The sequence below is a fragment of the Accipiter gentilis genome, chromosome 13, assembly GCF_929443795.1.
Source record: "Accipiter gentilis chromosome 13, bAccGen1.1, whole genome shotgun sequence".
NCBI classification, from domain to species: Eukaryota; Metazoa; Chordata; class Aves; order Accipitriformes; family Accipitridae; genus Astur; species Astur gentilis.
The window spans coordinates 32,298,743-32,442,921 of record NC_064892.1 but is presented as its reverse complement, the minus strand read 5'-3'; the positions used below and the strand labels follow the sequence as shown (position 1 = coordinate 32,442,921).

Here is a 144,179-nt window from a genome sequence, read left to right as displayed (position 1 = left end):
ATTTGGCAGTCATGTTTGCCTCTACCCCTGAACTTTGAAGGCTAGCATGCTTTTTTCCCTGTGGTAAGCATAAGTAACAGCACTCAAGGCATGACACAAAGTCCATGGGGCCGATATTTTAATGCGGTCAGGCTTTTCTTTGGATGAGAAACCCACAGGCAAAGCCAAAATACTACAAGAAAAACTACTGCAAGCAGAAGGTAATTGATGGACGAGGGGAGGGAAGGAGAAGGTGGCTGTGCAGTTCAGCTGACCGAATGCCGCTGGGGAGAAGGAAACTCTGCTCTTTCCAGAAGAAATCATCCTGCCAGGTCCTGGGCTCCTCACCTACGCCGGACCCCTCACAGGGGCTCGTGAAGTGCATTTTTCTGGGCTTGTCCTGAATACCGTGAGCTGGTCATGTATCTACACAGAGCTGCGGCCAAAGGCAATGACAGCTCCCTCTTAACCCATATATAATGCGAAGTACACCAAAATCAAAATTAGCAGCTCAGGTTTGGGTTTTTTTTAATGTTACTCAGGGTCTCAGCTCTCAACAGAAGAACTGGAGTTATGTTATCCCCTCATTTTAGAGGATCTTGAAAAAAAAAGTTATAATTTGCGAAGCATTCAGACACTGAAGTAACATGTATCGTGGCAAATTGCATAAGGAAATTAAGCGTTGTTTTGAGAAGAGGAGCAGAACAAGATGCTGCAAACAAGGCCTACAGAGCAGCTTTATTTCACCTAAATAAATACTCGCTTCAAGTGCGTGATACAGGCACTTATTCACCTTAGGCTCCCTGCTGTAGAAAGGAGAGAAAGAAACCCTTCCAGAAAGTAAAACTCAGATTTTACACTGACCTGAAAAACCCTGACGAAGCGCTAATGTCTCTCCACTGACTCCAGAGGGAGCTTTGGGCATCTGTCCCCTAATTTTAGTGCCAGTAAACTCGGCTGAAGGCTGAAGAGCAAAGCAGGATAAACCACACTGCTGAGGAGCAGCTTTGAACAATCAGCACTCTTCCTCTTCGTGCAGATTAAGGCAGAAATTCTGTGGAACAAAAATAGCCGGGGAACCAATAGCTAAAGACTGTAATAGAACATGTCTGTACAAGGGGGGGGAAATTAAGGTTGTCTTGTGTAATTTTTTTCTGGCATTTCCTAACTTTGGAGAGCTTGGGTCCAAAGCCTTCCTGCTCTTTTAGCATAGTTTGGTATGCAAGATGTGCAGATAGTTCTTATTTATTCAGGGTATCTCTGTTGCTCGATCTAAAGACGATAGTCTCAGCTCCTTGGCCAAAATGGTAATCAAAGACTGGTAATAGTACTTAGCATTTTTTCTTTTTGTTACCTTTCCATTTTCAGTTCAGGTTGGACACGGGGTTTCTTTAAACTTCAGAAATGCTCAACGAACCTGTGAGTTAAGCTTGTAGATCATGCAATCTCTTATTTAAAACACAGTATGCTTATATATATACACAAGTATATTATAATACATATTTAGGGGGAGCATGAGGTAATCGAAACATACCTGAAGTCAACAGGATTTTTTAGGGGTAATAACAATATCTCTGCCATGTCTGGATTCTGGTTTTCCTGTAGGTTGTGTGCGAGGACGGGATGTGTCTTTGACAGGTCCCCTTCCCCTGTTCTGCACCCGTGTTAAAGGCAACCCAGATACACCCTGTGTGTGGCCAAAAAAGAGGTTACAGGCAGCCCCCCTAATTCAAGTACAGGCTGGTTTTGGAGAGGATGTAGATTACATCTCTTGAGCAGCTTCAAAGGGAGCTTTCCCAGGAGCCACAGAAAAGTTCAGCCTGCAGCATCACCTCACACCAAAATGCCTTTGGCCAGAGCTGCCCACGAGGTCCCACTTCTCATCATCCCCTTTTCCTGCAGCTCTGGGTGGAAAAGCCACATCACAGCATGTCTGGGACGTATACAATTATATATGGCAACTATTTGTAGAGTATAATTACGTAAGTATCACTGTCTTCGGCATGAACTGCATAGAGCATCATTCTTCCTATAGTCCTCTCTACTAAGGGAATTAGCTGCTGCGATGATTTATACACCCGAGTACGAATATTTTAGTTAAACCTTTGAGTTACTAACGTTATTTTAGGAAAACAGCCACGATATACTAAGCTATTCGGGTGAAGTTTTACTGGAATAAAAGATACTTTAGGAAAGATGATTTTGCTCCCATTTCCCACATCTCCCATCCTATGTAAGTGAACAGAATTACAAGTTCTGGCTATTGACACCTGACAACACCCAGAGATCGGTATAGCAAACAGTGCCATGTTTCACAAAGCAAAACCATCATGCTCGCTGTCATGGAACCTACCTGTCTTATGCTCTCTCTTGTGCTTTCAGGAACACAATAGGTATTACCAAATTACCGCCACCACTACTGTGTCTCTTATGCAAACTGCAGGTAATTAATTACAGGCAATCTAGAATATGATCTAGAGTCAATTATACACTTGAAGCTTTATTAAAATTAAGGCTGCCTTCTTCCTTTACTTATTTTCCAAATCTACATCCATCCATGGTCTGCCAAAATTTGTCTCCACAGTCTAATTACTGGCTAGTTTGTGGCCAGAAGTCAAACTTTGAAACCATTTTGCTCCAACTCAGTAATACCTTCCTCTGTAGTAGCTCTCAGTGTGGGCACTGCTCTCTTGTTTTCAGTCATTTCCGAATGAATACCTTATTACATCCATGATCTGATTCCATTTATATAGCATTGGCTAGCGTCTGAGGAAATGTTCAATGTGCTTTTTAATTCTAAGTGGCAACTCCTATCTAAACAGCATCTTGCTGTGAATTCCAATAGGAAGACACTATTACAGTAATACTTAAAATTATAATTCGGTAGTGAGGTGGCACTATTACTGAAATAGAACTCCTGCTAGTGCCAAAAGGTACATAATTTACAATCTGTGTAGTTTTACTTACATCACATGCTTTCTTTATAGTAAAAGGAGGTAAGCAGGTATGTCCAAGGCAGCGTATCTGACCTATTTCAGACATTTAAAAAGGAATCATGCCCCAACACCACTGTCCATCTCTAGTGACTCGATATCACCACCAGCTCAGACACAGACATTGACATAATGCTGTCCCGTTTGATCAGTGGGATCCTACCCAAAAGGATGGGATGACCCCAGAAGTCAGTATATCAAAAGCATATACCTAAATGAAAATAAGGGCTTGAGTGCGCCTATACAACCCGCTGAGGGCGAAGGTAGAGCGTGGGTGCAGAGCCCAAGGGACAGGAGCACCTTGCTGTCGATGGGACTGCTCCTGACCGCAAGGACGTGACCAGCTCCCGCTTTTCTCCGCGGTGCCACGTGTGATCCCATGAGATGTGCCTTTCCATCCCTCCCCGCCTGTTTGTTCAGCAGCGTAAACAGCTTTGTCACTCACACGTCATGGCCTAAGATCCAGAAGAGCCAGAAAGGCTGCTACAGCCATGGTCTTACTTTTCTTTATGTTTGTTTATGGCCTTGCAGGAAGAAACCAGTACCTCTCTTGGATTATCTGGAGGAGTTTAACAGTAAAAAATTATCTCCACGTTCTTACACCCTATATTGCTAAATTCAAACCAGGTATTGGTTTCAGAGCTTCTGAGAATCATCGCCAGTTCAAAACCTTTTCTTCAGAAAGCAAATGTATCTAGCCTGATTTTTAGGACCAATTAAAAATTTAAAGAGGAAAGCTCTCAGCAACAGCCAAAATAATCTTTCCCCTGTGACCACTCTTGCCTGCAACTAGTCAGCATTTGTTCCTAATCATATTTTCCACACATTGCAGTATCTCTTCCTTTGGAGAAACATATGGAAACCATGTCCGGTAATATTTTCCAGCAACGCATATTTTTCCTGCATTATGGCACAGTTTAATAAATGCATCCCTGGCAGGCAAAGGGTCTGTCAGTGAAATTGCTCACAGTAATAGCATGCCCTGCGAGCCTGGTAATAGCTGCTGCTGTTTGACTTGCAGGTGGGCGGTTGGAGCTGATGTGTGTTGATAAAAGAAGACAACAGAGACAGAAGGTGGACAGCCACAGGGCAGATTCCCAACACACCCCATCTGCTTTTCTACCTGCAGTCATCCAACGCAGTCAGAAACCAATCCTAATTGCACTGTTAAACTGGCTTAATGGCTATGTTTTGTCACTGGGGTGAAAAAAGCAGAGTCCTGGGTGTTGTCAGCATATATCCATTACATCTGAAGCCACTGGGCCTAGCACCTTGGGCATAAAAGCCATCAAAAACAATCTCTATAATTATTTTTCACTGGCAGGGGGCCTGTGAGACCAGAGATGATGAAATACCGTGATGTCTCTGATGTACTTTGCTATGAACAAATAAATGAATAAATAACATGGGATTCTCTTGCGTACCAAACCTGACGTCCCTAAGAGAGAATAGGTTCGCAACGAAATTGAAAGCAACAACTTCCTAATTCTTTGGTTCACTCTCAACACATCTAAAATTCGTCTGTAGACTTCTTTAATTTGCAGTAATAAGCCAATGTCAGTTGTACGTTGCAGGAGTGGGACACAGATCTGCCACTCCCTGAAATAAAACGCTCAGCACAGAGAGGTGTTGATTTAGGAAGTTTTCTCCAAAATCTTCCCGCTATTTTAAACAGACTAATCCACACTAACTCCTTCTTCTAATTTTGCCTTAGGCTCTCTTTTCTAATCCAGAAGATGTAAACGTTGAGGTCTGAAACCCATCCAGCGAGAGGGACGCAGCACACTGTCTCCTTTGGTTCACTGCAAGTTTGGGTGCCCATCAGTCCAAACACAACTATCTGCCTTACAATTTGTGGTTCAAAACATAAAAGACTGTGAAGGCTGAAGTAATTGCAATATATGAAACTGTCTGAAAAAAATAGCTTATTTCCATTTATGGAAAAAAACCCCAAGTTTTTGTGTTTAAAAATATTTTAAGTACTCATAGAAAAGAACAATAAAAACCCAGTAGTTAACCTTCAAAGTTCAGCAGCACTTTATTGAAAGATTGTGTTGATGCTACTCAGCAAATAACTCGGTACACCCCAATACCAGAGTACGAATTTTTAAGAAATAAGTTTCATGGTTGTATATGCGATGAGGATTAATATTCTTTTTGAATATTATTTGCCTCTTCCAATTGCCTCAAGGTGTAACAAAGTGGGAATTTCAAAATATCTAATTTTCACAGCCAAGGTGGGGTAAAGAATGTTCTGTAGAGGAGCGTTAATGACTTAGGTTGTACCTAAGCTGAGGCTTTACCCAACGATTTGTATAAAATCGTAAGAGTGCCAGGTGCACCACGATTTTCTCCTTACAAAGTGGGAAATCCCTCTCCCAGGGAGATCCCAGAGCGGAGACGCCGGTGACCCCACGCTTTGCCAAGGAGCAGCTCCCTTGACCAGGCTCCCATGGATCACCCCAGGATATCTGGTCATGATAAGGCTTTCAGGATTGACCATAAGAGCTTCAGCACCCAGTATTTGAATTTCCAGAGAGGTTTTTACTCTCTTTACAGTTGTGTGCCTATGCCTGGTGCTTCACCAGAGAGCAACAGGTTTCTGCACAGGGCAGACCGAGCCTGGGACTTCTTCCTACCTCATACAAAAAAATGTAGCTGAAACGAATGCATTTGTAGAAAGGGAGTTTTCATTTCAAATAACTGGCATTTTGTGATGACAGTCGCTTTGGCGAAAAGTTCTTGGCCATCTCTAATCTTCATAGAAAACTTTATTGAATGTTTTTTTTGCTTTTGGTTTGTGTTTCATTCTCTCTCCTGCGCATACACACTTGTAAAACATCAAGCTCAAAGAGGCCACAATCCCACTTGAGGCTTCTACATGTGAAGAAGTGTAACGCTAATTGTGGTGCATATAAAGTGTGTGTCATTATCCGGCACAGAAATAGCAGCCCTGCTTCTGAGTTCAAGGAGGTCAGATTAAAACTCTGAGACCGTAGATCACTTTTCCTGGAATTTTACATACTTTTCTTAAAAACACCCTGAAAAGCTTAGTCTGAGGCAGTGAACCAAGGTCAGATGGACTCTCTTTTCAGTCTGTTTGTACATTTGGACAAATTTAGAAAGCTCTTATCAGTTCATTCAAAGAGGGTAAAGCAAAGGAAAACGAACCGGGGTGGGGGGGGAAGGCAGACAGACAAATTGCCTCATGAATGACACAATTAATAGGTAAATCAGGCTTCTTGGTTTGGGTCTCCTCCTTTCATCTGCACCCATGTACTCATCCTACAGTAACCCAAATCCCCTCCCAGGTCCCCTTGGGCTCCTGCAAGGACCACAAAAAAGTGCAGGCTGGGGCAGGAGCAACGTCTGCCCGTTTGTCCGTCAGCAGGGGTTTTGTTCAGCTCTCCTCTATCTAGCTGTCAGCCCCCACAAATCTGGTAGGAGCGTCATTATTTTGAAAACCTCTATCCCTCTCTTTCACTTGGTCGAAACGGGACAAAGAGTTTAAAAGTCATTTGCTGAGGGGATGGGAGGGGGAGAGGTCAGCAAATGAAGTGATCGTACGGACCCCTTTTTTTTAAGAAAAACCTAAGAAAATGGAGACAGTGAGGAACTCCCACAAAATGGGAACTGAGAGAAATAGCATTAGGTTTATTATTAGCATGACCAGAAAAGAGAGTTAGTCAGTAACAAGAATAGATACCAATAATTAGACCTTCAAGTTTAAGGATTCAGAAAGCAATTTGCATTTTAAGTAACCCAGTATATATTGAAACTAATAATATCCAATGTCTTTTCTTTTTGATGTCACTGTTCTAAAGAGAGATCAAAACTTTTTTTACTTACGTTGTTTAATAACTTAATTGTAATTTAAATATCCAGAAAATGTATTGATTTAAATTTAAACATAAGTGCTCAACAGCTTTTCCTGATGGAGCCAGAGAGCAAACATTTCTAATTCTTTGTGCAAATCAAAGTAAAAAAATAATTAAGTGGGAATGGAAGCTATTTGCTCTGATGAAAACCAACTGAAAACATCAGATATCATATGTAGTTCACTACAGTATTACGGTGTTTCTACCCACACCTCCAAATAGACAACCTCGAGTTATAATTTTCAAAAAATCATCCAATAGCTCAGTACATTTCAGCAGGTTATCCTGCTGTCGCTTTGTAAGCAGCCATGTGCCCATGAAAGCCCAGCAGCCAGTGATGGATTTACTCCATCAAACAAGGATTTCTATGCCGGTCACCATCTTAAATTCCTACTCTAATCAGCAGAGAGAAAGAGACATTCCCAGGATTTAATTAATCTTGTCCTAGAGCAGACATTTAAACCAAAGGAAATTACCCTTCAAAATGATGATTATTCTCCACCGTTTTATGAAGGGTACATGGGTGAGTGTACAGGTCTACCCTGTAGATACCTAAAGGCAGGAGAGATGCTCCCACCCATGACGCCTGCTTGCGTGGGAACTGCATCTGGCCTCACTGAGGAACACAGACATTTCTCTCAGCTCACATCACTATAAACTCCAGTCCCTGCTTAAGAGGTCACAGCTTTGCACAGCATCAGAGAAGGAATATTTTCGATTCATCGAAAGGGAAGATACCTATACTCCTGTGAAGCCCCTTGCTTTTGGGGAATCACGCCAGATGCCTTTTAACCTGGCATTCTTCACATAGGTTTACTTCTACCCACATTTATTTGCTTATGTAATTTTTAGGTCTGTCTCTGAATTGTTTTCCTATAGAGTGGGTGGGAAAGCACGCACATGCTGGGAAGATTAAGGTACAATTTGAACAGTACTTTTTGGTCCATAATTATCTTGCTTCATAGAACTTCATCCTATCAAGGTTCTTGTTGCTCAAGAAGAGCAATGAGCAAACTGAAGCTTCAAATATAATTTAAAACTTCCTTAATTTAGGCTGCGATACTGAAGTTCAGCTGCACCCCTAGTTTATTATCTCCAAGGGCAAACCAATATTAGATTGGTTTTCTTCTTCACTGTAACTGATTTTTTTTCAGTTAACTGACAGGTTGGATTAGCCATTTGGATTCAAAGAACCAGGAGGACGAAGTTAAAAAAGGTTAAGGTTTTCTTTTCAGAGGCCAGGTAGAGAGAACTGGGTTAGATAGGATTGTAACTCTAGCTCCTCCTCAGAAAGAAAGAAATTCCACTAAGGAGGAATAAAAGCCAAAGAAAGAGCTTCCAAAGAACAATTCTCTATATATGAAGGCCCTGCAGGAGACAAAAACACAAATACTTTTTGGTAGATTGGAGCTAGGAGAAACTCCTCTTGAAATTTTGAATAGTTCTATCCTGGCGTTTGCAATATGAAGCTTGCACCCAGAAGTCCAGATGGCTTCCAGATGAACAAATACCTCTTTTGACCACACCTCATTCAGCCCCATTTTTCTTGTTTTTCTGTTCACGGACCCGTGCTAATCTGTACCCTTATCCCCTCTGCATGTTCTGTCACTTGTCAGGCAGTTCGCTTAGAAGTTGCAAGCCCTGCTTCAGTCCCCTGGCAGCAAGTCAACCAGTCAGCTGGCAAAGCTGGATAATTACTGCTTAGCCCTAAAGAGCTTAACGTTTGTTTGCATAGACTTGTGTCCTGGCAACGCCAAGGCACTGAACCAGCGGGCAAACTTTCTTTTCCCTGAACATTTTCTGTAAGGGAAAGGACAGAAGGGACTTTAAGACCGACATAAAATGGTGGTTACCAAGGATTACCAGGGACTGAGATATGTGGACCATCCTCTATGGTTGACTTGATGTCATTATAGCGTAGAAGAGACCGCTGGGCTTCATTCTTCCTTCTTTTATGCTTTTGTAGAAAACTGTACGTGGCTCCACTGGCCTAAAGGTTTTTTGGCCAGTTGCCTTTGCAGAGGTGCTTGGAGGAAGGCCTAACAAATAGGCTGCGGTAGAGACAAGAGAAAAAAACCAGCAAGGAGACATCAGGTTACATCTTCTAAGTAAAGCCAAAGTTTTCTTTGTTTATTCAGTGTGACTTGCTTCTGATAAGTTCTGGCTTTTGGGTTTCTCCTGTTATTGTTGTTTTTCATGGCTGAAGCATCCTGACTGGCTCCATCTGGAAGAAATAACACTGGTCAGGACGATAAAGAAGGTGCTTAAATAAGACTGAGCCACACTCAGCGTTGTTCCACTGCTGAGCCGACTGCAGCCTTTCCATGACGTCGGTGTTCCGTGTGTGGGATGCTGCATTGGAGCAGCTGCAGAACGTCCACCCTACCTGTCACACTCACGCATGAAGTAAGGTCATCCTATAACCACAGATTGGAAGTCTTGAAGGACCTCCAACTGAAGTAACTGAACTAAATCATCTTGAAAATGCTGGCAATCAGGCTATACAATCCTGTTCATCATCTGAAAGCCAAAGTTATGGAAAGAAGCTTCAGTATTCAACCCAAGTACTCTCATTCTTCACTGTTACGTTGTTTGTACTCCAATTTAACTCCAGTAGCACTTACACAATTGCATTTGCATGCAACCTGACAAGCACTGGGGAGATTTAAAGCTGTGTTAAACATGATGGATGCAGGGAGACCGAAGTAGCGGGACCCCTTAGCATCCAGTGTGAGCATCGTCAGAATAGTGAGAGGAGCTGCATCCTACCCCATTAGTCAGCACTGCTCTGCAAGAGCAAACTTCAGCCCAACTTGGGGCTGCATTTACTGCCCCTTCATAATAACCTGGGGAAGGCTTCACAGGCAGCCTAAATTGTACATCCAGGGAAAACCATACCTACTTTCTCAGGGTGTTCTCGAGGGGTTTATAAGCCCTAGGAACTAGTCCCGCTGTGCCTGACTTCTCCAAACCATCTCAGATGTCATGGCCAAGAGACAAACCAGTCCATGGTCTTTTCTGGAGGAACGCTGACCCTGCTGTCAGCCAGGGCAGATGGGAAGCATAAGCAGCCTTCAGCTGGGAGGAGGAAAATGTGGATGTTCAGGGAGAGACTTCAGAAATGCTTTAAGCTTCAGCATTGCAGCAGAAACTTAAGAGATCTTCAGTGGTTTTTTAAGGCTTTGAAAGGTTGTGGTTTGGTGTGCACCCCTTAACCACGAAACTTAGGTACCATAAATACATTGTGCCTAACCCTCTTAATCCTCGTTCTTCAAGTATATTCTACCTATCTCCCCTAAAATGTCAGTGGGGCCACAACTGTGAGGTGATCAGAACTTGATATCTGACAACCGATGGTACTCAGCATCTAGTAGATCGGAGTCATGACTTAGAAATACTTTTTACTTAGCATTTTGATGTGACTGTAACGTGCACAATACTTGTTATGTGAAATTCCAATGCAAGCTCCTATCACAGCGACAATACCAATCGCAGTTTGCAGTGTCACTGTGTTTCTCCATTAACAGCCTGTTCTTTTTTTCTGTTTCAGGTGGGGGCTTTTTTTTGTAAAGGGGTGTGAGGGGCGGTTCTTGTGTTTTTATGGATAAGCAGTACAACATAAACACCCCACAAATCACTCTTCCAAAACATAAAAAACCATCTTTTGAAAATGTGCTGAGGGTAGTTCTATTCTCTAATTACTGATGTGCTCCCATAAATCTGTCTAGAAAAATGGATGGCATCTTAGTTGGGTTTTTTTTGTTCACTAAGCAAATCCTGCAATGCTGATATAATCTCATTCTATTCTCTTGTCAAGTTAAACTATCGCAGGAAGAAACATAAAACTACAGTGCTTCCATTAATGATGCATGGGAAAGAGTAACAAGCCCTTAACTTTGAGAACCTCAGAGGACTGAAGTACCGAAACTGGGACCTGGGTGGAAGGTAGGTCCCTGACTCCGAGTTCTTACGAAAACTGCCACAAAGCCACTGCCCAGCCTCAGACATGAGCGTCCTGGGCGAACGAGCTTACCTGGATCCATGCCCTGTTGAAAGGCTTGGGTTCTCATTTGTTTTTTCATCCCAACCAGCGCTCACAAAGACAGAGACAGGCTGGTGCGCTGTGCACACTTCCACATGGTCATTTTGGGGGTACTTTGGGTTTGCTTGGTCCATCTCGTCCCAAAAGGGAAGCAGCGATGGACATGAAAGATGGACAAAGTCTGGCTCCCTGACGTGGGGAAAGAGGTCTCCAGCCTGTGCTGCCCTACACTGCTCCCAAGCAGACCTCCTTCTCTCAGGTGCATGCACAAAGCTTAGGTCTGGGGTCTGCTTTGGCCAAGGTGTAGGTGGACTGAGAGCCATTGGACCCGCAGGCATACTTGGTGATCTGGAAATAGCATTTGGATACAGGTTGGGAAACACAGTCCAAATGAGAACTTTGCATTTCTTTCCCACTTGATCCTGCTGCAACTTGTCTACCCAGACCCTGGGACTTGGCAGGAAGGAGCAAATCAAGATGTGCTCCAGCTATGTCCTGATTTTCCCGGAGGGGGCTGTTCCTATCTGATGGGCTTAAGTAACTTTAGGATTAACACAAAGCCATGATGTTGCACCCAGTTGCCTAACAGCTGGAGTCCTACCATCTGGTTGCACATGCTAGGTTTTATACACATATATTTTTAGGGTACTTCTTTTTGTTTGTTGTTTTTTTTTTATCTGTCCCCCTTAAAAATTATTTAATGAGCTGTGGGCTAAAAGGTTGTTCTGTCATAAAAGTCCTCCTTCACATGAACAGAATACCTCTAGTGATGGTACACCTGATTTGCAGATAAGAAGGGTTTGGGCATGGAGCAGTGACACAAGTTTGCCCTTCGAAAATGGAGTCAGTGGAATGCATATGTATGAGATGATCTTCTGAATCCATCTATGCAGGAGATCTTAAGGATTTCTGTGCTAAGTTGAATGGCTCCATTACCCGAAACTGTACTACTTTGCTAGCCTTCTTTACAAATTAATATGTAGAACCAACATCCACATAACCAAGTGGTGTGCCAGGTGTTGATAACTCTTTTCTGAAGTTAGAAAACAAAGGGAAGACTGAACAGTCTGTTTTTAAGGCTTGAACTCTTCCTCAGGAGGCCTTTTTACATTCTTGGCTGTATCTGAAACCCTCTGTGATTTCATCCAATGCATTTTGTAGTTTAGTCTCTGTATCAGTTTTCAAAAAGAAGAGAGAGGAAATATTTCACAGTGAGGATGTCTAACACTGTGGAATCTAAACGCTTTAGATGACAAAAACTACTAGTCCACTGATGGAAAATAAATTACTTAACTTAGGGTGATCAGACTTCTTCCAGAGGATCCCAATTCAGACACATTTCTTGACCAGTCAGGACCAGTTGGGACCCTTCTGTTTTTATCTCAAAACCATCAGGGAGAGAACACCACTAACCGCCAGTAAAGCTGTGGTGTATGCAAAGCTGTGTGACCTCTGGTATTGAAAGAAGTGGAACTGACCATCGTTTGGAAGTGACTTGTATTCTCTGAACACTGACTTAGGAGAGTTTTGTGCTGCAAATTTGAGGTTTATACCATACAGCATGCGTACGCCTACGCATGACGCTCAGACCAAGAGAAAGTAGCAAAGAGGAGTGACATCTGAAATAGTAACTCTGTCTTGGTGCTTAATTACAGGTCTGGGCTAGGCACTCTACTGAAGAATGTGATTTACATATCAAAAGGTCTTCCTGGACTTCCGCTTCTATCATTTTTAAGAAGTGGTTTTTGTATTATAGTAGAGTGGTCAGAGCCCTGCTTTGGGTATTTAATGACTAGACCGCAGGCAAGATTGGATTGAAGCAATTTCACCCCCTCTGTGAGATTTTCAGGGAAGACATACAGCACTTGAGAGGAAGGGGGCTGGGGGAGAGAGAAGGAAAGGCATACTGCAGAACATATGGTGTATAAAATGTGTAGCAGTAATGAAAGAGAAAAACCATAGCCCTAAAAGACAAACAGAAGTGGAATAAAAAAAGAGATGGAATTCATTTTTTCATGCAAATCAAGAATGTCAGATGAAATATTCTGTTCCGTTGCTAAACTGTAAAGCACAATTCATATCTACAAATCCAATAAATTATTTTTACTTAAATTAAAGGGTCTTGATATTAGAATTAGGACAAAATGAGGATTTTGGCAAGGCTTCTTTATTCTTCCAACTTCTCTCCTGATAGTAAATACTCCCCTGAATGGCAGTGCATCCATCACGCTTTTTAGAGTCACCTTCATTTTTCCTTTGGAAGAGAAGCTGACAGCGTGATTGATGAACTGTCACACACCGTGACTTGCAGTTATCGAAACATAGGAAAAAGCTGTGAAGCGCAGTGTGAGCTATTCGCCAGTCTACAAAAAAGAACATTGAAAACCTTGTAGTGGTCCAGAGACCCTTGTCACTGTAAAGATTGAGGGTTTCAGGAATATTTCAAATGATGCTGAGAATTCAAATTGTCTGTGGCTGGTTCGAGGAACTCCAGCTTTATAGTTCCACCTTTTTCCTGTGAGCAATTTGTTTATTTTTCTTTCCCCATATATTGTAAGAACTAATGGTTACACTCCACTTTGTGGAAAACATAACAGGAGTTTAAAAGCAAATAATAAATTCTATTTCTATATCACATTTCCTCCAAAGAGTGCTAAATAATATATAGAGACACTGACTCAGAAGCCATCTGCTGACATTGGACTGTTTGAATTAACAAAATATTTTGAAGTCATTGATGGAAAGGATGAAAAGATTGTAACATAAGTACACATTGGATATATTAAGATCCTGAAGCATAAACAGAAGGTGCATAACAAGGCACATGCTTAAGGTATACAAAATTGGAAAGGTAACAGAGCAGGTAAGTCTTCTTTGCTTGTTCACTTGTTCTTAAAACACAGTTAATAAGGCTACAGAGAAGCTGAATAAAAGCAACTTTCAGGTTGATAATAAAGACAGATACTTTAGGGATGTTCACTACCTCAAGTGGATCTGGACTTGTTGCTTAATTGATTCACCTTCATTTCAAATTCTTGCTTTATTTTTTGACAATGTTGTTTAATAAGTATGACCATCTATTTCTCTCATGTATGGCACTCTGTGAGTCATCTTTAGAGCTGATATATCACAGATTAGTATGGCATTTTAAGTGTATCTATCTACATCTATATATGGTGTACGTACTCTGTAATGTGTAGATAGTATAATACTACAACATTTCTAATGGCAATATAGTAATTTACATTTATACAGAATATATTATATGCTTCCTTTTTGAAGCTATTCATTGCTGCATGTTTTAGTATAGTATATATAAAACACATTCAATGTTTGATTCAGTGCGGGTTTGGGCATGGCCGGCTGCCCAGCTAGTTTTGCATCACATTTCCTAGGCTAGTACAAAATCCTCAGTCCCTCTGACCTTAATAAAGAATAGTCCTCACATTAACAAAGAGCAACGATGCTTCCATTAAAAGCAAAACACAAAAAAGTCCCAATCCCAGAAAGCATTGAGCATTTCCTCACAGGAAGTAAAAAGTGCATATCAGTGTTATCTCAAAAGCTAGACACATAATTAAACATCCTCTACATAAGGACACGAAATGACAAAAGAGCCATAAGGGGTCAGGCCAAAGTTTTACCAAAGCGAGCGCTTTCTCCCCAGCACTAACAAAATCTGTTCCCTGGCAGAGAGTGTTAGAAAAGAACGGGGTAAGTAAATGTGAAACTTCCTTTAAATATTATCCTAGCCTTTGAACATTTGTAGCTCAGAGACTTCCTGAGCTGGAGCCTGTTGCGCGATCTCAGTTGATTGCTCTCCTTTGACTTGTTCACGCAAACTTTTAGCACTTGCAGAATCTTGTAACAGGAAGCTCAGTGGCTCGAATTGCAAGAGAAAAACCTTTTTGTATGAACTCTAAGGACTAATGCTGTGAATTTTAAAAAAAGTCTTCTATTCTTCCAACAATTAGTTTTACAAGCTCATGTTTTGATAGCAATCATAAATAATATAATATTGCTCTTGGCTTCTGATAAAATGGGATGCTTCTATCGTCTATATCATTCTTTTTAACATGTAGTCAAAAAGCAATTGCTTGATTTTATTTAGCTTTTCAACAGCCCGTAGAGTGACTTGCAAATTACTGCTAGTGAAAAAAAATGCATACTGTTTTTAAGACATTTGTGTCAGGTAATATAAATCCCACAAAACCTGAGATATCGATGTCATTACGTTATAAGGTTACTGTATATCTTCCTTGTCAGAAAGCTATCAAAGACCAATGCTAAAGCATTTGTTTAAAATTAGCAATTACCTTGTCTTTTAATAACACAGTTACAGAACCAAAGGCAATTTAGTGAAAATTTTACGCCTCATCACATATATGCCGCTGTAATTTTTACATTTTTAATATAGAACCTTAAAACTGCTTTATTCATTAAGTCAAAGGAAAGGCCTCTAAGATGTCTGCTCTATAGAAAGCAGATGATGATAATGGATATGATACACTATCCATATATAGCTTTCACACTGCTTTACTTATTATTTATTGCTAGAGTCCGGTAATGGAAAATCAATCTACTTTATCCCGGCCATTACTGGATTCAGTGTAACTGATTTTGTTTTGGTTTGGAATTATAAAAAAGGATGCGACCTCATTTTCCTGTTCCACAAACACTTCAAATTTTTACACACATCGTCAGTGAGAGACACAGATGATTACATCAATGTCACCTTCTTTCAGATGCCTGAATAGCTTATGCAGTCAGCATTGGGTAGCATGACTTGGATCAACTCTTTGCAAGAATACTTTGTTCACTCTCTTCCAGCCTAGTTTAAAAAAAAAAAAACAAACAAAACCCAAAACAACAAATCAAAGAACTTTTATTCTGTTTCAGATTCTGAATCCTTGGATGTTTTTCTGAGGATACCTTCAGGATGTGCATGAAAAAAATACCTACCCACAATACACCAATAATAACATTTTTTTTCAAATTCAGCCCCACTCATGTACCTTTGCCTAAAGCCTTGTCCTCCACATTCTTCTTTCCTCAGGCCTTTCCAATAGGAAGAAAACTTGAGGCAAAGCCTTGGACTCCATAAGCCCACCATAACTGGTGGCGCAGCCTGGATGCTTGACCTCTGAACATCCAGACTGCTTGTTGCTGACATCCCAGCCGAGTTTGCCTGTGCCCACCAGCACAGCCCAGGGACAGTGCACACTGAGCACTGCTTCCAGTGGGCTCCGTGGACAGCACTGCTCCACGTCTGCTCCCTACAAACTCCTTCGACGCTATCTCAGCAGGCTTTGCACCCTCAAATATGACATGCTTCCAGTAACGTGCCTTAATTTTACTTTTCTTGAAAAGCTGGGGGGAAGAAAACTGTGGAGTCCAAACTTTTAAACAAAAGGCGATAAACAGTCACTTTCAAACACAATGAAGTGAAAAAAAACCCACGGATGATTTAAGTATTATGTCTGAAGGCCACAGGGTGTTACAACAGCACAGAGGAGCTCCAGGGCCAAGAGCTATGTAGTGTCAATTGGCCAGACAGATCTTACGGGGAAATACAGCCCTAAATAATACGGATATGAGCTAGGCTGTGCCTCTAGGCTTCAGGGCCAGAGGCTGCAGCCTGGCCGTCTAGTGTTTAGTAGAAGCATACTCAAAAATACCTGTGATCTGCGTGTGAATGAGAACCATCCTCCATTGTATGTAAGTGATACTGCCTGTCTCTTATCACCAAAGTTAACTCCAAAAGTGGTTCTGTTGACTGAAAACATGACATTTTAATAGAGTAAAATTCTTTATCATAGTCTCATTTTAATATTCGTTTGCAAGGACAATGCTTTAAAGCTCCTTAGAAAATGCCAAATTTCTTCTGATACCCTTCCGGGACAATTCAAGTCCAAGTTTGCATTGAACAATTAGATCCTACATGAAGTCCCACCTTCTCATCTAAAGCTATTTTAGAAGCTTACTGAAATCACTGAGACCACAGCAGACAATGCTGTATTGGAAATATTGAGGAACCTCCACCCTTCTGGGAATTCCCTGTTCCCAGAACGCTGCACGGGTATTGCTATTTCATTTAGTGCTGCAGACAAAGTTTAAATGAAGGGAAGTGGACAATATAAAATCCCACATCACATTATAACTAAATGTCTGACTTGCTGAAACCTTCGTTTGACAGGATGAGCACACTTAGCCAGATCACATATGTGTGTTAATTCTAGCAAGAAGGACAACAAAATGACAAGAGCTAAAACAAAGCCCACCAACAGGAAATGGTTATTAAGCTGCGATGATAAAATGTTTATCAGGAAATGTTGTTACGCTATCCAAAACATTTCCTGTCTGTAACATTTTTTGTGGGAAAAAGAATGTCTGTGGTGCTAGGAATAGCGTCTTTGCAAGGAATTAGATAACAGTACTTACAGAAAATGGTAATAGTCACAGTTCTAGTTTCTGTCCTGTTTTATTCTTTGTACGCAGTATGAAGTAACTTGAAAAGAAAACTGCTTTCAGAAGTTACATGGCATTCACTGAAGTTTGAATTTCAAACATTAAAAAATAATTGAAAGCAAATTTTTCATGTGTAGTATCTAAGTGATGTTATCATGCAGGTAGGGAAGGCCTGCTCCTTCTCTCACTGAGACTGATAGTGAAACATTATTTCTGTTAGTATATCTTGAAAAGATCAAAAATGATTAATTAGACTGAAAACCAGTACTATTGAAGATGTTGAAAGAGCTATACTCAAGGGGAAGAGGAGCCAGGGATTATCTGTTGAAATGTTTACTCAAAACAAAAATCATGAAGAATTATATTTCCATAACCATGACTTTTCAAAACTAGGAAAAACCCAATTTGTTTTAAACATAATGGGTAGTATCACAAAATTGCAACAAACCTGACATTTTGATATAAACAAAGATTTGCCAGGACCAACCTATAAGGCATTACTGAATATGGAAGCAAAATATATGATTCTAGACTTGTTGCTCTATCAGCTGTGTAAAGACTAACTTGTAGTCTGTTATTCCATTCTTAAAACATTCCATCCCAAAAAAGAACAATGAACTTCAATGGCTTTTTAAAGGGAATTCAAACACTTAAACTGCTTGAGTATTTTGAATAATTAGGTTATTGTGAAGTAATCTTTTTATTAATCAACATTTACATGAAAGACATTTTGCTTTGATTAAAAACTGCTTATGTCCCTATTTTAACTACAGGTTGTACCACTTTTATTGCAAATATTTTGTAATTTCCTGTACAGTAAATGGAACTAATGATAGAATCCTAAAAGTGGAAAGGACCTCAACAGGTCATCTGATTGACTTCCATGACCTGAATTAGGATTAGGAATCTCAAATGATGGAAACTGCATCCTCACTGGGCAATCTATTCCCACCTTCCTTATTATTACTGTGAGAGCAGTTTTCCCTATTTCCAAAGCTGAATCTCCTTTACTTCAATTTTTCTCCTGATCTTGCAGGGAAATAAAAATTCCCCTTCCTCTCTGCAATAGCATTTTACATTCTTCAAAATGTTCTTTTCCCTACGTCCTTTCTTCTTCAATCTAAGCCCTCTTCCTTCAGTCCTTCTCCAGCTCTGTTTTAATTGTTTATTAAAAGTTCAACTTTCCTTGAACTACTTAGTTGCTTTATAACTTTCTTGAAACACAACTTTCTGGAGCTCCCATAACTGGGAATAATACTCCTTTGAAACTTTCTCAGAACCAAGAAAAGGGCGACGTTTCTTTTCTATCTTAAGATACTCTTTTTAAACATCCTAGTATGAAGTTTACCTGTTTTGCAGTGACGTGATGCTACTGTACTAGCTAAAATGAGACTGCCTTCCAGTGCACTGCCAGGCCTTTCCAGCTTCATATCAACCAAAAACGTAATGAGTATCATCCAGGTCATTAATGAAAATATTGGAAAGAAATGGACCGATGACAGACTTTACAGACGTTTATTAAATACATTCATTTGGATAGAGAACCGTTGCTAACTGCTATGAACAAAGTTGTCACCACATATGGCAATGAATTTTTCCCTTCTATTGAGTAAGATCCACGGCTATGAGTGTCTATAATGAAAAACGTTCTGATGTGAAATGTCCCACATATTATCAGAAGCTAAGGAAATTTCTCCTCTCCTCGTGTTTGACTGGTGTAGCCATCAAATTGTATACATCCATCAGTCAGAAGGTTAGAAGCAAAAATAACTGAAGAAAGGCTAGCACTACTGATTTTACACTACGAATATTTTTGCTAATTTCATTTTAGTTTATGGTAGTAGGCTATTAATAAAGCAGAGATTAGCAAGGCAAGTAGCAAGGAACAAAGCAGGACAGCACTAAGATAAGGTAATTAGAATTTTAAGGATTGCTTGGATCTTGGTCAGCTTGAGAAGAAAAAACCTATTAAAAGGCAAAACAGTCAAGATAAAGCTACTTAACCACAGTAAATCATTTTGTTATAGCAAAATGACTTCATGTATTGATCCATAGCGACTATAAGGTGCTTCATGGCCATGTCTTCCCTTGAAATGAAGCAGGGATGTGGTCAGAACATGAAACCAAACTTCATGAGTTTGAAAATTCATGGATCCACCAGCAAAACTGAGGCTTCTTAGCCCTTTTTTGCTAAGATGCTTTTTACTGTCAGGAATATAACCAACCCCAAAGCACATTAAAATGTTTAATTGCTTTCTTGGACCTTTGTCCAACAGAAGACGACAACTCTTCTTAAGTAGTTGTTTCTTGGCAACTTCCCCCTTCTTTAACTTGCTCTGTCTGCTTCAGTTCTAACAACCTTATATAAACCCAGCCCTAAATCTCTTAAACATCCTCCCATCTTGCATCTGTTGACAGACCTCATCAGCCTACGGTTGCCTTCCACTTACATCAGTTTGCTCCCACAAAATGGGTCTCTTGTGCTGTCTAATAACTCTGCAGACACAGCAGTTTCCCCTGATGTTCATAACTGAAATGTCATCCCCCGCAGCCACAACACAGGTAATGGGAACCCTCCTACAGAGGTCAGAAGCTGGTTTTATTTTGACCTGAAAGGACTCCGAGCTTTCTCACTTCTTTCCTGCTGACAGACTCTCTAAGAAACAACACAACAAAAGGTTTCCTCAGCACCTTTATTTTGCAACCAAGTTTAGCAAAGTAAGTCTGTACCTCTGCTGCCTCTGCCCAGCAGTACAGTAGTTGGGCTCAAGCACAGAAATTGTGACTGCTGAATGACAACTACAGAAGTCCATGTTTTTGCTTCAAGCCTCAAAATGATATGTCAGTCCAAAGCTTTTTTGTCATCCAGGAAGTACAGAAACCCTTTCCAAATCTTCACATGCTTCAGGGAGATCTGTTAATGAACACGAGTTCAGTCTGTTTGTAACCACATTCGATGGAGCTGGATGGATGGCAGGGGCAGCATTCAAGACAGTATGTTTTGGCATGCTCTGGCCAGAATTCTGTAGCTCATTTAGAGCATCAGATTACTAGGAGTTTAAGATGACAGGGGCAGTGACGGGTCTGGATGCTACTGTGGGAGGACAGCTTGCATGGGAGAAGAGATGATGCTTCAAAAAATACAGACCTATCATCTAGATGTTGTAGATAATAATTTCATTAAATGTTTTTTTAAAAAAATATTACTACTTCCAAATATCTCCACTTTTACCAACTGGGTGTCTAAAAAAAGCTGATCCGCTCTCTGTTTCCCCTCTTTGGCTTCCTCTGGTCCTTAGTAGTAATCCTTCCATCCCTCTCCTTGTGGTATCATCATTATACCAAGGTGTAGCAGACTGACAACTATAAGCCAAGTGTTTGGGTGCAAAATCTCTCCCTGCCTGAACTACACGGGCTAAGCCCTTCTTTTTCTTTGTAGCCCTGAAGAAGAACATGGCCACGCTCTGTGCTGCTTCTAGTGTCGTAGTCACAGAGGAGTATATGAACTCCAAAAGCACCTGGCATCTCTCCATAGTGTCCCATACAGGAGGATCCAGACTACTGCACTCTGGCACTCATGTACAACAGCTCAGGCCGGCTTACAGATCTGCCCAGTGACTCCTGGAGGGCTTGCAGAATTCTGTGAAGGCCAGCGGACCCTGCTTGCAGAACTTGCATCCTGAACCAGAACTGGTGTGCTGAACTGGTGCTCAGATATTGAAAAAATAAACAACTTCATACTGAAGACATCATACTGAAGAGAAGCAACTGAAATCCTGCATGGAGTACTTTGGTGCTTGGACCGCTAAGTCAGCTCGCTGATTGACAACTGTCTGTGAGTCCTGTTACATTCTCATTTAATGTCTAAATTTTTACATTGTACAAAATAGTCCTGCCAAACTAAAGTAAAATAAACATCAGTTAATCAGAAAAGAAAAATAGGTCAACTTCAATCAAGTTATTCTGGAGACCAAGGGGAAATGCAGAAAGTCAAATGAAAAGTAAATTAAGAAAGAGATATGAAGCTCAAACTGCAGAGGCCAAAAATACATTGCTGGTGGAAAAAAAAAAGGAAAATACAATCCTGGTACCTACTCACAAGAGTGTTTGTAAGATGAGAGAGGCACATATTCCCTTCCATTCAGTGCTGTTGACTTCTAAATCTGCCATTACATTTAGGAAAGAAGAAAAACAAACTGGAGGCAGCTCAAATGAAAGGAAGAAAATGAGACGGCTGTAGAACAACTGGCATGTAAGGAAAGGCAGAAGTAACTGGATCAGGTTTTTACTTGAAGTAATAAAAAATGGATACCACTTCCCACTTTCACTGTCAGAAATTTATGCTCCATTTCTGCTTTGAATTTCTGTGGCTTTCTCTCCATTGCTTCTTGTTATGGCTTTTTCCATTAAACTAAAATGCCACGCAGTACCTAATATTTTCTCATTGTGAGGAACCTGTAAACTGTCATCAACTTTAAACTGCTTTTAATAAACTAAACAAATAATCTCTTTAATGATCTCTTATTTTCAAACCACTGATCATCTTCATGCAGCCTATCCAACTTTCAACTTCTCTATCAAAATGTAAGTAGCATTATACGCAGTGTCCCACTAGTTAGCTTAAAATACTAATTACTGGAGGCAAATTACCTTTTAAGTACTGTTGATTCCTCTCTTTATACGTTCAGGAACGACATTAGCCTTTTTCACTTCAACATCCTCTGACATTACACTTTCAGTTGTTGTTCACTGACCTCAATCCTTTAGCTAAATGTTCCAGAACGCAGTTTCTGTGCTTGTAGATCTACATCCCTTGCTCCTAGATTTAAGGACTTCACCGTGTTAAACTGCACTTTGTTTCAGTGGGTCAAATACACGATCTGTTCCACTGATTCTAAGTGTGACCCTCAGCCTAACACAGTACACAGCACTTCCTTGAGTTAAATTGAGCATAACTTTTAGAAAAATACCCAGTACTGTTTTAAAATGTGCACTGAAGAATCAACAAACAGCTCACAGCCCAAGATGAAACTTGTTTTAGGGGACAACTACTCTTTGCTTTAGTGCCAGTCTGAAAATGAATAGCTTCAACTTCCATTGGGTCTTGTTACCACTGCCTGCTTGACTGAAATTATCAGGTATGTTATTATATTTACACAAGCATCTGAGATCCAGGAAATTTTTTACCCCCTGAACTGCATTAAAGAAAACAGAAAACTGAGAAGGGAAAGTGGTAACAGGCAATAAAGTGGCTTTGTGCTATAGAGTGATCATTTTGTTCTATGTAAAGAGAAAACAAAACTATCAGGCATCACATACAGTCCTTATTGAGCCCAGTGCCCCAAAAGTTCATTGCCTTCCGGCGCACACTTTATACAAATCATTGTGGATACCTCTTTCAAATGAAGAAACAGCTCCTAGCAAAAAATACTCTCAATTTTTTCTTGGAAGAACCAAATTGACTGAGCCAACAAAACAGAAAACACATACCATTTGCAGATTACAATGCATTCAGGATGCATGCATAGGAAGTTTAATGCATTCTGAAGTGTAAAAAATAGTTGACAAACTAAAAGGGGATAGTGACTCCACAGAACACTACAGTAGGTGGCAGAGAACATGCATGCATTAGGGGAGCACATTAGGAAAGAACAGTGGTAGTTGGTATGGCAATACAGGCACTTCATGTGTTATATATGTGAAGAACAGGATGCAAGGCATGTGTAGCATATCACATGAGACTGTGATACAACGCAGCAAGTATGGGGAACATATTGGTACCTACAATATGGTAGGTACCACCATATCTACACCTTTGGTAACTATACGGACAAGTTCTTGCTACTTTAGGTATTTATTCCATCTTCATTTTTGGACATCCAAAGTTTTGTATCCAAGTATATCAATCCAAGTATATCAATCTTTAAAATATTAGAACATCCTTATGAGGCTGTCATTCCCACAAGAAAAACCGAGACCTCCCCTAGGTGATAAAGGAATTTAATTTTCAATAGACGGTTACATCCTTAGACCCGGCACAAACTTTCTCTTTCTGAATAAAGTTTTCACAGCAATAACTTAACAGTATCGTTGGATACCATAGCAAAGGTCTCTGAACATGTACCACAGCAAGACAGCAGGGTATTATCACAGTCAAGGTAAGAGGCATAACCAAGCAAAACAGCCAGGCTGTTGCTTTTGGGAAAACTTTTCAAGACTATCCTCTTTGGGGGAGCTTAATTTTAAGCATAAGTCTCAGGAGAAGTAGAAAAATACGTATATCCTCTCACTTCCCTTGGGAAAAAAAATAAATGATTGCAGGTTGGAACGGTATAGCGATATCTGAGATTCCCTTAACAGTCACCTTCGGCCATGTGCCTCTGACTATGTGTTGTCTTCACATGTGTTTAGGCCCAGGCAACATTTTGAGGCTTGGTGGAAAGCGGGGTTCTCCTCTCAATGCCGCGCTCGCCCTGAGCATCTAAGCCTTCCCGGGGCAGCCATGTCATCCACAGAGACGGGCCTCGGCAGAGAAGATCCAGAAGGTGTTTTCTCTTCGCCTCAGCTCAGCAGGAGAGAAGCAGTCTCTGGTGAAAAAACAAGCAACCCTGCGGTTAGAGCCAACCCCCGCGGGGCTGCCTTCTCCACAGCTGGGCTGGGCGGACAGAGGCCGCCGCGGTAGGTGGATCCCTGGGAGGTGCTAACCCTCTTCCCTCCTCCCCGGCTTCCCTCCCTCCCTCCGCCGCTGAGGAGGCGCCTGAGCGCGGCGGCATCTTCCCTCGTCTCATCGGAGGGAGGAGGAGGAGGAGCCGCCGCCGCCGCCGCTTGCGGGGAAGGTAAGCGACGGAGGAAGGGGTTCTCCGCCGCCGCCACCCGCCCCGCTTTCCTCAGGCGAGAGCCTTTTCCCTCCTCCCCGCTGAGGTAGAGCGGGTGAGAGCGTTTAGGCTGGGCGCTGGCGGACGTTCCCGCCCCGTCCCGCCTCGCCTCACGCTTCAGCCGCTGGCGGGGGTGAGGGGACGGGCGGAACGCTTCCCGCCCAGCCGCCGTTGGCCGTGTGGTGAGGGGAGGCGGGCGGCCGGCAGGCGAATGGGGCGTGTAAGGGCCCGGGTTTGCCTCAGCTGGAAGGCCGCCTGTGTGGGGGGGGGGGGCAAGGGGGTTTTTCTTTCCCCCTGCTGCCGTTTAGCCATCCCGCCTGGAGGCCGTAGGTGGGGAGGGAGGGCTGGGGAAGGGAAGGAAGGGTGCTGTGGCCTGTTCTGCGTGTGCTGGGCCGGTGTGGCGTCGTGTTTGCCAGGCGCCTGGTTTATAAATGGTCGGTAACGGCGGGGACGGGGGGGGTGTTGCAACTTTTCTCGGGAGTTAAATGTGTGTAGGGTTGGAGGGCTCTGGGCAGTGGAGGTGCGAAGCTTGCGGTGAGTTAGACAAGCTGGGCTTGAGGGCCAGTTGCGGGCTTAAGGCAGAGAAAGAATATTTGGGAAACTGAGGGTTGTTATGTGTGGAAGGTGGGAGGACTGCGTTGTATTTCCCTGTGTGTGGAGATGAAATTTCTAATATTGGTGGATGAAAAGAGAGGGCACGGTTAGCAAGGAGTTTTTACTCCGGGTTATGACCTGAATAAGGTCTGTAGATAGTTGTGTTTGCGCACCACCAGAAACCATTTGGGCTGAACTAATGTTGAAGGATGTGAAAGCAGACGTGGGGTAAGGGAAACGTGGAGAAATAATGATCCTGCTGAATGTGGGGTAGGAGAGGTCAGACTGTCCAGATATGAGACATAAATGTCACAGAATGAGACGGGATGTGAACGATGTGATGGGCTGTAAAGTAACAGAAAGAGATTGTGTGGATAAAAAAAAAAAAAGTCAAGCGTATCATTGCTTTGAGAAAAGAAAATTATAAGAGCTTTTGATGGTGTCTGCCACAGACCACAAGAATTGGGTTTGGATAAGGATATTGCTTACTGAGAGATACTATCGGGAATTATGTCACAGGTGGATTTCTTTCGTAGGTACAGATAACAGCATTTTTTGGGAAGGACGTAGAGCAATCCAGTTGTTCTTACATACAACTGCTGTAAGCTTGCCAAATAAGCACTGCGTTGCTTTAGGTTTGCTCACAGTAAGTAGCGTGAAAAATTCTGAGAAGAGCTGATTTATTAGTCAGCTTGTGGTCTTGGATCCCCTTTTTAATTAGATTAAATAAGTAGAAATAAAACAGAGGACTAAACAGAGACAGGTTTGAAATTCTCAATTTCAGAAGGGCAAACTTTGAAAAATCAAGAGGATTAATTAGCGATGTTAGTTGTACTGGAGTCCTGAGGGGCCTAGAAGTAAAGAAGGTATGAAGCTGTTTTATGCCAAAGGTAGACTCTATTTGGAATTTATATCCAAAAAATGAGTCGAGGTCTATTGAAAAGAACTTTTGTCCATCTGAAAAAGAATTTTAGGAATAAACACTAGAAAAAGGATGGCTAAGCCAAGAAAAAATATAAGAGAGAAAGTACAGTTCTAAAGTGAGAATTGGCAGAAGTCGTTCTGAGTTAGTTATAGGCAGTTGTTTTTTAGAGCTTCTTTAATCATCTCAGTAAAAACAAGAATAGAAGTAAGACCACTGAGTGATAAAGTTGAGGTAAAAAAACCCCTTGGCATCATGATGCATCTGATCTGTTGCAGTTTGGAAGAGGCTACTGCAGTGGGTAGATTTAATATTAGATGCTTAAACTTATACCACAAAGAATAACATTTTGTCTCTTAATTATTTTTTAAGAGTTGGGAAACCTCTATGTGTTACATCTAATCCAATGCTCTTGCCGCTTGATGTTGGTCAGTTCCAGTGTCAGAAGACTGTGAAAGAAATACCCAAATGGACAGTTACACAGTCATTTACTCACAGACAAAGTGGGCTAACTTTTCTTTCATATACACATTCTACTTACTATCGTATCTCTCTCTTCTGTAACATATGGTATCTTTTTATGCAGACAGCTATTACTATAAAAGTTTAAACTATCAGAATTCTCAGCTCCAGGTATATATTACCTGTTATATGTGTGTATGTGTATATATTTAATTTTTTTTAGGTATGCATTTATATATATGTGTTTGATGTATATACCTAGGCAATTTCTGACTTTTGTGTCAGGGAAAGATGGCACCATCCTCCCAGCCGCCCAGGCATTGCATGCTGGACTCATGGGAAGTGCTCTGGCAAGTGCACAATGTTACAGGGAAGCGTAGCTACAGGCGGATTTGTGCTGGAACCATGCTAGACATCATCTTCAAAAAACTCTTCTCTTGGTGACCCAGTGTGTAGCCCTCTTAGCTGTACGCAGGAGCCCTTATCGTGGACCAGGGCTCCGATGTTCAGAAAGACTGTGCTAAACTGAAGTAAGCAAGGAACGTAGAAAAGAAAGCCAGGTGTGGTTTAGTAATGCTTATGTTTAGGGTGTTTGTTAAGGCTTAGAATGTTTTGGAAGATAGGTTTTATAAATTAAAGCTTTTAGTCTAAAGGGGGCTAGAATGACCTTCCTTGGACATCTAAGGAAGTGATTAAAGATTAGAACTGTAGAAGCTGTGAGTATTTATTCTTTAACAGCTAGAGTAGACTGAGGTCAAAGATCCAACAGCTAGACCTGATACATGACTCAACCTTTGGCTGGATCAGGTAACTGCAGACTGCTACCAAATCAGGCTAGGTCAGATCTACATAGAGGGAGATGTTACAAAACACATGTATTTGTGTGCTGCTTTTCTGTTAATGCAATATAGTACTTATGATTACATAATAACAGAAGGGTTTTTCCCAGGCCTGCTGTTCTTGTGGCATTGAACTGATGTCCAGGCAGGCTCCCACATGCAGGTGCAATGCCACCTAACATCTGAAGCTTGTACCTGGTTTATCCTGATCAACTTGATGACCTGTTAGTGTTTCTTAAATCCTTAAAGCTTTAATATTTTCTGTACTAAGATTCTGTAAGTTTATGAAAATATAATAGGTGTTTCTTTCAAGTATTCATTGCATTATTTTGAATTATTTTGCTCTGTTACATGGTTAATATTTTTAATAAAGTTATTTTAAAACCCAATCTTTGGAATACTTTTGTTTCCCTAAAGCTGGTTCCTTGAACTCTTGTGTTGGAAGGTCAGAATGAAGAATAAGTTTCAATTCTACCAAATCAATTATACGGTAAATTAAATTTTATGTAACATTTAAAATAGGCAAGAGCTAGCAATTGCATCAGTTGTATTTTATTACGTTTGTGTGTATGTACAGATTACAGGAACTGAAGTCTGTTTAGAGTTTGGCTAACAATTCAGCAAAGAAAAAGAACTTGTCAAGTTAATTTTCTGAAAATCTTGGATCAGCCACATTAAAAAATGCGAACAAATGTTCTACTACGTAGTAGCCACTATGTTAAGCTACATTAGATTAAATTTTGTTACAGGAATGACATCCTGTTCCCAAGAGACTGTCTAACAAAATGTTTGATTATTTTAATACACTTCAAGGTCTGGAGATAATGCTTACTATATTTTTTTTTTTCTTTTACTGCAGAAGTAAGCCACTAATTATGTGAAAATGAATCCAGCATCCTCCTATAATGCTCTTCAGCATTGAAGGTAGTTCTTGCATTGTTTCCATGATCTGAAACACTTGATTGCCTTCAAAAGGTATTTTAGCACTTGTAGAAAGAAGTGTAACTGTTTTTAAGTGAAAATATTTTTTTGATTGACACCTTCTTATCAGGCTGATTTAGCTGCTGACCTTGACATTTCAAAGTCTATTAGAGGCATAATTTTAGTATAAACTTCATTACTATTTTCTAGTCTTTGTATTTCTGGCTTTCATTGGTTTGTTACATAGTTCCTCTTTCTTATTAGTTGTTCGTCGCTATATTCAAATCTTCATTTTTTCAGTCACGTAGATGGATAGCCGAAGCTTTGACATTATTTTTTTAGGGTGACTGTGAGGGTTGTGGAATGAGAAAAGAATTTGAGATTTATTTTTTTTTTTCTCCTGCTATAAACACTTTCTTTCTGATGGGTCATGATGCATTTTTTCAGTCAATTCCACTCTTGTTGCTCGCTGGTAAACAATACACCATTCTACGTCGATGATGATAGCAGTTCTAAGGGGAAGAAAAGTAATTGGAATAGGAATGGGAGAAATAAACTTAATATGAGCAGTGTGTCTTACCATCATAATAGGACTTTTAAAAGTGCTAGGTGATTTTATAAAAATCAAATTAATTGAATCATCTTGCTAGCCCAAAAGCCCATGGTGGGGTTTTCTGGAGGTGAGGGGAAGGTGTCCCAGGAATCTACATATGATTTTTCAAAGCAATTTTGTCACTTAGGGCAGAAATTTTGCACCAGACCCTAACACTTATTTTTAAACCATTGAAGAGTTGAGAAATCGCGCCCTCTGTTTTCTTTCCTGTCTTCTCACTTCTTTCAAAACATTTTTCTCTGATGTATTTGCTCTTTATCACAGCAGTATTGAACCTGTATTGAAGGATGGTGCTAAGCACGGGTAACAGAACAGTGTTCCCACTATCTTCCTTGCTTTTTGTGTGCTCATGTTTTCTTTTGTGTGTTGTTTGCATCTTATTCTTCACTGCTTTTGTTCTTGGAAACCAGTTTCTTTTTGGGGTGATGATGTTACTGAAAAACAGGTCTTTGTGAATAGGCTTCAAGCATCTAGCTGTAATGCAACATACTACATGTAGATGAACCTCTGAAAACTTCATTGGGGTCATGCTGGAAGCCCATCCCTGAAGCCAACAGGTAGAACTAGATGTCATTCCAAAAGAGAGGTGGCGTCTGACAGGATGTTTTTGGCTAGAGTTTTGTCTCTGGAGATTGAGACAATAAAGCTGTCTTAGATCATTTCATTTAGAAATTTCTGTAGCAGTTACCTACCTTGCAAGGTCAAGGATGTCAGTCTTTCAGGCTGTAAATACTCCAGTCTTTCAGAGTTTCTTGGATCTTGCCTCTAAACGGCATGTAGGTTTGCTCTTGCAATTAGTAGGCAGCCAGTGGAGCTTGCATCAGGAGCTGAGAAGTCACAGTCTGGTGTCAAGAAGCAAGAAGGGAAGGAGAGATGACTATGCTTTAGTTGGAGTTAGCAATTTTTCAAACAACTACTTACTGTTTCTCAAGGTCTGCAATTTCTTGTTAATGGAAAATGCTGCATCAGTAGAAGAATGAATGACAAGCTGAGTTCTGCCTGTTTTCAGCACTGAACAGAGTAGTGACATTTCACTGTACATGAAGAAGGAAGATAATTTTGAAAATAGTCTTCCTATAAAGGGTATGTGACCTGTTCAATAGGAATAACTGTTGACAATATTACTGGTCAGCCCTCTCCTGCAAGATCGCTTGGACAAGTTAGCATCATTTCATGACTACTCCAGTAGGAAACTGCTGAGAAATCAAGAATATCACAGAAGGTTAGGTTCCTTTCCTAAAGGTGTCAGCAAGTCTCTTTTTTCTGTGACTTTTTCCTCCTAATCTTTCCTAAGCCTGTGGTTAGAGTCCTTGGGGAAGAAGCTCCAGACAGACCTTCGGTTCAGCAGATGAAATTCATAAATGCTTAAATTAAGTGGGAGGAAATACTAAGTGGAGTTCTGAAAATTTTTGTTTGCTTGCCAAGTCCCTAGAGAGAGAATCTACAAGAATGTTTATGTTCAAATGAGTCAGTGAACCTGTTTAAATATTTAGGATTAAATGGTCTTAGACTTCTAATGGAACTTGGCTATTAGAACTGGTATTTGTGTTTCTTAACTCAATCTGTACTGCAGAAGCATATGTGCCTTATCCAAAGACCTATCATGGTTGGACTGAAACTGCGGTCAGAACTTTCAAATTTCAAGACCTAAACTCAGACTGTCAGAGTATGCTGTCCTGATTCTTAATTGTACTTGGATTCCAGATAAGAGATTTGTGAAAGTTTAATATAAATATTTTTGTATTAAAATGCTGTGCACTTCCTCAAGAAATGGATGTTTAAAACAATGAATTTTTCTCTGTTACATCTGCACTTTAGAATTGTTTTTGGAAACACAGCTGGTGAAAATGTATATAAAGTTTTAATACATGAGAAATATTTCTTGCTTACCTTTTACTTTCTAAAGTAAGTATTGCATTTTTTGAAAAAAATGTAGTGGCTAGCTATTTTAAAGTAAGGTTTCTTAGCAATTATATGTATATTATATGATTTAGTAGATAAGCAACCCCAATAACTTGTCTGAAATAACTAGGGTATGTTTTTCTTCTGAACCTGAAGTACTCAGATATACAGGGTTTTAGTTTTTAATTTTTGATGAAAATCCTGGTTTTTCTTTGCATCACTCTGTGTGTACAATGGTTATTTTTCTTGAGGAAAAATTCCTAGGAGCAGGCAAATGTGAATCATCACTAGTATTTTAAAGGGAATGATTCTTAGACAGGCTTAATAATATTTTTTTTGTCTGTCTTTATTTTCAGCATCCCAGGGTGAATATGTACTCTTAAATCAATTACAGGTTTTTAGAAAGAACACCTTTGCACATGCAGACATGTGGCAATCAGTATGTACTTTCATTAGAATACATGAATTTGAATAGGGGAATAAACTGGTGTAATTTGAGCCATATACTCTTATAAGGCTGCTCAGAAATAGGTGTATATTTTTGCAGAACAGCTTGAAGAATGGAGTTGCAGGGTCATTTTCTCTTAGTTATATATAAGCTAAAACATGTTACAACTTTTGAGTTGTGAGGACATGTAAGTGATCTTTGTTCTTGAAAAGTTAGGGCAAAACTGTCAGCATGTTTGTGGGACTCTGAAAAGCAGTGGGCTGGAGAACCTTTTGTGAGATAACTGAGATGGTTAGATCCTAACGTATCTTCCTTTATACTAACAAATAAACTGCTTTTAAAGTCAAACTATGCTTTGGTCTAAACAGAAGCAATTGAATTGAAGTATTAGAACTTGAAGAATCATGGGTATCAGTTATGTATTGAATGGCCTGGGGAAGGAAATACAGAATTCTACATTTATTTCAATTAGAAAATTCATAGTCGTTAGTTACTCTCTTGGGGGATATGTCAGCCCTGTGGGCTGAGTGTAGGCTAAGGATGCCCAAGAAGTGGGTAACATATATCAGCATTGCTAAGAAGTGCTGGGAATTGGTGCTGCAAAATATTGGATAGCCTTGATAATCTGTTTCACAGTAGGACTACTCACATACTTGAAATTAAATGTCTCAGAACTGCAGTTCAGTAATACAGTCCTGCTCAGGCTGTGGTCATGCCAAAGGCCTTAATTAGGGGAGTTGTTTCTATTTTAAATAGAGGTAATGCACACAAAATCAACTGGTTACCTTCTTGTTGTTGAACAAGTGTGTTGAAGAAAATAACAAATGGCTTAACAGCAAGAGCTTAACAAGTTACCCTGTATCCATTAAGTTGTAAAGCATGGTGAATGGCTATGCCTGCTTGTTCAGAGCTCTGTTGAGTTGCTCATGCATAACTTTCTAGTGCCATTTAGTTCTTAACTGTTGCGCATGGCACGGATACCCTATAGGTCCTGTATTACATCTGACAGCACCGTTCGGTGTCAGGGATCCCCAAGGTCACCTCAAATAGCAGTAGGTGCTAATGTGTGGGCAAATGAATCAGCCTTTTAGTCTTTCTTAGTTGAAAGGGAATATAACTTAGCTTCAACTTATTTCAGTTTGGTTGTGTGTTTGAGCCTTAAGATCAAAGTCAACATGGACAAAAGAGTAGCTAGACTTTGACACATGAGCTGAATTTATCATTTAATGTCTCAAACTTAAGTGTATAAAATACACTGTGTGTATGTAGATTTGTGGGTTTTGTTAAAGCATAAGCTTAACAGTGTGCATATTTAGTATAGTTGACCTGCAGCAGTTCAGTTTTTTTATTAATTTTAAGTAAATAAAAATAATTTTTGTTTATTCAGTAAATTAAATTATATTTGTTAAATCATTAACATTTATAATATTTAAATCATGAATTTCATGTATTCTGTGTCCTTGGCCTAGGTCTTATGGCATGAAGTCTTACGTAAGAGGCTTGTTTAGTAGTAAGTTAGGTAGTTTTATAAAGCTACATTTGATACTTATTTTAGTGTGGTATTCCTCTGAAAAGTAGCTAAGTAAAATGGTAGCTTCTGGTTTGTTGGATGTTATTTGGCCTGTAGTCAGAATTTTAGAGACATTTAATTTTAAATGATAAGTAAACAGATTTTTAGCCTTGGCTGAACCAATGTACCTCAAAGAAAATGATGTGTACAACTTTCTCACTTGTTGAGTAAAAGAAGCTTGCACAGCTTCAGAGCTGCTTACTCATTTTTTCACTATTACTGAAAATGGAGTTGCATGGCTTTGTGTTAGGAAATAATTTAACGATATTAAAGTTGTGCACATTTATTTGTGAAGAAACATCCGATCTGAAAATCTGTTTGTATTGATAATGCACGTCATAGAAATTATACAAGTAATTTACAGGTTTGGCAATATTTTCTGAAGCAGAGTGAATATCTTAACAATTCTCAGTAAACCTGAAAAGACCCAGATGTTTTTCTAACGTTGGTTTTCAGAATGGAACTGGAATAAGAGCATTTGAAGGCTTAAGCCAGAAACGGAAAGCTCCCACCAGTGTCCTTTTTCTTTGCTGAAAGAAATGTCTTGAAAAATTAAGTCAGCAAGGTTCTAAACTTATTTTTACTGCAATAAAAAGACATTGGAGTATTGTGTTTGATAAAACTTCTTCCTTTTCAATCACAGTCTGATTAATTTTACTACTTTAAAAAAAAAAAAGTTTTGTCCAAGAATTATTATTTTAGGTAAGAATACAGAAGAGCAGAGTCTGTCTAACTGATCACAGTACAGTTGAATATAAAACCAAAATTGTCTGAGCTTTGTGTTTCTTGTTTTCTCACCCCACAGAAGCAAATAGTTCTGGCTTAATATTAAGCATGTACAATTCCATAAAGTATTGTTGTAGTGATATGGTATGGTGATTTTAACCACAGTTCTCTCTTTGCAGGGGGACACAAGGACAAATCCATATGGACGATGACTCTCCTCCTTCTCAAGGAGTCCGTGTCAAGGTCAGAGTGTGAATTTGTATTGAGAATTCTGTACTGCTCTACTTAAAAGGAAGAAGCTTCGTTCTATTTAGCAGTAGCTTAGTACACACTAGTAGCTTTCAAGATAAACAGAAAACCAAAGCTATAGGTAGAAAAATGATATTAGCAAAAGAAATGTTGCTTATGTGATCCACAAGATATTAGAAGAACAATATATTCATTTTAATTAGGTTGAATTGCTCCTTTGGCTTACAAGGGTGATTTAATTTAATATTAAGTTCTAAAGTTACATGTTCCAGCCTAATGTTTCAACAACATAAACTTGTTAGAAGTGACTTTTGTAGCATAATTTGAAGCAAAAACTTCCTCCCACTTTCTTCTTTTATTTTCTTTGAACGCTCTGCATGTAAAACTTAATGAAAAATCATTCAGATTTTGAGCTTAATGATGATGCCTTTTAAGGTGCTGTATGACAAACAAAACTGAATAACCAGCTTTCAAACTGATTGCTGAGGTCAAATGAAGTGTGGAAGTTCTAGGAGTTCTTGAGGTATGACTGATACACCTTTGGGATAGGTAGCTGGACCGTATGAAATCTCAAATTCTGGTCTTGGTCTTTCATGACTTTGTGCAATATAATGAGGGAACTGACCTCTTATGGGACATAAATATCGGCAGGCTGATAGTTCAAGCTGTTTTTCATATTTTTGGGACAAAATATAATGAAGTGTGGTAGGAGAGAAAATCTTGAAAGGTGAGAGAATATCTCTTACTGAGTTGAATGTAACCAATAATTCCAGAGACAAGATTTAGATTGTGGATATTTTTTAGTCTGATAAAGTTTGTTATTTCTTTTGTTAAAAAAAAAAATCAGTATCCTAAGTGTTTCCTTTGGTGCTTTTTATAATTGTAGTTTGGTTTTTTTCCTTCAGTGTATTATTTTAGTGTTAAGAAATGCTACAGTTTGGGGGTTTTTAACCTGTTAATTAGGAGGGTAGAATATGAGTGCTTTGTAGAAGGTTACAGAAAAAAAAAAAAATTATATTTAAGATGAATGGGTTCTGACCCACTGTGCACTTGGAATTTAGAGCCCACGTTATAAAAAACCCAATGTGTTATTCCAGTAAGGGAATCTGTACAATTGAAGGACACCCTGACTGTTCTTTTGAACCTCAGGCTTCATCAGCCTTGAGCAAAAGGGGGATGCAGTTTTCTCGATGTGATTGGAAGGAGTAGCCTGTGATGCCTTCAGTATTCATTATTATATTTTAAAAGTGCCTCAAATCCTTCATGGAATTAATGCTAACCTCTTGACATAAAACAAATTCTTCTGCAAACAGCAGGTGAATGAAGCCTGATTCCGTATGGATTTATGTCCTTTGTCTCTTATAACCCAGCTGTGTGTCATGGAGGAAAGCATTTGCTAGGACCTACTTGCTTGCTGGCTTATTTCATAACATTTATGTCTGATTGTCCAGCTGCCTACTGCCAAATGGATTGTGTCAGTGGAGTCTTGCTTCCCTTTCACTTGCAAATTTGGCTGAAATTGGTCAGTTACTCGTGTGAGGAGATGGGGAAAGGACTGGTGTGATCAAAACCACAGCTTTTCTTTAGTGAAGTTGACCAACCCTCCTTTGCCTTCCTCAGAAGTATATTATAAAGAAATGTGTGATTAACTGCTATTTGCTTAAAGATTTTAGTTCAGGATTAATTTAGGGTTTATTTCTGTAGTTTCAAATATTATCTATGTTTCTGTGTACATTTTTTCATAGTAAGCAATACTAATCAAAAAAGCAATATCCTTACCACTGACGTAAGGTGCTTCAGACTCCAAACTAGAATTTGTTCACAACTTTGTTTCAGTTAGAGGTAGAAAAAAATTAAGTTCTGTGACAGATCACTTTATAAGTCTGCTACTTGCTAGAAATAAACTGTTATGTGGTGAACTACGTAATGCCTGTGATAGGCAAAATCTGTTCTTACTTACCTTCTGATCTGGCAAGTAATGCGGCTTTTCTTTCATGTCCAAAGCCTGTTTTAGTTTCAGTAAAGAAAATTAGATGCATGCTCCATGCAAAATTTGCTATTAAATTTTGATACTGCAACATTTTTCTCATTTATGCTATACTAAAGCAGTAGAAATGTTGCATGAGATTTGAACGTTGGCTTGACTAGTTTTAATGTCTGGAGACACCTGTTGTTACTCTTTTCTGTTAACTATAAACATGTTATTTGTCCTTGGATAAGCTAAAAAATGTTCAATTATCTTTTTTCTTTTATTATATGTCTAGTTGCATAAAATGCAGATATTCTTAGAAAGTTCCCAAAGATTCAGTAATTGTTGAAACACAGACGTAAATTTCTGAAGTAAAGGAGAAAGGAGAAAGTTTCTCAAGTTTTTTCAGGTTTCCATTTTCAATGCGTAAAAACAAATGTGTATATTTTTCAAAGATAAATATATTCTTGGTTAGATTTTTTTATGGTTTCTTCTTTTAACAGTAATTTTAGCACCAGAGGAAAAGACAAATTATTTTCAAGTTTTGAATGTATACTTTATGTTTTATATTAGAATCCTATACATTGAATTCTATAAGCTAGCAGTTATGTTGTATGGATATAGTGAAGATACGACCTCACCATTTAACTTCTTATATGATACTTTTCTGCATGCATATAGATCCTTTCTTTCTGGATCACGATATATTTTATTTGTTTATTTTAATGGCTTCCCTCCAATTATTGTTCTAGAATTAAAATACTGCTTTGTGGTTGAAAAAGGAGATAGTGGTATTTCTCTAAATTTTTCCTTTATACTGTGCAAAGGTACACATTTCTCTCTGTCTAGGTATTTATTATATTTTTTTATAATACCAGGTCTTGGAGGCAACATTATTGTCAGCCCTGAAGATGCTGGATGTTGGGAAATGGCCAATTTTTTCTCTCTGTTCCCAAGAAGAGCTCAAGCTAATTCGTCAAGCCTGTGTATTTGGCAGTGCTGGTAATGAAGTCTTGTATGCAACTGAAAATGATGAGGTAATTGTCCAAGAGTGTGTGTGAACATGGCATATTTAGTCATTCATGTATCAAGTTATTCTGAAAGCCAGTACTATGATAGTATACCTAGAAAAAGTTGCATGCAAAAATGTCTGATCATTTTGATTGCTACTAAACCATTTTCAATTCAAATTCATGGCTTCCTACCACAATCAGAAGATAAAGAGAAGATGGACTTAGACTTTTCTTGAAGGTGCATAGTGACAGGTTGTGAGGCAGTGGACACAAGCTGAAAGATGGAAAATTCTGATTCAGTATTGGGGAAAAAAAAATTACCATGAGAGTGGTTAAATCCTGGAGGGGTTGTGAAATCTTTTCCTTGGAGGTGTTCAAGACCCAACGGGACATGGCCTTGAGTCAACTGATCTATTTAGACTTTGTTGAGCAGGGGGCTGGACCTTTGGAGGAGGTCCTCCATTCCGCTCTAAATTGTGATTCTGTGATTCTTTTATAACAGGTTTTTGTGCTTGGCATGAACTGCAGTGGGTGTTTGGGAACAGGTGACATGCAGAGCACTATTGAACCAAGGAGGTTAGATTCTCTATGTGGCAAAAAGATAGCCTGTCTGAGTTATGGAAGTGGCCCTCATGTTGTTCTTGCTACAGAAGGTAAAGTATGATGTGAATATTGCTTTTTCAGATAGTCCACTTTAATTAGTCCAGTAGGTGTAAAAGGTCCGTGCTGGTAACATAAAAGAGAAAATTGGGATAGACATTCCAGGCTACCAAGTCCAACATATTTTCATTGGTGAATATGACATGTCAGCTAGCTCTGTCCGTAGCTTGTTCTTTTCAAAATTTTTCAAGCTCTGCTTTGATCTTGTTACTACTTTTGGAAGGTTTTTTTACTTTGCCATTAAGTTTGGAACTTCTGATTGCTTTTGAACTGCATTAGTGGCTACATTACGCCCATGTGTTCTTGTGCCAACGTTGTCCTTTAGCTAAAATGCATCTTTTCCCTCTCATACCTACTTTGGGATGTGCTTTGAAGTCCAGTTATATTGCCTCTTAGCCTTTTGTTTTCCATTGTCTCATTGACACTCTATTATCCACATCATGCTAGTGGCCCTTCTGTTCATAATTAAGTACATTATTCTCAAAGACAAACAACTAATATTGTGTTCCCAAGTGAGGTTCTGTTAGAACCTGACTGATGATTAACATTTGTCTCTCTTTCTCAGTTAATAAGAAGAAATCTTTTTGAGTAGTCTAGATTAGATCACTAAAGGTAGGTGAGGGGAATTGTGTTGTAAAGATGTGACTGTTCTTTATATTCAGTTACCTTCCACCATTTCCTCCAGTCTTCAGGGTAGACCATTCTGGATGCTTTTTATATATGCATCTGTATTCTTCTGAGCTTTGTTGCTGGCACAGCTCACTGGCACGCTCATACTCCTTTCCCAGATGATGAACTGACGTGTTGCAAAAGAACAGGTCCAGAACTGATCCTTGATGATTTTTACTCGTAACTCCATTCACATGAATAACTTCCATTCAGCACAGCCTCTTTTAACCTACCTTTCAGACAGCCATTAAGTATTTCGCAGTTCTTGGGTTAATTACTGTAATTTCCGTTCTATGTTGTATGTTTCTATGTGGCTGTTTCACCTCTTTACTGAAATTTGTATTCTCATGTTGGTGAAAGGAAGAGAAGGTTGTTTGCTTTTGTCAGGATAAAGTCATTAGATTTAACCTGTTATTGTAGAGAACTATTGGTTTAGTGTAGCACACTTTGCCTTTGTAGTTCTGAGGGAACCATTCTTAGGGATAGCAAGTTTTGTGATCTCTTTAGAAATCTGATGGAGTTGTATGTCAAACCTATCTCTCCTGCAATAATGACATAATTTAAGTTTAGAAAATTATGATGATGATAGAAAAGATGAATGTAGGACAGCTATTCGTCAAGTCCTGCACTACCGTAACTAAAGGACACTTGATTTAAGACAGATGGAAGAAAGTGAGTACAAAAAGGTGTTAGCTTCATGGATAACGGGCCAATATATGTACATTAAGAAGAATTTGAAGTACCTGATAATATGTGTAGCCTAGTGATTGTAAATGCTTGGGAACAGCAAAAAGTGACCAGGCTCATGTTTCTCTTAAACAGCAGCTTTTTTTCTATTGCCACTTGGAGACAGAATTTTGCACTAGTTGAACCATCGGTCTAACCCAGGCAGACATTTCTTGTATTCTTAATTTTACTAGCATGTTTCTCAAAATACAAGACATAAATAGTATGTTTTAATAATAAGTAAATAATAGTATGTTTATTAATAAGTAATAATAAGTTTTTCTTAGAAGTATTTTCATGTATATTCTAAAGGAATGAAAGCTTGTTACTTGAATTTTCCAAAGTGGGAAGCAGTGCCAGGCCATAGACAAGAAATTTTGACTGATTGTCAGTAACAAAGAAATTCAGATGGGGACTCCTGACTGTCATTTGATCCTTTTCTTGTCTGTATTGCACTATCTCCTTTCTTTTAGCTATATGACTTCCTTTATTAAGATTATGGTGATACTATCCTTTTGGATTTGTGGTCAACTCTGTGTAAAAGTAGCATTGGTATGTCCGTGGGCTTAAGAGCCCCAAAGGGCGCATATATATATGTATATATATATATACTTAAATATGTATATTGTTATTGAATTTGACTTTTCATTTTGTAATTTTATGTTGTGTACTCATTGGAAAAGTAGAGACTTTAAAGCAGCTTTTTACATCTTTATTACAGAAGGAGAAGTGTATACATGGGGTCATAATGCTTATAGTCAGTTGGGCAATGGTACAACAAATCATGGTTTTGTTCCATGTCAAGTCTCTACTAACTTGGTGAACAAGAAAGTCATTGAAGTTGCCTGTGGCTCTCATCATTCTATGGTCTTAACATCTGATGGAGAGGTGAGAACAGCTGGAATAAATCTCTCTTTTCTCTTAATGATATTCACGTATATGAGAAACAGGAAAACATTCTGCACCTAGAGCATTAGACCTTGCTTCTTGCTGATGCAACACAAATGTTTGATCAAAAATGGAAAACATGTTAGGGTCTAGCTGCTTTGAGATGCATGCAGAACATTGATTTTTGTGTCACATCTGCTTGTAATAACAGATTAGAATTTCTTTGCAGGGGGCAGCCCGTTCCTTTCTATGCTATACTTAATGGCATTAAAGCTGACATTAATATAAATCACATTCATGTAAGGAGTTCTATCCACCAAATTAAAAAGTTTTGTCATTTACTTTGAGGTGCCATTTGTGCCCAGTTAGCCATTCTACTTTGGGTTCTGGAAAACTAGCAATGGATTCTTCCAGCATTAATGCAGCTGTCATGTTGCCTCTTACCTTTGATTGGAGGAACATAAAAGAATGGAATGTATAAATACTATGAGTGACATATTTTTGATAGAAACATATAAATTGTAAACCTATGTATCTTCCTACATCTTTAAAAGAATACATTGACTTGAACTCAAAATGTAATTTTTTTATGCATATTTTTTTTTTCTCTCTTGAATATGTACTTTGAACTGTATGTTATATAGTCTTCTATTATGGCAATTCTGTTACAACAGGTATACACATGGGGTTATAATAACTCAGGCCAAGTTGGATCTGGTTCAACAGCTAATCAACCAATTCCTCGAAGAGTTACCAGCTGCCTACAAAATAAAATAGTAGTTAATATAGCTTGTGGACAGATGTGCTCTATGGCTGTGGTGGAAAATGGAGAGGTAAGAAATTTTAAGTGAATTTTCTGACTGAATTTTATTTTATGTAATATCATGGGATGTAGATATTTTCCAACCTGTCAGTAATGAGCTACTACTCAGAAAAGAAGTATGCCTTTCCAGACTCCCTCAAATCTATACTGCTTATAAAAAAATCTATACTTATACTGCTTATAAAAACCTTTCTCATAAATTGTCCTGCACGTGCTGACATACTTAAGCATGTCTTTCTATCCATGCTGATTATGGTTTCTCCTTTAGAAAGGAGGTAGAGTGAAAAAGGGAAAATTGTTCACTAACATTTGGCCTATGGCTTTTTGGTTTATGAGATTGCTCATAAAATTTAGCAGCTGTTACTTTGCATCAACTATTGAAGTTGGCTTTGTGTTGAAGGTATTCAAGTATCAAATTTCAAATTTACTTAAAAATACAGTTCTGAAGTAAAAATAGCATTGTGAAGGTCAGGAGATTTTTATAAATTTTGGGATTAAATCATATTGAATCTGTATATGTATACTTAGCATTTTATGCTAGCTTCATTTTCTTGTACGTAAAAATAACTAAGTTTGTGTCAATGATTTACTGATTTTTAGAGCTGGTATTATATTCTAGGAAAAATGAAAATGCTGCTTAATATGTTATCCCATTGCTGTCTTTAGCATTCATAGAAAAATAAATTATTGTCTATACTAGAATCTTAAGCATCAAGAATGTGAGAATAATCAGTGAATGCTATTTTAATTTTCAGTACTCATATATGCACACTTTATGGCAAGACAAAACAGAGGAAATAAAAGTACAATGCATATATTTGTTCTACTGCAGTACCCCTTGAATCCCTCTCATGCTTTTTTATCCTCATTGCAAAGATACAACGAGGTTGTAGTGTTCTTGTTGTTTTAGTTTATAGAGCTTGAACATTTTGGGCAGCCTACATCCTCTCTAGCTCCATCGCTCCAAGTATTTCAGTTTAGACCTAAGTAACTATTGACTGTTTGCAGTAAAACATATGTCACTGAAATTACCAGAGCTCAGTATTTTCCCTTTTTCTTATGTTCAGCATAAAGCTGTTAACAGCCTACTCACTGTTGTGCATAGCTTCCAGTTTATACTTGTTTTAGCGTGTTTTCTTTTCTGTTAGAGGATTTTTGAATGAGAAATTAGCTCTTTGAAAAAGGGAAGTATTCATGCTGAATTTGCTCTGTGCTGGGAAACAGCCATATGAATCACTTATTTTGTACTCTTCATATTAAAATACCGTAGTCTTACATAATCTAACTCTTAAAGAGAAACATGAATATGGAAGTTTAGAATTTTAGATGAGCATGCATTTGGTATTGTAAACAGAAACAGCATCCAAAATTTGCAGTGCAGAAAAACATATGCGTGTCTGTGTGTGTGTGTGTGTGTGTGTATATGTGTATGTATACATGTAGGTTTATATAGGTATGTGTTTGTGTGTATCTACACATAAAGTACAGATCCTAAGCTGCAGGGACAGGAAATATTGAAGAAAATTGTTATTGTAACTCTGAAGCAGTTACATTGCTTTCAAAAGAAGTAGATAGTAGCAAACAGTTAAAATCCCTGTCTCTGTTTTTAAGGTCTATGTTTGGGGTTACAACGGTAATGGCCAGCTTGGACTGGGCAGCAGCGGCAATCAGCCAACACCATGCCGAATAGCAGCTTTGCAAGGCATTCGTGTACAGCGGGTATGTGTGTGATGCTCCATGTCCAACCCTTTTTGAACAACTCAAAACATGATGAGGCATATCCTACATTTAAAGGAGATAGTCCTTTATCTCTTTGTTTAAAGTGCTATTTATCAGAATAAAAACATGTATCTTAAATTGGAGCTCTGTTGGTAGGGGTGAAACTGTGGAGTTCAGTGGGAATTTTGCCATTGACTTCAGCGAGGTCAGGATTTTATTAAAGAGGACTAGTCTATTAGAAGTGTTTGGTCTCTTTTTTTTTTCCTGTGAAACTTAATGAAAAGAAATTTCCTGTTATTTTAGTAAATAAGAAAGTCTTCATAGGCTACCCCATTCTTAATTAACCCTTGTCATCTTTTCTGGGAAAATGCTGCAGTTTAGCATTTTGTCTTTCTGGCAGACTGGACTGAATATCACTTTTAGAATCACACTCCAGCCACAGTGACTAACTGGTGTTTGGAGTCTGAACAAATTGTCTCCAACTGCTTTTGGTCAACAGTTGGTATGGTTCCATGGTTAGTCTTGATCTTGGGTGGTTATTACACTTTACCAGATAGCTGGGCTGCCATCAGTATAATTAGCAGACTGGTAACTTCTGACTGATAAGAAGTATTTAAAGTGATTTCAGAACTGATACTGAAGGTTTTTAATTATTTATCCAAGATAGAGGATATTGTCAGGAAAATGACACATTCTGCTAGAAAAGATTGGTTTTGTAACCTAGTGAAAATTTACAAGAGTGTTTTGAACTTTGGATCCCATTTACTCAGGGAAGTTACAGATTTTATAAATCTTTTAAAATAAACTTATTTAATTACATAGTTTTACATTCAGTTCCTAGGATGTAGACAGTAGCTTTGCTAGTAACAATTACTGTTGGAGAATAACATAATAAACTGAATATTATTTTCCACTATATTTTTTCTCCTGTTTAGAAAGTGTGAGTGCTCTTATTTCCATCCACTTCATTTGCTTGATATCAATTCATGCCAAGTTGTAGACTTCCAATCAGTAAATAACTTCAGGATTTATTTCATTTAAAGCACATCACATGCCTCACGGATGTCAGTGGACTATATGTACTTATGGTATATCTGCTTTGCAGATTATATAAAGATAGGTGAGCTAGTTTTGAACAAAGTAAATTGGTTCTTGATAGCCATCTAGCTATAACAGGTTACATTAACTCATGCAGAGCAAGGCTGTTGCTGGTAATTTTGCCACTGTGTATCTGTATGTGCAGCACGTGCTGCATATATAGATTGTAAAGTGGATATTCAAGCAACCTTACGTGGAGTACCTGAGGAGGCAGCTCGGCAAGACCGAGTTGGTTTCCACAAGAGGGTATGAGCAGACGCAGTTATGTGCTGCCATCAAGATGGAGAGTTTCATCTCTTCCCTCTCTCTCCTGGCTGGCTGTTGCTTACCTTGCGTGAGCACTGATGGTCCTCCGGCCCAGCTGTGGAGAGTTTCCTTCCAGTGATGTAAGTTATTTCAGCAGAGGGTCTGGTGCACGCTAGAGCTTGCACGGGGAGGGGACAGTTTTGCGTGGCTGGCAGCTGGGGAGGAGAGGAGCAGAGAGGGAGACCTCACCTGTTTTTACACTGGTAAGCTGTTCACGTTGGAGCAGTTGCCCATATTGCAAGGTGAGCCAAGACAGATGATCTGCCTTTTTCTGCGTTTTTTTTTCTGCAAGGTGTTCATATTTGTCATATAGCTTTCCTTCTTTCTCAATTTCTAGCTATTTTGCTTCAGTCTTGAGATTATCTGGCAGGGTTCCTCACTGATGCATTTTTTTTTTTCCTCAAAGTCACCTCATCTACTTTGCTTCCCTTTTTAATAAACTTATCTGTATTTGTAATTTTTGTAATTTTTATATTGGTATAGGATCATTAATGTATAACATAACATGTATCTATCTGTAGTAACTTACTGTTACATAAAAATGAGATGTTTCTTTTTATTATTCCTTAGGTTGCCTGTGGCTATGCGCATACGTTAGTGCTAACAGATGAAGGTCAGATTTATGCCTGGGGAGCCAATTCATATGGCCAGTTAGGCACTGGGAATAAAAGTAACCAGTCTTACCCTACAACAGTTATTGTGGATAAGGACAGGTAATACTTGCAGTCAGACGTTAGCTGGCATACTCTCAGAAGAACTACAGAAAATTATGGCATTTTTAATCTATTTTTTTTTAAGAAATAGCCTATAATTTATTGCAATGGTTCTTCTGCTGAATGTGAAAAGAATTTTCACTGAACATGCTTGTATCTGCCCCGTAGCCATGCTTGTGAAAGAGAAACTGAACGTTCTGAGCCTGAATGTGCTATTTTTTCCTTTGGCTCACGCTGTGCTTTATAGGCCTTAATTGCAGTTTCTCTTCGGTGGTATAGTTTCATTGTTTGAAATCAACGATGACAGCTTTATTGTGTCTGAATACAAATTGTATTTTAATATGCTACTTTTGACAACAAGTACACACAGAAAAAGCGAAGAGTGGACATCTGCAATCTGTGTTATTTCTGCTATTAAATCCAGCTCATAACCCAGGAGAGAGAGAAAGGGAGGAGTTCTTTCTTGGTCTTATTCCCTGAAAATTAAGCTTAGATTTTTGCAAGTTAAGTATTTTCCTGTAAGTCCTTGACGGGTCGTGGGGCAGTTATTTCTATTGCTCATGTAAAGCCATGTATATATGTGGCCAGAAATTTGAGTCTGTTCCTTTACTACTGAGGTCTTGATTTTGGCCTCCTGTTGTGAATAATAAGAAAAGTGAGATGTCCCTCTTAAACTTGTGTCTGTGTACATTATTGTAAGGAAGAAGGAACTCCTCTTTGGTGATGAGACAGTGCCTGGTTTTGAACACTGCAATTTCTTTATGTGTGTTTGTGCTTTTGCTTTAAATGTAACTAACTGAATTTTTTCCAGACACTTTGGCTGCAGTTACAATGTTACCACATTTTAATACAAGTTTTTATGTTCTATGCTGCTTTTCCCTTTTGTTGGCCAGAATATGCATTCCTGGTGTCAGTGAGAGTATTAACTCACTAAAGCCTCCAAGATTTGTACATACAACTTCAAACAAGTTGTTTCCCAGCTATTTTCCCCAGGCAGCTGGGAAAATAAGCAAACAAGCAGTAGTTCAGACTGCAAAGCAGTGGATTGTGTAATGTTGTACACAGTGTAAGTTTTGAAATTCTAAATAAACTTTAGCATTAGTGAGAAAGCTAAACATACCTAAAATATACTTAGAAACAGCTTTTAGTGCTGTTTGGTTCTAATTTTTAATTTTCAAAATGAAAGCCCATTAAACGTAAGTAATAATAATTGTATGAGTAATGACACTTCAGTATTTTAATCAAAAGAAGTATGTTTAAATTGTTGGTTTATAACTGTTACCAATAAGCAAGCAGGAAAAAGTTTTTCATTAACTTTCAATTATAAACCAAAATACAAATTCCGTTGAATTTTTTGTTTGGTGTTTGGTATTTTGTTTTGTTTTGTTTGTTGGGTTTTGGGTTTTTTTTGAAATGCCTCCTCATTTTCTTCTTCACCTTCTCCAAGTACCTGTTCTCTACAGCTTAATGCAGCCCCTCACCTCACTGCCCAACACTACTGAGGACATTCAGAGACTTGAAACTCGTCATAGATTTGTTTGAGGGAGCCAAGAGGGTCAGTAGAGCATGTGCTGCAGCAGATATACTGCTCTGCTGCAACAGTCTCCTCACTCCCAAGATGCTGTTTCACTGAAAAATTTTCAGAGTGCTTGCTATTTGAAGAAACATTGATAGCCCATTTAATTTTGCTATATGTGATCAGAAAACATCGTTGCAATTGGAAGTGCATGCATGCTTACAAATAAGTTTTGCACCAGGGAAATACAGGAGGTAGTGAGCTTCTTCACTGCATTTTGTTCTTGTGAGAGTGACTTGCTTTTTTCTCTGCCTGTAAATTCAGAGTTATAGAGATCGCAGCCTGCCACTCTGCTCACACGTCAGCTGCCAAGACCCAGAGCGGCCAGGTGTACATGTGGGGCCAATGCCGTGGGCAGTCGGTGATCCTTCCCCACCTCACTCACTTTGCCTGCACTGACGATGTGTTTGCTTGCTTTGCTACCCCTGCTGTTATGTGGCGTCTTCTATCAGTAGGTGAGCTAAAATATCTTTTGTTTTGACATCTTCTAAATAAAATCATTAGTCCATAAAACAGTTGCATGTTTTTGAAGCCTAAGCTTAGTTTCTTGCAAAAAGTTATACTGGGAAGCATAATCATAGTCGTACATTACATACGTGTAAATGGTAATATGGAATTGTAAAAATTGCTAAGGCCTGATGGCAGTGCTAAATGATTGTCTCTTTTATTGACATGATTTATTTCTATGGGGAAATGCCTTGGGTTTGGGGAGGGGATTTTTGTGTAACCACTGAATGTTACTGTACAATGGCCATGGGTGGAGAAGCTGAGTTTGAATCTGGAGGCTTGAGGGAGCCATGCAGAATGTTTAGGAACTTTGAAGCTTTCTTTGATGCCCTTAAGTAGACTCCTAAGAATTGAGGGAGCCAAATTCCCATGTTCAGAATTGGCCACAGGCACTTAGAACCTTATCACAAGTGATCATGACCTGGGCTTCTGAAGAGACAAGTTGCTAGATCTCAGATATTTGATTAATGTTAAGGTCTGTCTTGCTGGCCTTGACTAGAAAGAATTAAGTATATAGCATTGTCTAACAGCTACAAATTCATTTCCCTATTGGTTGCTAATAAAGTTACTGGCTTTGCTGACCTAATCAAAGATGAGACTCTTGGGATTGTCTGTAGGTGTCATCTGGAGCTTAAGCTAAAAGCTAGAATGCAGCAACTTCTTAATTTGTAATTTGAACTGTACTGAGTCCATCATGTTTCCATTCCACTTCTGTACTGCCTTTGTAATGGCTTTTGTGTTGCTCTGTGCTTTTGCCTGACAATTATAGAATGCTTTTTGCTCCCTTGGTGCCTTCTGGATGCCAAGGTAAGGAAATTCTGATAATAGTACTCACATTTCATCTTTGAGAAACTAGAGGATTAAATGGAGAATCCTGTTCTCAGGAAACTGCTTTGCCAAAATTCATGTTTTAGGGCACAGTCCAAAGACCCCCATTTTCTCTAGGTTGAGGCAGTTGTGCTTTCTAGGGTGGCTTGTTCAGAACTGTAAGATATATGCTTAATTACTGCGGAAAGTCTTAATTTTCCTAATATTTGCCTACTACTGATTAGATTTAAATTGTGTTACTGCACTAAAATCCCAGGCAATGGGGTGTTCATTCCATGTAAATGTGTGTTTGTCAGTTGTAAGTTCTACGTAAAAGTATCTGTAGTATGTTCAGATTTTTCTTCCATAAGAACTGGTTATTTTATGAAGGAAATGGGACATTATTATTATATGTAGCTTAATCATAAATTCAGCTATATGTATCATCTTGTGTATATTAGCAGGGTTCTGGGACTCTTCAGCTTCCATTTCTTCTTGCCATGTTAAAATATTACTTCATGCAGTCAGAATTTCCTCTCCACTTTTCCTGTTGCCTTCTTTTCTCAGTTTAGTGCAGAGTATTGAGGAATTTTTCAAAGGAGAGTGGAGGAAGGCAAGAAACAAAACCTGCCTCGTTCCTTCGTTCCTCACAGAGAATACAACTGCTTGAGTGAGACTGAAACTGTCTGTTACAGTTTTTCAGTGCTCCTTTCTGCAAATTCACCTTTTCTTATGTTTATATAAATGCTGGTTTAGGTCAGAAATGCTGTTTTAGGTCAGCTGAAAGAGTCCTGAGTGGGATTATATATGATCATTCTTGTAATTATCACGTTTATGCTAAAGACTTCCAAGCAACCCATTTATTAATAAGCATATTGCTCATTAATACTCAGATATTCACTCTCTTTAACACAGCGTGGTTAAGACTACATTTATAACTATTTCCCAACACATCTTTTATCCCCACCTTCCTTGTCACCATGATCAATACACCCAGCCTTGTACTGCTTCACACCTTGGGAGTAATTTTTGACTGTAGCAGCTCCCTTTATTTTTGTTTTTTTGACCTTGACTTCTTGGTTCCTTTGGAAAGATGCTGCAGCACTGTAGCAACCTTGTAGCAAAGCACAAGGTGAAACCCTACAGGAGGAAAAGACTATTTTATTTTTACACAAAAGTAATTTCAGATGCACTTTTGAACCCACATTCTCATGTGTGCCAAGTGGTCTGTCCAGCATCCCAGCACTAAAATATGTATTCAGGTGGTCTAAGCAGGGTTCCTTGTGATGACACAGGATAAAGGATGCTGGCTGTCAGGCCCTCATCATGCGTCCTGGATTCCTTTTAGTTAGGTGATTGTGCTGGTTGCAGAAGTGTGTTTTTGCACGCCCTAGGAGCTGAGAGTGACTACTCTCTTCATCCTGTCCCACCTTGGTGAGTCGTCAGGATTGACTCACTGTTATTTGTCTCCTGATCTAGGTGTGGTGAGAATCATCAGGCAGCTTGCATCCTAGGATCTTAACATCTGCTTAACTAGGTGCCATGGACATCTGCCACGCTTACAGCCCTTTTCCCTCTGTTGTATTCTGGTGCTTCCACACCGAGGCTTTCCCATTCATTCCCCATTTGTGGCAGTTCTAACATTTCTATTACAATTCTTAGCACTCACTGGCTGCTAAGGATTTTTTTTTGGCTTTGTGCCTTGTCAGCGTGAACTGCCTCTTCATTTCCTTCCCCTGGCTCCCCCTTAACTGCTGTAACAAATAAAAGCACCTATTTACCCTCTAAGAATTTCATAACCAAACCCCACTATATTCAGTTTATCTCTGCTGGCTGTAGAAGTCATCTGGAGATGTGTATTGGCGGACATCTGAATTGCCAGTTAACTTTGAAGAAGCTTTGCAATGATTGTTAAAATTATTACTTATTTAGATAGCAGATGTCTGAATAAATAAACCACATTGTACAAAATAAGAATTAACAAAGTATTTTACAGTATCATTATTTCAGAATGAGTTTTTATTATCACTGCATTGGATTTCTGCCCCCCCCCCCCGCCCACCCTCTCAATCCTTTTACCTGTAATCCGGCACACTTTGATAATTATTGCCCTAATTGGGTATACCTGAACATAAATGACATCCTGTAAAGGAAATGAAAAATAACTGTGCTAAACAAAGTGTAACAGTATCAAACTGTGTGTGTTAAGTTTTTTCTAGAGCTTGTGGTGAAGGTCTCTCCATTTCCAGCAGAACATTATTCTTATTTCTAGCTTGGTAGGTTACAGGACCTAACATTTATGTAATTTTCTGTAGAGAACAGCTTATTACTGACCCACAAGATTTGTATAAACCAATAATGTATATTTATATGGTAAGAAAAAAAATTTTTTCTGGGTTAAGAATGAGGTTTGAGGGGGGGGTTAATTTTTTTTAGTAGTATTAAAGAAGATAGTTCTCTGAGGCTACCAAATATGAGGGAGATTTGGAAACAGTTCAGGAGATAAAAATTTGTGTGCAGACAATGGATGACTTTTCAAGGCTGTCTGGTAACTTTATAATGCAAGTGTCATGTGCACAGTGGGATATACGTACATATGACACAAACAGGAATATGCAGACATTCACTCAGAGTGCTTCTAATGCCATAAGTCTAGGGAAAACACTTTCTGAATAGACTTGTGACTGTTGGTATTTACCTTTAGGGATATTATACTGGGCAGTTTCACTGCAACCAATACGTTGGTTACGTAATAGCTTTATTTCTGCTGTAAGATAATGTCTCCCATGGGAGTATTTTAGAAGATCTTACTGTGATTTTTTTATTGACCTTTTGGTCAATAAGTTAGTGGAATGGGACTTAGGTTTTTTTTGTTTGGTTTTTTTTTTACTAGGGATATTTGAAGTAGGAAACTAGTAAGGACTGAAGCAAGCTGCCCTTTATTTGTTTTTCTGGGGGGTTCACACTGAACACATGGTCTGCTGGGTTTTATTTGCTAGCGTTAAAGAGATGTTGTATTTATTAAGAGTGTTAATTGCTGACAGATACTGAGGGTGTTATCATGAGAGGTACCTGTATTACTTACTATTAATTCCTCTTTTTATTCTAGAGCCTGATGACCATCTAACAGTAGCCCAGTCACTAAAGAAGGAATTTGACAACCCTGAAACTGCAGACCTGAAATTTCTAGTGGATGGAAAATACATTCATGTTCATAAAGTTCTTCTCAAAATCAGGTAAGGCACAAACTGTATAGCTGAATATAAACTAAACTGTATAGTGTAGTCCACTGTGCTGAGTAATTATGCCTCAAAGTTCTTGACTTATTCTTACAAACTCCTTTTTCCCACAGCCATCGGATTCACGTGTTATTCTTCACTGTTACGGTCTTTTCCTCATTTCCTCGCTGCTTGGAATTACCAGACTTTTCATCATTTCCCTCCATCTGATGTGTATCCTCCTTTGTGCTACCTAATTTCCCTGATTTCTAATAACCTTTTTCTGCTGAGGAAAAGGCTCACTTCTTTCTGCTGCCTTCCCAGTAGTTTGAATCAGTTTTTCTTCCTTTACATGCTTGGCTTCCTCCACTGGGATGATTCGAGGGTGCTGCGTTTATTCTTGCCTTTCTTTCCTTCCCAGGACCCTTCAGTGTTTCAGCAACTTCTGTACATGCTCTTGAGATTTATCTTTTTTTTTTTTTTTCCTTTTTTGTCAGATTTCTTATCCTGCTTGTTTTAAACTTTCTTATCAGTGAATTTGAATTTTAAGTTGGCTTCTGTTTTTGTTTTTGCAGCTTTTTGCAAGGAAACACCACTTTACAGTGAGATTTGACATACGCAGATCTACAGAGTAATCACACTGTTATTAACATGCAGAGATTAGTTTGTTACTGCTGATGCAGTTGCTACTAGGATATTCTAGAGAGACTGCTTTAGATCTTTTCTGTCTTGCTAACTGCTTCTGCTCCATCCTCCTCATTGTTACAAGTAGTTTTTTCTCTTTGCTATTTTCTTTCTCAAAATGCTTAGCTATCTCATCCTGCTTATCACCACTTTTGTCTTCCTACTTTTGCTCCTGAGTCCTGTTGTTGATTTCTTGTATATTACTGAATAAAATTAAAGTTCCTTGTTAATTCTTGCCTGCCCTTTTTTTGGTCTTTTCTGCTCTCCTTTCACTGCTCCAGTTACCTGTATTACTCTTTTCTTGCCTTTGCTGATTTCATTGCTTGTACGTTACACTTGTGCCTATAGTCCACCCTCTCTGTTTGGAATGCCATGTGTCCCTCATCAGATAGCACTTCAAATCTTGTGTATCGCCAAAATGTTTCTGAGGTTGTTTTTCCTGATAATCAGACTATATGTAACTTTTCCTGATTTCTTTTTTCTTGCTCCACTTTTCTGATTGTGTGGCATTCTGGGAAGGAAATGTGTCTAGTTCTAAAATGGATTTAAATGTATGGCATTATCAAAATATGCCTGTTCAGAGCATTGTCATGAATGCAGTGCTGGTAAAAGTTCCTTTTCATTATTTAGTCATTTCTTTACTACTTATAAAGCCTTTTTTCTATCTTGTTCTATGCCTGCTGTTGAACTAGATCATATTGTTGGTAGCTATTAGCTTGCAATGGTGGTGAAATGACAGGGCAACGCGCAGCTCAGTGAGAGGCTGGCCAAGCAGCATACTACCTGCAGAAACAGATACAGATGAGTATGTGGGTGGGATTTGTCTGCACTGCATTTAGCCAGACAAAATTAGGCATCTGGTCTGTCTCTACAGAGGGAGAGAGAGGGAGAGAGGCACTCGAAAGGATAAGTCACTCAAGGTATTTGGAGACTGAAGGATGAGTACCAACCAATTTTAATTTATTTACTTATTTATTTTTAAGGGAACAATGTGCACCACCTTCTCTGACTTTTTACTTCTGTGTAGTGCCATTGGGGCAAAAGACCATTCCCAAGGTGTCTTCCACAGCTGGATGGATAGCATGGTCACCACCACTTAACATGAGGCTACAGGAAACAAAGCAATGGGGTTTGATCTGCCTTTTCGAATGCCAGAATCTGGTACAAGATGTGGCAGAAGCTAGATAATGACTTTTTAATTCTTTATGAATTTGACTCGATGTTTGTTTATTTTATTAAAAAACCCCAAACAACTAAGAAAAAAATTCTTTAAACGACCAGTAAAATCAAATGTGACAAAGGTAAATTAAGTGATAAAATAAATAATTATTTTTCATTTGTATCTAAGTTATGCTGTCTTTACAATGTAGAATTGTCCCAGTGTCATTAAAAGGAAACCAACCTACCTTTTACATAAAGATTTTACTAAAAGAAAAGCAAATTCTGATGTGGGAGAGTTAGAAAGTTAAGTAGTGTAGTATAAAATTAAGTTGTGTCTGTTATAGGAAAAGTTACCTGAGGTGGTGATGTTCATTTCCATTAGCAAAAATTTTGTAAACTATTCAAATGTTAAAGGATGTTTTTTAGGGAGCAGTAAGTTACAGTGAGTTGTAAGTTACTGTGAACTGTAAGCTGCAGAGTACAGCTATCAAAGGCAATGCTTTTTCCTTGTTTGTATTTTGTCTGTCACAAAAGTATTCAGACTAAGAAAAAGGTGATGAAAGATCTGGGTGAGAGTGTCTTCACTTTAAATATTTTAATCCTTGAGTATAATGATGAAATCTAATGCTAAATTGTGTATGGACTCTGACACTGGAATAAATGTTATTTAAAATATTAATAAATTTCCCTCCTTGCTAGATCATGTTGGAGAAAGCAGGTTGAACTGTGAGAATTGTCTATACTTAATTGTAAATGTTATCTATTACGAGCCAGGTAATAAAATTCATAGTTAATGTGTAACCTATTTAAGAAAATGACATGAAAACCACATGAACCATCCTTAAAGATATTGCAAGTAGAAGGAAAATTCTGAATTTTATATATCTATCTATAGATATAGATAGATATATATGGCTTAAAGAAATTAATGTGTTCAAACCAAGAAATCATGTAGCTAGACTTTATGTTTGTGTACTTAGTCTGTTATGACTGATTTATTTTTTTTGTACCAACTTGCTGCAGCTCATCTTTCAAACTTAACTCTTTACAGTATAAGTCCTTGTTCATGTTTTGTAGGTGTGAACACTTTCGTTCCATACTGAATAATGATGATGAAATTATAGAAATGAGTGAATTTTCTTATCCTGTTTACCGAGCCTTCCTGGAATACCTGTATACAGACAACATTAGGCTCCCTCCTGAAGATGCAATAGGTATTTGCCATAAATGGAAATATCTCTATGTTACTGTTTCTGTAAAGTTTGTGTGTCATAACAGGGCGAGGAAAGCAGGGCTTGTTAATTTTAGTTTTATTAGCACTTAATCTTGAGTTTGGTAGGTGTCAGGAAGAAGGGATGCAGTAGCAGGAAACATGCCCAAGGAGAATGAGTTGTGGGGATGCAATAAGATCAAAGGTGTAAAATGTTCAAAAAGAACTAATTGTTTCTCATATTAAGAACTCTTTTTTTCCTTAAAAAGGCACTAATGCCATCCTAAAACTTTTCTGTTTGAATAGCTGTGGCGATTTTATCATGAATGAAAAGGGAGCTGTTCCCCACATGAATTTAAGAGCATGGAAGTCACTAGTTGATGCCTAGAATGAGCTACAATACAGTGAACAAGACAACAGAACGTTTGCATAGTAATAAAAGGATCCCTTTTTGATGTCTTTTGAGGACCTTTAAATATGCACACATTGTTTAGGGAAAAAAATAGATCAAGTCTTTGATTAATTCAGCCTAAATCAATAGGTTGAGTCATTTGAAAAAAAAAAAAAATTACTAAGTTTTGCACCAAGATAGTTAAAGCTGTATGAATTTTTGCAGGACTGCTAGACTTGGCAACACTGTATAGAGAAAACAGATTGAAAAAGCTTTGCCAGCAAACGATCAAACAAGGCATTTGTGAAGAGAATGCCATTGCTCTTCTTTCTGCCGCTGTCAAATACGAAGCTCAGGTAAGGAGAACTTCTCTTCAGGCAAACAGTTGTTTTTTGAGAAATGAAACTGTTTAATATAAACATAACTGCATTTAACTGATGAGGCATGATTAGTGCAATTTCCCTTTCTGGACTCCTAGATGTTTCTTTTCCCTTTTTTAGCTGTAAAAAAACAAAATGCAGCTACTAGTGTTTTCTTCTTGGCCTTTCGACTTGCACCTGTGAGTCAGGATTCCTAATCTGCTTCCTGCCTTGTCATCTGGCATGGCACGGCATGCAGATTTCTCACTGCTATTTACTTATCCACCTTTGGATTTTGCATCGCCTGTTCATTTCCCAAGTTCTCCACCTGATCATTTTGTCTGCTGGTGTCTGGTACAGTCATTCTGGTACTGCTTTTTACAGGCAGTGGGAGAATTTACCTGTAAAGTCCCTCCCTGTTTACCCTTGTGCTTATATGAAAAAATGCACTTTTGCCATGTTGTTTACAATGAATCCTGCTGACATACAACAAATGACCTATTGTTATTCCTCTCCACATATCCTGTCATCTGGTCTGTCCTTGGCTCTGGAATGTTTCACTAGCACTCAACCTGTTATCAGCAATACTGCAAGTGCTTTTTTTGTAAACAGACAAATACTTTCAAAGGTGTTTTCCTTTTCTCAACTTCTTAGTGCTATGCTGATTGTGGAAATAATGATGTGGTGGGGTTTATTATTCAAGAAGTCTGTTTATGTATTTTAGACTTAGTAACCATTGTTATAACTGAGCATCTTAGTTGAGAAGTCCTCATCTTTCTGTTCCAAGAATTCTTCTGCTTTACAAGAATAAAATTAATATAACCAAACAGAAGATTACCTATTAGAAGAGTCAAAATACGTAGTCTGGAAGTCAGTGAGTTTTGTAAATCAAAAGAGGGGATACCATTAGATCAGTAGATAACAAGATCATCAGCTGCTGGTTACCAGGCAGTTGTAACCAAGGTATCAGTACAGAAGGCATGAACAGCTGAGGCAAAGAGGAATTGTACTTTCAATGTGTTGTGGTGGCAGAAGCCCAGTATATCATGGAAGACTGGACAGGAAGGGAGGACCCAATGATTTGATTCTCCTAACAGCAGAAGTTTTTGTGAAAAGTTTACTCTGGAGTTTCTCCTTTTACAAGCTTTTCAACAGTTTTGAACATCTTCAAGGCAGAAATACCTTCAGTTGACCTGTGTCAGGTGAAGTAGTTAAAGAGTAGTTAAAGATACATTTAGGTGTATTGTGAAGTAGTAAAACTAGCCTGGACAAAGCACTAGAGTTTATAATGGCTGAAACACAATGAAAGAGATTGGCTAGATGACTATCCTCCTCTTCCTTCTATGATTCTATGTTTTATTCTGTATACCTACCGAGTATTCTTTCAAAACATGTAATATTTTTAACATGATCATCAGATGATGAATTGGTTTACCTGCCCTGGGTGCAGCATGTGCCAAACTCACTCAGGAGAGGGGATTGTTGTCCTCCTCCCTACACCCACAGCTCAGAAAGGGATATAGTAGAACCGCTTCAGAGAAGCGCAGCAAAGACTTCTTTGTCAAAGACGGGGGATAGCCTCTGTCTAAGGAACTGTGAAGTAGGCCAGGATCTTTTAGCGTACCACAGTAGTACAGTGAAAATTTGTTTGAGAACCATGTGCAGTGTATCAGCACCTCAGTAGAAAACTGTCCAAAGAAGGGTTATGAAAGAGGCCTAATATTTTGGAAGTTTGAAAAGGTAGAATTAATTCAAGTTTTTTGTCATTAATTGTCACCACTGCAAGTGCAAGATTATAGTGCTGCGTCATCTGCCATTAACATGTCAAATTAACTGAAGACTGACTTGGCTAATGTGCATGGCTGTTAGGACTAAAAATGCCTGAAAATGTTTTGTCCTATCCTCAGAAAATACAAAGAATTGATCCTACAAGTTATTTTAAAGCATATTTCCAATATATACTGTAACAAATTTTAGATTAATCATCTTCTCTATAACAGAATTAAAAGCCAGTATTTCTTGAAATGGCAAAATTGGTGACCAGGATTCTATATATATATATATGGTCCTTTTCATAGATCAGTACCAGAATAAGCAGCTGCTATTAATTTTGTTTAGTGTAAAAGTTTGTACATTGACTGTAAAGCAGCACAGGTTCTGGCAGTTAGCACTTCAGAGGTCTGCTGAAGCTTAAGCTGTCAGTGCCTTTGATCTTCTACATTTTTTATTTCTTCTACGGTTTTTATTTCTTCTCCTATTCTCATTCCTTTTCTTGCTTTTCTAGTACTTGATGAGAGATAAAATTTACTTCTGTGCATTGCTGCTATGTTATTTCTTTTTAAAGGGTATTTTGTGCTGCTCTGTTAAAGCTTTAGTTAAATCTTGCTGGGGCAATAGACTTGAAACATTCAATCTAAGGAAAAGGTTTCAAAGGGAAATGCACAGGTATTCTGCTAAATTTACTTCTACTATTAATCCCTGGCTGCAATGTTTGTGTGGTTAACATAGAACAAAACTGGCATGGATTAAGAGACCTCTTTCTTTCTGCTGTAACCCTTGAAGAGTTTACAGATCATGGATTGTACTGCCAATTTAGACTCACCTTGCTGCTGGCTCCAGCTCTGCTTGTTGCAGAATGTAATTAATTTTCCTTCAACAGCAAGTTGTTGCATAGGAACCAGCTAAAGGGGACTGACCCAGTGCAGGGAGAGCAGGATCACCACTATTGTGAGGAGTTTGAGTGGGCAAAATTTGCTGTGTGAAATCATGGTTTTATGGCTTAATGGCTTGTACCTATCCTGTGCTGAATAGCTGAACATCCTCTTACAGCAAGACAGAACCATTTTTGCTCTTTAGGAATCCCAGTTCCTAGACAGGGGGACACAATTCCTAGGTTCACCACAAAAGACACCTGTATCCCAACATCCAGTTTGGGTTCAGCAAGCATCATCAAATGTTACCTTATATTTTGCTTTTATTTTCAGCAAGACTAGGATACCTGCTGGTTTATACAGGACCCCTACTGAATTCAGTGCAGGGAAGAAAAGACAGAAGTTACTGATGCTTTAGTAGTTGTATGTGGGGAAAGTCGATGGTTTCACTTATTTGTAACTTTTTCTAACAAGCTCAGTAAATGTGATGGAGTTCTAGAGTCGATTTAGGTGGCTACTCCTGTTTGCTTGGATGGTTTGTTTGGGGTTTTTTTTTAATAGTTTGTATAAACAAATTTCATCCTATCATTTGTGATCTAATCAAACTGATCAGAAAAGGGATTGGTAATGTGAACAAGCTGGTATATTCTCTGCTAATTAAATGACAGATTTGAAACAGAAAAAATTAATAATTTTTCTATCACGCATTCATATTAAAAATTACCTCAATTTGTTCTAGGACTTGGAAGAATTTTGCTTCAGATTTTGCATAAACCATTTAACTGTTGTTACACAAACTCAAGGCTTTGCAGAAATGGACCACGACCTCCTGAAAAACTTCATTAGCAAAGCAAGCAGAGTGGGAGCATTCCGAAATTGAGGTCTGACTACCACCAAGCTGAAGAGCACGTCCTCTTCCCTCCCAAGAATACTTCTGCTTTGGAGAACTTACTTATCCATGGTCAGAGCGTGCAAAGGTTTGGAAAGAAAGACTCGGTGTCCATCAGTTTAGGAAATGTGTAGAAGTCTGCTAATATACAGGTTTTGTAAAGATGGCTACAGCACAGATGTGTGGTGAGAGTTCATTGCCAGCAGTCAGAATTTAACAACAAAAATCCAATGCAGTAACTACCCTTGCCCACTTAAAGTCAAGCAAACTAAGCTATCATCTTGTCTGTCTGGTTTGAGGGTTTCTTCTTGTTTGTTGTTTTTGTTGTTTTTTTTAAAAACAACCTGCATTTGGGACAGTGGCCTGTTTGCTGCTAAAATTTTCATAGTATACTTTTATCACCAAACAAAGTTAGTATGTCATAGTCAGCTGCTTTGTGCCTGGTTTACCATCCAGTGAAGATACAAACTTGTTTTTCTGAACATGCGATGAAGTAATAAATTCTTTAGGATGAGAGGCTTTCCGATCTGTAGGAGGAGGATATGTCTCACTTGGTGTTTATCTGGAGTATAAATACATAAGCCCTGAAGAGCTTCAGCTGGATATTACAGTTTTGAGTTCCTGGCACTTATGTCCATTGTTCTAGACAGAATGAAAAAAAAAAATCTTCCTTTCCATTACACCCAGCACCTTCCCTGGCACCCCAGTGGGCCAGGAAGCATTCACAGTATTTGTCTGGGCATGAATTATTGTACTGTGTGTTTTGGTACTCAGAAAACCATCTGGTTGCTTGTTACCAAGAAAAAGAAATCCAAACAAAATCTCAAGGAAAGGGAAGTTCCACTTGAGGTTTTTTTATTCCTGTCTGGGTATCTATCCGCAGATAGATCACCTTAAGAAAAATGGAGAAAAAGATAGTTTTGAAGTGATAAAAATGGGTCTTACCATTAAATCGTGAGAGTGAAACTCGCATTATCTTTCCATGTGGCAATAGTACCTCTTGTCCAAATGCACTGTTTCAGGTTCTCCTTTGGTCAGCGCCGGGAGGTGACCACACCACTTACCTGACATGCCTGGTTTAGGCGAGAGGCGTTGCCCTCTGGACATGCTTCCCTCTCATCACTGACCATCGAGGGGATGGGATGGCTAAGGTAGAGTAGATGCTTAATTTCTAACTGACTTAAGTGAGGTAAGATGAAACCCCACCCAGTGTTGCACAGAGAGGTTTGCCCTGTTACAGAAGATGCTGAGCTCATGAAGCATTTACTTTCTAATAGGCAACTATGAATTAGCCCTGAGAAATTATTTCTCATAAAATTTTGAGTGGGTGATGTGGCTTTAAGTGCCTTTTGTAGTATTGTACAAATGGTGAAGGCAAGAAGCTGGATGGTCAGGCTCAGTACGCTAATATAATTAGTCGTGCAACCTTCCTTCAGATCCTTGCTGTGCCACAGAATCCTGTGATGGCTTTTTCTAATCCTCAAATGTGGTTTCTAAGCATCTAATTCCCTTAAATGATTGCAGCCTCATTTCCTCATTTCTAAAGTAGAAATAACTGTTCCTTGTTATATTGGAGGATCATTTCTCAAACAATCCTGTTCCTTGAGAAGGAAGTAAAGGAGAAGCACACCCTCAGAAAGGATGAGAAGCAGTGAGTAGTGTCTCTCTTCACAGCAGTCCCTGTGGGTGCAAGCGGAAGGATGAGGCATGCAGGCAGTAGAATTTACTTGGGAAACAGGAAAAGGGCCATAAGCAAGTTATTTTGGAAAATGCCGTTTGAGGCATTTGCCTCAGACTCACTAGAACTATATCGGATCATCTACTGCTAACAAGCGTGTTCTGCCACCTCCTCAGTGATTAGCACAACTTACTTTCTCCAGCAGCATAAGTCTATACTTAGCAGCTGTATCAGTGTTTTGTATTCAAACAGAAGTGGTCAAAAACTTTACAGTACATAAGGCAGTTTCATCAAAACCACACCTTCCCTGGGGGGAGAAGATCAGTTTTGATAAGTTTGCGTTGAAAAGCACTTGACTGAGGCATACTGAGGCTAATGCAGACAGTAAACCAGTATCACGGTAGGGCACAACTGTATCACTTGCCTAAGCTGGCTCAAGTGCAAAACACAGTAGTTCAACAACTACCGTAGTCAAAACGGCATGCTTTCTTAGCAAGGTATTTTTGGCTTAATATAACCAATAGTGCCATTTTTTTTTCAATTTGTTTCCTTGCTGCTCATGATTTCCAACCTACTATACACATTAAAGCCTAGTTACAATTTCAGAGTAACTGACAAAGCCTGTAATTTTGAGAAAAAGCATCTCTGGACTGAATAAGGGCAACTCTAAAGCTCCAATGGGTCAGCGCTGGCTTTTACTCATGTAGTATGTATCATCTGACCTGGATGTGACAGTATTACATTCATAGAGGAGACATTTATTTATTTAATTTTTTAAACTTTCTTTGCATGCACTTTCCTTGGCACTCAAAGGTCAATGTTTAAAAAACTGTACTGGCTTAGGTGGTTAAATGTGGATATGCTTGAAGCCCGATCATTGGATATTTTAGAAAAAACGAGGGATTTCTCACATTTTACCACTGTGAGATGGTCTGCAAGAAACTTATGTTTGTGGATCTTGCAGGTTAAATACTTCATTAAGTATTTAACCTGCATGTAAATAGTGTTCTGTTTTAGGACACCACAGACAAAAAGGTTACCTGTTAAATAAAGTCAAGCATAAACTTTATCCGGGGTTTAAATCAAGAAGGATCCTCTACTTTGCAGAAAGGGAATGAGGTGGGTAACTTTCTGAATCAAATGGAATGTGAAAGAAAAAGAAATGACAGGGATAGGGTTATTCAAAGGTTCTCTTAAAAGTTACTGAAGCAAAGCCAGCATTGCATTGTCACCTGGTACCCACCCCTAGAGTTTTGTTATGATGCCTGATAACTATGTAAATTGCTGGTTTTATACAATCTGAACAATTTCCATGGCCTTTCCTTGTAAAACAAAGCATTTATTTACCCCATAAAGACATGACTCATTGGCTACCACCTAATGATGTAGAAAGTTTACAGCGTGAACATAAAATTATGTTTTGATTTCTTGTTTCTTTATAAACTTGGCTGGTTTTAATAGACCATTAATAAAAATGCCATAATATTTAAAAAATATGAGTGGGATTTTTCACTTTTACTGAAAAGAAAGTCTGATGCTGGTAAACAGAGCTGACTGTGCAGTTAGTAGTGTGGGACAAAAAGAAATAAAAGAGACAGTATTTCAGAAAGATACTTTAAAGACTATTGGTGTTCTTAAAGAAATAACTGCCACCAGCTATAAGTATTTATAAACAGAATGAAAACTGAGTCTGCAAAAAACAGAGCTGGAGAATTTGCATAAATGTATTTTCACCTTTCAAAGAAATTAATGCCCTAGTGACTTATTAATATAATTTTCCTCAAAACTCCAAGCATTGTTTCTGAAGCAAATGTACATTATGACCAGCTTACTTGTTACTTTTAAAAATATTTCAACTTGTACTTTGCACCAGTATCTCCAGCTGTCCCACATGTGACACAGGCATCTTCCTGTACCCAAAACCATGCAGTTCACACATCCTGTGACATGTAAGAACAAACAGCATTTAGAAACAGGGGACAGCAGCAAGAGATTAATGTATAAAACTGCAAATAAAGAGGCTCATACGCCGCGAGATGACTACACAGCCAAGCCAACAGACTAAATTCCCCACAATGTCAATGGAGAGAAAGGGGCCTCTCAGATGCCATTCCCCTGCCCTCATTTCCCACATACAGCTTCGGCAGAGACACATTTTCTCCACTGTGCTTAGGAGAGTTTGAGCAGTGGTGCAATCCTTACCATTAGGCACCTGAAACACCCGTCCCATTTTCTGTCCAACTCTCCTGCGTCTGAATTCTAATTTTCTGTTGTTTTCCTGAAACAGTTTCAATATCCTAGCCCATTTTGAATGCAACAAGGTCTCACCGTAAGAAGAGTACTCTCAAACACAGTAAAATTTCCAAATCTGATAAAAAGCCATTCAGTTTCAATACACATTGATTTGCATACATATCTACTTAAAAATAGGACTCTGAAAATGTGTTTTCAGAAGTAACAAGGACTGGCAAGTAAGTCAGCCAGTGCACTTTGTGCCCTAAGCCTTGTCATGAACGCCAATGCTATAAATAGCCCTGCGAGATCAGGAGAGTCGCAACTCACGGGCACCGACGGACTCCAGCAACGCAGCGACGGGCAGCCTGCGAGGCTGACCTGCCTACAGACACGTACCTGGCACCAAAAGCCACGGCGGCTTTTGCTGGAGTTTTGACATCCCGGGCTGTTTTCAGCAGCTCCGAACAAGAAAGAATTGATGACGGGAACGCTTCTAAATGCGCACACCCAAATCTCCGAAGGACAGCCTCACGCACCTCTGCAAGGGCCCTGGCAGCAACCCAGGCCACCATCGGTACGGGCTGGCCTCCGCCAGAAGCCTGGTCACCAACAGCGACCCTGGAATAAAAGTTCTGGCGAGAACAACATTTCCCGAAACTCCCGAAGGTAACTCCAAGCCCGACAGCATGAATCCTTGGACCTCCGCACCAAGAGGGAATCGCTGGAGATGGAGCGACCTCTGCTTGTACCATCTGCAGAATCACAGTGGAAGCGTGATACAGCAGGACATCGTTACCCTATGAAGTCACCTTCTCATCTAATAAAAGGAAATTACTAACCGGGAATCTTTTAAAAGCTATTTTATTTACCTTGAAAAGAAAGAAACTGATTAGTTGTATAAAATACTATCATACATTTGATGTAAAGCCTTCAGTCTTTGAACAAAAAAAAAAAATAAAATACACTGTCACAGTAAGGAAATAATAAATCTGCTTAGGCACTGGACTCTGTACTGTCACCCCTCTAGCCAAAGGATCATGGAAGAACTTCAACAGCTGTAACAGAGCTTACAGTCACTGCACCCCAATGTTAACACATATTCTGTCTGTAAAACTCTGCAAACAGTGAGAAAATAAACATAAGGTACTCCAGCAGTTCTGTACATTTTTCAGGAGGAAAGTTGAAGCCATATTGTGACTAAAAAAATAACTCCATTTTATTTTAAAATTCATTGACAAATCAGTGTGCTGTTCGTAGAATTTTCAGTAGCTGTAGGATTAGCTTCTGTTTGACCCAAGGACTGATCATTAAAATGTACTACTGTAAGTATTCTAGGATCAGCTAAACAATTTCTAAATAAGCTACCCGGAGAAGATGTAGTTTTAAAATGTTTGCGTAAGGACAGCATGCTTTTCTACTGTAGCTGTTTTAATTCAAGTAGCTGCAAAAGCTAAATTTAATAAAAATGGGTCACTTTAAAGCAGGACTTCATTTATTTACTTAGGTTTTAATCCACTGGAAGTAAAACATGTGCTTTCTTTAACTGGCTACTTTGCAAACCCTTTATCATTGCAGGAAAAAATCTGGTATCTGAATCAGTAACTTAGAAACACAGAAGCTGAAAAAAGTTCGGGCTTGGGGTTTTTTTTTTTTGCTAGTTGTGACAGTTTGCAAGTTGCCTATTAAACTCTGCCTTTTCAGCAATATAAGGCAGACTGATTTTCCCAACGTGGGCTCGTCAAGTTCGGCTTTTGTGCCAATGGGAGACGCCCTGTGCTTTTAGAGACCAGGCCACTCGTACCTGGAACCCGACCGGAGAGACCCGGCTTTCAGCCATAGCAAACAGGTTTGGGGCCTGTTTCTTAAGCTGTTTGGCTTGGCTACAGGTAGGGGAAAATTTGAAGAAATCAGGAAAATTCTACGTCATTAGAATTTCAAAATCTTACGTGTACCAGGTGGGATTTAGGTTTGGGGTTCTTTTTTCTTTTAAATAATTGAGGTTTTTTCCAAGATAAGAAAGTGCACATCAAGTACTCTGCGTATGGGAAGAAGCTTCGGCTTCTGGGAAGATTCTCTGTGGGATTCACGTTCCATGAAACTCAAAAACTGATGGACAGCGTAAGTGCCCTCTGAAATTGCAGGGGGGCGAGAGCTGGGGAAGGAGAACTACACAACGCTAAGTATTGGTTTCAGTAGTACGGCTACATAACGAGTTCCCTTTGAATTCAGGTTGTACTTCTCACGTACTGACTCTGCAAGGTCTACGACTGCTCTGCAGTTTAAGTTAACGGGAAGCTGATGCGCTAATTATATACAGAGACAAATCTTTGCAGTATCTGGCCCCTCATTTTCAAAATTTGCAAGTAAAGAAAATCTAAAAATGAAACCTAAGAAACAAAATTAGTGCATTTCAAATCATTCTAGCTAACGTTTTGTCTTTAGACAGAAAAAAATCAGTCCAAGTAGACTGAATTGGCTTAAATCAGTAACGTTGCAATAGGAAACCAAGACACCTTCCAAGTCTGGTTTTTAAATCCTCAAAAAAATATATAAATTAAATTCAGTGGCTTACATTGTATATATGCTACATCATAAGGCAAAGTATCATGAAAAACATTTAAAAATTTAAAAAGTCCAAATGTTTTCAACTAGCAGTTCTGAATAAAAAGCAACTAAAAAAGCAACTCAATTAATGAACAAAAACAATCTAAGAGGGCCTGCAGTGCAGCCCCTGGTCCTGAGAAGAATCTCACTTTTCTTCACTGGCTGAGGTATCATTTCCGTCATTCAGCTTCTGCTTTTGCATTCTTGTTCGAGTAGATGCTAAAAAAAAAACCCAAACAAACAAAGAAAAAATTAAATACTTGCTTCAGACGCGACTAGTTCTTGTAAAAAACTGGTAATGACACAAGGAATTGAATTACACTAAATAAAACAAATCCCACATTTTAAAAGTAATTCTGAGTTGCTTCAGCAATTCCTGCTCAATCTCGCACAGCTTAAATTCCTTCCACCCGTTCACTGAAGTTCTTGCTTCCGTACCCTCCCTTTGTCTGTTTTCACCTTCCCGGCGGGCAGATGGACTGTACCACGTAGGGATCTCGTCTTCTTGCCAGGCAGATGCTACGGGCCGAGCCGGCCCCACGTCCCGCAGCCAGCCTGCCCCGAAAACGCCTTTTCCCTGCGGTGACACACGCTGACACGACTGGACGCGAGACAGAACGTCTCTTCTTAACCTCTGCCACAAGGAAACGCTCAAACCTTTCCCCTACCCTAAAATAATAAAGGAGAGGTGCCTGGATCCGTACTCGTACCTATCCTGATGAGCAAACATTTGCTACCTAGCAAAAGAGGTTTTAATGGGCAAATCTGCTCAGCTACGGAGCTCGGATTCCACCGGAGAGTGAGAACACCCGGTCAGGCCAAGCGTGCTCCTTCTCAGGAGTGGAAAATAAAGTTTGGATGCGGGGATGTGGCTGTTTCGCTTTTCCTGAGCTAGATTTGAGTTTCATTTGAAAAACAGAAAAGCGATGCCATAAAGTCTGAAAGAAATGCTGACCCACCAGTCTCAGGCATTTTAGTATAAAAGACAGCAAAGCAACATACAAAATCACATACAATTTTCCTGTGTACATAATTTTCCTTGACTATACTGCAATCACCTAAAAAGGTGTTCTGGTCAACGAAATGCTGCTGCAATTACTACTGATCTCTACCCGCAAGCTCTCAGCTAAGGGTTTGTCATTACAACAAATGGGAAAGCCTTGGCAAGCATTTAATTCCGTTTCAAGAATTCTAGTGTTTAGGAAAAATGTGTCATGCTCATTTTCTTATTCACATGTGATATAACATCTCCTGTGCTGCTGTGCCATTTAACATCCTCAAAGAGGCTTTTGAGGATTTCCATTTTATAATCTGCATTTTCAAGATTAAACGGAGCAAGTACAAAAAACTGAGCAAGTACAAAAAAACTGAACAAGTTACCAAAATTACATCAGTGTTGAGCAATGTTTTTATCTGAGTGGGCACAAACTGTTTTATCCAAGGCACTCACTGCTGGGCGGTTAATGGAAAAAATAATACTCACTCATTTCTGCAAGCTTTTGTTGGAACTTCGACTCCTGGGGTAGGTGTTTGCTGCAGACAGAAAACATACGATTAAGTGCAAGTTAAAAAACACCCCAACATTTATCCTCATAACCTAACTTTAAATCAAGGTTCATTCACTTGAGTGCTATCGCCTTCTCTTACAAAGATGCTAACTCTTTTTTCGTTCACGCTAAACTCAAGAGTTGCTTGATTTCTCATACGCCTTAAAAATTTGGGGTTTGTTTTTTAAAAGGCTGACTAAAGACAACAGCACGGTTTAGCACTCAGCGGTAACACTGGGATGCTGGGATGTGTAGGCATGGAATAAATCCTTGCTTTGGACATCAAAGTGTCTAATTCAGAAGTAGTATGCTACCATCTCTCATTTAATATATTTACTAAAGTTCACAAATTAAAAGAAGTTAGGATGTCAGGAAGAAGTTCGGATAGAAGGCCCCGAGAACCAAATATACGTAAGATTACCAAAAAGCCACGAGCAATCCCTCACCTTCCATCTGCTTCGTCTTGCCCTTCTATATCAAAGCGCAGCCTCTTCAGTGGCTTCGGAGCAGCGCTTACTTCTGCGCTGCGTTTTAGCTGGCAGTCACTGTTGCACACCATCTGGTTTATTTTTTGAAACTTTTCAGAAGTCTGAAATGACAAGAAAGTAGGGAAAGAATTGTCAACAAATCCTGAAACTACTCAAGCTTTCCCGATTATCCACTACAACAATTAGGAGTTCTAAAACTCCTCAGTTTAAGAGCTCTACCTTCTGTCAAAGCAAGAAAATGCAAAACGTTTTAAAAGTGAAGTCTGGATATTTGAAAGGAGTTAACAGGACACCCCTGAAATCTTTGTGCTTACAAATTCCGTAAAATACTATGCTGAATTAGAGACTCTGCCTGGCCAGTTCTACAGGTGTCAGCAGTCTATCCCCTTCCTCCAAAAGTTACATGCATTCAAGACCAGACATTAAAAATGTTAAAACTCACCCCGAACGATTCACCAATTGACACCAAAATTCTGCCAAATGAAGAAGAGAAGTGTTACAATGACAGCAGAATCCACTAATTCGCACCGCTTGGCACAAGGCATTAACAAAGCCTCTTCCTCTCACTCCGCATTAACAGTGCAAACCCTTACTACACTTTACTGCGTTGAGACCGTTCACCTTTCTATTCGGGCCAGTGAATGCTGAATCGCCAAACCAACTGTACCACACAGATCGAAAAGAAACTGTGGCTTGAAAGAATCGGAGGCCCCCACAGGCCGGCCCTTATCTGCAGGAAGACGCTTCAGTGCTGGGTACCCAGATAATCATCCCTTCATCAGTACCTTGAGGTGTTTGCTAATCAAAACCATGCAGGACTTCAACCTAAAATATACAGTAATAGTTGAACTTTTGCACGCGGTGGGCCAGGTGCAATGGGACTCACTTGATCCTAGTTTGAGAAACCCACTGGAGACTTGCACGTTCGCCGTCATCCTCGTCTGCTATGAGCGAGTGACCAACAGGTTGAAAGGTTCTGCTCGGTCAACTACTCTCAACCATTTTGTTCCAAAAAAGTATTTTCTCTTAAACAAGTGTGCAAAGCTCATCTCTGTTTTTCAGGAGGGTGAACCACAGTCAAAGCCAACAACATTTAAACAACTAGGTCAGAAAACCCCTCTTAGATGTGACTATTCTAAAAAAAAGAAAAAAAACCCACCCCAAACTCCTTGAGCACACTGACTTAACTGAAACAGAAAAGCGCTCAAAGATGAATAAAGATTCCAAATACAGGACACAAACTTTTACCTAGAAAAGATAATTACCGCACACTATTGGCAAACTAGACTACGCCGTTTTCTAATTTGCTTCCACTAAAATCCCCCAAATACCTTTAATTTAGTCAAAGAATTGCTTGCCAACAACCTACCTAGACCTCGGAGTCATCTTTGTGGGTGACTGAAACCCGTCGGAGAATTTGTATGGGCTCTTCAAGGGCGAGATGTAGATGTTATTGCCAGCAGGGACGCGCCGAGGAGAGTTGGAAAACTGGTAAGGGCTGCGAGGAATGTGTGGGATAGGTGACAGAGTGGGAGGCTGTAAAAATAATAAAATCATCATAAGTTCTGTTGTCTATATATTCCTATTCTACTAAATAATTAACACTGAACACAACTAACAGCTTACCCTGTTGGAGGCATACTGCAAAATGTTTGTTTTCAGCTTCTGCATAAACACTAAGTTGTAGAAGACTATAATGGAGTCATACTGTTCTTCCCTGATAAGAACACGTTTGAAAGTCTACATAGGGCAAGAAAATCATAGACAGTTTAAAAACAAACAAACAAACAAACAAGGATGAGAATTTTACATTTGACAAACTCAAAGCCATTCAAAAAAATCTGTGTTAGATAAGAGTTAAGTTGGCACGGGTACGCTATACAAGCCATTGTAACTACTATTTAGAACTGTTCTAAATTGTTGGGGTTTTTTTTTCCTCAAACACGTATGAGCATCAATAGTGGTACCTACTTAAGTAATTGGCACAGCTCCCTAGTGCAAAAGCAGTTCATCAGTACTATAACAACATTTTCCAAATTCAAGCTCCATTTGCTTTCATACATGCAATTCTCAGAAAAAAAAAAAAAAAGTTTGTTACTGTGCATGCCTTGCAAGGCTACAAAAGCCATTACTGACCCAATGTGGATAAAATAGTTCTTTAGGCTTGGAGACAAAAGTCTGGAGTTTAGCCGAGACGTACAAATACACAATGAGAAATTCTGCTACTAAAAGGATGGCTACCGTTCAATTAGCTGTTTGGTGAGGCTTTTTTCCTATTAATTACTGTTTGGTGCAAAAATTTAAGTACAGTAAGGCCCTTAGAAAAAAGGAACTACTTAATGTTAGAACGAAGCCTGCAACTTTAATACATACACACCTGTTTGATATCTAACCATACATCTCTACTTGATATCTAGCCGTCTTTCTACTGAAAGCTTCTACAGACAGTTTTCTGCTTGTTTTCTCTTAACGCTCCATGGAAGTCAGGTAACTGTTGAAGGAACTTGGGTTGCTTTTGAAAATGCTGTTAGCTCTAGATCCGAATCTTTCATCTAGTCTCCAAATAGAATCATAAACCATTATTTAGCTTCTTTAAGGAAAAATGTGGAATGAAGTTTGCTTCCTAAGGAGACTTATCTGTGAGATGTTTAAAGAGACTTTTAGTATTAGAGACAGTTTTCGCCTCCACAAAATGCAGATGCAGTGAAGCAGAAAACATTTGCACGTTCAGGTGTAGTTTGGTGGGGTGTTTTTTTTGTTTTAGACAAGAGAGAAATAATTAGTTTATAACATTTTTATGGAGGAATAACATTAAAGAATTTCCATACCTCTTGATTTGTGTTGGGAAGCTCCTTGTATGCTGAAACTATTGTTTTAAATCTGAGATCTACATTCTTTACTTTGCATATGCCATACATGCAACACATCATGATCTAGTAAAGAAACAAGACAAGACAACTGGAAATGCAGAAAATTAATTCAGCTTCTTCATTTCAAGTTAAGATGAGCTTTCTATTACTGATTGTGCTCGGTAAGCTAGCATGCAACTCAACTTCGTAAGAACTTCCAGAATATAAATCAACCACTGTTCTCCTCATTTCAGTATGCCAGTAAACTAATTGGAGCTGATAATATCTTCTCAAACTCATTTCACATGCTGCAATTTTAGGGTAGAATAAGAAAACTTATATCAGCCACACATGTTGTCTTCCCAAAGAAAATCAGTATTTTCTTATGCAAATTATTAGAAAATTCAGTGCGTCCTCATTGTTTCGAATATAGCTGTAAATGGTATTGGAAGATCCCAAAGGAAGTAACTGCCAGTACTTAGAAAACCTGAGATGATCAACTTCACTCTAAATTAATTTCTCCTTTGAACGATCAATAGAGAAATAAGAACTCAAATTACAATTTCTAATGGCTAAAGAATGTATAAGGAACTTTTTGTTCTGGAGAGCCTTTTTAAAATTTTAAAACTTTTCTGTTAACTTTACCTGGTCCAAGTGCCTGTCTCTCATAAGCTCATATTCATTTTGCAGCGTGTGCTGGAAGAGGGTCCAGATCAAGGGTTCCAGGTCAGGATGTTCAGAGAGAAGCCGATAAAACAGGGTATGTAGTCGAAGATAGGCCAGTAGATACACTTCAGAAACAGAGAAGAAAAAATAAACTGAAATTGTAATAATAGGCATATACAAAATAAAAGGAACGCGATGGAGGATGGACAGCAATTAAACGTTCACCATCTCCCACTACAAAAACTGCAAGCCATCAAACGAAGGTAGTAGAAGCCAAGTTCAAAAGAAACGGAAAAGATTCTTCACCCAACAGGCGTTGGACACACCAAAGTCCACACCAAACAACGCTGCGCATATATGCCTACGTCGATTCAAGAAGTCTGAACAAGCATTTGGAACGTGAATCTACTGAGAGTTACTAAGCACACACGTCGCAAAAGGCTCAGGAAAACCCCCGAGGTGGAGAAAGTCAAAGCTCGGGAGAGCAGTCAGGGGAAGCACCATATATGCTTGCCCAGTTCTTAAGCTTCCCACGACATCTATTTATGGTCACTGCTAGAAAAAGGATGCTATGATAGAAGAACCCTCCATCTGAGCCCATATGGCCATTCTTACCATCGGTAGGTAAGTTTTCAGTTCGAACTTGCAGTGTGTAGAGTGCATGCATTAACCTGCTGGCACCGTTTTACTGTTTCTTCCAGAGGCAGCTGAGGGTTTCCACGGTGTTTACTACAGGTTCTATTATCATCTTTTAAGAAATGTTGAGCTCCAAAACCCAAAAAGGATAAATAACAAGAGGTAACTTTGCAATCTCAGCATGTACAGAAGCAACAAACCTTTTTTGTAGAACAGAGAGAGGGAGGTAGATTTCTGTGGTTTCTGTGTTTGGGGGGTCACACCTGGCTGAGCATCTGGAGTGGAAGTAGCACCTAGAGAAGGTCCAGGTGCTTTCTTCTTAGGAGATCTCACAGGAGAAAGATAGCTGGAGATTCAACGTATATTAAGCACTTAACATCACGGGATAAAGGAACAATTTTATATGAATAATACTTCCAGGAACTCTTCCCCCATTAGAAGAAATTAAATAAATTAATTGCTACTGTAACCTGTTATTCCTGTATCAGGAATTAAGAATTCCGGTTATTCATCAAGGGACTTATTTATTCCTAGGCAAGTAAGATAACAGTTTGGAATTACAAGTTTGATAGGGCTTGGAAAAAAAATATTTCAGAATTTGGTTTAGCTAAATTTACATGTATAATAAGAAGCAGCGAATACAACAGTTCATCATAACCTAAGTATCAAGCCCAACAAGTAGGAAAACAGAATGCACGTGGATTTCAACATTAAGGGCGATATTAACTTCACATTTTACTAGACCTCAAGCACACGTCACTTACAGGTCTGCAGCAGTGTGGTTGTGTTGGAGAGGCACGTTGAGAGTGGAAGTGGGCTCAGGCTGATCGGTTTGGCCTTCTCGCTCTTTTGACTGCTTGATAAGATCGAACAGAGGTGACCCCTAGGAAAATGACAGTAACAATACCTTATACTGAGAATAGACAACGACACTGGATGGATTTTGTTCCTTCTTCCCTAAAAACAACCCCCAAAATATGATCCTAGATAAAAGATTAACCCTTTGAAATATTTCAGAACAGTCATATTTTGCCCAATATATTTTAACTCTTTAACTGACAAGTTTTAACTATTAAATACACCAAACACTTTTTCTGTTTCAACAGCAGCCCGTTAGATACAGGCTAACTCCAGTGTTGAGATGTAACTGTATTCCAGAGTCTCTTACTACTTCCTACTAAATAGCCATTCCTGGAAAGAAGAACAAACCATACAAGAAAATACAGAAAAGCTCACATATAAAAAAACCCAACCAACCAACCAAAACACAAACCCGTCGGTGACTGAAAGTTCCTGTCCTGTCAATCCATTTCTGCTACAACATCCACTCGGTATTTTACATATTATAATATACAAACCACGGTCGTAACTCATCTAAGTGCTCTGGGGACTACGATCTCCGCAGTGTCATGTTCCAGACCTACCTCTGGCAAGAGTTACAGTCACTCTGGACACATTAAGTCTCTGCCCTCACACCCAAAACCAAGCCCCACTTTGATTTTAGGTCAATTATCAGTACTTTAGGCAAGGCAGCTGGAAAAAGTCTGAAGCTCCTAAGAGCTTGAGGTAGGAGGAGATGCAGAGAGGATGTAAGCGGAATGGGGAAGGTTGGTTCTGGCTGAAGCAATATTAGTGTTACTGCTGACGTTAGTAATAAACAGCAGTCTGGCAGAAACCAAATCTCAGGCTTTTGTTGCTTGCTTGTCACGTACAGAGAAGAATTATGCTGAGACAGCAAGACTGCACGGGAAAATATTTTGGCATCGTATTTATAATTAATTTTGAAAACACAGGGTTGCTGGCTTCTGGTTTTTTATTTTCTTTAAAGAGGAGACTCATCCTTGAGCACAATGTTGCCTTCCAACAGTGCAGCGTAAGAACTCCCGAAGCAACCGAAGAGCATTGGATTAGCAAAGATCTGCCTTCTCAGGGGGAAGGCAGTGTCCATAAGACTGAGAATGAAGTGGGCAAAACCAAACATTCAGCACATTCCTCCAAACGATCCCCCAAAAGACAGCAGTAAAATCAATCAGCTCAACGCTTTGTACATAATGCATCGTCCGATTGCCCAAGGTCTATTTGATCCTACAAATGCATGTTACTAATATTTTAATATGATGGCACGGATGACAAATCTGTAGCTACAGTAACAAACAGGAGCACAGCATGCACGTAAAGCAAGCTGCGTCACCTGGCTAAGGCAGTAAGAAAAGGCCTAGTAGAACTAGACTAGATTTACTAGAATTAAAACTAGCATTAAGACTTCCCTCATTTAGCCTTATTTCTAAAAAAAGATCACCTTTCTTCTGACGTGCATCAACTAAAAATTCAAAGCAACAAGACAAGAGTGACTTGAGATTTACAGTTTTTCATATTGCGTAATTTTTAAACTATGGTTTTGCCAATACTGGTGCTGTTCCATCCATAACAGAAAATCATCGGTTACTGACTCATAACCACATACACACGATGGAGAAATAACTCCATCATTTCTCAACCAGATCAGCTCTTGGGCTGGTTTGCATCATCTTTCCCTGTACTTAGGAGTCAACACATTTCTCACTTGTTTCTCCCAGCGCTGCCCTTGCTGGAAATGCAGAGACACGACCTTCTCCATTTCTCATTCTTCTGGCCACTTGGTCTCTTCCTTTTTATTAGTCCCATCAGCACTTCACTATGCCCTGAAGAATCTGAGTTTCTTTCCCAGAGCAATCACTAATTCATTGCTGAAACATCTCTTGATTCCTTGACTAGGAGTCAATCCCGCTTCATTCATTTCACATTTTAGCTATTAATGACTAGGAAAATATTGTTTTCAATGAAGCATCAGTAGGAGGAAAAGGGGTTGATGAAGGGGAACGAGAGGTCAAGAAACAGAAGCAAAAGTTACTATTTTTGAAGTTAGCACTTGAGACCAGCAGTTCCAGGTCCTCTTGCAACCCTGCTCCCGTTTTCCCTGTACGGCGTGTGATTTCATTAGATAAGACGAGGGGACGCAGCAGCTTGCGACCCGTGGAAGGGATCTGCCTACTTTTGTGTCATTCCCACTCCTCCTCTTCTACCTGCCAGCCTGGACAACCGGTCAACCTCCACACAAGTCAATCGGATGCATTAAACCAGCAGAAAGTTACCAGAAAAAGCAACACCAGATTTAAGCCAGCTCTGCCGAGAATCACGAGCAGAGCCAGAACGAGCGTTAAGAACAGACGGGGCAGCAACACCACGGAGGTTGGGAGCAAAGCAGGGAAGAGCAGAAAACGGGGAGCACGAGATGTCCCCCATTTACTGCCAACAGCCCGCTCACTCGGCTGATTGGCACGTGAAACTTTACCCTACAAGAATTTATGAAACCTACTGCTGCTTTCCATCAGTTGGATGGACCACAGCGAGCAAGAGGATATTCTTTGTGCAGAAACATCTACTTACCGAGACTGACTAGCAAGATGCTGTGAGTCCAATACATCTTTTCTTGGCTCCCACAAATACTAATTGACACTGAGAAGAAGGTGCTATGCTGACAAGACTGGTGCCTCACAAAAAAACCCGAGTATGCCGTAACGCAGAAATACGCAAAGCCGAGTTTTCTCAAATGCATCTACCCCCCACCCTGCAAAACTGATGGGTTTAATGTCAACCTTGCCTCCTGTCTTTATATTTAAACATGAAAAAGACTTCTATTTAGTGAATCTGAAGCACATTCTGCAGCTTGCAGGGAGTTTTCAAGCTTATCAGGGCAAATTCTGTTTGGCTTCGGTCCCACTATTTGGTATTCAACAAACTACCTCTCGCTTGAATGAGCAAAATATACCATTACCCAGACAATTACCAATCCTCTAAGTAGTAGTCACAAAAGAACTTTAACCCCTGGGCCCAGCTTTATTGAACAGGAATGTTTATCAGTAACTCGTTTCTAAAGCAACATCATTCACACTACCTTTTACAAATTTTATATTGCTTTTTAAAGCTTTTAAGCAGCACTTCAGGTGCACAGGTCACCCCCAGTGCATTCCTTTCACATGACAGGAGTTTTGCAGTTTTTACTTCAATGCTCAGTAAGTGATTAATGTTACTAGATGCAGCCACAGAATAAATTTTACTAATTAAGTGAAATGTTGCTTTTCATTTGAAACTTCCCTGCGATGGCTAGAGAAGCCCCGTTTTATTAGTGCAAAAAATTAAGACCTAAAATTTCCCAGGGTCAAATGGCCACTGGCATCAGAATGAAGAATAAGACTGAAATTTGACTCAGTCCCCTCTCACACTACCCGCGGCTAATTATAACTCTGCAACACTGAACTCCGTGAATTAAGCGGGACTCCGTTAAGTGAGCCTCTGCAGGATGCTTCCCTCCATCGCAAGCATCTGCAGTGATTTTTCCACAATCTAAAACCTCCTTTTATGGACAAACCCGGCAGAATTTCTTGTTGGCTAATCTTTATTTGGCTATGGTGAAACTAGAGGACACACAGGTGCTTCCCAGCTTCCCGATCTTTTCATCAGCCTTGTCCCAACAATGTTTAACTGGACTTTGGGTTTCAGGAAAAGATTAAACGAAAGACCTGACTCTTTAAATATAGAGAACAGCTACCCTGGGGCTTGGGTGTAGTCCACCGACTACAGACAAAGTCCCTGAGCAGCTTTACTCTCAGCAGTGCTAAGTAGCAGTTTGCAGTATTTTAAAAACTGCTTTTGTCTTTGTTTTCAGCTGCTTTATGTCTTTATGCTTCATCATAATTTCCCAATCGATTTTCAGGTTTTAGTTATTTGTCCACAATAAAGTCAATGCGGTGTTTATCACTAAACTCAGTGTATATCTTAATGCCAAGCTCCCTTGGGTTTTTTGGTTTAGTTTGGGTTGGATTATTTTACAATCAACACCACCTAAATTCTTGAGTCGGTCAATACAATACAGAACATTAAGAAATGTTCTTCTTCATAATATGCTAAATGGTGGCTGTGATTTCGCAAGGCAAAACAAAGCCCATTTAGGATCGACAGCTCTGGAATGGAACCGCAAGGACTGGACCGGCGCAAGCTATTTCCACTCCTCTTTCCCATGACAGAATTGCACATCCAAATAGTTGACTTTCGCTCGCAATTGTATTTTCAGAAGCTTCACGTGAAAATTAGTATTCAGATTTGTGAAATACTTTAGGCCTCCTGAAACAAAATATACTTCACAGACTAAATTTAAATAGTATTTACCATGAAAAAACAGTACGATTAAGGACTGTGTTTTAATTTCAAACATTAGTTCTATCATATAAATTATGATCCTATTAGGGCTTGTTCTTACAAAATTATAAAGAAAAACATTAACAACTGCAGTGTTAACGGTTTAATTCCTATAAGAATACCGTCAGATCTACTTTTAACTCCTTAGAGCAAATGTATGTTTAATTCAAGTCCTACTCCTACCTTACCATCCTCAAGCTTTGTGAAGATCTCCTTTTATCTAAATGCGTAGTATGCAGAGAAAGAAAAAAAGCGGAAAAGAAGCAGTGACTGTTAATTAGTTCTGGTCATTTAGGAGCGGTATTTTGACAGGATTTTCCTCCTCACAGGTGCTTAAAAAGTCATCAACTCTGGAGGAAGTGACAAGCACATACTGATACGCAAACAAATCACGAAAACTCTGATTATTTGGAGTCCTTGCCACAAAGCACGTGAGCAGCTGACCTGAAAGCGGGTGTCCTAGCCTCAAGCCTGTTAGGAGTTTTCATGTTCAGTGCCCTCCTATGCCAGTTTCTTATAAAATAGCTATCGCACCAAAAAAAAGAGTAACTGTTCTCTGCTCTGGCACGTAGGACCCATTGTGGAAATGTGGAATCAATTTAGGTGGTGTATATACATACATATTAATGTATATATACATACATATTAATACATATACATACATATTAATATGACATCAAGCATCTCTAATGGGAGAAAGAGAGATTTCCTATCAAAACTTACTTGAAGGCCTAGTAAAAAAGGAGTTCATATCCCTTCAGTCAGAGAAAGCCAGGTCACCACCGCATGGATATGCATCTTAAACTTGTGCTGCTCTAAATAATGCTGCAAATCCATTCTCTTTGCAGTTTTGCAATCATCTAGTCTTCCTCAAATGCCTCTGGGGAGACCTGGCAAATCTTGGTAGAAGTCAGAAATTATTTGGGAACAATCAATACCACAATTTTCAATCACCCCTGCCCCCAAAATTCCTCTTTACCAGATGGTTTTATATTAACCAATTATCTATGTTTTACAGGGTCTCTCAGCAAAAGTCCATGTGGCCACCTCACTGCAGGATACAAGAGCATCATCAAAATGTGCTTCCTAGCAATGGAGAAGGACGCATGTGAAAACAGCCACCAAACTTCTGAAGAGCCCCACCACATACGTGTCTTCCCCAGAAATTATGGAAAGCTGTGGGGACAGGTGGGGAAAAAAACCAACCCCAAACCAAACCTCAAGCAGCACATCACAGCAAGGCAAAGAGTTGGCAGGCACAGTGCGATATTTGGGGTGATAGCTGCTTTTAAAAACAGCAGCAGCAAAGTCAAGCTAAATTAAAAAGTGAAACAAATTTAAAGACGACCTAGGGATTCCAGCAACCTCAATTTGCTTTCTGCAGTTTTTAAATTTTAACCATAAAGATTATAGACCTTCTGTGTTAAGACAATGACTCATAGCATTGGTATGTTCAAAAATATGACACGGGCTGATGATAACGCTCTGCAAATAGGGAAACTACTGACACAGTTATTGCTTTGTAGCTCCGCAAACCAATCCCCAGTTGAACGTTGAAGAGCAAAAATGAACCACGGTCATCAGGACTGCTCCTATTTGCCAAGCCTGTGAGACTAACTTTTTCAAAATCGCTTTGAAAGGAGTTCTGAAAGACAGTCTACAAGCAGAACTACATTTTTATTCAACTATTTTGCTTAAACTACTCAGGATGACCCTGGCAAGACCGCTACTACGCGGCTTGCAGTAGGCTCTTGCACCACCTCCTTCGGCAGTTTTCCTGCTCAAGACTCGCAAAACTCGCAGTGCTTTTTTTAAAGAAAAAGGAAGGCTCGCCGAGTAACTAAGGAGTTACTATTCAGCACGTTAAAGCCTCAACTACACAAATACTCCGAGCCAGTAGTCTGCCCAAACTCCTCCATCCACCTGCGGCCTCCCTCCTGCCCACCGTCCCCAGTCCCTCGTCCGTCACCGGAGCCGGAGTTCTGCTCCAGGGAACTGAGGTTTTGCTGGGTTTTTTTGTTCATCGCTGTTTTTACGTAAGCACGTTTGGCAGGGGAGGCCTTAAGTTTTACGTTCAGAGCAGCTCCCCTACCCGGACCACCTCAGGGCAACGCGAGCGTTTGCGTTTTGTCAAGCCAAGCGACAGAAACGAGCAGCCGGAGGACGACGCGAGGCACCGGCTTTTGCGGAGAAAGGGACGTCGAGCCTCACAAATCCCCAGGTTTCTCCTCGAAAGCGGTCAACGCGTCTTTGATCCCGCAGAAGATCTCCCGGTCTCCAGACGAGAGGCTCCGACAGGCTCCATCAGGAAAGCGCTGCCAGAGGGGGCAGGTGGGAACGCAGCCACCGGCTGAACGACAGGTATCAAAAGTACGAATAAATGGTCAATTTTCACAGCGGAGAGAGGTTATCAGTGAAGTCTCACGCTCCCTGCTGGGACTGCTGCTGTTTAACGTTGACAAATGACAGGGAAACGTGGTCACAAAATTATTCAGTTTCGGGAAAAATAAACTCGCTGCGAAAAGATCTCGTGACTTTCAATGAGTGAGCAATAAAGTAGCTGCAATAGTCAAGGATGATAAAAGCAGAAATAATGAACAGGGGAAAATGACCTTAACTTTACATTTTTAAAAAGGGCTTTAATGTTACTGTTATTTAAAAAAAACAACCAAACAAACAAATTTTGAATTAGTAGAGTAATTCTCAGAACACCAACGCAACACTCCAAAGTCAAAGTTTAAAGAATTATTAGCAAAATAATAAAACAGAGTTATCATTAAGCCAGTAGAGTAGCCCATGGATTATCAGTCACCAAACTAAATTACCAGGCAATAGGATTGAAAGCCAAACCCAACCACTTTATGGTACAGCCCGAGCGTTCGGCTGTGGAAGTAACCGCTACGAAATGTGAATGTGGAAAATCCACGTTGCTTCAACAGACAACTGCACACGTAGGTCCACAAAGCACTACAGAATACAATACTCCTTACTATGGTTTCTTTGCTGAACATTATCCAAGAAAATAGCATTGTAGGTTTGTCCTCCACTTTTTTTTTTTTCCCCCCAAAGCGATTGCTACGAGCCTCTTCCAGATGGATCTGCGGTCTGCAGTGGCAGTGGTGCTACAGAAACATTCCATGTCTGAAGTAATTAGCACGTTTATTACCCAGCTCCCCCATATTGAACCAGGCTTCAATATGACTAATTCTTGGACAAACCTTACCTCTCGAGACTTTTAGGCGAAAGCCAAAAGGTCTCAAAGACAAACTAAACTGATACCCCTTTTTCCTCCCTCTCTGCACAAGAAATTGTATGCAATACATAAACTAAAACCCACTTGAGATGAATCATTTGACTGTTGGAAACGATAACATATCAGTCAGCAACCAAAAATCTTGAGGTTGAGAATTCTATCAACAACTTTAAACTGTGAGAACACTACAGAGCGTGAAGATTTTTTCAGCACAGGAAAGAGATAAGAGATGCTGTAAAGGACCATTACATTAACTGGCATCGCACGGTGTTAAGAACAACTTTTCTACAGTTATTTCCATATATGTAAAATTATTACACTTGGGAGCAAACCAGCACTCTTTCTTCTGAAGAACTTTTGGGTCACAAAATGCCTATCTCAGTAAGGAGAATTTCTTTGTGTAATTACTGTTGTAATAATCAAACAGATTCTTACAGTACCACATCATGCTTTCTAGCGGTTTCATTTCTAATTAACTTACACGGTTCTGGTTCCCAGAACAACAATTAAGAACAGTTCCAGGAATTACTTTTCCAAGTACAAGTGGAGACATGACAACAAAGCGCCTCTGAGATTGTTGGTTAAAGCCAGTAATTGAGTTTCAAGTCTCGTGTTCTTTCCAGTTTCTCGTTAGCTGGACAAATTCAGGTACAATGTACCACCACCAATTCTCTTAATCCAGCTGAAAGCGGTTAAGTGTGCCGGGAAACTTCGTAGAGAGCAGGTTTTGAAAGAGCAGGACAGTATCCTTTACCAACAAAACCAAGTAGTCAACAAATTACGTATTGAACAAAAAAGGATATAAGGGGTTAATCTGTAGAGGATGTGGATGAGCTGCATGTACGGAAAAAACAATTCTCGAGAAAAAGTAATATTAGCTAGGGGATGGTACGTGTCCTGAAACCATTACGAGCAGACTGCTCTATGATATTTAAAAGCAAAAAGGACTATAAGTATCTTGCAATGTGCTTTATATAATCTAAAAGAAATAGGACAAAGAAATTGGTGTTCCAAAAACAATATGTTGTTTTCATAACAAAATATGGCAACACGAGCATGTTGCAATGGATTTAACAACCACTTTTAGAAAATATTTTGGTCTGAAGAAAATTACACATGACAAAGAAGGAAGAAAAAACTAAAGTTGTAACAAAACTATCACTTTAACAACATTTTGGGCACAAACCAATCCCTTAAGAAGAGTTCTGATCTTAATTTGAGCCCATACTTCTGTGATTACCATCACAGAATATCTCAAGCTCAGTAACCTCGGTCTATACCTAGTATTTGCTCAAGGCAGACAAAACCTGGCAGTCGCTGTGTTGTGCTCAGCTTTCAAAGCAGAAGCATATGCAGAGCTGCTGAGCGCTCAGTTGACAGAATTTAACAAGATGTCTCCAATTAAACATTTCTGCCTTACAAGCAGTTATTTAACAATCAGACAAAATACAGTATAATAGAGGTAAGGAGTAGTGCACTGGAAATCAGTTTAACAAGAGAAGATTAAAAAAAGGCTTGGGCTATTGTTTAGGCTTCATTAAAAATACATTCTTCCCAACCTGAAAATAAATAATTGAATTTTGACAGTGTGATACAGACAGAACCTCTCAAGTATAAGAATCCCTCAAAACACCCCAAACTTTTCAATAACTTGTCTGAACAGATCTGAAACAAAACCTTGGAAGACGCTGGTATCTATATTTTTTGACGTTACACCTTTTCACACTTACTTTTTAGTAATTTTACAAATCTAGTATTTTAACATTTACTAAGTGTTTTTCCTACTGTTTTCTCTCAAAGTTTTGCAGCTAGTTCTGAGGCAGTTATTACAGTGCTTTCTGCTAAAAAAAGTGCTGATCTTATCGTCCTGGCTTTTTTCTGGTTATCACTTCACTCTCCCCCACTCCTCTCGAGGGCAATTTCACTGATCTACAGCATTAGTTGGCTTCCTTCGCTATAAACTGTAAATTCATATAACCACACCAGAAACAATTCTAAAATTAGTATGTCAGCATTAGCTTTTCATAGATCTGAGACGGAAAAAATATAACTGATATTGTCAAACACAGGAGTATCCCTTAGTAAATGATGGGAGTCAGAAGTATCTTATGCTAAAACACGTGGGGTACCCATGGAGTTACTCTAGGATCTTTAAAAAAGACTAAGAAAACCTTAATACAATGCAATATATCTGCTTTTATTCTTTTCTCACACCAAAATATGTAGTTGAGCTAGCAAAAAAGGGCAAAAACACTAAAAAGGGGCAAAAAAATCTAAACAATTTATGTACCATCTAAGTGACTGTGTCTATACGGTCACTTGGACCTCAGCAACATCTGCAAGAAGTTCGAGCTAACATTTCCCCAAATGAGGCCAGTATTATTTTCCAGAAAATAACGGAAGATGTTCTATTCAGTGCCTTTTCTCACGGCCACACACAAAAATCTTTTTTGAAGACTGATCAGTGCAGGCTAGCTTAGGCTCTGGAAAAACATGCTGGAAGGCAGAACACTTCCCCCTTAGATATTTAGAGCAAAACGATGCAGGAAATTACTGATTTATAGTGCTTTAAAACACTTTGTTTCCAGTTTACACTATAAGGTCAAGCCTAAAAGCTCTTCTATGTAAATACAACGGCCTAATATAAAACGTCCGATTACTGGATGTCAGAGGACAATTGCTGATCCCTACTTCATATAAAATGAGCTCCTTTAATTCACCTCGCCAGTTTGGGGGATAGGAGAAAGAATGGATGGAAATAACAGCACGCTGTCATTCTGAATTATCTGACTAACGAATAACAGATATGTAGAGAGTTGCAATATAGCCAGGTGACTGCACCATAAAATTTTTGTTGTCAACTCAACCTTCTCATTTTTAGCTTCTTTCCTTGTTAAAAACTGGACCAAGCCTTTTTTTTTTTTTTTCCCCTTAGCTGTCTGAATTACATAAACTACCAGAGTAGAGCACAAAGGTAAGTGACTTGGAGAAAACATGGTTTTGGACAAAAATGCCCGAGTGCTGAAGTACAAAAAAAGCAAGTTAGATCCTGCTGACACCCAGGGAAACAACACAAGTTTGTTTTCAAAACTCAGAGCGCTTCTATTTGGATGACTTCAGCAGGACCTAGGAAAGCAACGTTAATCATCTTCAAGTTCTAAAATCAACAGTTATAAAAAGATGAAGATCATGTTTGGGTTTTTTTTTTTCTGAAATACCACATGCCAGATCCCTCACTTCACTTTTGAGTAGCGTCGATGCAAAAACCTCTCTCCCTCCCTATGGGAAGGTCTTGTGCTACACCCACACCAAGGACCCGTCCTCAGCATCCCACCTTCAGCCCCTTTGCCCACCCAATTCTGGAACCTGAAGCCAGAACTGGGTTTGGAGGCTCCTTGCAAGACCCATGAGAGCAACCGGGTGCCTCAGGAGAAGGACCTAACCAAAGCCGTGCTGGCCAAAAAACACGCACCCAACCGCCCACTTGGAAGCAAGGTTGCCCAGCTGAGACGTGGGCGTGTGGGTCTTGGGTCTTCATCAAGATCATGAGGAAGCCAACCCTCCTTTTAAAATGACAAAATTTTAAAAAGTAACATATCCTAAAAGAATGTCAAAATTTTGAGAACGCTTTGGATGCTTTTTTTTGTGTGCGTGCTCAGATACTCCTATTTTTGTGCTCAGATACTCCCGAGTAGAGGGAGCGGATACGTTTATGAAAATCAAGATATTTGCATGGCCTCTGCTGTCTCCTTCCTCTGTGCACCACTTGCTCTTTGACCACTTGCCTTCCGGTTGTATTTCTATGGGCGCATAACTAGAGACTGCAACATGTACAGAAAAGAATGGCAATTACTCTCCCTGAAGCAATAAATCAGTGGCATTAGGCAATACATGAAGAGCACCTATCAACAAAGCAGTAAAACTGACTTAGCTGACAAGGTACATTAAATTACCAAGTGATCAAAACTTATGTTTCCTTTGATCTCATTAGATGACAAATATCCTGCCGTTCCCACACAAAATCTGTGGAATCCTTCAGTAACAAAGCGCTTTTCATTGAAGCTCTGTGAATTTTTATTGTGAGAGACTCTTAGTCGCTTGTAAACAGAGCAAACCCAAAGTTTCAATGTTTCTGATGAAAGCACTATGTTTTAAATCCTATTTTGAGAAAATTGAGGTCTTTTGCTCCTAGTTTTACTTCCTGAAATTTAAGGAAAACTAAATTAGCTTCTAAAAACGTTTCTTTTTTTAAAAAAAAATTTACTTGGCCTTTTTGGAAGAAATTTCACTGAAACATACTCCCACAGAAATCTTACATTTTGCCAATAGGTTTTCCAACAAAAAGCATTTCAAACTCTTTCCACTAGTACTAAGACCGGGTTGTGGCATCTCTTTGAGGAATGGCGAAACAGCGGCTCACTGATCAGTGCTTTAAAAGGCATCATACTAATTTTGAAACTCGATCATACCACGAACTACCATCGTGCATGCTTTAACTGAAATATTTGAACCCCGTTTTACTGAAGTTGCATGCAACCGTTTCGAACTTGGTGCTGTTTGCTTTCTGTGGCTCAAGCAAACGCGGGAAGGTTGGGATGACTTGGAAGCTTTCCTCTCCCTCTAAGGAATTTTAAACCGCCAGGCTTATGGAAGCCCCCCCAAATGTTTCCCTTTAGCTCTCAAACTCCAGAGGGCGTAAAGGTCGCACATTACGTAAAGTACGATGCAATCTGGAGTCTGTTGAATTTTACAGCTTCTCCTATTATTTGCACTAGAAAAACAAACCTGAAGTGCAGCTTAGCCATTTCTGCTAAACCCACCTTTCACATAGTTTCTACTTCGATCCTTTGCTGCCGTCAGCACACGGTGCAATACCGAAGCTTAGCACGGTCGAGCTGTATAGACGTGGAGTAAATCCTGCCTCTCGCAGGCACGGAGACTTCGGCCATACCTACGGCCTTGAGCACAGCTACGGAAAAAGCAACTGAAAAGCGCATTTTGATTGACAGGTCTGTGCAAGAAGAACAGTGCAGATGTACAGCGCGGTCAGAGGGATTACATAAACAGTTTCCATTCCCAGTTATACAGATCTCCAAACAACTTCCTCCACCCAGGAACTGAAAATAATTTTTAAGAAAGGCTGGGGGATAGAAACAAAGTATTCACTTTAGAAAAAAAAAAAAAATAATAAAAAAATAATCCATTTTATCAACTCTGCTACAGAGGTGACCTCTGAAAGGATTATCCTAGAAGAAGTAAAATCCCTATGAAATTAAAAAGTCATAGCTACTATAGAATTCTGTTGTATTTTAATAAGGAAAACCTGCCTGACTCTGAAAATTTAGAGAATAAAAAGTTGACTTAAAAAAACCCACAAATTGAGTTGACCTTGACATTTCAACACATTGCTTCTGGTAAGGAAACAGCCCATTTTCACACTGAGTTAGGAATATACATTTCAGTTGTTCTGTACATCTATACATTCCAGTGTTTTGCTATCTCAGGGGAAGACAGACAAAGAACACATGGAAATAGCTGTCAAATTAAAAGGAGTTTACTTTGTTTGGGATGCAATTTTACCCTGCTGGCTTCACTTTCACTGTAGAGAAAACGCCCATTTCTGCTTTTGCTTAGTGTGGTATCTGTTATGGGCAACTCCACTGACTTCCCCACAGATATACCGATGTAAAACTCACACAGAAACCAAAGCAAATATTGAAGTACTACAGTCCAACGTGCGCTCACAAGTACAGCAAAACAGCAGACGGGACCCTTGCATAGAAACAGCTCCGTTTAAGAAAAGCTCGTACAAGGCACCACAACTCAGATGCAACAAACCATCAGTAGGAGTTCTCCTATGTAGACTTCTCCATTTTGTTGGTGGTTTTTTTTTAACTTAAGTATCTAACAAGTTCCTCATTTGTCATTCAGTGGGCATTTTCTATAGCTCTTGTGAAGCATATGCTTATGCTATAGCAAAAACAAGCCAGGTTTTACCATTCACTTCCAATGAAATAAGAGGCTGCAAATTCAGGCATTTCTGAAGTTAGATCCACAAATGACAATCTCAAAGAACCCGGATTTATCTCTCTGCCACCTGACTCTCTATTCTGTCTAACTGCAGGTGACATGAGGTACCTGTAGCATATTTGTCTGTGATTTTCTCATTCTCTAGATTGTTTAACGTGAGTCTTTAGACCGTAACATGACAAGGAAAATGGAAACCGATACCAATACTGAAGACAGTTGGCTCAAAGCATCCACCACCCTGAGGTGAGTAAGAAAACTTACAGCATCTTCAAGGGAATCCGGATCGAATATTTGCCTTACAAAGCTGTCGCCCTTTATCACCCCTATCCATCTCAAATAGGAAAGCATGACTATGCACAGTGAGTCTGCATTGCTGCTCATTTTTATTCTCCTTTGTGGAAAAACTAAATCAGGCATATGTGGCTCATTTTTGTTATAAATATCACTGTTTCAAACCATTTACATGAAAATAAATTCCAGGGTAATAGACCAGAACCACAGATCTCGCTCTTGAGCTTAGCAGAGGCTTTTAAACCTCATCTAGCCAACACTAAGTTAAAGTCTGGCCAAGAGTCAAAACAATAAAATTTGAAAGCCTCAAAGGCGAACATTCTGCCACAGCACAGTTTCACAACGGGCTTAAATCAGTTGAAGCGCGCTGGTGCTCCTCGAAGTTACTCACCTGCGCTTTCTGCTTCGTCCCTTGCTTTAGCATTAGCAACAGCTACAACTGTGGAAATGATGTATTTGTTAGGATTAGTTTTAAACCAACTAGTTCTCCTCCTTCAGCGTAGATACACGCGGCGCAAGGGAAGAAGCAGAGGGGAGTCCTGACGGGACGGCAGTAGGGTTACTTCGAGCAACAGCCTGCACTTAAACTGTTTAAGTCAATCATAGAAACCATATCAGAAGCCAATGAATTCAAGAAGTACGGAGAGAGTTAAGGTAGTATTTGCAAGCAGAATTAGGACCTCCGAAATAATGGGTATCTAATCTGCTCACTCTTGTCTCATGCCCCCATGTCAACCAACGTTTTCTTTTTTTCTTTCAGAAACGATGTAACTGATAACTACAGAAACTTAGAGCTGAGGACTTTCAATACCACTGCTTCTACCTCACATTTGAAGGATGTGCGTAGCCAAAAGTTCACTTTTTCCATCTATACCACTGAACCACTAAACTACCACAAGACGGCAGCTGAGAAAGTTCAAAAAAGCCCAGAAACGTGAGTGAGGGGGTGCAGGACAGAAGCATGTCCTACATCCTTCCTCCAAAGTTTTGATGTTTCCTTTCTTACCTTCTAGGTCTTAGCTGATAGCCACGTTGAAAATAAAACTGCTAAATGTGGTCAACAATGTAATGAAAAAAAAGTTCATAAAGCACTGAATGTATGTCATAAAACTTCAGGATATGGTCTGGAAGGAAAGAGCAGCTGGGGGGGGTTGAAGTGAGCTGAAGTAATTGCTGTTTCCCAGTGCTAATGATATGCTAAATACTCATTTAAGTAATCTTATGATGCAGAATTTAAAGGGGCTATTTGCTGACTTACACATTTAGAAAGTAATAGTTCTGCTCATTAATCAAGACCAAGTTCTGCTTTTTGGCAGTAGTTCTCCCCTGACAAGCATTTTCATGTCAGTATTTATCTATACTAATTAGCTTACCAGCTTGAACAACTCTTATGAAACTTTATTTTTCCTGAACTTCTTACATTCCAGTTTTGTGAAGGAATGCAAATTAATACCATAGTTGGTTTGTTGTTGTTGTTTGTTTGTTTTTGTTTTTTTTTTTAAACTAGAAAATAAATCTTATTGAATGACTATGGTAAATTCTTTCAATAACTTAATTATGTTATCCTTTATAAAAAAGAGAATAGGAATGTGACTGCCAGCTTTGTGCTGTCTCTGACATGTAGAGGTTAAAATCCTCTTGTACAAAGTCAGAGGCCTCCATTCAGCCAAAACTGGAAGGGGCTGCAAGCACTTGATGTGGTGGTTGCAAGTCATTTGGCATGAATGTGAAATACATCCTCAAGAACTACATGGATAAATGCCAGTAATTCTGACACGGAACCAGTCTACCTCAATCCTGGCCAGAGAATACACATTGGGCAAAAACTTAAACTAAAGATCTGAAAAATAAAAGTAATTGCCTTAGAACTAAACAAATTAGAAATGTCTTTCTGTAAGTTCTGTCCTCCTGACCCATTTCACCCTGTGTGTTTGAAAATAATTCATGAAGCTTCTTCCATTTCCTTCCTATCATTTCTAGTACTCGCTTACTATAGCAGCTGATTTTTATTTTATTTTTTTTTTCATAAAACAGTCATGTTTTGCACTTGCAAAGTGTTTTGAATTTTTAGTCATGGAACCTTGGGCAAATTTCAGCCAACTACAATTAAACATTGAATTTCTAATCCTATGATTTAGAAAGTATAAGCTTGAGTAGAGCCAGAATTTGCCATGGTGTTAGGGAAAGCCATTTAACTTATTTCCTGCATATAAGGTGGAGAGAAATTTCAAAATTTCCATTGCTCTGAGTATCTTTATAATTGCTTTCTCAGAAAAATTTCTTTTGCACATCAAAACATTTGAGAACGTAAGCAAAAACTGCCGCTGGTACTTGCCATGAGTTATACAAAAAGTGCAACTCAAGAACCTTCATGGACGTATTTTAGACCCATCTGTTAGTGGCCTAAAACACAGCTGTAACTGCTCATGTGTATTTACAACGCAAACAAACAATCCGCATATTCCACGACACCATTTATATAATTCCAGGTAAACCTAGCATGTTCATTAGCATTAACTGGACTTTTGAGATAGCAAAGCTCCTTTTACCGTTAGACACTGCACATTTGTCTTAGTGCTATCACAAAAATGACTTTCAAACTTGCAGTATTGTGCTTTAAAAAAATTAATCCCATATTTTCAATCTCTGTCTCAACTACTGTGGTCAACAAACCAAATAATACCAAGAACAAGCTCTAAAATGTAAGCAGAGGGGACATACGTTTTTTGAAATGAAATATTCTAAAACTATCTTCAGAACTTGTATGACAAACTCCAGAACATACTTCTGCACTTTTCTCCATCACTGTGCATGGGAAACTTTCCCCAAAACCCTGCCCCAAAAAACTTTTATGCAAAAATCAAAATGAAACAAGAAAAAGAATGTCGTCTTTAGAAAGCCTCAAGTAGACTTGGAAGTATTCTGAAGGATTATCTTACGCCAAGGGATACTGCAACGACTGAACACAGTCCCAACAGCAGCACGTTAGAGGCAAAATTTCACTTCAAAGGAGAGGGTTCCAGCTAGGAAAGCAAAAGAATATACTCATTTGCCTCTTAGTTGCTTAAAAATTATTAATCAACACACGTTGGTTTTCCTTTCTGCCTGTATCAGCTTTTACATAGCATTCCTTAAGTAAAAACATGTTCTCTGCAGTCCACTTCTCTTGGTAACACTAGGTATAGAAAGGACAGTATAGGAAACAGCAAGGAAGGAACTTCCGATAACTAATTGAAGTGGTTCAAAGAAACTGCTTACCCACACAGGGTCACACAACAAATACTGCAAAGAAGTGTTTCAGAACTAGAATTTGACTAAATCTGGCACTTCTTAAAGTCTGGTTGTCATACTCTCTGCACATTTTTTAAGAACAAAGAACCAAAGCAACCTGTTGTTCTCACATTATTTAGAGAGACTGCAACAATAAAATACCTTTGCTATACATCTACTTGGGTTTAAAAAGCCCTCTTCTCCATGAATTCAAGAGTAGAGAAAAAAAAAATAGGACTCTAGCAGCCTGAATTTATACAAAAGGAGAAAAATTGTTTCCTCTTTCTGCAAGGAGGAGAGGAGCAGTTGTGTTTCCTACAAAGGAAATTGAAACAATTGAAAAGAGAAGCATTTTAAATGCACAGGAATTAAGAACTCTCATTTTATTCTGAGCTTCCTTTTCCCTTTTTAAGCAATAACACACACAGAGAAATTATTTTAACTTGGACAACCTAACAGACTCACAGCCCAAACACTTTAGCTTCTCTTGCCTTTTTTTTTTTTTTTTTTTTTTTTTTTTTTTTAAATATTTGAAAGATTTTTGGTAGCTATGTATTAGAACATAGCCAGTAAAACAAAAACTAATTGGGGAAACCGGTTCTAGAAGGTCAGTCAGACTTTCAGTGGAAAATATTTACAGCTTCCTTTTAACTTTTATTTGTAATTTGTAGGTGTAGTTTCATTTGCATTTACGCTAACAAGTTTCCTGATACGGAGGAGTCTTTAACTGGCTATGCAATAGTCATGCAGGATTAGTCTGACTAGGTGAAAATAGTCTGTTCACCATAAATCTGATAATGTTCACTTAAAGACTTGCCTATTACGCAGGAAAAATTTTAAGGGGGGGAAAAAGGGAATTTTCAGTCTGCTCATTCCTTCGCACTGTCTCCGTAGGCGGACACCATCATTGCGTTTTACGGCGGCCCTAGGCCCCTGACCAGGAGCAGTCTTGGAGTCACTGAGGAGTGTCTGAGCAGGCAAATCCTGAAAGGTAACCGAGAAGGTCAGAGTTCCCAGCCCTGCTTTCTCTGTACGTACTTCCCCACAGACTTATGGAATTAAGTCTCTTAATAGATCCTTCTGCTTGGCAGGAATCTAACCTAAAAATACAAAATTTTAATCTTCCCACATTTTTATCGCATTCACTAGCCACTGCAATTATCTGAACATCATACTTAATAAAGGGTTCTCCATCCAAGGACTTCAAACTACATGTAACAATTAAGATGGCCTTGCATCCCAGTGAGGAAGCGAACGAGCTCTTACATGGAGGGAAGTTCAAGCACAAAGTCATAGAAAACTTTGCCAGGATTGGAACAGAAAATCCGTGGTGGCAGAGCCAGAAACAGTCTTCCTGGCTCCCAGCCCTATGTCTCAACCATAATAAATTCCTTCCTGTACATACACACGCCCAAAGCGAAACTCCAGTAGGTAGGCTAAAAATGCTAAAACCCATGAAAATGCTTGGATAAATAATAATACTTAGGGCAAAGAAAATACTGTCCTGCCAGGGTTTGTCTTCACTGCACAGATAGCACGAGTTCTTTTGCATAAGCTTGCTTAACCGAAGTGAGACCAAATGCCTGTACTGTGGTAGAGATGTGCCTCCAAAAGCAGTAAGGTTAGGTATAGAATAACGGAGTTACGTACAGCGCTTTGTGCATCTGACAGCCTCGGTGTAACAGTGCATACTCCGGGTTTGGAAGCACTGTAAGAATTTATTACAGTGTTATTCCTGGCAAAGTTGGGGTTTTTTTCCTCTAAAGTAAGAGCTTTCAGTAGCAGCATCAGCGCCAGACTCGATGTGTTACACAGGACAAGTTCAAAAGTCATTTCACCTTTAACTACGACTTCTGTCCGATTCCAGCACTGAAGACCAGGGTAACACCAGAAGAACGCACAACACTGGCCAAAACAACTCCAAAGGCTTGGAAAGCCTTCCAGTACTTGTTTTAGTTCAGTGAAATATCTCTTTACCACTCGATTTGGACTTCTGAATTTCAGGGATTCTGCCCCTGCGTCCTAAACGAGAGCAAACAGCTCTGTACTAGCACGCTGCCAGGGTTTCAAGGACTTTTCCTTCTCACCCCCCTGTTCAACGCTGGAATCGGTTTGCCTCACAAATCCAAGATCGCTCAAGGGCGTAAAGAGTCCTAGATATCCAAACTCGGGTATCTCAACCCATGTAAGCAGAGCTAAGCGGTAACCGTCCGAAGGAGCGTACAAAAATCTGTTCATCGCTGAAGCAAGAGATGATTTCAAGCATCTCAGCTCTCAGCTTTAAGGAGCCCATACTTGCTCTGCCTCCGATGCCTCTTCAAGAGCCGCAGGAAACCTGTTGATGGAAACGCAATCTTTGCTCATCCAGCAAACGACAAGTCCTAACCCATTCCCGTCTCTGATGCAGAAAGGCAGACAGACTTACGTACGCATCTCCCTGCAGCGGCGTTTCCTTTGGAGAGAAAAAAAAAAAAACAACTAAAATCCCTCAAGCGTAGAGGGCCCTCGCCGCAGCTGCTTCCTCCTCATCATCCCAAAGGAAAATTTGCCCATGGTGAAGAAGCACAAGCAAGGGCATTACCACATCAATTCTTCCTCCATAATAACCGATACAGCTTTTCAAATTTTTGTTTGTTTTGTTGGTTTGTTGTTTTTTTTTGTTTTGAAGCGTTGGGGCTTGCTGAAGGCTCTCCCAAATCCGACGGCACAGAGCCGAAAGTCTCAAAAACGCGACCTAACGAAAGGAAAGCGTGCGACGAAGGCTCCCGGCCGCTCGCGCCGGAGCCCAGCCCGAAGGGAGGCTGCTCTCGACTCCCACGGCTCGCTAACGCAGGTTCGTCAGCTCGGAGAAGCTCGCTGCTTGACAGCAACCAGCCACCTCTAAATTAAGAAAATGGGTGTGCAAGTCACTTTTCCCCTTCACGCTCTTACGCTAAAATGACTCAGACCGCCCGCTCAATCATATACGTCCTCATTGAAACGCGATACGAAGCAAAAACCAGTCAATTCGGGGTTTTCAAATTTTCTTCTGCAGGTGGAGAAACCCTGCAGCAGAATGCTGTTTCTGGGAGTATATCAATATCAGCTAGTTCTTCAGTTAGGGAAAAGTGCAAGTACTGTTCTGCACCAAAAAGTTGCAGGGGCGAGAGAAAATCCGAAAGACAACAGAAGCACATATCCGAGCCCCTAAAATACAGCTCTGAGCAGCACCCACGTTCGTAACAGGAGCAACACGGCTGGCCGCAGCAAGGCAGGGGCTCTGACGGACGCCTGAAGGCTGAGGATGCACCCTCACGATTGCTGTAAAGCACATTTATGGTGGAAAAAATGAAAAGTGCTCCTGAGACATCCCCACCCTGCCTCTGCGCACCCACACCTTCGCCCAAACAGAAAATCCAAGTACTCGTGAATAAGAGACATACGCTCATTTCCATTAGTTTCTCTCTCTAAAGGTGAATTCTTGCTTGAGGTCTTGACACGTGACGTCAAATCTCTGTGCTTCAGGGATTTTCATTCCAGTAACTGAGCCTGCCCCACGCGGTTTTTCTGTGCAAACAAAGCCGGACCAGGAAAACCGAGCTTAGAGCTCCCACGGCCCGATGCAGAACTCGGGAACTCTTGCAGGAAAACTGCCCTTTCACTGTGCAAGGCTGCCGGGAGCAGAAACAAAATTTAACCACGTGTCACGACTGCTTTTGTGAGGAAAGCCAGGTAAGGCAACTTTATGCTAAGATACAAGTTAAGCTGGACCCCCAAGAGACTCTGCCAGGCTCCCATTTTCATTTCTCGCTGACTCAGAAGTAGAAAACGCACTACGCTTTATGGTTAGGTATGAATTTCAAAAATAGCCGAAAAGGTTTCCTGTAGTTTCTTCCTGTAGAAGTGAAACTGCTTGATTTCACCTCAAAATCAAGGTGAAAAAGTTTCACAGAAGAAACTTATCAAGGAAGCTTGAAATAAAGCAAGACCTATTTCTGCATGTTTGTGAATTTTGTCTGACATGCCTTACATTAAGAAACTACTCCAAACCCCTGTGAAGTGCTACTACTTACTCTCCTTTACAGCAGACTAGAAAGGTTTTGCCCAGAGCCTTGCTTAGGTACAACTGATTAAAATCTCGTTCAAAAGAACCATGCCACCCAGCCAGATATGAAGAGATTTGTTATTCTAAGACTTAGAAATAGACTGGTTTTGATGCCAGAAGTGAGTCTATCCAAGCTGTTGTTAAATAAATGAGTCTGTCTAAACTGAGATTTATCTCATATCTGCCCCTAAAGGCAGCAAGAACTGCTTTTTTAATATTTACTTAACAATTTAATTAGTTACAACATGTTTTCGTTTCATTAATCAGTGACTAATGGGAGTATTTTGTGCATGTGTGATAACTGGCCCCCTTTAAATTATCAGAAACAATTGCACAGTGCAGTATTTATTTTGGTATATTAGTTCTGTGCTTACATATTGAAGAAAATGCTTTCTATACCACAGAACTTAAAAAAAAAAAAAAATGAAGCTTTTTTTTTTTTGTAAGAAGAACCATCTTTCTGATTAGGAATAGAGCTTGGGATAGGCTTTCTAATATGGAACAAGTTAAAAATTTCTCCTTGCACTGCAACAGATCTCAGTCCCGGGAATATCCACGAGCAACCCACAGGCTCATGCTATTTATGCCTCTCTCTTTCAGTAAGGATTTGGTGAAATGATTTAATTACCTATCAACGTCACTTTGTCCCTCCTGAGGTTTGTACTGGTGTTATTGAGGGAATCGAGGTAGAACTGCTCAGGTGAGTTCTGGCAATTAGCGTGTTATCTGTCACAAGCAAAGATACCTATCGAAAGATGCATCCTCCATCAAATAAAATGTAAAATAACCCTATATAAAAGAAAATATACGATCCCACAATCACTACTATCCCCAAAGAAGAACAGCAATTTCAAGGCGCGTCATTCAGGCGCTGAAAAGTCTCTTCCTAACTGAAGAAAAAGATTTTGCGAGGAAGCTTTCGGCCCCCAGGACTTTTCAGGGAGCAGGGAAAGAGTTAAGCGGAGGCTGCAGCCGCGGCGCTGGTGACCATTTGCACGCCTCCAAGGTACAGTCCCAGCAGAGGCGTTATCAGATGAGGGGAAGGCAAACAAACCGAACTGAAACCATTCTTCAAACCCCGTCCGACCTCTTCCTCCGGTGATGTCACGCTGCTAATTGCCCCGAGATCTTTTCTCTCCTCTCCAGAAGGAGCCGGGCTGGCGAGAGGGACGCCAGGGCCGTGCTCTGCAGGAACAAACACGCTCTGGAATTTCGGTTCTGCCTTCGCAAGCCGCTTGCTTCCCACCCCGCGAAAGCTCCTTTTACAGAAGGAAGGCCGAGGGAGAAACGCGAGCGCCGACGCTTTGGGGAAATCCTTTTCCAAAGCCTACGTTCCCGGCAAATTCGGATGGACGAGGCTTCGCCATCGTGATCTGCAGCCCAGAATAAGGCAGAAAGTTTCTACGACGGCTTCATCGAATCGAGGGGGCCGGGGGGGGGGGGGGGGGGAATGGAACTAAGCAGGCTTTGGGATGACCTCATCCGCCACAAATGATACGGGTTTTTGACTTTCAAAGACCGGCTATGTGATTACAAATAGCGCTCGGAAGAGAAGAGCGACGTCCCGGCGATTGCTGCTGGAGATGTGCTCCCCTGCCGCAGAGCCTGCGTTTCTCCTCTGAAGCTGTACCGTGCAACCAACTTACCAAATACATCTGCAAGTTATTCTGGAATTTAAGAAAAGTTGCAATAAAAATACCAGAGAAACCTCCAAATCACAGGAATTTTAAATATACCATTATAATGGTAAGCTCTAATTGTTCCACTGAGGACTCCTTTAAATATACTTTATATGGGTGTATCTTTAGTATGGTGTTTGTTCTCGGCCTCATCGCAAACTGTGTTGCTATCTACATTTTTACTTGTACACTGAAAGTGCAAAACGAGACTACGACTTACATGCTTAACTTAGCGATATCGGATCTGCTCTTTGTGTTTACGCTACCCTTCAGGATTTATTACTTTGTAGCGAGAAACTGGCCATTTGGAGACGTTCTTTGCAAGATTTCTGTCACCCTCTTTTATACAAATATGTACGGGAGCATTTTGTTTCTGACTTGCATCAGCGTAGATCGCTTTTTAGCCATAGTACACCCCTTTCGATCCAAGACTCTCCGAACCAAAAGGAACGCAAAAATCGTCTGCGCTGCAGTATGGATAACCGTGTTAACGGGCAGCACGCCGGCAAGCTTTTTCCAGTCCACAAACCGCCGTAACAACACTGAGCAAAGAACGTGTTTTGAAAACTTTTCGGAGGACACGTGGAAAACCTACCTATCCCGGATTGTTATATTCATTGAAATAGTTGGGTTTTTTATTCCGCTCATCTTGAACGTGACCTGCTCTACTATGGTCTTACGGACTCTGAATAAACCGCTTACATTAAGTCGGAATAAATTAAGCAAGAAAAAGGTACTCAAAATGATTTTTGTCCATTTGGTGATATTCTGCTTCTGCTTTGTGCCTTATAACGTTACCTTAATACTGTACTCCCTTATGAGAACGCAGACCTGGATTAATTGTTCAGTGGTAACTGCAGTCAGGACTATGTACCCCGTCACCCTGTGCATCGCCGTTTCAAACTGCTGTTTTGACCCTATAGTATATTACTTTACCTCGGATACAATTCAGAATTCGATAAAAAAGAACCGCTCCACTAGACCACGGGACATCAGATTCTCCGAAAGGCCAGTTTCAGAGAACTTCATTCAACACAGCCTTCAGACCATAAAAATGAAAATATTTGACAGTGACTCTACAATATAAAGTGTATTAAAAGACTACTGGGACTAAACTGGAATTAGAAGCCTGCACATTTCTTCAGCTGCGGAAATATATTCTCATAGGTATATGTTATGCTTCCTTCACATCCGAAAAGCTTATGATAAGACTGTAAAAGTGTTAAGCATAATAGTACACAGAAGAAGTAGTTTAAGAATTTGTGTCAAACGTCTGTCCTGACGGCTCGTATGTTAGAAATGAACTTTCGGGTTTGGATTAGGTCGTCCAAAGACTGTCGAGACAAACACAGAAAGTAGGCGGGTTTTTTCTGAAGTTAAAACAGTTGGTCATTTTTAATAACGATATTGGTTTCCAAGTTACGGAGGACGGGGGTGAAACTCCCTGGTTTAAACGGCACCGCATTGATCCTATCACCCCAGCTACCGCGCCTGCTCCGAAGTTCCCTCTTCTCCCTCTCTTACTCCTCCCTCCCGACTTTCTCCCCGCACCTTCCTTCTTACGGACCATTACGTTCGTAGGAGGCTTCGATCAACGGGCTACGAGAACTTTGTTTCTCCCAGGTTTGTCTGATAAAATACATGCTCTCTCCACAAGCCTGGCCCCCGTAAAGCAATTAAATCTTCTGGTAGTTCAGGGCATCTGGAAACAACTCGGACAAACTGGTTTTTCTTCTCACCTCTGTCTCAAATGCCTGTGTAATTATAACAAAATAACCTCTGATGACTGAAGTTAGTGCTTTAGGTACAGTAGCACTTCATTAAAACTCTTTCGTGGGAAGTTCAACTCAACACGACTTTTGAGCAAAATAAGGTAATTCAATCTCAAAGGAGTAGTTTCTTAGAAAAACATGACCTTTGCTAACTAGAAATGAGCATGTGGATGAACCCAAATATTTCTTCTAGGAAACGATTTGGTGTCCCATAAAGAAATTCAAGACACAGTAATTTAGAGTGAAACTTCCTCTCAATCTTTTGTGTCCTAGAAATATTTTTAACATGGGCATTTAAAATTTCAAATGCTATTTTCTTGCAAACTTTATAAAGTATAAATTACTTGGGGTTACATGCTGGCAAAATTAATTGAGACACTTTGAAAAGTCAAAGCCATGTAAAAGGAGAAATATATGTATATTACTGTTACAAACAGGAATATATAGACAAAAGTGCTTTAAAACGTCCTGCTATGTATGTTTCCCAGCTATTAGAAGACTGTGTACATTTTCCTCAAAATTAATTTAATATCACTGTAAAATAAACAAATATTTAAAAGGTAAAAGTAAGTAGTAAGTGTTGTTTTTTCCTCCCCCAAAACAATGGAGTCAAGACTAAGAACTGAGTTAAAATGAATTTGCACTTTAGATTTAGGGCAGTCGGTTGCAACACAGACACAGCACTGAGGCATTTTTACTTCAGGGCAGTATACGGAAGCATGTTGGAGAAAACACATATTGAGCTGTCAGAGTATACGATATGTTATCTGATTGAGTTCACTTCCCTTTGCAAAGCTTTTGCTTAATTGTTATAAATCAACCGTACATTGCCTACTGCTACTGGAAGACTGAGTTACTCAAAGACTGCTGCTAGAAACTAACGCTGATTGAATTTCAAATTTAACAGCATTTTAAATCTTTATCCACACAACTTATGAAAGGAAAATTCAAATAGTATGAGCTTATGCTACAAAGATAGCATAGATATGTCTGCATAATATCTGAAAATAGGCAGCTATCTTAGTTGGGAATCCTAAACTTTCTGATTCATATCCGACTTCAGAAAAATGCATGAAACCCCCAGCACGAGTAGAAATTCTGTATGTTTTCCATACGGCACTGACAAATCCAAAGTCACTGACATCCAAAGTTCAAAAAAGCCAGATATGCATCTCTAATGCATCTCTCTCTAAAGAGCCTGTTTCACATTAGACTCCCTCCAAAGACTTTGAGACTAAAATCCTTAATGTCACCGCTGGGCTACGTTCCCGGGCTACTGCTCTCCCAGCGCTTGGCAAAGCTGTTACTGGGTTGAGTGACAACTTGTTCAACAACACCTCTGCGTTACAGCAGCCAGCACCCCGCAGCCTCACCCTGATAAGGAGAAGCTGCTTTCTGAGATTACAAAACGGCAGGGGGGGGAAGAAAAAAAAAAAAAAAAAAAAAAAAAAAATAGAAATCACTGACTTCAAAGCAGAACAAGCAGATAAAGTCCGGCGTGCGGGTACTCCCCTTTAAACCAGACTCTCCTTGGTGTGTATTAGCTCAAAGAGCCTGGGGAAGCACGAAGAGTAGCTTTTTCTGCCCGTGCGCTCACTCTCCAGGGCAGTTGCTTCTGCTTTTTGCGACAGCGTAGTGCAAGCCAGTACAATAGCTTTCCGACCAGTTAACAGCTTGGTATCTCAAAAATGTTTGAGGAAGCTTTATATTTTCTATTGTTAAACATACTTCACCCTTTTCACAGGGGAAAAAAACCCCAACAAAACAAAACCAAAAAAGACGACAGTCAAAAAAGCAACATCTGTAATTTAGAGAATCTGACCATGACTTGAGAAATTCCTGATCTGACCGATTCAGAAGAGGGTGGAGTGAACCTGTACCTCCCACTACCAGCTATTCAGGACTGGATGAGGTTTTCTCCACCTTTTCCAGTTCTGCAACAAGATTATCCTGGAGAGCTGTGGATGGAGCAATGTTTTCACCAGCACATTCCTGAATAGCTGCACTCCCTCCCTCTGCTCCTGCCTTTTATACCGACTCTTCTGTCTCTCTGGTAAGAGCTTATGCCAAAATTTAAATCTAGATGAGGGGTTATGCTCTTAAGTCATGCCTAGGCATCTGAAATAAAAAAAAGGTTTATAGTGTCAGAGCTCCTGAGCACCTGAATGTGTCGCATCCAGTACTTCCTAGAAGTACATTATTTTTACTCATATGCTTATAGAGGGGGGGTTAGGAGTTCAGTTTCAGGATCAAAACTCACAAATTTGTTCTTTGTAGTCTGGTTTCTTCATCTACAGAGTGCAGATACTGTACACTTACCATAACAATAAAAGCAGTGAAAATTTGGTTGCTTCCGAGCATTTTTTTTGGATCTAAACCAAGGTAGGCAGCCACTGATAACTAGATAATTAACCAGCAGTTTCAAAAAACAAGGAAAAGGAAACAAACTTGCTATCAACACCTCTGATATACCTCAACATACCACTACTTTAAAAGCAAAACATTTCCCATTTTATACTTTTTATATTCTGCTTGAAATTTTAATTTCTGGCTTTCTCAGGAACAGAATGCAAGTCAAAATTTGTTTCACTCAGTATACACGTCTTTGACACTTAAAGAAATACCAAGTCAAATACGTCTTTATAGTTTTCACCTAGAAGTGCTTAAGAAAACCCCACAGATGATACTTCAGGCGGGTAAGAAATCCTTAACTGGAATCAACCTCCAAACGTTCATTTCTACAGAAAGTAACCTCAGCCAGAGAAATGCAACGACTGAAAAAGAGCTCACAAGATCGGGCTGATCGACAGTCCTGCCTCCCGGCGTGGCCAAGGCTGGGTCCCGGGGAAGAAGGTCACAGCAGGAGAGGCACGCGAAGGCTTTCTCTCGTCCCAGCGCTGTCCCACCCCACCAGGCGTATCTCAGGACCTTCTGGGTCAGATGCGTTTGTGTCCTCAGCAACGCCAACGTTTTTCCTCCTGCGAGCCCGTCCCGTCTCCCTCTGAACTCATAGAAAGTTCTTCACGTCCGCAGCATCCCGCGGTAAAAAGGTCACATTGTATGCGTGCGTGCGGAGGGGGAACCAAACCAAAAGAGCGAAACCTTTTGTTTCAAACCCATTAGTTTCATTACCGCCTCCTCATTTCTTTTGGAAGAGGCAAGGAGCGCTTGATTGCCATTCAGCCTTTCCATGTCACTCCTGATTATACGGTCTTCTGTCATCTCTTGCAAATGACAAAGTGATTTTCATTTGTAATTTCAACCAGCATCATCGCCAAAGATGAGATTTTCAGAATTACTTAAAGAACTCGGCTAAAATTACAGTGGACTCAGCGAGGTTCACTTTGAGACTGATAATTTTCAAAATTCCACTTGAAAATAGTAACCTCTAGCACTATTTATTCTTCCAAGTTATTTTCTAAGAGTTTTATCAATGAAGAGCAATTTGTTCATACTTTTCCAGCAGTAAATGTAATATTATGACGTTCTTGCACCTGGGCAGACCTGTAAATCCTGACAAGTTCCCTTTTCTGCTAGACTACTATCATTTATACCTCAGGGTCACCAGCATTTGAGCATCACTGACAAAATGAAAGAAGACACATTTCAAAAGCTAAGGCAAAATGTAAATCAGAATGATTCTAAATCTTCCAGTTGTAAATGCCTGGACTGCATTTGTTATCCAATTCTCAGAGTGCTGAAAAAAATTGTATAAATACCACTGACAATCACTGAATTAGCATGTTTTCAGAACGTACTCAATAGAGTTAGTTCATTTAAGATGACCGCAAATTCAGAAAGCCATGCATGCGCAATCTAATACTTCTGCAAGAAGTTAGATGGAGAAGTTTGTTCCAATCCTCCAATTCTGCTTTGACGCTGAAGCCTTGCACATTTATCGCCTCCCGCCCATCCAGTTCCTCTTATACATCTGCTTATAAAGCAAGCCCACTTTTTCCTGTAACAAAACTGAATTGATCAACAAAATTAAGACAAGCAAAAAGAAGCCTGCACGCATCATCTGGTCTTCTATAATACCTACCATTTTGTTGGAAAACTAAAAATTCCAGAACTGAGAACTTATATTTTAAATGATTTTTTCTATTCAACAAGCAGTCTGTCCACCCCAGTTGTAACAAAATTAAAAGCTGTCCTGCGCTAAGAAGGGGTAAGTTTTCTACATTTTAAACATGAGAATCAAACTGCAAGCAACAACAAAGGCAGGCCTCTAACAAGAAGTTCCTGTCTTTTTATGAAGAGATAAAAGAAGAATTTTCCACACACATAGCTTTAATATTTGCCTTAACTCCACCTTTTTTAAACAGTGAGTTGCTGCCTTAAAGAAAAAAACCTCTTAAATAACAATGCTAGTAACAGGAGGCACCCGAAATTAATGCCATTATCTTGGGAATAACATTATCTCACATGAAAACAACTGTGCTATGTTAACTCTTCTGCTTTCACATGAATTCTGCAAAAATTGCTGCTTTATGAAAGGAAGTCAATTGTACACATGAGGTGCAAGTCATCACCCTTCTGTAAAATTATGCAAAATTAGATATAATCATTTTTGGAAGTTTGTCCTGGTAAGCACTTTCTAAAAGCAACTATCGATGTAATAAGAACTGAAGACACTCCTGGTCACTAAGGAGTGATACTGGATTATAAAAAATTTACCATTCATCACAGCATCAAGAACTACACTTGACTAAAGTTGGAAGCGTCTATAATAAAACTTTGATGCTTTTATGAAGTAATGAAAAAAGTACCCACAACACTGTGGCTGTTTCTTAATGGAGCAATTTGTTAGGTATATAGCAAACACGGCAAAAAACTGAGAATACAGACGGTGAAGCAAGTACCAAAATATCTGCCTTTTGAGCCCTAACAAAAATATCTTTTGTTGATGAAACCAAATCTGAAAACTCTTGGTCTGCTTAAGTTATTTAACAAACTTTATGTGTGCAAGAAGCTTTACCATATATACCGCATGCTCACATTGTGTTTTACATGCTCCTGTGGGTGGGTAAGGGCAAAAAATCAGCAGCTATTTCTGTCCAGGTAAGATCTGCGAGTTCCTCTGAGCTGCTGGAAGGTGCAGCAGGCACAGAGAGAGCGTGCCAAGCGCAGGCTCTGTTCTGGGCAGGATAGCACCCAAAACGGGAAGGACAGGGTGATGACAGCTCCAGTATTTACCCAAGCCAAGTTCAGACTAGGTACAGCCTAACTGGGTAAGCCTGACGACTCTTTTCAGGGGTTCGGGAGAACACCAGGCGCGCGGGTCCAGATGTTCGTGGCCCAGCACCCAGCTGTACCACAGGTGCTGAGCAGCCTGCGCCGAACCCATTCTGACAAGCAAAGCCAACCCAGACGAAGAGCTTCGACAAAATCCAGAGGGATTACCTTTCTGGAAGACGGTGAACGCTATGCCTACACAACAGCTGTAAGCAGGGGAATCCTCATGCCTGACAAGGACTTTTTATTACTGGAAAGGTCCTGGAAAACATACACTCAGCGATACAAACATATAACTGAAGTACTACATATTTACACAGTATAAAAGCAGGCACAAAAGCACTCACTTGGCCTACACAAAAAAAAAAAAAACAAACAACAAAAAACAACAAACCAAAACAAAACCCATGCATTTATGCATGCAACAACTTAAAGAAAATGCAGCAAGCAAAGAGACAAAACCCCACTTCCAATGACATATAATAATAGGCAGTTTGAGTTTGACAAGATACTGTTAGCCCCTTAAGAGCTTGAAAATTGAGCATATAGCTGGAAAAAACCCTCCACATGACAATGTTTGTTTGGCACCTACTTCGCTTCCTAACAGAAGCTAATTCTATCTTCCACAGAAAAGTTCACTACGGAATGGCTCAAATAACACATCAATAAGGATAGAAAGAACAACAAAAGCTTATGACAGTTATTCAGGACTGCGGCTCACATAAAATAAGCAAGACCAAAACAAAACCCAACCCAAAACTTCATTCTACCCATTTCACCAGTTTCGTTTCACTGAAAAGATTTACAAAACTACAACGTTAGAGAGCATGACCCCATCCAAGGAAGAAGCAGCAGGGATACAGCCACAGAATTTAACCTAAGCATTATTTACTTTTGTATTTAAGGAGACAGCCACATCAAATTTGCCCCACTTCAGCGAGACTTTACAAAATTAAAGAACTGCAAGTATATCTTACTGAATTCTAATAGATTTTTTTCCTCATGGCCAACCTTTAAACATTCCTACAAAGTATTTGCAATGCAAATATTGTAGAGCTGCAAGATGAAAACTTGAAGTTCAAACTACCTAGAAACAGAGTAGGACTAAAATGAAAGTCCTCCAGCTGTGGTATGACCACCAAAACATCGGATAATATAAAAAACCAAAAAACTTGAAAAGCAAGGATTCCCAGAAAACCGTTTCACTATTTTTTGTTAAAATGTTCTTAATAATCAGGGTAACCTTAAGGAAAAAAACAATAAAAAAAAAAAAAAAAAAAAAAAGGCGTATCATGTTAACCGAGTCTTATTTCTGTGGCTAGCTCTGTACTTGGGACCAGTGTCAACACAGGCAAGATATCTTTATACTGCAGCACCAGAGCTGCAAGTTCCCCTGAGCACAGGCTATAAAACCCAGCTCAGAACTACGGCTGTAAATTCATAGCCAGAGAGATGCGACACGGCCCCTGCTGCTGTTGCCACACTGGTAACGGTACAGAACCTCTGCATGAACAGAATCCACAACGGTGACTATGGGCGAGATAAGTCAGCACAAGTAGCCACCTAACGCAAAACTAGGTGCAATTAAATAACTACCTCTTGCTAATGCAGCCTCAGTGCTGAAATGAAGGGGGAACGCAGTTATGAAAACTAATATTAACCATATGACTCACTCCTACTAACGTTAGCAGGCAAACGTTACACGTGTAGTTTAGGTTTGTCACTGAGACAGATGCTCTCTACAGTCAGTGGAGAGAGGCGCCCTCAGAAAGGGAATAATCCCATTGTAAAGTACCTGTGTAAGATATATAGAATTAATTGCTTTCTGGAAGTACAGCTCTGTCTCAAGTATAGAGGGAGCCGAAATACCCAAGTTATAGAAGTCTAACAATGTAGGACTCGTATCCCTCCTAATAAGAGAAACTCTGTACTTTAAAGGAGTAGATGAAGTAGAGAAAAACTTAAACCCTTAATCAAGAATGGCACTCAAATTTCTCAGAACGAAAACTCTGCACAGTTGCTGTGTCTTAGGTAATCCCTTTGGTCGTGTTTGTACTTGAGTCAAAATAGCATCTTAAGGGTTGAGCTGACTTGGTATACCCGCAACGGACAAATCCCTTAATACCGTGCTAATGTAACCAGTAGCATAGAAACCCAGGAGCGTTTTGTACACTTGGTGAGTGCCTACCAAGAACTGAGTACATTGCCACCACAGACAAAAAAAGCAGGAAACACAGCACCTCGGCTTTAAGCGTTCTGGTTTCTCTTCCAGTAGCCTAGAGGACTTGCTTAGATGGCAACACCCAAGCATGAGTAACAGCTTGAGTCATCTTCACGATAAATAGGAGTGGCAGGGAAGATTTTTCAAAGCGATGGTGCAGACAGCGACGACTATCATTCCGTGTTCTTCCTGGTTTTTCAATTTGCCTTCAGCTGTTAAGGCAGATAAAAGTTTCAAGCCTCAAAAAGCACAGTATGATTTCTATAAAAGGAAACTCTTCAGGAGTACCAGAAAGGCATGGGAGAAACTACATACTTTATTTATGCATTTATTAAAAAGTGTGTGTATACATATGCTCAGGCTAAAAAAGCATCTAAACATGTATGTATTTGTATGATACTCTATGGTATATTCACAAATATCCAAAAAGCAACCATCTTACAGACTTCTAAGAATACACCTTGTACGAAAAAGGCAAAATCACAGAAGGCTTTCCAGCCACAGCTGTGACAACTAAAGTGTCAGAGCTAATTCATGACCTTAAAAAACCCCAAAAAAGCAAGCACATGCAGCAGAACCAGTATGATCCTTTAGCAATATCACGCCAAGCAGCAGTGGTGGCAGTGACCTCTCTCTCATCGCACACACTTCTGGAACACGCTCATGATGCAAGCAGAAATATATTTAGTATGTACAGACAGAAAACCTCAAATCAGTTCTCAGTTCCTTCTTTAAGGTTAAAGCTGCACCCTCCTAATGTCACTTTTTCGAAAGGAGCATGGTGAGCACATGAAATGGCATAGCTTGGAGACCCTTCGCACACTTTTTCTCCTGTAAGAAAACCCCTAGAAAATTCCACATTAGAAATCATCGTCCATAGCAACTCCCATGCCTAAAATCCGGCAGATCGCAGGAGACGGGCGATGCCTGCAATCCCTGAGGCTCCTGCCTTTACACCAGTGCGGCTCCCCCGGTGGTTCGTATCCTGCCAGCGAGCGTGCGTGCAAACGCTGTCGTTCTGGGTAAGCCGAGCGGTTTTTTGTGCCTAAGGCTGCCCCTTCGTTCACAAATTAGGTACTCCTAGATCTAAGGCGAGGCAAAATTTAGCAGGCATGAAAGGAGCATGGCTGACATAGACTTTTCTGGCTGCTGTGCAGAAACACGCACGACTCTGGAGCCCAGAGGAGACGGCGAGGGAACGCGTGACTCATTTTCCAGCGCTGGAGTCCCTCGTGGTTGAGCCCGCGACTATGTCTGTTAGTCACACGACGAGCCGCAGCCCGTCCTAAGGAGGACTTGCCCTCGAGGGCAAGCGGCAAAGCACAGCTTGCATCCGCGCAGCTGAACTTTCTCCACTTCTAACCCATACAGCAGTTGAACACAGTCCCCGAGCTGCATCACGTCCCAAATCCTGCCTGGGCATCGTCCAGCGGAGCGCTGACAAATGCCAAACCCACGCCAGGGAACGCGTTACTGACGAAACACCGCCGATGACCGCGGGGCAATACTCAAGCCTGAACTGCTGTCCCTTTGCAGTCAGTAGCCGGCCCTTTACAATACAAGGTGTATTGTACCGATACAACAATTTCTCCAGTAACGTGTTGTATAAAATGTCGACGGTATAACCATTCCTACTTCTTCCAGTGTTGAAAGGAATGACTTAAGATGTCAAAATCAAAGAGAAGACTTCAAACTGCATGTAGACACCTACCTCCGCACGAGGCGCAGGGCTTCAGGCACGAACCTAACAGAAAACACTACTGAGAAGGATATATACCACAAGAAAATATACAAACTCCCACTCCTAGATGCTCAGTTCCTCCTTACGAGGAGCACAGAAACCTAATTTCAGATTGTATGCCTCATCCAAGGACACAGGCACTTATAAGCACTCACGTACGGTGAGCTCCACAATAACCGTGTCCTTCTATAATCAAAGAGCAGGCGGCTGCATAGGTAAGCTTGTACCATACCAAAGTACTAAGGAGTCCTTGCTTAACTGCAACTTCTTACAGCTTTACCCTGACCTGGATTCGGTTAACGCTTTTTAAGCAAATTTTAAACATACCTATTTAATGTTTTTGTCCTTATTGCACGATCAAAGTAGGTCTGCTGTTATTCCAGCTCAGCGAGTTTGTCATATTAATGCAATAAAATATATTCTCTGGGAATACATGGTTTTCCTCAGGAAGGCGTTTCTGCCACAATGAGCTGCATAATTTAAAACCAACAGAAGTCTTTGGTGTGGGACGCGGTATCCGAGTATAAACATTAACTACATAGTTAGCTGACAAATACTACAAACATTGAGTTATACTAAATCAACAATACGTGAGAAAACAGTACTGTAGATTTCATTGCAAATGTTTAATTGACAATAGAAACCACAGAGAAGAAGGAGCTGATAAAGGAGAAGCACAGTTCAGGCAATGCTGCATGGAAGAAGTCATAAATAAAGCAAAGCATGCTTGCCTAATTCTGATCATATTTTAACCGTTAAGAGAAGTAACCTTGTAAAGCCACCTTTATCTCGCATCAGTCATTACAACTCCAAACCACATTACAAGTCTAAATCACAACCCCTATCAATGCTGATGTTCCTTCTTCCTTTGAAGAATACAAACACCAATTAGGACAGCAGGCGTTGAAGAGCAATACAGCCAACGAAGGCTACAGTGTCAAAGGCTGCAGTGCAGTGCACTGCTTTGGTTCAATATCTGTTTGTCCCTCACACACAAACAAACACCAAAGAACCAGTTGAAGCTAGCAGACCGAATCAGACGGCGAATGAACTCCCTGCAGCCTGCCGCAGCGCGCCTTCCCGTTCTGTTCTGGGCTGTCGTGGGGTTGTGGAAGGCAACGCGGCTGCCTCTCAGCCCTGTCAATAGCAAAAGCTACGAACATAACGTTTTAAAACTGCAGTCCTATGGAGGAATACCCCCTGGACTCCTAGGGCTGCTCTGGATGAGTTAACAAGTTAAGAACAGAACATTTCACCCTCTGTAGAGCTCACCAGGAAAGCGTGGCCATGCTTCTTTCTCTAACCCACCTTACTGGGCTGGCACATTACCTTATTTTTGGACACGGCTGCAGCTGGTCTGCAGCTCCAGCGCAGGAGAACAAGACCCCTTCCCTACCCCGGTAGCGGGCAGCTGAAGACTGACAGAGCAGAAAGGCTTCACACATCACATCTCCGGCCCACCGAAGGCTGGCTCGCAGAAAAAGTATTTTGTAACGCTGCCCAAACTATTTTAAGTATGCTACACGTGATGATAATAGAAGGCATGTACGTGCCACACTCTCCACCCACTGTATGTATGAAAAGGCTTGCAGAAAGCACGTTCTCCAAGTAGCGGTATGAAAGAAATCTAATTCATTGCTTGTTCCTCCCCGTTCACAGCTTACGAGCAGAGTGCAAGCTGAGAGGCAGGGAAATAAAACTGGATTGCTTTGCAGATACAGGCAACGAAGATGGATACTCCATTGGTGTTTACTTCCTTGAATGACACAGCAAAAAAAAATAAAAAATCCCAAACCTAAGTCACACCGATCCCAGAAACAAATGCATTTCAGATATTATAGATATTTCACTCTTAAAATAGACTGTGAAAATTGATAGACTTTGTATTTGATTTGCTTGCACTGAAAAGTTGCTCTTCCTTCTTTCTTCCCAATGCACTGCAGCCAGCAGTGACACTTCAGTCAAATATGTGACATGGCAGTTGACAGGGATTTCTCTAAAGGAATTTCAGAGATTCTGGAATTTGTTCACACAACCTTCATCTGAGATATTCAAAACAATTACCTTTTTGGCTGGCCACAAGGGAGAGCAGTTTGACAGAATTATGGAAAATGCTGAGCAAGAACTCCCAGGCTGGCAGGTAACGAGCTATCCTTTTCACAGGAAACAGATTTTAACTATGCCAGGGTTTAGGTCATATTTATATAAGTATGCTAAAAATTAAGCAAAGGCTATAGGCACCATTATTTTGAGTCTAAAATAATTTCAGTTCCCTTTAAAGTTATGACCCTTTATTTAAAGTTATGAAATTAAAATAGAGCCCAAAATACTGTAGTGAGATGAAGCACAAATGTTCTAAGGCAAAGAAAGAATATTGTACGGTATTTTTCTATTTTGCTAATAAAAATTATGCAGCATTATTAACATATTCTAAACTGATCTCCACCAAATCTGCATCTAGAAGGATCATAACCTCCCTGGTAAATCATATTTGAGTGGCTAAATGGGGCTTCTCCCTTCACGGTTCAACAAAGATTTAAGGAAAAGGAAGTACTTTCCACATTATTTTGTCAGTATGGACACTTGTCCCTTTACAAAATGAAGACTTATTGAGAAGAACCTTCAACTTGATTTTGCCTGACTACCCTTTTTTGGCTGAAAGAAAGGATGACCTAGAAAAATTTAATCTCCTTCCTGAAGTACAGATGACTAAATCAGCTAGCTATGCAAAAGCAATAAACATATTCACAATGACTAGCAAAGGAGTGATATATTATCTTCAGATAGCAGTAAGAAACAGAATCCTTCACAATCATTTGATACAGCTTCCAAAGTCAGATAAAGGTCAGATTTTTTTTTTTCTTCAGGGAAATTATGCACAGCATTTTTCCTCACAAAAGCTCTGTGACAAGTAAAACTACAACAAATTCAAGCTATTCTGTATTCAATTGCTCAGTCCCTTTAAATCTCATACTGAAGTCCCGCTTCCTAAAGCGGTCAGCGGAATGGGCAAAGACGAGATAAATACAGACCTGACTTTCCGAAGAGCAGACAACCCTTGTAACGATACGAACTACCTGTGGGGGAAGGTAAGAACTAAAGAAAAATACATGGCAAATAATTGGGGGAATCAGAGTTGCATTATGCAAATATTTGTAAATAAGTATTTTTCAAATGTTTCTATTCTTATTTACCAGCCTAGTATTTTTTTTGTCATTTTTTACTCATTCCATGCTTTTCTTCATTTTAACACTTTCCAAAACAAATACATTCTCTCTAACCATATTAGGAAACGTGAACTTTCTTGAGATCCCATCTTTTTTGGATTATCAGGTAATTTGTTTAAAATTAACCCAAAGCAATCACCTATGGTGAGACATTCTTTATGACTCAGCAGAAGTCATCCGGCTTCTCTCTCCTCCTTTATCAAGTGTTTGGAGGTAAGAGATTTACTGGTATGAACTACGCTTCTCTAACCTCTTACCCCTTCTTTAGGGAATTACTAATTAAGCAGGTGCTTTGTAAACCTTGTGCATCATTACGTGGAGCCGATATCCAGGTAGCGAACTGCAGAAGAAGACGGTAAAGCACTCCTTCCTTCACTAGCTGAACGAAGCTAGCGGGACACCCGACTTCAACAGCCTTGCAAGTCGGCCACGGCGGCATTTTCTCCTGTTGCTAAGAAATTTAACACTTTTCAGACTAAACCAGCCAATATTTAGATGTGAGGCACGGGTGGATTTTCCGCACTAGAGGACTCACGGCTTTACGTTTCTGTGTGCAGCCTTACAACGTACGGACCTCAGGTCCTTCGCTGCAGCCACCCAGAGACTCAGCAAGACATTTTAGGCTAGAAAAATATTTTGTTACTCATCTCCTGAGCCACCGCTGTGCAGTTTGCTGCTTACAACTCACCGCTTTTCCCTGATGGGCAGCTGGAGGAGGCAATGGAGGCGGCGCAGAATCAGAGGGTGCCCGTACCCAGGTTCCAGTGTCCATAGCCGGACCTCAGCTTTTGAGGGAACCTCGCCGTGCCCGATAACAACGAACCTCCGGCAAAAGGAGACTGCACGCTGTCCTTGGGGAGATCCAGGGCAGACATGACAACACGGGTCAACGCGGCAGAAGGACCCTCGGATACGTGTTCTGCACATTTCTTTTTATCCCCTCCACTGTGCTCCACTCCACGTATCTCACTGGCACTAGGTGATCTTTGGAGGTCCCTTCCAATTGAACTATTCTATTAACGCTCAAATCAGCTATTTAAGCCACCCCAAAACAGTACCAAACACGCACCTCCGGAAACTCAAGAAGATAGATTCAATACACCAAAATACATTCAAACAGAGCACTTGGAAAACTTGAAATAACCTTGTGCTGCTCGTTGACATTGTAATTTGTTTCACAAAAGTCTGCAACTACACCCGTAATTTTTGAAAACACAACGCTTTGGGTTTTGCAGTCTGAAACCACTAGTCCAAATCAGATGCGGTGCTTGAATTACTGGGTATAATTACAAGTAGATATGGCTTGTTGCAGTAAGCTGACTTCAAGCTGGTTTGCAGAAGGTAGCAGGAGCCACTCTTTGCTCATAGAGAGTGAAACTTGGGTATCCATACCTCTGCCTTTTGTCCTCTGAATGTTACAATTCTCAAATTAGCACTTTTTATAGGCCTGCAAGCTTCTTAAAATACTGCCTGTAATGCTGCCTCATCTTCCCTGTTCCTGTAGGCTCTGGGAAAAGGCTCTCAGCCTCAAGTGCTTTCAGGCAGTCTTATTCAAAGAATGGCAAAACCGTGAAGAAATTCATACAGCAATGGAGAGGCCACGTGCGTTCCCCAAGACACCAAACAAACAGGCAAAAGAGTTACAGAGGGAAAAATTTACGCTCTGATACAGCAGCTATAGCACTGCACCAGAAATCCTGGGGCACACAAGTGTCGTGGTGATGAGCACGGAGCTGGACACACAAGCCGTGGCTCCTGCGGAAGAAGGGTCACCTTCATCACAGGGCACGTTCAGAGAGCCACGCGTGTCCACAGACTTCATCAGCAAGGAAAAAAATCGAGCGGCAAGGGCTGGCTGGGACAAGATTCAGCCTGGAGCATGGCAATTGCTTCCATGCAACCCTGAGACCAGCATGCTTCTCCTGAGCTAGAAACCTGAAGGTGGATGGGGCTCCCACAACCAGGAGTCAGGCACAACCAAGCTCCTTGAACCCAGGAGTACAACCCCACAGCCTGGTAAAGCGTCACCCGTACTAGAAAATTGCTAACTCTTCACCCTGAAGTCATACACAAACCAAATGCAGGTTACCCTGAAAAGAGAATTTGCTTCATGATTAAACTATCCCATTAGCTATGGCGTACCACGTTTTTTAAACTTCCCAGAACGGTAAGGTATGGGATGGATTCTTAAATGGTTGCTTTATGTGTCTCTGGTCAAAATTACGAGTCTTCATAGTCCCCTGTTTTGTGGCTTTAATAGCATATTTTTAGTTTATAAGTAACACGCCATATACAGAAACAATGTTTGATTTACTGAGATCCAGCCTAAAACAAAACAACCCACCCTCCCAGCATTTTATTTTAACGGCATCCAAAAATACCAAAGTAACTGAAGCGCAACGGACAATGCAAATCAATATTTTAAGTACTATTAACAAATATATCAGATGCACAGAACGAAGGCTGTATTGCCAAGTGGGAAGAGCAACTGGATAAAAATTAACCTACCGATGAAAGCATAGAATTTACTGCCTCGTCTTTGGCACCAAAATACCGTTTAAGGGTATTACCCTTAATGATTCATGTCAGACTAGTAAGATGATGTTGGCTTACAGTCACGTAAATCAGCAGAGCTATGTCGACTTCTTCTGATATACTCCTTTTTTTCAAAACTTGAAGACATGCCAAAGCTAATCTTGTTTTGCTCTTGTAATTTGTTTCGTTAGAAATAAGTCTCAGCAAGACCACAACTTATTCTACAGCATTGGGCGCTACTTCCTTTTTCTAGATATGCACGTTATACAAGGACAAATACTACTTTAAAGCGTTACTTACAGATTGCCAAGCAAGAGACTCCATAATTCGATGTTCACAGCGTTCTAGATGCTTTATCATTTCCCTTGTTAGGCTTGGCTCCGCTTTAATAAAGCTTTCAATCACCTTGTAGAAGTCAAAAGCTTTTAAATCAAATACATTGAGAATCCATGGGAAAGACAAGTCTGTTTCAGCACTGGTACCATCACTTTGTGAAGCACTTCCTGCAGGGAAGATGGACTAATATTATCAACAGTACTACATCCTTTCACTTCTGACATTTTTTCCTTTTTCTATTTATTGAATCATTGCTAGTTCAGAAATTTCTGGAGAGCACTTTTTTTTTTCTTGTTATTTACTGTATTTTATGTATTAGAACAGATGGCAACAATTATCAATAAATAACAATGCTATTTAGCACTTTAGATTCAACTTACTGCCATATGTAGCCATGACAACCTCAAGAGCACATGCCAGAAGAGACGTGTGGAAGATGTTATCATTCAGAAGTTTGCTAAGGAAAAAGAAAGTTATTAATACTTGTCCTAACACTAAAATAGCGGACTTTGATAACAAGTTAGGGGCACGTACCTGAAATTCTGCACTGAGAGGCGCTCCTCCTCCTGAAATATATAAATCAAACTTGTGAATATTCTTAGTGTTTGTAAATGCAATGCCTGTACTAAGCTATCAGCACTAAACTTACCGACTTCAGCATAGACTCCATTACTCTGTAATACAGACGTACTCCAAGCTTGTATCTCTGTTAAAAAAGAAGAAATTCAAGAACATTGCAGAAAGTTTTAACAGACTCCAACAGGCAGACTCTCATGTTTTAATGATTCAGGACATTTCCGAGTTTTTTTCGGAAGAGCTACCATAAAGAAGTCATTGTCCCCAGCTCCATTTGCCAATAGTACTGGAGACGCCTCAAAGGCTGCTCGGGTTTGTGCCTACTCCAACCACGTGAAGACTGATTAATCAAATTTATGTCGATTAACAGCTAACAGGATAAAAACCAGTGCTGACAGAAAGGAGACTGCCGAGTACAAACTTGGTTGGATTTGCTTTCCAGAATCCTTGTATAACACAGCTGGCCTACTGATTTTATAAGGAAATGAGTCACCTGGTGCCGTTTTAGGCTAAGTTACATTAATGAATGCAAATATATGTTTTATTGAATGTACTTTGCCCATCAATTTTCCCATTCTCCATGAAAGTGTTTCCATCATATTTACACCTAGTTCCTATTACTCCTTATATATTAAGAATAATTTGTTGAATACTATCTTTACAGAGCTTTAGAAAAAAAAACCATGCCCATTCCTCAAGTTGAAAAGAATATTATTACTTTTTACCATTATTGATCTGCACCGAAGGAGGACAGTCAATAAGTCAGGTCTCACATTAGCTAGTACCAACAGAGTTCAAATGAGTAATACTCATCCAAAACGCTAGTTACCTGTGAGCCAATTTCAGCACATCCCTGTCCAACTGCTTCAGCAAATTTCATTTTGAAGATGTGGCCAAGACTTTCCACTCTTTTCAGGATACTATCCTTGGGGTTCACTGTGCAATTCTAATAAAGTACAGGAAGGAGGGCAGGGGAAGGAAAGGCAAGGAAATGACATTTTACTTCAAAAACATTTTAATGATTTAATCACATTAGTCCTGCTTCACTTTGTAACATTTCTCAATCAGCTCATTAGCATAAATAAAAGTGGAGTATTTCAAAAAAGATAGGATCATTGTACATGTTCAACAATTTCTAGTAACTACAACATCACGTCTCACGTGCAACTAACCCAATATGTGAGTAGTACCACTGACATTAACGTCTTTAAAATTAGAAATATGCTTAAGCTGCTCAATGTGGACACAAGAGATTCCCTGCGAGTGCATCCTCCTTCTCTTCTTCGTCCTCCTTTTATAGCCCCTTCTTTTTTCCATCTGATACATACATAAATAAACCTTAATATTTACTGCAGTAACAAAAAGACTTAAGAACTAATAAGGTTCCAGTACACGTCAATTAGATATAAGTACTTTCTAAAATGATTAATGACATTTAAACCATCCCAATTAAAATATAATTCTTCAGAAATGGTTAATAAAGGAGTTCCCAAAACACGGGTGTCAGATCTCTATATGTACATTTTACTTGAGTGATAACTGCAAAAATCTTTCACAAATCTTCCTTCTAGTCACTTACATTGAAATACCTGATGAGAGTATCTGATGGTTTATCAGTTGCTGAGTTTAAAATCATAATCAACTGCTGAATGTTATTCATTGCAGCTCTGGAAAAATACAATAAAATGCATAATAAATATTAAGGTTGGCTTGACAGTTTCCAGAAACTGAACGGCAATTCTACAAACAAAAAAAAGAAAAAAAAAAAAAATTATTTTAGTTCTTAACTCAGTTACCAAACAACCTGCTGGGAAGAACTGCTGTAGTGTGTTAACCATTATGAACTGTAATAATCTAATTCATCTAATCATTAGAATGATTACAATCCATAAGTAAACCACCAAAAGAACATACATTAAGTAATAAACACTAACAAGCACTTTTAAAAAGCAATAAAATGGTGGAATTGCAATCCTTTTATGTGAAAATAGTCAGTTAAACCAATCAACTCCCAAACAAAAAAAATAGTTTGGCTTTTGTACAAAAATAGTACAAGACTGGTGAAAGACGACAGCTTTTATGTTTCAAGTCACCTGTTCACAAGTGTAATAAGTAAGATGTGTTAAAATACAGCAGTCACAAGAAAATACAGCCTTTTTAACACAGGTGCTTTGAAAACCCCACATTTTTCAGAGGCAGAGCTGTCAACTTTCCTATTGGCAATGGCATGAGAACACAGAGTTTTCTCCCGCCCTGGATCCGAACCCTAAAGTCACATTAAAACTTAAATTCTTGCTTTAACTCAAATTCCTTCTATTTCCGATAGAAAGGCTACAATTTCTGTAATCCATATTCTACCTGCTGTATCCATAGCTAGGTCTGAAAGATCTTAAATATAAAAATCTTCTTAACTTCTAAAGTATTATGGGTGGGGAAAAGGATGTGGACGTGAAAGCAATTTTTCAGTGTTTGCAAGAAATACAAACAATATCTTCTTAAAAAAGTAGAACAAAAATTCCTTATTGTCTAGATGAAACGTAGATGAAAAACATGAATAACACTTTATTAACTTGGGACCAGTGCTGTTTAATAGCTTCATCAAGGACACGGTGGGATCGAGCGCACCCTCAGCAAGTTTGCAGGTGACTCTGAGCCGAGTGGTTCGGTCGACAGGCTGGAGGGATGGGATCCCATCCGGAGGGACCTGGATGAGGTCGAGACGTGGTCCCATGTGAACCTCAGGAGGTTCAACAAGGCCAAGTGCAGGCTCCTGCGCCTGGGTCGGGGCAACCCCCAGTATCACAAATACTAGATGACCTTTAAAGGTCCCTTCCGACCCAAACTGTTCTGTGATTCTGTGAACTTGCATTTACCGAAGTATTGAAATATGCCCCCACGTACAATCTTACTGGCATTATTTTACAGGTACAGAGTAAAGAAAAAAACCCAAATCACACTGACATCAAAACTGTTTCTATCTCTACTTAATGCCTACAATTTTCTTGCTAAAAACAGATTCAAAACCACAAGTAATGTCCACTGATTCATATCCAATGTCTTAACATAGAAAACCACAAAAGCTAACAGAAGTAACGGCAGTATTTCAGAAAAGCTGTAATAATTTAAAGAATATTCTTAGAACAAGTGCATAATATCCTGCTGTTTATTCCGCAAAGTGAAATGCCTTGTTGGGGTGAATGTGTATCCCCCTGAAGAATGCAATTTTCAGTTTCTCTTCTAGCACTTAAATCCTGATGACAAGCGTGTTTCATGACTTTCAGAGAGATCATTAAGGCAACAGAGCATGGCCTCTTCTCAAAGAGCATGTACTATCCAGGAGGTGACTGAAATATCTATAAGTGGGAAAATATGAATGATAATGATCTTGTCATAGGGGTCAAGAAGATATGTGCATGAGCTAGCATCTAAACAGCTCACATTTCCAGCTTTTAGGGATACCGTGTATTGTTCCGCCTTTATTACTTGCACATATATACAGAACTAATAATATATCCAGGACGTCCATAAGTACTAGTGTGGCCTGGCTTTTTTTTAAACTTATTTCAAGTTGTGTATTAAGCAATGCATTAAGTTTCTATTCTTTTAGAAAGGTTAGTGTATTAATTTCTCTCCTAACATCCAAGAAACAGTTTGATTCTTTCAGTGGTATTATTACTTTCTGAATTTTTCCTTGTGGTTTTTCATGAGGTTTGTTGTTTGTTTTGAATTTCTGTGCTATTTAACCTCAATTTGGCTCATATCACTCAAAATAAGTGGAGAAGGAAGGAAAATATGTTCAATCGTTACAACTGTAGTAGTGCAAAGATGCATTTTTCTTTAATCTCCTTTTTAGAAGGTTTTGGTAAAATCACTTCTACCAAAACTCTACTAGTGATAAGGAAAAGCATAAGGAGAGTGGAAAACACTAAAATGAAAACACACAATCCATTCTCATTACACTCTGAACTAGTACTTACACTCATTTCATCTACTGCTTTCTATATAAACCACCAGATACAAATCCTCTGATGAAAATTATTCGATTCTCAACAACTTCAGGGGGCTTTAGAGGAGATCCTAAGTGTCTAGGTCCAGAAAGAAGACATTCTAGGAAGATGCGAAGTAATAAGTATGGTGACCTGTAAGGGGTACTACTTAATGCAGGGATTGTTAATGAAACACTTTCCACTAAAGGTTTACTGCCACTGCCATCTAGTGACAGTTCTGTGGCTTTATGGAAAACGGTTTGCCTACACCCTTCATCTGAACTGTCGTAAACGGCATCAGTTTTAGAAAACTCAGAGAAAAGCCCAAGTGTGGATGGAGAGAATCTAAACATCTCATTAGACCCCCTCTCGGGATCAGAGGCGATTTAGCACATTTCAATTTTTTAGCAATGCGGAAACTTGGTGCTCCTGAATTTTCTTAATAAGACTTACGTGTCAAGAACTTTAATGAAGCAACTGTCACAGTGTTAGAGGCCTTTTTTAAATGCTAGTAGAACTGAAAACTGTTAATAACAAGCTATCTATATTTGTCAAAAATGGGATTTGTTGTCAATAACCTTCTTGTTAAATACACTGCACGTTATAGATGGTCCAGTTCCTGATATGGCACATTCAGGCTGGGAACTGAAAGGGAAACTGATAACTTTATGGCTAAAAAGCATCACTGGCAGCTAAAGATTTGAAGTATAAGACTAAAAGGAACCACTAAGGCAATCAAATAAAACCTTTTGCAGTCACAGGCGATTAAAAGTTCTTTCATATACTGATCAATATCTCTCCCAGCTGCATGTCTCCTTTTATTATTTTTTATGAAGAAGCTTTTCAGAACCTTTTTGCTCTGCTGGCTAGAAAACAATTAGTTTCTGCAGATTTATAGTGGATGCACAAGCCTACAAGCATATAACACTGCAGAAGTATTTTTAATAAAAACAAAAATAATTTTACTCATTTGCAAAAACTGAAGTTACAATTAAGAGTACAATATTTTCACTTCTCCCATCTCTACAGCATGCTAAAATGAAAGGCATTTACACAGCAAGCATAGAACAAGAACTTCACTGACCAATTTTATTAAACCTGAGACCTTAAGAATGACTGCCTGCACAAACACTTCTCTGTTTGTCCACACAGCACATGGCATTGCAGTGACACAGCTGGTTGGTTCTTAAGTGTCCAGGAATTTCTAAGCACCATCAGGCAAAAACATAGTGATTTTGTCAAAAAACTGCGTGGCGCAAGGGAAAAACGATACATGCACATCTCCTTTCCTTTGGTTAACTGAATTCGGCTTGCAGTTTTTCGGCATTTGATTGTAGATGAAACAATCTCCAATTAATACCACATTTCTACCACATCTGTCCATTTTCCTGGTAGACCAAAATACGTTGGCACTCTGAAATGTTCATCTTCCCAATACAGGAAAAAAAAAAAAGTTGGTACTCTGAAATGTTAACCTTCCCATACAGAAAAAAACAATACTATGAAGAAAAAGATCATGGGAGAAGAAATAAGTGTGCATATACAATTTAGTATCAGGAAAGGAAGCCAGAAGATACAGAGCTAGATTAAAGATAGAAAAGGAAGATGGAAGTATAGCAGACAAAAGTACCACTATGGAAGTATGAAGTTGTATTCTCAGCAGAACAAATACAGTAATCTATTTAACAGACATCTTGCACTTCTTAAAACAGGTCAGTAAAAAGCTTTTTCTCTGTTTTCCAACAACTTCACCAGGAACTGAGGGCACTAAGCACCCCTCACTACGTGCTCACTGCTCATTAGTGACCACAACTACGGTATGTTTTATGACAAACAAAACAGCTGCTTTAAAATTAAAACAACTACTCTAAACATGAATATTTCTAGTTTGGATATTACACAAAAGAACACAGTTTAAAAGAAAAACTCATACCGAACAGGAGTCTGTGGAAGTATAACATTCAGTTCCTCATCTGGATTGTTTTTTATTGGTGTCCTCTCCAACTGTGAGCTACAGAAATGGAAAACAAACTTATGAAGTACTAATGTAATTCAAAAAAGAATGCTTTCTATAAAGACTTATTCATCTGCAGAAAAATACTGTGGAACAGATTTTTAGAAGATCTAGATGTCCACCCACTCCAGTTGTTGGAACAACGTAATTTACATTGCCAAGTAGACGATCTTTGAGCATGATGTTGGACTAGATGAACTCCGAAGTTCCCTTCCAACTTCATTATTTCTCTAGAATTTTATTTATAGCCACTTCATTTATATGAAGCTGGTATTGGGTCCATTTTAATCCAATTTTAAACATATGTATTTTTCTAGCATAGATAAAGTCACAGACTCACATCGTGATCTCACATTAGGTAAAGCTGTGGAATTGCCAGGAACCACCGGAATTCTAGAGTATGACAAAGAATTCAGCTACATCTGTGTTACTGAACAGCACCAGGGAACGTGCCTGGCTACTGGTACTCAACTGTTTATTCTGCTAAACCACCGGTGGCGTATTTCTGTCCCATGCACACCACCATTCCCCAAAATATGTGTGGCTACAGGTCAGAAGTCAGAATGGCCTGAGGACCGTTCCCAGCAGGCAGCTTCCAAATGCCACCGGCCGGTTTTAGGAAGAAGGAGCTGGACAGCGAGGACCCAAGCCATTCCGTGCCAGCTGGCCTCAGAGTAAGAATTAGAGTAGAGCTTTTTTTGAGTCACATTCATACGTTTTCTAATTTTAATTTAAGCTATAACATAAAGCAAGGGTGGGGTTGCCAGAAATGTCTTAGCTGAACTACAAACCTGGGAAATAAACAGGATAAAGAGATCTCCATTTAGAGCACACAGCAGGGGGACAAAGGGAGAAATCAAAACAAGTTCACATTTTCTATTATAAAATGAAAACAGTAAATGGAAATATTACCATGCTATGACATCAGGCTGTAGGGTTTCATCGTGATCCAGAAATAATCTTGCGTCTATATCTTTGTTGTTGTGATAGAGCTCATCGTACTGTTTCGAGAGAACCTCAACCTCAAAAAAAACATTGAAAAAACCCAAGTTTGACAGTTTGCTGAATAATATAAGCTAGTCCTCATGAATACAATGCTGAAATGCTAAGAGAATAACCTTGGAGCTCACAAAGTCACTTCTTATGCAAATAGCTGAAACATACCCAGAGGAACATTATTGTTCTCATGCACAAAGATAATCTTTTAACAGAGAAAAGAATACAAGATCATGAGACTTTTTTGAAGAAATGTAGGTCCTGACACTGTAAAAGAACTAAAAATAGCCTGAGTGGGAGACACAGACCTGCAAATCAAACTAATGTTTCCAGCCTTTCAAATCTTCCCTTCCAGAAGACAAAAGTGTCTCTAAGAGCAGGAAATATACCATGAGTGTTCTTAGACAGCTGCCAGACAACCTGCTAGGTCCCTGTCTCTGCTGGTTTGGAGAAGAAGGCCAAGACCCAAACTCAAACCCTCTTGTTCTGAGTGGCCAAGACCCAAACTCAAACCCTCTTGTTCTGAGTGCAAGAAGAGTTTCCCCATTCCATATTAATATTTGTAGTAGTGTAGTTTTCAAGAGATATGCCTATTTCTACAAAAACATAGACCATTATTTCATATCCACATTGTTGGTTTTTTAAATTACTGTTAAAAGTTTCTTAGTTGATTAAATCCCATATTAATATGACTTCATTTTGCATGGAAAAGTTTGTGTTGGTTTTCTGTTGTTTGGTTTGGTTTTGTGTTTTGTTGGTTTTGTTTTGGGGGCTTTAGGGGAGGGGGTTTTTTTGTTTGTTTATTTTGAGTGACTAAGTCGAAGTCTGGAATTTTTTTTTATCAGGGCCAGATACTAGCCTCAACTTCAAACCTGCTGCTGTGCTCCTGCAGGAGTAGGCAGTCACCTCAATTATCTGTTCCCTGACCCCTTAAACACACTAAATGATGCTGTGCTCTAGCAAACTGCTGCTATAAAACACACAACAGTGCATATGAACCCAAATTAGTCTCCTCCCAGTCTCAAGAAAAAGCAAGCTGCAAATAACTCCCATGCAGCTTTGCTCCTCATCCTCTTCTTTTACCTTTGCCAAATTAATTTGCTCTAAACTGTTCTCATGGTTAAAACTTTTGGAGATTACAACTATTAAATCAAAGATTATCTTTAGATTCCTATTGTCACTTTATTTGTTTCATTTTAGAAGTTCATTATCTTCCTAATGGCTTATGTGTTCTTTTTGTGTAAAATATTTCAGTATTTCATAGATATCTAGAAACTTCAGATTCTCACTGCAAAAACCAGCAGCTCTTAAACAAAATGGCTGCACTGGGCTAACCGGGAAGAAACCTTCAGCCAAAAAGAAGAGTTCTGAATCAATCTAGTCATCAGTTCATAAAGCCTGACCATCAAACACACAGTGAAGACAACTGAAATACCAACATTAAAAAGCCACAAAAATACCATAAAAAAAAAAAAAGCTCAAAAGTTTTTCCTGTTTTGGAAACAACATTAAAATTTATTGAAAGCTCAGCAGTTTTTTTAGGAAAATTAAAGTCAATTTAAGCGTCCCATATTACTAGCTATTGTACTGATGATCTCAGCTATGATTGATGGTTAGTTGGATTACATACATGAACTAACTGCCTCTGAAACATAGCAGTAACTTTCTGCTTTGTTTCAGAACGTCCCCTCAGGCACTCAAGTTTCAGAAGCAAGGATCGTGTGACTGGATTTTTCCTCAAATGCATCACTTCATACAATCTTCACCAGCAAGAAATTTTTTAGACCAGCAATTTTGATAACTATGCTTAAATTGAGCAGCCTTGGATAAGAACCCTCATTTTTCTGAGGATAAGCTGTATAATGACCTTTGCCTAGAAGTTCATACAGGACTTCCCAACTACATATAGCCATAATTTAAAATAAAGTCTAAACAGACTGCTGATACCCTGAAATTCATTTTGGAAGAGATTTAAGATCTTTAGTGGGTCTTGTATTTTGTCCCCCACCCAACACACTATGAAACCAAACAGAACATAGACTTGGGCTGAATCTGGCAGACCTGCAGTCTGATAACCTTCAGAGCCGCGTATTTTGAGGTTACCACATCCATTGGTTTCACACAGCTAAACCTAGTCTTTTAAGAATGATGGATGTAAATATATTGCAAGAAGTTACCTACTAAGGCGGGGCACACTCTTGCATGTGATTGCATAGAGGTTGTCTGCCACATCCAGGCTACGCCTCAGTAAGATGAAAGTAATTCTGCACGGACACAGCAGTCCAAACTCTGTCAGTGGTGAAACTGAGCCTAATCTTTTGGGTAACTCTCCCACATGACTACAGTAACGTGTCTCAATTATATTTAAATTAAGCTGTGTAATTTAAGACTGTATGCACTTATAGACTGACTTCAGAGACTACACATTGTAATAGTTGTATTTTAGATTAATGGCCTCGCTAAGATCATGGATATGCAACTTCTATGCCATGTTTTGCTTTGAGCAAAAGCACTGGTTCAGCCTCAGGAAATTAATTTATTAAATTCAAATGTAAAAGCTAAATATACTCCATGAATACTGGAATCCCTGCTAAGCCACATTCCTGAAAAACAATACATTTTGCTAGATGATTTTGGAAGAACCTCTTGGAACTTCATCAATGTGTAAAGAGATTCTCAAGTAATTTGGCAGGAAGTAAAGCACTGTTGTTGAACTGTCTTAAATTACCTCTGGTAGTCCATTTGAAGCTACAATACCAATAGAATTCAAGAAAGGAATAAAGCTTGTGAAATACACATTTTTGACCTAAAACAAAAAGAAAAAACATAACATTAGCAATATACAGAGGCAGCCATGCATACACGGCTTTCACGTCTTTAACAGGAAACTAAATGAGATGTTTCTGTAATGCACTGTGTTTTGTTTTCAAGAAAGCAAAAATGAAGTTGTCTACATATCCAAAATGTAGTGATATGTAAGCATGCAACACATAATCCATTCTGGAATATTAAATGACTAAACTGGGAAAGAATGGCACTCTTCCCAGCCCTCTTGTATTTCTACTTCCATCACCTGCTTGGATATTGCACAAAAAAACCAAAACAAAAAACAACAAAAACCAGTCCTTTTTAGACAGGAATAGATTTAACAGCGTAAGAAAAGGGGAATGGGATCTTTAAGATCCCACACAGAAGCAATGTGCTTGTTGTGTACTGTTTCTCATCATGGGATGCAGCTGTGAAACCCCATCAGAACAGCCTTGTGTCCACACGCTACACGCCGTGATCGGCGTGTAACCTCATACTGCATTCTTCACCCTTCAGTTTCCCTGGCGAAGTTATCACCCATACCAAAGGGTTTTGTTGGGGTTTTTAAATTACCTACTAGAGAAACTACGAAATGGTAGAATACCTTCATTACTCCACTTGAGGAAATAGTTAAGCAAGCACAACTATTGAGATTTAAGACGACCATTTAAATAAATGCATATTCCAGATGGGGTTTAGCAGCAAGATCTAACAGACTTTAAAACACAGGCATTACCTCATCTAAATTACAATCATGCTCTTTACAAAGGACTTCAATAACTTTTGTATCGGTATCAATTTGCTTTGAAGTACGTGTATTCCTGTTCTGACCTCTTCTTGGAGTTCGAGCTGAACCATTAACAGTCACTGCAGTCACAGCAGACTCTGGAAAGATAGTCAGAACCACAACAAGGTTAGAGTCTTCTTAAGAAAGGAGAGATTTTAATTTTTAAACTTAAAGAGATTTAAATTCTGTTTTTTCAGGTCCTCTTCTTAAATATTTCCCTTTTCATCTGTTCAGCTGGGTGAAAAACCATCATTACAGAAACATATATAAAAAGAAAACTAATTTTTAAATTTCTGCCTCAGTATTTGGACATTTTGCTTTTAAAAAGCTATTCAACACAGAATGTAATAGCACTTTCTGTAAGTAGCTTTGAGTAAGCATCTGTTTTGCAAAGCTAGGAAAGCCTTATCTTTTCACAGATGAATAACTATTTTTTCTGTTTTTACAGAAGTGTGAAACAAGGAGCTGAAAGAGTAACTTTACTCTATGTGTCTGAAGGTTAACGAAGTCACAGAAGGCTTAAGTGCTGGTGGGAACCTGGAATATGGTTCTGCAGGGGATTCCTCCTTTCTCCAAATACTTCCAGGCAAACAGGTACGAAAAAAACCCTAGTTCACCTCAAAGAAGATTTGAAAAAAAAAACTTAATTCAGTGAGGTAAAAATGTTTCATTTTGTTAAGCTCAAAGTAGGTGGCTTCAATATTGTCAGCTTGAAATACATGAGTTATATTAATAACATACATTAATACCATTAAATACTGTTGGTTTAAAACTGATACTCTAATCAGCATGCTGGTCTCATTTGTAACTTCATTTGTATTTGATAACTGTTCTGAGAAAATCTGACAAACTACATTGCTTGGGTGGCTGCATCTTAATCCCCTCAGCCTTAGTCAGATCATAAAGCCTGACATCATTTAGCACAACGTGAAGCCTCTTGGTCACGAGGATTTGAACAATGCGTTGTGTTATTTCCTAAAACAATGAAGCGCTGTGTAACAGTTTATACAACACCTGCACATATCACACAGCTTCAAGTTAGAAATCGAATGGTTTACACTTAGGACCGTGATACCCATATTTGCAATTTAGCCTGAAGCGGCAGCGTTTCTTTTCAAGATACAATCCACAGGACCAAACTGTTTCCAATAATGAGCTCCTACTCTTCATAGTCTCACTAAAAAGAAATAATACATCAGCGTGAACACAGTTCAAAACCAGGTTGTTTCAATTCAGTGTTCTTGGAAAGAGATGTTCATTTAAGCCGACTATGACTTTATAACATCTGAAATAAGCAGTAGCATGTATCTATCCTACTACAATCAACAAATTTAAATTCAAAAATAGTACTGGAAGAGGGCAGGGAATTGCTTGGCACAAGCCCATCCTTTCCTACCCTTTATTCTAATGCCAATGCAAATAAAAGTGAGTAAGTTTTGGTACAAAAACCCAGGTTAGTTGTTCTTACCTGCAACAAATAATTACTAGGTCAGATAAATATCTTCCAAAACATGGAATTAAAAGAATATAGCAGGGAATACATCATCTATTCTATCACACTGTCACCCAAGCAGGTATTCAGTTGTGAAACAAAGAACTAAAGCAAGTAGATTTAGGCTGTAAATACTAGTCTCACATCCAAACCCAGCAGAGGATAAACCTAGTTAGTATCAAAAAATTGTTTTCTACGTACTGTGGCTCCAAATACTTTAGTATATCAATCCCATAGCTTGCAGAAGAAAACATTGAACAAAAATAGAATTTTGTCTTTTAAAGTTACAGTAAATGTTTGTTTTCTCTGCCTTTTTGCTGAGGTTTTCCAGGTCTGAGGGATAAAAACTGAAGGTACAAAAAGTTACTGCTGAACAGAAGTTTCTACAGTGAAGACCCATTATATTTTTACTTAAAATAAAGAAGAGCCACTTGCTAATAATAAAAGGGATGTAATAAAAGCAAAGCTATCTACATTTTACCTCTACCGTTTTATTTTGAGCTACCACTGCAATTAGGTTGTCGATCCACCGTATATTTCTTTTAAATGTCTGTATAGTCCAGTATCTTGTACATTTCTGTTGTCATCATACTGTTGCGTGTCAAAGAAATAACTGAGTCAGAGCACCCTCTTTTCCTTTTGCAAGTCAAAGCAAACCTAAATTAATAGTTCTCAGTCATCATCTACCCAGAACATGAATTCTTTTACCAAAGTAAAACCGCTGTTTTAACAAGCCCCTGAACAACTTGTATGGGCAGAGGACATAGCAAATGGATGGTAGGAACAGAAAAGAAAAAAAAAAATTATATTAAATACACTGCCGCATTCAGATTATTTAATTCAAGTTCACTATCATCCAAATTGAACTAAAACATCAAAAAATCCATTTTAATAAGTTTAAGAAGTTTTATTATGTTAATTATGAACGTTAGCATGACTACTAGAAATTTAAACCAATTTACTTTCTACTTTAGTGAACAAAAATACTAAAATCCTTACTGTATGGCTCCTTGAGCATAGCAGGAGGTGACAGTTTGATAAAATAATCTAAGACACACAGCAACAACTGGAAAGAAATCACCAGGTCATCTTCCACTTGCAACACTTTACCTGCAAACGTTTAAAAAGGTAAAGAAAACCTTTGTGAGATGTTTGACACAGTTTTGGGAGTAATTTTGAAAAAATAAAGACTTGGAAGTTCATCCAATAAAACACGACAACTAGAATCCAGAAAGCATCAGACAGGATGCTAGTGTTCTTTAAAGGCTATTAATTTTAAAACTCACGATTCTTAAGAGGTTTGTTGCTTTAGAGATAGCATACGTATAAATAAATTTACTGTGCACAAAAGTCAGACCTCTCAGTGCTCCTTCCTGATTTCTTTTTCATTTTACTACAGTGGAGTAACTGTGTAGACTATTTTACCTACATGAATCTCTTCTTTCTGCGCAATTCTTCCTCACTTTCTTTTTTGTGGTCTTACGCAAGCTTTGTGAAAGCTGCCAAGTATTCAGAAAGCAGGAGTCGCCAGTATATAGCGAAGAGAAATTCAAACATGCTATCACACTGTGTGCTCAGCCTGTCAAATTTAATTTATATGAAATGACTTAAAAGTTACACAAATATTAGCACTTAGAGCACTTTTAAAACTACATTATTCCAGCTGTTCCCAAATGATGATTCATATGCCAGAGAAGACTGACAGCCATTCCAAGACGGCATGCATCGCCACGAAAAATTGGTAAAACCGAGAGCGATTCGAAACAGCTACAGACCACTACTTCTGTTCTATTTACATGTGCAATTTTTGTACTAATTTCTATCCTAATTAGCAAGCACCACCCAGGCTCTCCTGTGGCTTCAACTATTTGCTGGTCAGTTTTGGCTTTCCTTATTCTCAACGAAAAGGCAGGCTAGAAAAACTTCGTGGGTTTTGCTTTATGCTTATGCTGCTTGGAGAGTTCTCGTGAAGAAGCTCCACAAAGCTCAGCAGATCCAAGACCAGTTTCGATGGCAGAGATGTGTACACTCCACTGGTAACAGACCTGGAGTAAGCAGCAATTAAGATACGCGATTCATTCCTTTTTGTAGGAGCAGTACATTTGTAGTGTCATTGACAGGACTGCATGGGCTACTCCGTTTCATCACTCAGCTTTAACTGGAACTTCTGCCTTTTCAAGGCAGAATCATAGCATTCAAAGGACAATTTCAGGGACTTACAATTAAATTTATTTTATTCATTCATGTATTTAATATATGTTTACAATATATATAAGCCTATTTAAAAAAATCTGCCAGTCTTTCGAGGTAAGCATCCATTATTAAAATACTGGCAGACTATAAAGCACCTCCGAATAGACTCAAAGAGAGAATACCAACCTTTAAAGTAAAAAAAAAAAAAAAAAAAAAAAATCTTAGCAAGTTTAAGAATATAAATATTTACATACAGGAAGTAATACCAGTTAAAAGAATAGCCAAACTGCATAAAAAGGAGTATTACTGAGTAGTTAAAAAAGCCACACAATCAAAACATTCTGGGCCTGTACTATGAGTATTTGTAATGCGGATGCTAGTCTCATACTGGACATGTAAAACAAAGCCATAAACTCACTTCAGCACTATTCATTAAAATAACTGTCTTTTAATCAAAACCCACCTTTTGCCAGCAAAAAAGTAATCCAGTAATTTTTTAGGACTAATACAGAACTGAGTTCAGCAGAAATCCTGTAGAGACACAAAAATAAAGACCTTGCATTAACAGCTCTGTAATAATTCAACCCATAATTTCTGAAAACGTGCTTCAGTCTATAGAACGATTTAAGACAACATGCAACATTTCCCCTATAGTTTATTAACAATCTCATTCCATTCCCTACATAATTATGACTACACATTTAAAAAAAATTAAGTCTCTGTAAAGCCGTTCAAGCATCAGGAAATATCTGTATCGCCCTCAGAAAAGAAAGTGAATGTAGATAATTCACTTAACTGTTACAAGCTGTTTTCTCTCTCGTGCCTTTGACTAATGCCCTATTCTCCAGTCACAGCATGAACTCAAGCTCATTTGGGAGTTGCTAAGGCATCTTTTCATCCACTCATTTGTTGCTACGATTAGGAAGCTCACTCTCCAAATGTTCGTTTCCACCATGCCAAGACACCCGCCATCGGGTGGTGATCCTTCATGGAGGAACTGATCAAATACATATCACTTCTGCGGCTCTCATCATCTCACTGAAATTCAAAGTCCCCACTAAATCTAAATTAAACACATGACATACTATGACTTAGGTCAATCTTAATGGGTTAAAAGATGAAACGCTGGCACGTTTTACATCTTATCTTGACAAACGCAATTTAGGAAAGTCAAACTTACTCACTACTAGGTTGTTCCAGATAAATAAGGCCACAAGTCCTAGAAAATAAAAATAAATTCTTACTTTTAAACACTTTTCTGAAAACAAACCATGCGATATCTTTGACTTGAATGTAGTAAAACCCATGCCAGTTCACAAAACGTTATTCTAACTTTAAACAAATGCTGACTCTTGGAGAGCAGATTAACAACACACCAACTACAGCCCTGCCAGAGCTGAAACAATGCTGTTGCTTGCATGCTTATGTCAAAAGTTAAACAGCAAAACAATTTTAATTTGGTATAACAACATCTGTTATTGTTTTCTTCCAGAAAAAGATTTGTATGTACGTTGTTACTCAGTGGCTTGTAAAACACAGCAAAGTATGTGCTACAGCTGCGCACAACACTCTACAAAAGGGCCTTTTAAAACCTTTACTATTTCTGCAGTGTTACTGCAAGCCTTGTGGCGTAATGTTGCTTCCTACTTCTTCTAAGTACATGTCATTCCGAGAAATAAATTCAGTTTCTTCAAAAACAAAACAGGGAAAAAAAAAAAATCTTTCAAATCCTGTTTGAAAAAGATGTTACTGCAATTCACATTTCAAAAAAGTAAGCAAGTGAAGAAGAGTTAGAGGAGGGACAAAAACAAAAGCACACCCGTCTAAATCTGCAATGACACTTTTATAGCCCAGAAAAGCCTTGCAATTAGTAAAAAGAAATTATTTACAACTTTCATAGAACTTCATACCTTTAAGGCAACTATAAACTTTAGAAAAATATTGTGATATACACATTACCCAGGATAACAGTAAGTGTGATCGATTGGACTTTGAAAAGACAAATAAAACTTAAATCACATTTATGCCTTGATTCTATAAACTGCCAAGGGGTGACCTGCTACCCCTTTCAAGGGTCATTTAAGGGATACTGGAGAGCCTTTTGTGGTTTGGGAGGCAAAACGTTACAGTGGCTCAAATTCCTGTAGATGAAAATACCAGTGTTCTGAAGCAACGGTATCAAATAATACAAGTAACATGGAATGATGCTTCGATGTTTAATAACATGAAACAGTTTTCTACTGGTATATGCTATAGAGAATTTCACAGATCGATTACAAGTTGCCTCAGAGGATATCAGATCTTGCCAGTATGCATCTGTGCTAGCACATACTAGCCTGTAAAAGCATCAAAAGCCTTTATCATCTCTGTCTTCATGTTAAAGCGTAGAGTGCAGCAGCTTACCACCTTGGAGTAATGGCAACTCAAAACAGCATCCATTTGAGAATCTCCTGATTTTCAAGTTACATACAGAAAGCTCTCGGCACTCTGCCGTAAGCACACTCAACTTATTCTGTACAAAGAGAATGCCCCTCGATTTTCATTCTGTGGTCAGCTAAACCACTTGGGAAGGTTCACCTTGATTACAAGTGAGAACTGCTAATAGAGCAGGCTCTGCAATGCCCCTACACGCTGGAACAAACAGCCTTCAGTTCCAGATCTGGGATAGCGAAATTATCTTATTTGTGCTTTTTTTCCTTTCCAGAGCTCCTGAGAAAGAGTCTCTTGGATGAGGATTTGGGGTGGGGTGTGCAGGTAGAAATGGAAAGTCCATTAAATAAAAAATACTAGATAGTAAAACAATCCTCTTTATACCTGTAAAAAGCTTAATGAAGGGACTAGCAACCATTTGTCATGCTACTCTTACTATTGTTTGTACTGCAACAAGGGGATTGTTTAACAAAGCATTGTAATAGTTATGGAGTAAAATGTAAAATGTGTTTATTCAATGCACGTATACAGTTCCATTTCACTGCTCTGTAAATATTAGCGCACAGAGTTTAAATGGGCTCTTCTAACATACAGTTTGAAAAATCTAAATACTTAAATGCCATAAAGAATTAATAATTTCAAATGAAAAACGTACATTACCTTTCAAACTTGTGGTATAGTGCAAGTAATACATCATATTTCTTTTTCAGCCTTGATACAGTGCTATCAACTTTAGTGCTTACAGTATCCATGTTAACATCCACCTCTTTCAGAAACTGAAAAAATGTGCATACACTGAAAAAAAGGAAAAAGATGACAGGTTATCATAACTCTGAGAATGAGTATTTTGAAACAGCTCTTAAAAAAAAAAAAAAAACCCGAAAAAAACCACAAAACAACCCCACCAAACCCCATTGCCTTACTTCACTACAGTATTCTTACTACAACTAGCAGTGACTGAGAACCTTGACTTGGAAAAACTGCTTTTTTACCTCAAGCCCCACCTTTACACTTTCCAGATGTAGGAATACTGTTCAACTGGGTAGCAGAGGCATCTCACAGTATGGGCTCTACTACAGAAAGAGAATTTTCGTGGCTAGCACGATCTTTGGAAGTCAGAATTTGCGAACTAGGCACATCTTTCTTCTGTGCTCTGCCAGTAAAACCACAAATAACCAACACAGACATCTCGACTCTTCTGTTCTACCTAAAAGTTCTACTTTAGAAATGTTCTTCCTACCCTGAGAACACAAACCTTGGCTCCATCCATGCTAAAGAGAGACCTAGGAATGAAAACTGAGATGAATGCATTGAATTATATGGAGTTTCAGGTCTTGCAACAGCTATTGGGGGCAAGGACACGCCCAGCCTTTGGAAATATTATTACACAGGGGACCAAAGTTTTCCCTACTCATCCGTGTAATATTATAGCCATCAAGAAAGTACCTTGTTGTTATGTTCATAACCAAAATGAGCAGATTGCTAAAAATTAATGAGGAGGAAGCTATCCACTATATTCAGCTATTTCAACTGTATCAAATTTTGATCCTTTATCAGAATATAGTATTCTGAAATACTTTCTGATCCTTGTCAGATTAAAAAACAGAATACAAAAGCAGTCAGAAGTTCATTTAGGAATTCTTCTACCATGGAATGAAAAACGTTTCCAATATACCTGTGTGGCTCTCGAGGATAAGATGGCTGGTAGAAATCTCTGCCAGTTTGACCTTATAGCTGACAAAAAGCCCAGGGCTAACAAGCAATAGAGTATTGCTAAAATCAAAATCAGCAGAGTAATAGCTTACTCTTTGAAACCCAAAGGGAAAAAGCGTCTTTCAGTTTGCAGCACAAGTTGGTCTGTACTCAGGTGGAACACGCCCAACGTTGCTGCACAAATGCAATTGGATTTCATCCACGCGGTTCCAAGTCAGTCAAGACTGAAGAGATTAAGTCAAAACACAGGACCTGACTGCTGCTCTGGGACATGATGCAAGGTAGAAGAGGCATGAAGAAGTCCAGTCAAAACAGATGACTTCCAGGAAAAAGGATATTCTGGGGCTACGGCCACGACGTGCCCAGCGTTCTGCCTTAGCCTCCTGCCCTAGAGCACTGAAAGGCACACGCTTTGGACACACAGCACAGTCATTCGGCAGATGGCACTGGAATTCCTTCTTAGATGAATCCAGCACAAGGTATGCCTATTGCTGCTGCCACCTACATTTACCTTAAAAGCAGATATTGTCCTATAATCTTAACTTCTGTATTATGAACTTAGCGAATATACAATATAACAATAACAATCCCCTAGCAAAAAGTACATGCAAAAGCACAACATCTAGACTGGCATTAAAATGTTTGAAAAAGAGCAGCCTGCTGGCAAACTATTGGAAGCGTAACATTTTTTTCCACTTCTTGATTTAGCCCAGGCCTAATGTTGGAAAAAAGGTTTTATAGAAAAAATCTTCATACGGGGAAAGAAAGGAAAATATTTTAAGTGTAATTTACACCAACTTACATTGATGAAGACTTTAGGTTGAGCAAGAACAAGAAATCAGCTGTGCAATACAATCAAAGCCAATCACAGTTGAATCAAACAAGTATCATTGCTCCCTCAGCCAAAATACAGGAGCAAGACTCCTAGTTTACAGAAATATTGAGAATTCCCATAAGTAGCCTTCGCTTTAAAATCAACTAGCCTGATATGCACAAAGATTCACAATGCTTTAAAAACATTCTCTTTTTAAAAATGTTGACTAGTTAATTATTGAAATCTAAACTCACAGGCTTCAATTCACTTACCTTATGCTTATACTTTTCAGAAGCTCTGTGAAAGTGAATGTCATTTCATCCAGATCAATTGCTACAATAAAGATACAGACTCCCCATGTTTCCTTTTTCTTTTTGTTATAAGCCTTTTAGAAAAAGAGAAAACAGGTTTTATTTTTATTATGCAATAAAAGCGGGTAATAGATGGAAAGCATTAATTTGTCCAAACTAGATTAGAAACAGTAAAACAAAACACCCTCAAGCAAACATTTGACTATGATAGCCAATTATTGGATAACTGAAAACCATTACAAGTTTTATGTTACAAATGAAAGACCAAACACTTCAAACTCTAGGAATAAGAGCGCAAGATCAATTTTACCCATACAATTCAGCAAAGCCTCAAAATAGCTTTGGTTCCACGGAACGTTTATGCGAAGCAGAAGCCATGTTGTGGGTTTTTTTTAAAGTTACTATATTTGACCATAACAAGATACTGAAGGTTAAGGAATCAGGAGAGAAGCCAGAAGAACGAAATATAAAATCCTTACAAGGACAGGCAATAAATACTCATGAACTTTATTCTCCAGCTAGGTCTCAATCACTTATCACAGCTGAACCACAAACCCATCTCTTTGTTTAGTAAACCACGATAGTAACAAGCACCTTCGGGCATTTTCCTACCATACATCTACACTTAAGGTCTGTCTTCTGCTGCTCAGGAGTAAGGTACAAGCTGTAACTGATCATCCTTCGCCAAGAAAAAGTCATCCCGCAGTGACACACATGCCACCCACGCGGAGTTCACCCCTGACGGTTCACAACCGAGTCCCTTGGAGCCGGCCAGGCATCAGCTACAACTCCGGTACCCCTCCACCAAAACAGCTTCTCAAGGGAAAACCTCTAAAGAGTGATGTTTTGTAAAAGCACGGAAGAAAAAAAAAAAAAGCAAAAAAAAAGCACTTAAGCAGGTATACCACAGGTTTTGGAAACAAAGCTATTTTGAAGACAGAACTAGGTGTGGGTGCTGCCCTGCAAGACCCCTAAACCAGCAAACTCATAAAATACCCTTTGGATATTTGGCATCCTTGTAAAGAAACCTCCACCACCGCCCAGGCCCATGGCCGCAGTCTGTCAAAATTTTATTTTTTTTTTTTTTGCAAATGCTCTGCTTCTTTCTTGGGACCAGTGTTTATACCTTCATGAAGACTGGCTGGGACATCCTCCAAAGAAAAGTTTCATTGGTTTGTGCAATCGATAAGACTTATAGTACAGGCTTGAATGCTAAAGTAACCAGACACCTTCAACAACATGGTAACTGTCCATTATTTATGTTACTACTTTCTTTCTGCATTGCTATTTGAGTGTTTCTACAAATCGTGACACCTTGTACAACAGAAAATTTTTTTGAAAGAAGCTATTAACAGACTGAGATGCATTTGATGATACGTAAAGGAACAGATATTAATATCAAGTAGTCACTGTCTCTGTTTATTGGAAACCCTCAGGTTTTAGATGTTTTCTCTACCATTGTATACCACCAGCAACCTAAAGGTGAGGCAAATAATTGCTCTCGAGGGAGTTTTGCACAGAAGAAAGGCTTTGCCGAGAGCTGCACTCCCACCGTCTCAACAATCCTTTGCTGACAGGTACAACAAGCTACCAGGCACACAAGAACAAAAACGTCCTGTAGGATGGGGATGTCTGTTTTCCTGCATTCATCTCTCTGTGAAGCACTGTAAAAAATTCTGAAGGTTAAGGCTAGCTAGCGAGCTACCAAGAAGAAGGAGGACTACTCACTTACCGAGGACACCACCGCCACTGGAGTCGGCTGACCTTGTTTCATAAATAAGTTCCCTTCACTTCATGCTCCTGCAAACTCGCACCATGACGTTGTTCTGTGAATGCAATATCGCGTAGGGCAGGAGGACCGAGTGCTGGAAAGTGGTGAAATTGTTCCTGGTTTGCTGCCTACCCAAACAAGCCCAGCTCTCCTAGGCAGCTTAGCTCTACCCTGGGAGGATGAATGGTTGAAGGCTATAGCAATGGTTTAACTGGTAAGAGCGAGGTCTGGTTTTGCAAGAACAATCTTTAAACTCCTTACCCTGCGTGGTTTGGAGCAACAACTCCTTTATTTCTACCATTAAAGAAGACGGCAGCCTGTCAATCCACTAGATTTAAACCCTTACGGTGAGTCAAACTCTAATATCAGGACTAACTCCATATCCACTGCTAGCGTTACAGGATGCGTTGGGCTCCCTCTACTCAACCAGACAGAAGATGTTGGATGACTGCTGGCCTAACACAAAAGTTACACAGAACCCAGGGTAAACAAATAGATTGTGACTTTTTTCTAGTAGCAAAGAAAAGGTGAGCAGCACCCGAGCGTGCCGCCACTTAACATCAGCTGAGGCAGGGAGGGAGGAGAGGAAAACGTCAAAGAACACCGGGCTGGGACCATCCCACCAGCTACTGCTGGTTCAAACACCCAAAGACGCAGGGCAAATGCAGTTTCCTCAGAAAATAAGACTATCTGCCCGTACCCATGCATGAAGATTTTAGTGACTTTAATACATAAAATATAAACATCATGGGGTAGGAGAAGAGTTAAGAAGAGGTCTTCCTGACAAGTCAGACTCCTGAATATTCTCCCCTTCATACCCCTTCTCTCCCAAAGCTCACCAACATTTTTCGAGTTCTTTCCTACACAAATGAGTTAATGCTGACTGCAGAACAAAAATGCAGCAGCATCACCCCGTTCAGCTATTCTGCCAGTATCATAACTCCAGGGGAGCCAATCCTATGACACAAATTAACGGTTTGTTTACAGCCAAAGCCAGACGATTCATCCCAGATGGACTTGAGGGCATGGGAATAGACGCAAGACAAATTCACAGCCAGAAGTTCGTTTCTGAGGGTTTTCTTCTTGACCGCAGTCTGACTCAAGATCTTTGTTGATACAGCACCACTACAGAAAACGGGCAGGACAACGGCTCGACATTTGTCCTTGGCCGCCAGTTCCAATAAGATGACTTCTAGCGACCTTATTTCAACTTACTGTGAATCAAAGCCCACCAATCGCTAACCAAAAGATTACTTAGCACCTAATAGTCTAGATAGATTTCCTTCCTTTTTTTCATTTAGGATTCTGGGGAACCAGTGCTGCAACTTCAGGCAATGTAGGTCAGTTCTGTTGAATCAATATAGGTTTCTGTAGGAAAAGATTTAAAACTCTCACAAACTCTTTCAAAATATTTCTCTCTCATTCCGGACTTGCTACTATTTAATCTATTTTTAGCAGATCATCAGTTTGCCTAATTCTAGGGAAAACAACCTGGAGGAGTCATAGGCTTAAAATGCTCATCAAACTGAACTACTGTGAAATGCGATTCTTGCCTCTCTTCTTTCCAGGTGTTGCAAGGTGTTAAAGGCAGTAACAGAAATAACTTCTGTTCTCTACCTCAGGAGGTTCTCCAGTGCTAAGCCAGTCACGAGGAGATGGTCACAGGAAGTCCCAGCTCTAGTTTGCAGTTAGAGATGTTTATTATTCTGCCAACACTGATAACAGTTTTGATGACAGCCTACGAAAGTGGTCCAGGAATAGAAACTTCAAATGATGTTGTGCAAAAGAAGGTCAAGAGAAATGTACATGAGAAATATGCAAACGCAGATGGGTATTTGAATCAAATGGGATATAGGATGTCACACCATAAATAGCAAAACCTGATTTTTGAAGGGGAAGAGGTGGAATTTGTTGGCTTACCAAGACCTCAGCCACCACGTCCTAATCAATATACACAACTAGCTAGATGGTACAAGAAACATTCACAGATATGTTTATGATTACAGGGGGGGAAGATGGCAGGGAAAAAGAATCAAGAAGCATTCACAATAGAAAACTGATCAGAATTAACACTTGTAGGAAAAGTTTCCTAGAAAAAAAATTCTGGAAGCGAATGCTGTACCCACTGTCTGCATATAAGAAGTTCTGCGTAACAACAGTTAGATCCTCCATTTTTCAGCAATAATGGTTTTAAATTTTCTGTTGAACACTGTTGTCTGGAATGGAAGATTACTATTAGTTCTCAACAGATTAAATCAAATTCAAACATAACACTAGCTAAAAGTAATGGAAGTCAACGGAAAGTATTGAACTGACGAAAACAGTTCTTCTGATATGAAAACTTCCCATTACACTTCTTTTGCATGTAGCAAGACCGGAGGGGACAACAGTCTTTCCCCTGGATGGGCAGATGACGAGTAAAAGAAGAAACTGTATGCCAGTTAGCTGTGCTTTTAAAGCGCAAGGGCACAACACACACATGCAATGCACCTGCTACTAAGACACCGAATACGACCAGCAGGAGGCCACGGTTGATGATTTATGTTTGCTTCGGGACTTTCAGTAGCTCTTTGTTTTTGTTTAATAACAGAGGATCCTAAAATATCTGTTATTTTGCTCATCCACCCAAAGCTCCAGTGGATTCAGGTTCAGTTTAGCTGCAGTTCTATAAATAAGAAACAAAGCTCTACAGACAGAAAAGACTTTATTAGCTCCTATGTGTTTCATGCTTTTGACAAAAGCAAGAAGCCTCTGTGTGCCTTTTAACATGAGGATGAGGTGGTTTACCAACTACAGTGTTTTCCTTTTCATCAGAAATTACAACCAAGAGGAAGTGATTTAATTTAGATGTGAAGTTTTATGGACTGGGAACACTTGGCCTGCTCATCACTAGCTTTTCAGCCTATAGAGAGCAACCTTGATATATTTAAGAACTCATCATTTCATTCCTCCACTTTAGCTACAGTTCATCGTTTAAGTTTTCTTCACTAAGAACACAGTTCAACTCTCACGTGAATCAAGTGCTCTGCAGTATCTGCATACCAGTGTAAGCCACCAGTCGGAGATAATTTCAGAATGTAAGATGAGCAATTACAAACAAGGAGAGATGAGAGAAACATCTTCAGATGCTAGAGACTTGGGGGGGGGGGGGGGGGGGCAGTAAGGCAGCAATTAATACATTCTCACATCCATGGGGCACAGAATAATCACCACTGGCTTGAATTTTAACACAGAAACAGATTAGCGTAGTACTTGGGGAAAAAAAAAAAATCACGAGCAAAGAAAGTTAAACTAGGAAGGATTAACTATGCAGACTGCAGATCTTTCATCATCAGAATTTTTTAATAGTGGGTTAGACAGGCACTTGATAAAAATGACTCAGGAATTCACCAGTCTGAGCAGCAGCAGCAGAACAGCGGGCCACATTTCCCAAACAGTGCTATGAACAGCAAACAAAAAACAAAGCGCCTGCCCATGCACCACATCCTACAGCAAGTTGGGTTGATGAGGTTGAAGCACACCAGACCCTGTGCCTCAAGGTCCTTGGCAGACTTCAACCTCTATCAATTTCCTAAACCACTTTAATTTTTGTTTAATTTTTTTTGTTTAATTTTTTTTAAGTTCGGTTCCAATTTAGTCACCATGTCGTCTTCTCCTCATGTTGGTTCTTTCCAATATACTAAGCAACAATTCACTCAAGTTTCTTTTTCCTGCTTACATCACCCAATATGCTGCTTCAGATTCTCATTTTGATGTTCTTTACCAAAACAAACAGTAGCAGAACACAACAAAGCCCTGAACCTTTTCCTAGCAGTATTAGTATGACTTCCAGGACCTCTCCTAGTCTTTCTTACACCAACAATCACATGCTGCTCACCAAAGCACATCAGTAATTCCACTAAGTCTATTTACTCCATCTAGAGTTTACAGGCACTATTGATTCATAGCACAGATTTCAGGACAGTTATTAAAAAAAAACAAAAAAAAAAACCAAAAAAAACCAAGTACAAGAGAAGCAAGCATCAGAGCCAATTTCCTAAGTCAACAACTGTCAGTGTAGAAGAGTTTTGAAATTAAGACAGTAAAAACTACAACTCTAAATCAAATATTTTGCTTATCTAGGTAGCTTGGTTTGGTAAACAAGAGATATGATAGAAAGAGCAAAAGTCTTTGTATGTCACTAATGCAGCAGCTCTTATTTATATATACACTTCCATGTTTACAATAAACTTGCGCGGGAGTTCACCAGATACAAAAAGAATGTAAAATAAAACATCTTTCTGGTCATGCATTGGGTACCTTCCTTTACACCGTATACCAACAGTGTTGATTCAGTACAGGATTTCTGGAACCAGCGTTTGGGGTTTTGTCTCAGAGATTTCAAGTTATGATTTTTTTGTAGAAGAGTGTAATTAAACTCTGGCTGTCATAGAGGAAAACTTTACCACTGTATTTAACAGACAGTCGTAGTGGTTTGAACAATCTCTCTCTGCAGGTCTAGTTTTTCCAGCTACAAGTCAGCCTCAATTTTCCAGGAAGATCGTGTAACCATCTCTCTCTCCTGTCACCTTCCTCCACCCCTCTCACAGGGGTTCAGCTGTGATAGGGTGCAGCTGTATATCCTTGACTCAAATTGCTGCAGAAACAGGTAAGTTGAGAGCACTGGAAGAAAAGCTGCAGTGCAGAGCTATGCAAGATAAGAAAGGTGACATTTCAGACAGAAGTGGGATCGCTGCTAGCTCAAAGATTCAAAACAAAAAAATATCAGCGTAGAAAGGTGTGACATGCTGAAGGAAAAAAAGCAGCAAATCAGTCAGTTTTGGTGGTGCCAGTGGCTTCAGTGGGTAATAGCACAGAGGATTCGTTCCAGGGAGCAGCAGACACCAAGCTTTCTCCTCCTGACTGATGCCTACCTGGCCAGCAAAGACTTTTAGGTGTCTCGCTGAAGCGCAGGCACACTTCAGCTGGTAGGTCACTACATTGCTAGGAGCAACCTTTTGCGTGCATGCGCCAAAAATAATTGCTTCGTCTTTTTAAGCTGCATATACCTTGTTTGCAGAGTCTCTTTGCACATGGTTACATGTACCCTAAGTGACACAAAAAGGAGAGCACTAGTAGATGTTTTCCCTTTAACTCACTAAATACTCGCTGAGAAAGGATCGAGCAGGTGCTCAGGCTAGGTCCAAGCCCACATTTGCACACCGAATCTCTGCCTGTTACCACAGTACCTTCTGTCCAGGTCACGCCGCTTCCTAGTTAGCGCTGCAAGTCCCCTCTACGTCCTCAGAGGCTCGGCAGGCACAATTCTGAGATCAACCACAAAGAACAAGGCCAGTGTGCCAGGGAAAGTAAGGTTTCGGGTCTTTATGCTCTGTAAATGCCTTGAGAGTGGGATCATTAGATGCTACCTCTATTTCGATCGGTGGTCTGATGATTTAACCTTCCCCAAGTCAAGCCAACTACAGGGTTAAACAGAAGTGTTCTGGTAGGTATTTGTCTCAGCTGGTGTCCTGCTATTTCCCTTTTTGCTCGAGAACAGAAAGCTGCTACATAAGCAGCTTCTGTTCCAGTTCAGAACCAAACAGGCTAGCACTGAACCACGTTGTTTAAAACACAGGCAGCTGGTGCTTGCAGGACAAACCCTGGGACAGCCCTGCCAGCGCATTACCTTTACCAGAGGAGGAGAAAGGAGCGGGCATTTATATACAGCCTCCTCCTGAGTCCCTGCAACCTGAACCAGAGCCGCCCTGAGAAGCCGGGCTCCCCCTGATAACAGCTGGACTCAGAAGGAGCAGCAGCAATCAGCCAGGTTGTTAATTCGCTTGACTTCACACTCAGGTGAAGCCTGCACTGGTCTCAGCTAGAAGTAGCAACTCCAGTGCCTGCCAGGTCCCCATGGAGGCACAGCTTCCTCACTTCCACACCTTGCCAATACCTCCAAAAGTTTGAGGAAAAGGCCTTGGATTGAACCACAATGTAACGTAGACTTTCTCCTACATGCTGAAAGGCTCTTAGCATAGGCCTTAACTGCAAGACAATAAATATTATCTATATGTTAGAATGAAGATCTAGTCCTTGCCCTGTTCTGACCAGGTAAAGGAGGTAGGTCACCTTCAGATGCTGAAAGGAAGGGTTTCAAACACCCTGTATCTTACCTGGCCACTGCTAGGTAATGATCAGTGAAAACAAAAATTCCACCTGCGAGTGAAATTTGCAGAAATACACTGAAACCTGCCTTGGTTTTTTCACTCAATAGAACTGACTGCTTCTGTCTTAGTCCATATAGAGGAGTTCGACTATGCTTTTAAGTGAACGTTCCCTGGGAACATCCATGGCCAGAAATTGTACCTGTTACTGAAAAAGCTGTACACAGTCTCTCTCCCACGCTGTTACTGTATTGTGTTGCAAAACTCAAATGCATCAAGAGCTGGTATACACACACTGCAGTTTAAAGCCCACAGACAACAAGGTATTACTAGTGACAGCATAGCTGCGGCGCATCAGCTCAAGCTGCAGAAGAATAAGGAGAAGTTGCAACAAATACATGGATGCTAGCCCACACAGTGGGAATAATACCCCAACGAGGTATTCTGAATTCAATTCAGGTCTGTATAACAAAGCTTTGGTTGTGATTTAATTGTATTGTAGCTGTTCCCTGAGTCAGCTTGTTGAGACAGCAGTAATACACTGAGAAGAAGGGGAAAAAAAAAAATCAGGAAAGGGCATAACATTTTACTCTGTTTACACATGCCCAATGACTAATTTTGAACGGAAATACCTCAACGATAAGTACATACAGATTAATATTATGCAGTAGGAAGAAAGTTTAAGATTTCTCTGCAACAGCCGTCTCCAGACCCTTTCTGCAGCCTCATAAAAAAAAGGACGCAGCAGGAAGAAATACAGAGGAACACACGACGAGATGACCTGCATAAAGCTGACTCAGACATATTTGAAACAACCTGTGGTTTGAAGGATTAGCTGATGACACAGTGTTGTTTTCTAGTGTCATTTATTAGTAACCTAAAAGAATTCTTGTGTCCGTACCTTTACTGGAAAACATTAACAAAATAAGGGAGGTATCTAGAAAACGGTTTATACAGATGCGCACGTGGCAACCTCCAACTTCAGCCTAACCGCGCTTGGAAAAAACCAAACCCACACCGCACAACCCTCGGCTGCGGGACACTCGGCCCCCAGTCCAGCAACGTTACGGGCTGATATTTCAGCTCGGGCCGGCGACTAGACCCCAGAACGGAGATCCAACTTCCAAGCAGCCGGTACTCACCGGAGCTCCATCTGCAGCCGTTAAGCTCTCGTACGTTTTCCACGCCTTCTCCCTCACGCTCTCCGACACCTTCAGAGCATCGCAGAGCCGGACGAAGTCCGCTTCGCCGATTTCGAGCCTAAGAGGACGAGAAGATGTCAACGGCGGGGACGACAACGGCCGGGACCCCCCTCCTCCTCCTCCTCCAGCACACCCACTACCCACCTCAACAGCTGCCAAAGGGGCACCCCAGGGGTGACAACGACCCCCTGGTGGTGACAACGACCCCCCCGGGGGTGACAACGACCCTCCCCCCCCCCCGGGAACCACCACAACCCCCTTCCCCCGTGTGTCCCCCCACCCCCGGGTCCCTCAGAGACCCCCGGCAGCGCACCCCGGGCCTGCCACACACCCCTCACCCCCCCCCCCCCCAAAAGACGGTCCCGGCCCGGGACGGGGACGTTTTACCGTGTGGGGGCGGTGGGGACGGGAGCGGAACCGCCGTCAGGGCTGACGCGTTGGTTCCTGACGGCGGCGGCCGCCGCCGCCGCCGCCCTACGGGGGGGCTTGGGCGGCATAGAGGCCCACGGGCGGGCGTTGAGGCCCACGGGCGGGCGTTAAGGCCCCGCCGCCGTTCGGAGGCCCCGCCGCCCTCAAACGCTCCGCTCTCCTCTTCTCCCTGCCCGCCGCCCAAACCGCGGGAAAACTGCGCCACCGCTAACCGCTCTGCCGTCACTTCCGGGCCGGCTGCCGCTCCCCCACCCCACCCACCGGCGAGGAAAAGCGACCGCGCCCAACACCCCCCCCCCCCCCCGCCCCCCCCAAACACGAACCGGCTCGGCGATCCTGGGGAAGAGGGAAGGAGGAGCTTCCCGCGCTAAGCGTTCAGCCAATGAGCGCGCGTCCTTGCTCTGCGGTTAGCCAATGGGAGATGGCTCCGCTGGCTGCGGCCCCGGTAATTGGACGGGGAGGGAGGGGCGGGGTTTAGCTCCCTGAGGGAGCGGCGGGATGGCGGCGGCGGGGCCGCTCTCCCTCACGGCTACGGCGGCGTCTCTCGCCCTCCCGGACTCGTTTGGTTTTTTTCCATTTACAGCTGGAGTGAGTCAAAGCTGGGGACGCAGCAAGAGAAGGAGCGGTGGGATCCCGACCGACCCAGGCAGTAACCGGGGGAGAAGGGACGTCTCGGTGAGGGGGTCGATGCCCCTTCCTCACAGAACGAGCACTTGCAGCCTCGGCCTCAGGCGTCCTCCGGGGTCCTTCGGTCACTCCAGAGACGATAGTCTAGCTATTTCTGGTATTTCAGGTACTCAACAACCTGGAGGCAGTCGATACGTCTTTTCTATGGCGTGGGCAGAACCATAGACCTATATACATAAAAATAACTATAGGGGTGTGGAGCAGGACAGAAATTGCAAATCCTTCGTGACCTGACATTCATCCGAGTCCTAACTAAAATACTGCTTTTAACGCTCTGCGTTACAATAACGCTTAACGTTAAGAAATTCTCCGGGCTTTGGGCATCTTCTGGAGTTTAAGCCAATTAATTCAAACTCCCAGCGCCCCGATTCACAGGTCTTAAAAATCTGCTCTATTGTCTGCAATCGCATAGCCACGTTTAGAAGGCAGATCACGGCTGCAAACAAGCACATTTATTTCCAGATTTTTATGATGACAACGTCGTAGAAAAAGCAAAAATATTTGTATATAAGGACTCTTACTCATGCACTTATTTATCATTTGTCTGTGAAACAGCTGGGTTTAGTGAGATTGCTGTCAAAGCCCTGGATTTAAAAAAAAACCCAAACAAAAAACCCAAAACAAACCATGAGTAAACTATGGTATACAATAAAAATTCACTAGTATTTTTAAGATTCACACACTTCGTTAATTTGGTCAGGCTTTCTCTTTATATTCATTAACTTATTTAAAAACAGGAGAACAGTCTATTTTTCTGGTTCATAATTAGAATTAAACCAATTACAGTAAAGTGAATACAGAACAAATGGGATTTCTAAGGCAAATCCAAGTACGTGAACTCCAAATGAAATGTTTGAGTTGTAGACTGTAGTGGGATTTAGACATTCCTTATTATGATTCTAGTAAAACTAAACCAGTAACTTTACCCTGCTTCTAAGCACATTTAAATACTTCTTGTAATCAGATGATACCAGATGCTGCAGATGATAACAGATGCTCTAGGACTGCATGCTGTCTACAGTTGAATCCCGGACAACCAGGCACATCTACCAGCTTGGAAAAAGTAAGCTAAACCCCTAAACCACAGATGAGTCCATTGCCATCTCCTCACAACTGGCTTTAAGAGCACAGAAGAATTTAAAATGGGAGCAAAGCGTCCCGGAAAACTTGGTCACAGCCAGTGGAGACCCTCCCAGCTGTCAGCAAGAAGGAAACACACCCTCCTGGGTAGCTTCCCTCACAGCTGCTTTAGCTGCTTTTAGAGCCAGGCCCTAGATCATCCAAACGATAGGCAAAGCATTTGTGTTGCTCTGATTACTCCCTGTGCCTTAATGCTTAGGGAACGTGATATCCTTTTAAACAGTTGACAGCCAGCCTCAGTGTAAATACTAATTTTCTAAAGTTGTTAGCGCGTCAAGCACCTTCTCAAGTCAAATTTTATGCACGTTTTCATCTAGCAAGGCACTTAAGGCTCCCCTCCATAAGCAGGTACAACCAAGAAAATAATTGCAGAATGCTTCAAGTTACAACTGGAGGGAGAAGGAAGGAGGCAGCAGATAAACCTTTAATTCTCCATCCCAGAGCCTCAAATGGAGTACCTACAGACTCTAAACTGCAGTAAAAAGACTTAACGTGTATGTATGTACTTCCAAAGAAAGGCGCCTTCATGTGTAAAACTATAAACTGCTGCGCTTTTTTTCCCCCATTGTTAGATATACTGATTTGAATGTTTTAATCCTGTATTTTAAAATTTCTTTCAAATAGAGCCTTCGGGCTTTTGGAATAAAATGACGAAGGAAAGAAGAAAAGCAGCCCTTACTGGGGAGAAAAAAAAAAGGAACAAAGGAAGCACTGCAAGGTCAAATAAAGTATTAATGATAATTTCTCATCTGACCTGACAATATCTTTATTCAAAACATCTTTCTACAACAGCTTTTAAAGTGTAGGTCATAGACAGATGGCAGTCTGTGAAACATTGCCCAGTCAGGCAGTCCTGACTCATTGTTTCCAGCTGCTACACAATCTTAAGTAATTTTATTATCTTAATTTTTTTCACTTGAAACTGTTGCTATAGTTTCATGGTAATTGCCGGTGGGAATAGAAGTCATGCTTTCATTGCAAATGAAACCAAGCCTTTTCATTTTGACTCTTACTGCTCAGATATGGTAGAAGCTCGCTACTTTTTTAGTTTTCATAAAAATGAAATATTTGTGATGGGGAAACCTGCTTTCAGTGCACCCCATGGTCTACCAAGACTAGCTGCTTACTTCTGTGTTATCGCAGACCTCTATCACTGAAGTTACAATAAAATCAGTTCTGGAGATGCATGACAGAAACGTATGCATTACACCTACTAAATTGGGAGCTTCTAGGTATTAGTCCAAGTACTAAATATTGGCAGAATTTTTGCTTGAGTAAAGGCCATAGGCTGTAAAATTCATGGATTATATTATGGAGCTCAGCTGTCCCTCTCAAAGCCCCAGCACAAGCACTAACAGGAGCGAGGAGATGACGGACCTGCCCCAGCTCCCTGCAGGCCAGCTCTTTTCCAGCTGCTGCCCTACGGGCCAGGCCCTACAAAGGAATTCTGTGGAGCAGCACCTGGAGAAATGGGTGGAATTCAGTGATGGTCTGCCTTCAGGAGCGCCCCGGGGACCCTAAGGCCGTGGTTTGAAGCAGGCATTTCCCACTCCC

General features: G+C 39.9%; 3 protein-coding genes across 15 annotated transcripts; 2 read left to right on the top strand and 1 right to left on the bottom strand.

Moving 5' to 3' along the window:
* The first annotated feature begins 24,074 nt into the window (after positions 1-24,074).
* On the top strand, positions 24,075-62,391 carry RCBTB2 (RCC1 and BTB domain containing protein 2). Of its 8 annotated transcripts, XM_049815644.1 has the most exons (15): positions 25,789-26,773; positions 27,163-27,276; positions 27,912-27,976; positions 33,412-33,475; positions 36,329-36,487; positions 36,966-37,116; positions 39,240-39,406; positions 40,081-40,239; positions 41,841-41,948; positions 43,923-44,065; positions 45,906-46,096; positions 50,065-50,191; positions 53,096-53,232; positions 53,845-53,975; positions 57,369-62,391. In XM_049815644.1, the coding sequence occupies exons 4-15, from the start codon at positions 33,434-33,436 to the stop codon at positions 57,507-57,509; spliced, it is 1,656 nt and encodes a 551-aa protein (XP_049671601.1). In that variant the 5' UTR covers positions 25,789-26,773; positions 27,163-27,276; positions 27,912-27,976; positions 33,412-33,433; the 3' UTR covers positions 57,510-62,391. The 8 variants fall into 8 exon arrangements, with proteins under 8 accessions (XP_049671595.1, XP_049671599.1, XP_049671602.1 ...); XM_049815642.1 differs by lacking the exons at positions 25,789-26,773; positions 27,163-27,276 and adding an exon at positions 24,091-24,196; XM_049815645.1 differs by lacking the exons at positions 25,789-26,773; positions 27,163-27,276 and adding an exon at positions 24,188-24,281.
* A 629-nt stretch (positions 62,392-63,020) lies between these two features.
* Positions 63,021-141,013, bottom strand: RB1 (RB transcriptional corepressor 1). Of its 6 annotated transcripts, XM_049815632.1 has the most exons (27): positions 140,757-141,011; positions 140,310-140,427; positions 131,212-131,324; positions 129,073-129,207; positions 127,163-127,201; positions 126,446-126,513; positions 124,789-124,899; positions 122,247-122,395; positions 121,431-121,508; positions 118,619-118,728; positions 117,626-117,703; positions 113,286-113,373; positions 112,536-112,652; positions 111,780-111,836; positions 111,665-111,696; positions 111,511-111,587; positions 111,095-111,297; positions 70,986-71,104; positions 70,422-70,567; positions 69,565-69,710; positions 68,899-69,003; positions 67,697-67,810; positions 67,440-67,606; positions 66,513-66,543; positions 66,029-66,171; positions 65,519-65,568; positions 63,021-64,254 (listed from the first exon to the last, which is right to left on the bottom strand). In XM_049815632.1, the coding sequence occupies exons 1-27, from the start codon at positions 140,864-140,866 to the stop codon at positions 64,181-64,183; spliced, it is 2,778 nt and encodes a 925-aa protein (XP_049671589.1). In that variant the 5' UTR covers positions 140,867-141,011; the 3' UTR covers positions 63,021-64,180. The 6 variants fall into 6 exon arrangements, with proteins under 6 accessions (XP_049671589.1, XP_049671590.1, XP_049671591.1 ...); XM_049815633.1 differs by lacking the exons at positions 131,212-131,324; positions 140,310-140,427; positions 140,757-141,011 and adding an exon at positions 130,218-130,457; XM_049815634.1 differs by lacking the exons at positions 127,163-127,201; positions 129,073-129,207; positions 131,212-131,324; positions 140,310-140,427; positions 140,757-141,011 and adding an exon at positions 126,779-126,996.
* On the top strand, positions 93,438-98,385 carry LPAR6 (lysophosphatidic acid receptor 6). The gene has a single exon (XM_049815647.1). The coding sequence runs from the start codon at positions 94,128-94,130 to the stop codon at positions 95,148-95,150; it is 1,023 nt and encodes a 340-aa protein (XP_049671604.1). The 5' UTR covers positions 93,438-94,127; the 3' UTR covers positions 95,151-98,385.
* Positions 141,014-144,179: the final 3,166 nt, after the last annotated feature.

Coding starts and splice junctions, on each gene's coding strand:
- RCBTB2 (XM_049815638.1), top strand. CDS start 33,434: ATGGACGATGACTCTCCTCCTTCTCAAGGAGTCCGTGTCAAG. Junction 37,117..39,239: donor TGTTGTTCTTGCTACAGAAG/GTAAAGTATGAT, acceptor TCTTTATTACAG/AAGGAGAAGTGTATACATGG. Junction 41,949..43,922: donor AAGGCATTCGTGTACAGCGG/GTATGTGTGTGA, acceptor ATTATTCCTTAG/GTTGCCTGTGGCTATGCGCA.
- LPAR6 (XM_049815647.1), top strand. CDS start 94,128: ATGGTAAGCTCTAATTGTTCCACTGAGGACTCCTTTAAATATACTTTA.
- RB1 (XM_049815632.1), bottom strand. CDS start 140,866: ATGCCGCCCAAGCCCCCCCGTAGGGCGGCGGCGGCGGCGGCCGCCGCC. Junction 126,514..127,162: donor CTGGAACAACCTAGTAGTGA/GTAAGTTTGACT, acceptor GTGTCTCTACAG/GATTTCTGCTGAACTCAGTT. Junction 111,837..112,535: donor GTGCTGAAATTGGCTCACAG/GTAACTAGCGTT, acceptor CTTTTTTAACAG/AGATACAAGCTTGGAGTACG.